The sequence below is a fragment of the Beta vulgaris genome, chromosome 3 (assembly GCF_026745355.1).
Source record: "Beta vulgaris subsp. vulgaris cultivar EL10 chromosome 3, EL10.2, whole genome shotgun sequence".
NCBI classification, from domain to species: Eukaryota; Viridiplantae; Streptophyta; class Magnoliopsida; order Caryophyllales; family Amaranthaceae; genus Beta; species Beta vulgaris.
In genome coordinates this window covers 12,817,391-12,961,569 of record NC_079204.1, presented here as the reverse complement: position 1 = coordinate 12,961,569, position 144,179 = coordinate 12,817,391, and the positions used below count along the sequence as shown (strand labels likewise).

General features: G+C 34.8%; 7 protein-coding genes and 1 non-coding gene across 27 annotated transcripts; 2 read left to right on the top strand and 6 right to left on the bottom strand.

The window, feature by feature from the left end:
* Positions 1-12,416: 12,416 nt before the first annotated feature.
* On the bottom strand, positions 12,417-13,918 carry LOC104888927 (transcriptional regulator SUPERMAN-like). Its single transcript, XM_010674042.3, has one exon. The coding sequence runs from the start codon at positions 13,916-13,918 to the stop codon at positions 13,220-13,222; it is 699 nt and encodes a 232-aa protein (XP_010672344.1). The 3' UTR covers positions 12,417-13,219.
* An 11,877-nt stretch (positions 13,919-25,795) lies between these two features.
* Positions 25,796-34,648, bottom strand: LOC104888926 (uncharacterized). Of its 10 annotated transcripts, none has more exons than XR_007272492.2 (10): positions 34,353-34,645; positions 34,094-34,198; positions 33,207-33,298; positions 31,969-32,106; positions 31,825-31,881; positions 31,632-31,703; positions 31,021-31,067; positions 27,897-28,796; positions 26,356-26,424; positions 25,796-26,092 (listed from the first exon to the last, which is right to left on the bottom strand). It is a non-coding gene; the product is annotated as an uncharacterized LOC104888926 (transcript). The 10 variants fall into 10 exon arrangements; XR_007272491.2 differs by having other exon boundaries at positions 26,356-26,410; positions 34,353-34,643; XR_007272499.2 differs by lacking the exon at positions 25,796-26,092 and adding an exon at positions 33,947-33,956 and having other exon boundaries at positions 26,144-26,410; positions 34,353-34,648.
* A 7,446-nt stretch (positions 34,649-42,094) lies between these two features.
* On the top strand, positions 42,095-44,191 carry LOC104888763 (serine/threonine-protein kinase BLUS1). Its single transcript, XM_010673826.4, has one exon. It carries the CDS (start codon positions 42,307-42,309, stop codon positions 43,852-43,854), a length of 1,548 nt encoding a protein of 515 aa, XP_010672128.1. The 5' UTR covers positions 42,095-42,306; the 3' UTR covers positions 43,855-44,191.
* A 4,113-nt stretch (positions 44,192-48,304) lies between these two features.
* On the bottom strand, positions 48,305-59,490 carry LOC104888762 (cellulose synthase-like protein E6). Its single transcript, XM_010673824.4, has 8 exons — positions 58,706-59,490; positions 58,479-58,583; positions 50,788-50,931; positions 50,433-50,645; positions 50,180-50,279; positions 49,795-49,979; positions 49,161-49,514; positions 48,305-49,052 (listed from the first exon to the last, which is right to left on the bottom strand). The coding sequence occupies exons 1-8, from the start codon at positions 59,354-59,356 to the stop codon at positions 48,501-48,503; spliced, it is 2,304 nt and encodes a 767-aa protein (XP_010672126.1). The 5' UTR covers positions 59,357-59,490; the 3' UTR covers positions 48,305-48,500.
* A 9,865-nt stretch (positions 59,491-69,355) lies between these two features.
* On the bottom strand, positions 69,356-70,528 carry LOC104888925 (F-box protein CPR1). Its single transcript, XM_010674040.1, has one exon. It carries the CDS (start codon positions 70,526-70,528, stop codon positions 69,356-69,358), a length of 1,173 nt encoding a protein of 390 aa, XP_010672342.1.
* A 2,776-nt stretch (positions 70,529-73,304) lies between these two features.
* LOC104888761 (cellulose synthase-like protein G2) lies at positions 73,305-77,258 on the bottom strand. Its single transcript, XM_010673823.4, has 8 exons — positions 76,508-77,258; positions 75,744-75,836; positions 75,519-75,641; positions 75,163-75,375; positions 74,927-75,026; positions 74,662-74,843; positions 74,223-74,570; positions 73,305-74,120 (listed from the first exon to the last, which is right to left on the bottom strand). The coding sequence occupies exons 1-8, from the start codon at positions 77,087-77,089 to the stop codon at positions 73,647-73,649; spliced, it is 2,115 nt and encodes a 704-aa protein (XP_010672125.1). The 5' UTR covers positions 77,090-77,258; the 3' UTR covers positions 73,305-73,646.
* A 773-nt stretch (positions 77,259-78,031) lies between these two features.
* Positions 78,032-98,979, bottom strand: LOC104888760 (hypothetical protein). Of its 9 annotated transcripts, none has more exons than XR_007272485.1 (10): positions 98,741-98,979; positions 98,083-98,211; positions 92,347-92,419; positions 91,913-92,166; positions 89,162-89,278; positions 86,942-86,993; positions 83,321-83,875; positions 80,442-80,536; positions 78,662-78,897; positions 78,032-78,511 (listed from the first exon to the last, which is right to left on the bottom strand). XR_007272485.1 is itself a non-coding variant. In XM_010673821.4 (8 exons), exons 2-7 carry the CDS (start codon positions 98,176-98,178, stop codon positions 83,340-83,342), a joined length of 1,128 nt encoding a protein of 375 aa, XP_010672123.1. In that variant the 5' UTR covers positions 98,179-98,198; positions 98,741-98,979; the 3' UTR covers positions 78,032-78,511; positions 83,321-83,339. The 9 variants fall into 9 exon arrangements, 2 of the variants coding, with proteins under 2 accessions (XP_010672123.1, XP_048497054.1); XR_007272484.2 differs by having other exon boundaries at positions 80,442-82,051; positions 98,083-98,198; XR_007272483.2 differs by having other exon boundaries at positions 98,083-98,198; positions 98,741-98,978.
* A 21,894-nt stretch (positions 98,980-120,873) lies between these two features.
* LOC104888924 (TNF receptor-associated factor homolog 1a) lies at positions 120,874-130,217 on the top strand. Of its 3 annotated transcripts, none has more exons than XM_010674039.4 (10): positions 120,874-120,944; positions 121,197-121,331; positions 124,580-124,691; positions 125,327-125,415; positions 125,533-125,601; positions 125,694-125,826; positions 126,955-127,113; positions 127,634-127,982; positions 129,535-129,647; positions 129,732-130,217. In XM_010674039.4, the coding sequence occupies exons 2-10, from the start codon at positions 121,244-121,246 to the stop codon at positions 129,910-129,912; spliced, it is 1,293 nt and encodes a 430-aa protein (XP_010672341.2). In that variant the 5' UTR covers positions 120,874-120,944; positions 121,197-121,243; the 3' UTR covers positions 129,913-130,217. The 3 variants fall into 3 exon arrangements, with proteins under 3 accessions (XP_010672341.2, XP_048497053.1, XP_048497052.1); XM_048641096.2 differs by having other exon boundaries at positions 120,876-120,944; positions 121,189-121,331; XM_048641095.2 differs by lacking the exon at positions 120,874-120,944 and having other exon boundaries at positions 120,960-121,331.
* Positions 130,218-144,179: the final 13,962 nt, after the last annotated feature.

Below are 144,179 nucleotides of genomic sequence, written 5' to 3'. Positions count from 1 at the left end.
ATGATTTTGATTCTACATCTTGGATCATAGATACTGGAGCTACCGATCACATGACATCTAAATCATCATTTATTTGCATCTATTCATGCATTAAAACATCCAATAAAAGTTGGTTTACCTGATGATTCTCAAAAACTTGTCAAACATGCTGGAACAGTTTATCTTACTCCACATATTATGTTGAATAATGTTCTTTTCATTCCTGATTTTAAACACAGTTTACTTTCTGCTGGCAAATTACTTGATCAAAATAAATTGTTGGAACAATTTGATCAAGAGCAATGTGTTTTTCAGGACCTTCAAACTAGACAAATAAAAAGATATGGCAAGAGATGTTATGGCCTTTACAAATTTCATGATGTTTCCAGTTCTATTTCTATGTAGCATGTTTCAGTTCCTCTTTCAAATACTTTTATTCCTAATAATGTTACTACTCAAGATGATGTTTCTTTTGTAAATACTAGCATCAACAAACCTAGCTTACATATTGTTCACAGTAGACTAGGTCATCCTTCTATTCACACTTTGAAACACCTACATTTACCATATGATGACAATAAATTGGATGGTTTGGATTGTGAATCTTGCATATTTGCTAAACATCATAAGATGCCATTTCCTTTATCATCTAGTATGGCTGAATGCTCTTTTGATCTTTTGCATAATGATCTTTGGGGTCCATACAAAATACCTTGCTTATCTGGAGCCACATATTTCCTTACAATCCTTGATGATCACACAAGAGTTACTTGGACACACCTCCGTAAATCTAAAACACAAGTTTCTGGAATCATTTCTGGTTTTCTGGCTTATATACACACACAGTTTGGCAGAGATGTTAAGTCAATTAGAAGTGATAATGGTACATAAATCATTCAGGCTTCTTGTACTTCTCTGTTCATTGAAAAAGACATAGTTCATCATAGAAGTATCCTTGGTAATCCTTAACAGAATAGCAGAGTTGAACGCAAGCATAGACACCTATTAGAAACTGCTAGAGCCCTTCAATTTCATGCTCATCTTCCTACGAAATTCTGGGGAGATTGCTTACTTGCTGCCACTTATCTAATCAATCTTCTTCCTAGCTTAGTTTTGCAATGGCAAACTCCATATGAAATTTTAATGAAAAGACCTCCTTCATATGCTCATCTAAGGACTATAGGTTGTCTTTGTTATCCTACTATCATAACACATGACAAATTTGCTCCTAGAGTAAAGAGATGCATTTTTCTTGGTTATCCATACGCTCAAAAGGGCTACAAACTTTATGATCTTGATTCTCACAAGATTATTCTTAGTAGAGATGTGATATTCATTGAAACTCACTTTCCTTTTCAAAATTCTAGTTCAACATCTCTTCCTTCTCCTTCTAATTGTCTTCATCTTACTGTGATGGATGCACCTTTTGATGGTTCCAATATCACTTCTTCACAACATGATTTTAATCCTTCTATTATCCCACTATTTCCTAATGAGCCTACTGACACTATTTTTACTTCTTTTCATTCACCACATCTTGATTCACCTTCAGTTCATACACATTCTACTTCACCTATTAGACATAATTCTTCTTCTATTTCTCTGGATACCACTATATCTTTTTCTCCTGCTCAGTCTTTTACACCTCCTTCTTCTTCTGTTCCTATTAGACAATCTACTCGAATCACTAAGCTTCCTAACAAATTTCAAGATTTTATTGTCACATTGCATGCTCCTTTATCTACACCTAGTGATTCTTCTTCTGATTCTTTGGTTTTTAATGTTTCTTCTGAACCTACATTGGCTCATTTACATGATTTTTCTCTTCAAAGTCGTTCAACATGATGTTTACTAGCTGAACCTACTTGTTATAATCAAGCTAAAGATGATCCTCAGTGGATTGATGCCATGAATGTAGAAATTCTAGCTCTTGAAGCTAATGACACTTGGGATCTTACTTTTCTTCCTTCAGACAAAACTACTATAGGGTGTAAGTGGGTTTACAAAGTCAAATTTAAGCCTGATGGCTCTGTTGAAAGGTGTAAGGCTCGCTTGGTTGTTAGGGGAGACAAACAAGTCCATGGCAAGGATTTTAAGCATACTTTCAGTCCTGTTGCAAGGTTTACTAGACTGAGAATTATCATAGCCTTGGCAGCTGCTATGATCAACCGGACTTTACAACAACTTCACATCAATAATAATGCCTTTTCACATGGCTATATTGATGAAGAGCTTTACATGCATCCTCCACCTGGTTATTCCAAGGCTTTACCAAGTCAAGTATGCAAGTTACAACGTTCTCTATATGGTCTTAGACAGGCCAGTAGACAATGGAACATTGAACTCAGTAAATTTTTGGTCAGTCTTAGTTTTGTTCAATAAAAAAAAGACTACTCTATGTTTACTAGACATGATAGTTCTGATTTCACTATCATAGCTGTTTATGTGGATGATTTACTGGTTACTGGCAGCAATTTGCAGCTTATTACTGAAGTAAAACAAGCTTTACACAAGGCTTTTACTATTAAAGATCTTGGTGACCTCAAATATTTCCTTGGTATTGAGGTCATTAGATCTCATTCTGGAATATTACTTAAGAGGAAGTATATTATGGATTTACTTAGCTCTACAAAGATAGAAAATTGTAAAGTTACTCCCTTTCCATTGCCCAAGGGTCTCAAGCTAAGTACTATTTGAAGGTCCTGCCTTAGCTGATCCTGAAATATATAGAAGAATTGTGGGAGAACTTTTATATCTGAACATGACAAGCCCAGATATATCCTATGTTGTTCAGCAGCTCAGTCAGTTTTTATCCGAACCTAGAAATCCACATTATGCTGCTGCTCTTCATGTTCTTAAGTATCTCAAGGGTACTCTTAACCATGGTTTGTTTTATGCTTCAAATAATTTTCTTCTCCTTAAAGCATATAGTGATGCAGATTGGGATACATGTGCATATATTGGAAGATCCTCATTGGTTATTGTGCTTTTCTTGGAGATTCACTCGTCTTTTGGAAAACTAAGAAACAAAAAGTTGTTTCAAAGAGCTCCACAAAAGCTGAGTAGAAGTCTATGAGCCAGACAACAAGTGAGATAGTATGGATTGAAGGCTTACTTCAAGATTTATTGATTCATGTCCCTATTCCTATCACTTTGTTTTGTGACAACAAGTCAGCTCAGTATATAGCAGAGAATATAGTGTTCCAAGAAAGAACAAATCATCTCAAGTTGGACTGTCATTACATTAGAGAACATGTGGATTCAAAGTTTCTTTCCTTAAGTCATGTTTAATCATCTTTACAACTTGCAGATATTATGACAAAGCCTTTGGCTGTGGATCAACATAATTTCCTTTCTACTAAGATTGGTTTGGTTACTCAACCTCGACCCAGTCCATCTTGAGGGGGGATGTTGAGATTATTATTATTATTTTATCTTAATTTAAGCTGAATGTACAGATGACATCATTGATTATTAGTTAGTTACAGTTTGTTAGAAGGTGGTTACAACTTGTTGTATATATATGGTTCTTACCTTGTTTGTTAGGAAAGATTCCAGTTAATAAAATTCATCTCCTTCTTACGATTTATCTCTCTACCTTCTTTTCTCTCTAATTACATCATCTGGTGTTGATAAAAATCATCATATGTACGCATTTATTTTAGGGTAACTAAGCCTAGGCGAAAACTAACACCCTTCCCCTTTTCTCCTCAAGTGAATCAGGTGAGTCGCAAACCTCCTCAACTCACTTGATTCCCATTCAAATAATTACATCCAGGGGCGGATCTAGCGTGGGTTCAGCTAAACCCACGGAATTTCGGGAAAAAAAGAGGAAAATTCTGGAAAAAAATTAAATAAATAAAATAAAAATAGGTTAAATAAAAGTAAGCGCGAAAAATTTAAGATAGAATAAAGATGGTTCAGTGGTTTTGCGTCCATCATTAAACGCCTCAGTCTTAGTGTTCCTGAGTTCGAACCTTCTCCCCCCCTTTTTTTTGAAATGAAATTCTCCAATTCTCTCTCCTCTTTTCTCACTTCTCATAAAACCTAGGGTTTAGAAATTAGAACTCGACCACTGACCAGTCAGGCACTCATCGGCGGCCGACCTCTCTCCTTCCGACGAGACGACGACGCACAGTCGCATGAAGGCGAAGCCACGAAGCCACCGTGAGTCCGCGACGAAGCATTTCTCCTCTTCTATCTGCGTACAGTCGTAAGTCGCAACTCGAATATCTGATTTCTCCTCTTCTGCCACGAAGCCACTGCCACTCGAATTTATTTAGGTAATTGACTACTTTCTTTGCTTAAACCTTCATTTACCAATGCTTGAATGAATTGAAATTATTGATTGCCTTATAATTGCCATGAGATTAATAGAGACTCTCTTTGATGGGTGAATTTGCTATTGTTATTGAAGTTTAATTTGAATTTTGAGTAATGTTATTGGTTATTGAAATTTACTTTGTGGAATTGAATTAGTCATTATTAGAAATTAGAGATTTAGAGTATAATTTAGTGATGTTAAATTCTCATATTTATCGGTTGTAATTCCGAACTTGAATTGATGTATTTTATTTTAAAGCAATTTAAATTGGTTTTTTTCTTTAACGTCTCGTTAATTCCGAACCCACGTGGGGGAAATCCTGAATATGCCACTGATTACATCAAGTTTTTTGCTTGTAAATTATATGTACACATGATTATGCAATATTAACTTCCTTTTAGTATTCTCATAAACTTTTTGTTCGTTATCATTATTATATTTGGTCTCAATTTACAATTTCTTCTAAAATAAAATCCTAGTTATGGAATCTAGAAGGTAGTTTTCAAATATCTATTGTCAATTTATTAATATAATATGATTAATACAAAAATAGATAATAATAAGTTCATCATTGTATCACTAAAATCTCAAAACCAATGCAAATTAGATACGAAAACGACTCTTGCTTTAATTTATTGATTTGAATTGGTCAATTTTTTTTGACATAAGATAAATATATACATGTGATGAAGGAAAAAAGGGAGGGTCGGTGAAGCCAAATCTTGATGGCAAATATAATATAACTACTAATTATATATATATACTTCCTCCGTCTTCTAAAGATCTTCCCTCTTTCTGTTTAGGTGTGTTTCCAAAAGATCTTCCCTCTTTTATTTTATTTCTTATTTGGAAAATATTTTCCCCCTTTTTACCCTCTCATGTCCCTACCATATGGTCCACCATTACATTATTAATACAATTTTACTCCCTTTCTCGCTCCTACTTTAACCCCTTTATATTTGTTTATTTATCTTAAACCCTTTCTCTCTCCTACTTTACCCACCCACATCCCACAAAAATGGATTCTCCTTGGTATCTCTTGGAACAGTAACAAGGAAGATTTTTAGGAAACGGAGAGAGTACTACTATGTCTCTTAAATTTTCTCAACTGACTAATCACAGTCTTTTAAACAAAAATATGCCTATGCATCAATCCCCGATCTCACTATTGGAAACAATAATGAGGATTGAGATATGAGCAAATACTCTAAGCATGTAACATTATGGAATTTACGCTACTAGGGTTTAGAAAAAAATACTCGAAAATCCCTGCATCACTTTCTATAGAGAAGGTAATACATCGAACAACAATACAATCTTCACAACCACATACAATACAAGCTTTTCCACGACTTAGTCCACGACCACCATCCTAATCAAGTTGCATTTCCCCGATGCATGACATATAGCTAACCAACACAATGTGTATTCCCGCGATTGGTTGTGCACACACCACCTACGATAGTTAGTACTACAAACCATACACCATTTGTGTTTATGTCTTTGAGATCTCACATACTTGGGATCGCTATTCATGCCCTTAAAATGAGCAAGTGAGCTTGTATTTATGAGTTGACATCCTCTTCATTTCCTAAAAATAAATGGATGGTCCATTTCTTTTTTTTTTTTGGAAGGGAATGATCCATTTCCTAAATCAATGGTTAATATTTGCATGAACGAGAAAAATAGGAGGGTTTTGGAATTTTTAAAAAAAATTAGCTTAGGCATCATAATCTTATATTAGGAATTTGATGAAAAAATGAAGAAGATCCTGATACCATATTTATAAGACTCACAAATTTAAGTCCTTCTAAAATAAAGATTCCAACTGGTATCAACCATGGGAATTTTGGAGTTAAAATCACGACTTAACACTTAACACTTATAGCACTATCATACACGAGAGGAATTACCATCATAATAGCACTCTGTTTCCTCTATGAGTTTTTCATGGATGGGAAAAAAATATTTGAGGATCTTTTTTGAAGTATGGAGGAGAATCCTCCAAATATGAAGGATTCAATAATTTAGAATGCGAATTTAAACAAACTGGAAATTCTGAAAATTTAGATGGAACTCATGTTGAGGGTGAGAATAATGAACAACAGGAGAATGCGAATTTTTTTGTTAATGATGATGTTACTGTGAATGAAGATGTTAACAGAGAGTTTAGCCAATCTGAAGAAAATGTGCCCCAAAATAATGTTCCTATTAATAGTACTGTGATCGATGGTTTTTTTTTTTATATATATAAAAAAGTTATGATCAAGGGCCTAATTTTTAGATATTGCACGGGGCCTCGTTAAGTCTAGCTCCGCCCCTGATTCAATTACTTGGCCAATGTACCAAAAAGTATTGATTTTGTGAATTTTTTTTCTTTAATCTCAATTGTACAAATGTGATGGGTCCAAAGCAAAAGGAATTTGATTTTGTTTGTTGAAGTGTATCCAATAGCTATATTTGCTGAATTTAAAAATATGATATTTTGCTTTGGTATTTCTAACAGCTCTTTACTTAGGCCCTGTTATCTTCGGTATAAAACAACTGAACTGAACTGAATTTAATTGAACTGAACTGAACTGAACTGAACTGGATTGAACGGAACTGAACTGAAATGAGTAGTGATATGTGAGTCTAAAAGTATTGTCAAGAGCTGAACTGAACTGAACCGAACTGAATTGAACTGAATTGAATTGAACTGAACTGAACTGAAAATAAGCTGGGGAGAACATGCCCTTATCATTAAAAAAAAAATAAAGAACTAATGCATTATAAGAAAGAGTATTAATTTATAAATCGTACTTGTAATTTTATAATAATTATTATTTTTGAATACAATATTGCATCAATATTGTTCATCTAAATTTTTTGAATTTTCTGATAATCACTAAATAACCAAATTTATCAAAGAAACCAATTAAATACAAATCGGTTGAAGGAAAATTTGCTGAACTTCTATACGTCGCCCAACAATTACTTAAAATCGCCCAAAAAAAATAATGAAATTACATTTATAACCTTCCTTATTTTTTTCTTAAATCAACACCATCCACTCCACCTCCTGCCTTCCACCACCACCACCCACGCACCTCACTCCTTTACTGAAATTACCCCTCTCTCTCTCTCCTTCACTGTCTCTCCTTCACTGTTTACGTACCACCACCCTCACCCAGCGTGACGTCGCAACCACCTCGCACACTGCTCAATTTTTTTTTTAATTGTAGAACGTCCTGGCAGGACGTTCAGCCCATGGGGCGATCGTCCGCCCAGGACGATCAGCCCATGGGGGGAACGTCCGGCCAGGACGTTCGCCCCATGGGCTGATCGTCCTGGGCGGGCGATCGCCCCATGGGCTGAACGTCCTGTCGGGACGTTCTACAATTTAAAAAAAATTCGCTGGCTGCGGTGTGCAAGGTGGCTACGTAGTCGTGGCACCACGGCTTCGCGAAACTCCAACAATGGCGAACGAAGAGGAGAGAATTCTGGAAACTCAATTAGAGCTCCAATTACACGAACAAAAGGAATCCTTTTCTGCTATTGAACTCAAAGAGAATTCTGTTTAGTTTGGAGGATTGATTGTGCGGCGACGGTGATAGTGGGCAGGTACGTGGTGGTGGGGTGGTGGGGAAAAGAGAAGGTGAAATGGCAGAAGGTTGGTGGTGGTAGGGGTGGTGGGTAGTGTAGAAAAGAGGAAAGGGTAAATTGGGCTATAAAAATATATTTTGGGCGATTTTAAGTAATTTATGGGCGATGTTTAACAATACCCAAAATTTGTGGTGGCGTATGTTAATGATTGGAGAGAGGGAGAGTAATGAGAATCTTCATAATTGGGGAAAAGGTAAAGAAATCCTTAAGAAAAGAGGATGTAAGAAGGAAAGAGAAAGAGAAAGGAAAAAAAATGAGAAAGTGCGTTGTAAGAAGGAGAGAAAGAGAGAGAGACACTATGAGGACGGGGTTACCATAATGAGTGTTCATGCTCTTAGCACTTAGCAAGAGCACGACTTACAAAAAGTCCTTAATTACAGTTTTATTTTTGCTATTATCATATTTAATTGATTACGTTTGATTAATTAATTACAAAAGAACATTCATTGTTGTTCTTGTCTCCACTTTTATAGTTTTTAAACCATGTTGTGCAATTCTCTCATTAAATTCCCTCAACCATTAGTCTAAACGCTTTTGGGGTTGGTTTCTTTGCATCCCAAAGACGTTTCTGATAGCACAGTGGGCGAAGAACGTTTTAGAAGAATGTACTCATACACGCCTAGAGGTCGTTGTCATCGATGTAATCAACACTGTATTCTAACAGTATCTATATATTGTATAATCACAAGTAGAGTATAGCTCAATAACCAAGATTGTTTCGTGGAGGTGGTGGAGAACTCGCCTTGTAACTATGAGATCACAAGTTAAAACACTACTACCTACTTGTGCTTGTGCTTTGTAGTAGAGATTCCCTTATATCCTCAAGCATTGAACTGTGTACGTAGTTGGACTGGCTGACCTGCGAGAGGTGGTGGGTTGGTGGGGTCCTTCTTCTTACCAAGGTACTCCTAGTGGGCTCCCACAAAAGTAGAATATAGTTCAATATTTCCTAAAACAAAACTCGTACATAGGAAATTTACAAGATTTGCAAAATATAATATAACGCAGATGAGAAAACTCGGAAAAATATCCTCGCAATATACTTTGATTTAATTAACAGCCATATTTAAGATTTGTGTTTGCTAGAGCAATCAACGCAATGAACAACCATTAGACGACCGTAGGGGTTCTAATCGAGCAAGTCGATCATGAGCATAGGCTTTGCTCGGCTCGTGCTCGCTAAGTTTGGTGTCGAGTCGAGCTGCTCACGAGCAGCTCGTTTAGAGTTCCGATTCATCTTGAATTCTAGGCATTTGGTTATTATAATATCTTCTTTTATTAACATTTTTTTCCTTTTGTACTAAACCAATTTATTTTTATTGAGTGTTAATGTATTTCTTTCTTTCAAAGATAAATTAATTGGAAACAATTGAGTTGCGTGCAAGGTTATCGAGTTTCGAGCTCAATCGAGCGAGCTCGAGCTAGCTCAATTCAAGCTTTGACCGAGTTGAGTTCGAGGTGCTCGCAAGCTCCTCAACTCGATTAGCACCCCCTACGAACGGCCAATGTCTAAAAGCGCACACGAAATTATTAGATATACTCATGAACATTGTTGTTAAAATTGAGATTGTAGATTGAATCGGAAACGACCTTTAGAATAGAATCGTGAAATCGAATCGTAGAATTTTAAAATTCTACGAACATGTATAATCAAGATATTGCACTCAATCTTCATTGAATGTGATAAAATTATAAGTTAAAAAAGCCAAAAATTGAAAAAAAAGGTTGTTTATCCACTATATTGACAATAATAACTAACAATATATATATATATATATATATATATATATATATATATTATATATATATATATTATTTGCTTTGTTAGCATGATTTAAATTCGCGAGGTTTTTGCTAGTCAAAAAAAATGTATAAAATCGTCTAGAATCGTAAATAGAATCGTCTACCATATTTGAATCGTAAACTTGTAATATTTTAAGAGTTGAATCACAATTTTTATTAACTTTACTAGTGAACTAAGTCATTTACTTGGTTTTAATTCCTTCGAACAACACGAGGGAGCAAATGATTTCATTACAACATCAAATAATATGAACTCTCTCTCTCATCTACTATGTACCTGGAAGAAATACATAATTACTAATCAATCAATCAATATATATATATAAAAGAGGAACTTTTCGGGAGCATAGAGCGCGCCACCTAGGATTGCCACGTCATCTTGTTAATTTAGAGATAATAAAATTTAGAGTTTTAGAGATAATAAAAACCAAAAAAAATTATCTTTTAGGGATCTATTATAACTAGGAATCTATTATAAGTACTACTCTACTATATATTCACTCTACGACTATGATTCACATATAAAATCACAAAATAATTTAGGGATCTATTATAACTAGGAATCTATTATAAGTACTACTCTACTATATATTCACTCTACGACTATGATTCACATATAAAATCACAAAATAAAATAAAAAACCTTTATTAATTTAGAGATAATAAAATTTAGAGTTTTAGAGATAATAAAAACCAAAAAAAAATATCTTTTAGGAATCTATTATAACTCGGAATCTATTATAAGTACTACTCTACCGTATATTCACTCTACGACTATGATTCACCTATAAAATCACAAAATAAAATAAAAAAACCTGATTCTTGAGATTTGCCTAAACCATACGATAACATCTAATGAACTGCTGCAAATCTACTAAAGTAGCCAACATTTTCAATGACAGCTTCTTTGCATTTGTAGCCATTCAATATCTACTTTATTTTATTTTTGAACTTTTATTATAGTGATATACTGATATACTCTGATATGTTAGTTGACAATACCGGTCAACATGCCTTCACTTATTAGAGATGGAAACAACCATTGCAATACTAACTTTATATCAACTTTTTATAAACTCTATTAATAGATAATTATAGATATTAAAGATAATCTAAAAATAAGGGTATAATGACAAATATTTTATCAATTCTTTTTCTACTACAATAATGGGTTTGGGCATGATTTTTAAGAAAATGAAAAAAATGTGTAGTTTAGCATAGAGGTACTCCTTTAATTAACAAGTGTAGGGGATAAGTAAATCATTAATAAAGTAAGCGCAACTTTATGAGGCAATTTGATGAATAATTAATGATGATTTTATTAACATAAAGTAAAGGTAAGATTGACAATTATAGTTGTTTTTTTTTTACATAAGGTTGATTGGTCCAAATAGATAATTAACAGATGAAATATGTAAATAAAATCGTGTTGAAAAATCTCATTTTACAGTAACACAAAATCAATAATGTTAACAAAAAATTATAAAAAAAATAATATAAAAAACAACCCGTGCAACGCACGGGCTTCAAAACTAGTATATATATATAAAGGAGGAACTTTTCGGGAGCATAGAGCGCGCCACCTAGGATTGCCAGGTCATCTTATTAATTTACAAATAATAAAATATAGATAATAAAATATAGAGATAATATACTCCCTCTGTTTCAAAATATAAGTCATTTGCGTTTTACGAAAATTTGCTTTGACCACAAATATCTCTCAAATATGTTAAATAAAAATTATAAAAATTATACCGTTGGATTCGTCTTGAAAAATATTATAATAATATTATTTTTTAAATTTTTTTATCAACATAAATTGAGAGTAATTAACGGTCAAAGTTCGACCTCGAATATCGTGTGTGCCTTATATTGTGAAACGGAGGGAGTAGATAATTAAATTTAGAGATAATAAAATTTTATTGCCACGTCATCTTATTAATTTACAAATAATAAAATTTAGAGACGTCATCTTATTAATTTATAGATAATAAAATTTAGAGATAATGTAGATAATAAAATTTAGAGATAATAAAATTTAGAGAGATAATAAAATTTAGAGATAATGACGTCATCTTATTAATTTATAGATAATAAAATTTAGAGATGATAAAAATTTAGAGATAATAAAATTTAGAGTTTGAGAGATAATAAAATTTAGAGATAAGTTTGAGAGATAAGACTTTATCTATTTCAATATTTTTTATTTTTTTATTAGAAATATAAAACATATTTTCATATTATTTCGATTATTTTTTTCTGTTTGCGTTTCAATTGCTAAGAAATATCTACTACAACAATAAATTCAAATGATGAGAATCGAATTATCATTTGTTTCAACTGGAAAAAAAATCAAAGGAAACCTCATCAAAAATATCTCATGGTCATATCCCAAATAAATTATCTAATTGCAACATCATCTTATTAATTTAGAGATAATAAAATTTAGAGTTTGAGAGATAACAAAAGTTAGAGTTTGAGAGATAAGAGTTTATCACTCTACGGCTATGATTCACTCTACTATAAATATGCATTTTTAGCTAACAATTGACCATTTCCATATACTTACAACACTACAACTTACAACAATGGCTCACCAATATTCTGATCCAAACTTATCACGAGAAGCAAGAAAAAGACGTTGAACGACAATTAACCCAGAATTTATTCAAGGTTATACTCTTTCATACCTATAATGGTATGAATTTTACTAGCTTTATGAATCAACTATGCAAATCAGAATCTCTTATGCAATTTCATAGCCAATAATCCATCTAACTATTAACATAAAGTAAAGGTAATATTGACAATTAAAGTTGTTTTTTTTTTACTAAAAGTTGATTGGTCCAAATAGATAAGTAAAAGTGCCCAAAGTGGTGATTATTGCAATGGAAAAGGAACAGATGAAGTATGTAAATCAAATCGTGTTGAAAAATCTCATTTTACAGTCACACAAAATCAATAATGTTAAGAAAAAATAACAAAAAAATATATAAAAAACAACCCGTGCAACGCACGGGCTTCAAAACTAGTAATAATATAAGAACAAGAAAAGGGCTTTAGAACCCTTGACAACGTGCGTCTGATAAAAACACTCAGTAGCTTGTTTAACTTCTTAGGAGTACTAGCTAGGTTATTATTATAAATAACGACATTCTAGTTAAACCAGTGGAGTACCTAATCAATATTTTCTTTAGCTAAGTTGATAGTTCTATTAATGCTAAACAAACTATCAGTGCTAAGAAACAAGGTGATTGATCATTTCAACAACACAGATATATTTGGTGGGAAAACTAAGCTCAGAAAAAAGCATTAATTGTAAAGTAGAAGATCTGTAGTATTTAACTACAATGATAAAGAACATAAATAATACTTAAAATGCATAATAATTCTTCAAAAACAGCCAGGGCAAAAAAAAAAAAAGGAACAAGAAAGCAGCGAAATTAAAGATGATTTGATGTGAATAAATCAGTTGTAACCCAGACGAAGTTCCAAGTCTAAATCCTCTTTGAAAACACAATCAGCAACATTGAGATTCATCTCCAAATCCAACCTAAAAAACTCTCTTCTTTTGTTCAAACCTTCTTTACTTTTCAAACCAAACCCTCCAATATTACTATAATTTTGTTCACCATATGAACTAGGAGGAGCTTTCTCCAAATTGTTTAGTCTCTTATAACACTCAAATTGTTGTTTAGTGATAAGATCAGATGGTGAAGAAGCTTCAACTACCAAGGGAGACGACGGTCGTAGAGCCGAACTGGATGATGATGTGCGTAAAGGTTGGATGTTGGCTGGTTTTAGTGGTGGTGGTGAGAAAAGCATATGATAAGGGTTAGGAGGAAGATTAAGATTAATAGTATTGATAGGGGTTGAATTAGGAGTAATTAGAGAAAGCTGCCTTAATTGAGCTCTATCCCTTCTATGAACATTCATATGTCCTCCAAGAGCTTGAGCAGATCTAAACTCCCTTTTACAAAAGCTGCATGTATATGACCTTGGAGGCCATTCCATCATCATTAAACCCTCATCATCTACATAATAATACTTTCCATCATCATCATCATCATCATTATGACATGATTCCCATACATTTTTTACTTTGTTGTTGTTGTTGTTGTAGCAAAAATATATGCTACTATTGTTAATTGTATTTCTTCTATCCATTGAAGGTTTGAGGTAGAAATTGAAGATGGTGTGTTTATATAAGCTAAGAGAGAAACATAATGTAGGGAGTTCTTTTTATTTTGATTTTGTTGGAGAGCTAGATGGACTGGTGTAGGAGTATTTATCAATCAGGTCAGCAACTTTACTAAAAGTGAAACCTTGGTTTTTGTGAATTGCCATCTTATGAACTCTTGCCAAATCCAGCAATCCATCCAGCGGATGTTCTTCTTCCTCTTCTGTTTTCAATTATGACGTCTCCGATCTTCTAACTAATTAAGCTTCATTAATATACTCTATTTTTTAAATTATAAAAAAATATACTCTATTTTTTAGATGCGATGTTCGTTTTTTTTTGTCCGGTGTATTAAAATAATCAAATGTTGAATCTAAAAAATAGAGATATTATATAATCGTACAACCTGATATTGTAACGAATTGATCGAATGTGGACTATTATTTACCATTTATGTTTCTTTTCATTTAATCTATGCAATTTGACCTTTACGTTTGTAAACATTTATATTAATCGTTAATATATTAAATTATTAATGAGTAAAAACTATGAATTATTAATATTATGAAGAAATCAAATTTAACATTATCTCACAAAAATAAGTTTTCTGTACATATAAATCACTAATTATGATTAACGTGAAATATGTTAATGGTGGCGAACTATAAAGTGTATAGAGAATAATGAATTATTATTTTGATTAGTATGCTTGTATATTTAATAATATATTCCCATTTTATTATGCTTTGTCACATTAAGATTCAAATCACCTACTCATTCCACGCCTCCTTTCTTTAGAATTGAAGGAAGGCAAGACGTGTGTACCTTACATATCAGACGAGACTCATTCTAAAATTAAATGATATATATATATATATATATATATATAGGGGTAGGATTCGCTGAAAACAGCTCTTAATCTGAAAACTGAAAACAAGGTAACTTTTAAGCCCTTTGGGGTAACTTTTAACACTTTTAGGGTAACTTTTGTCAGTTTTAGGGTAACTTTATTATATTTGTAGTTCTATATATTTCAAGGGTAACTTTATTTATTATAAGAGTAACTATTACCACTTTTAGGGTAACTTTTACCATTTTTAGGATAACTTTTTAGATTTTAAGGGTAACTTATTTTAACTTTGATTATAGTTAAACCTATGAAGGATTCGAACCTACATCGTTGTGTCTTACACAATGTTTTGCCAATTGAGCTAATAGGTTGTATGAATTTCGCCAAATATATGTTAGTGAGAGGGGGTAACAAAGAGCTTTAATACAGCAACTAATAACAATTTTTGGAAACTAATAAAGATAGAGTATGCTACACCATAATGAACAAGATAAAAATAACAGAGAGAACACCAAAAGTAAAAAGTAGACAATACCACATGAAACGAAAGATTAGGAAAATTAAAATTATCAGTTTTACATCAGAGAAAGCAACAACATCCAAGTAATGTAACCATAAGATTTCATAAACACGCAATATAAAGTTACCCTAAAAGTGCATAAAGTTACCCTTGAAATATATATGAAATTACCCTAAAATTACTAAAAGTTAGCCTAAAAACGGTAAAAATTATCCTAAAAGTGGTAATATTTAGTCTTATAATAAATAAAGTTATCCTTCAAATATATACAACTACCCTTAATATAATAAAGTTACCCCAAAACTGGCAAAAGTTATCCTAAAAGTGTTAAAAGTTACCCTAAAGGGGTTAAAAGTTACCCTTGTTTTCAGTTTTCAGCCTAAAGATAGTTTTCACGAGATCTCATTCCTATATATATATATATATATATATATATATATATATATATATATATATATATATATATATTCTAAATTTATAAAGTTACATTTTTTCAGAAAATTAGTTTGTAAATTGGACTATCTACAAGTGAACTTCCGTATGGGTTCACCATAAACTTATAGGTATGAAGCTAATCAAATTTTTAACTCTATTATCATCTACTCCACTAATTTAACTCCTCATATTCTAAAGTTTCCTTTTTGATTTGTCCTGCTGAGTTTGTCCCTTTAAGCACACAACTTTTGTCTTTATGAACTCCATTCAACTAAAAATAAAGAGTGAACAAAAATAAGGAAAACGAAAAGGGACTGAAGGAGTAGTATTGAGAAAGACTTGGGATAACAATTGCATGTTTCCGATTCATCTCTGCAAATGTATAAATATTTATTTCTCGGATTCTGGTTCTAAGTCGGATAATCATTTAAGACACAAAAAAATACCCCATATTTGTTGATTTTCAATTAAGCAAACTTATGAAACTCTTAGTTTATCAATTGATGAAATGACAGTAAATCATTGAATTGAGGCTGGATAATTTTAAATGAGATTAATCCTTTATTCTATTTGGACCGGGATTTTTATATTGACAAATCCGTGACAATGTTGCTCCACTTGAAAGAAGAATGCTTTTTTTTGGTAACAGTTGAAAAGGAATTAGTAAGACCAAAATCCATTAAAGTTAGCATTCAAGTTTGGTTATTCACTTGTCACATAGGAGCACTAAGTTAACAAGATGCCCAAGGATTCTTGAAGAGAGTGTTGAAGACTAGTTGACAATCCAAAATGAACTAGGAAATTTCAAATCTTGATACCAAAAACAAAATAAAACTGAAAAAAGGGGATGATAGAATTTGGATAGAAAAAAGATCCTATCCAAATATAGGAGATTTATCTTGAATAACGGGTGGCCAATGGAGTGTAACATGTGCCTATAAATAAGCCTTCATTTTCTAAGGCTGAATAGCCTAAACTGCAAGAATTACCCGTCATTTTCTAATGTTGAATAGCCGAAACTGTAAGGATTACCTGTAGTGTAACATGGTGCCATCTGTTATCCTTTTTGGAGCCTTTTAGTGACTTTAATATATATACTTTTTTGTTTGAAAAAAGGAAACAAAAAGAAGTTGAATTATACTTCTAGTATTAGCTTCTTTTGATAGGCTTCAGCTAATGATAGTACAAGCACACATATAGTACCAAAATGGACCTATCTTTATTAAAAAGAAGTTATTGAGTTGGAAATGTAGTTCGTAAGTTTGCCATGCAAATACACATTATACATGTAACGTGTTGAGCTTATATTATGGAAAAGGATTCAGTCAGAACTCATAAGTAAGACTCAGAAGAATAGGATGAGACCAATACTTCGACGAGATCAGTAACTCGGTATATTCATATATTGGCAGGTCGGCTATGGGAATCAACTACTGGCTATTTGGGTGATGCTAAGGCAGCTGATGCTTAAGTTATTCAGCCACCCTCTGACATATATATACACTAGCCTTTTGTGCACGCGATGCGTGCAATGATATTTTTAGGCCTAATACTAAGGAGTAAACAAACTGAAAATGCAAGTTAGTATTTAAGTTCACCTCCATATTGTGAATAAGATTCTTCCATGTTCTTTATATGTTTTCATTCATTTTTGTGATTTTGAATAGTTTTTTGTTTCTCAAGTCTTATATTCGCATGTTCTTTTATAATCAATATGATGTTCTTTACTAAATGTCGTCATGTTCTTTTTTTTTATATTCATTTTTGTAATTTATAATAGTTTTTGATATGGATTTCAGTAATTTCTCTATGATCCCAAAATTGTAACCGAAAAGTATAATACAATTTCAGTTTTTTTTCCTTGTCTAACTTCTAAATCCTGATTTCACAAATTGATATATTAAGAATTTTCATCATTTTAATTTTTTCTCCTTTTCTAAATGTTCACACTTTGACTTTCAATTATATTTGAAAGGAATTTTAAGTTTTTCATACACAATTTGATTTCGCATGAAATGGTCATTTTTAATTTTTCTCCTTTTCTAAATTTGAACACTTTGAGTTTCAATTACAGGTGAAATGAAATTTCAAATTTTACATACACAATCTGATTTCGCATGAAATGATTTTCGCAAATTAATGTAAATTCTTTTTTTCTAAAAATGGATTTTTGCAAAAATTGTTCGCAAAAAGGTTTGATATTGTTGTTTTTTTTCAAAATTTATTCCTGAACATTGATATTCTGCAAAAGTTTTGGGCAAAAATATTATATTGGAATTTTTTTAAAAAAAAGAACTAAATTTGTAACTTTTTCATCAGTGTCATAAATGAATCAAATTTTATACACATCTTGTTTTTGATTTTATATGAAAATGAATCAAATTTAAGTCTAATTATATAAAAGCCCCTTTCAACTAATTGCTATATCTCCATTTTTTCAACTACATAACAGTCGACTAATGTGAAATAACTTTGAAGATTAAAAGAATTAATTAGTACCTATTTGAAAGTTCGCAAACCGCCGATGGACGAATGTGTGATATCACTGTCAAAATCTTATGTTTTTCTCAAATTTGTGTTTATAGGTAATTTTTGTGAGTATGTAATTGTGAATGGTTATTAAGAACAATGATTTGTAAGTGAATTTTGTGAATGTTTTGTATGTATTGACGTCCTAGTGTATTAGTTTTAGTTTGTAAGTTAATTTTAATTTTTGTAAAGTTTCCTGATCATTTGAGTGATTCGCGTGATTTTTACAATGTGATTTTCTCAATTCTATGAGTGATTTGTAAAGTTTCCTCATATAAGTGATTTCTGAGTGATTGTTGAAAATTAATTTCCGGTGACTTTGTTTGACCCCCATTTTGGTATTGAGTTTCCTTTTGTAATTTAGAAGGGGAAGGGGGGCAAAATAGTCGGTTCAAAAGAGGACACCGTTGCTCCCCCCTTCCCTTATGTAATAGAGATTTGCATCAACTATTTTCTTACCTTTTTAAGATTTCAAAAATTAACCTAGCTGGTTAGCTTTGAGGCTTGGGAGGTTACTGCACTTAATTATATGAAATCATAAAAAACTATATTGGAGTTTTATTAGAATTACATGTGTTTTGGCCTTGATCCTTTTGCAAATGGACGATATACGTCAATGTTAAAGATTTGAGGATTATACGCAGAAATAAAGTTATAAATGTGTTTTGGAAGTGCAATATATTTTACTTACTTACCAAAAAAAAAAAGTTATAAATGTGCAAATCACAAATTGATAGCAACAAGAACAATAAAAAGGTATGGCGTTGTGCTCGTTTAACTTTGAACCTGTGACCAATCATTCACAACATCTTAATCTTAACCACTAGGTCAAGACATCCTTGGTCCTTCTGATCCAATATATAGTTTTTGTTTGTTTTTAATTCATGGTCAAATTTAAAAACCTTTCACCAACTTCTCATTGATATACCAAAAAATATACTCATTTGAGATATTTTTAGATTTGTCTCAAATTCTCAATGTGTAATTTTATTATATCAAGTTTTTACAATTTTTAATACTATCATTAGGTATCGTGTATAAGAAGATCATCTTCTAGAAAATGACAATAAAATTTTGAGAAGAAACGTTCCACTAGGGGTGCTTATCGAGCGAGTCGAATAGCATTGAGCTCGGCTTGAGCTCGTTTAACTTTTCATGGGCTCGGCTCGGCTCGTGAGCTCGCCGAGCTTGGAGGAGTCGAGCTCGGCTTGATCTCGTGATTAGAATTTGCGGCTCGAGCTCCGCTCGTGAGCTCGTTTAGGCTCGGCTCGTGAGCTCGATTAAGCTCAAGCTCTTTTTTATTATTTTTACCTTTTCTTTTTCTCTTTCTTCTATTATATACCTTAGTTAATATCTTAAAAGAAATACTTAATATGATTTTTAATATATATAAATTTCTAATATAGAAATATTTTTTGAATATAAAATATTTCTTAATATAAAATACTGTTTTAGTATAAAATAATAATCGAGCTGTTCACAAGCTTTACGAGCCGAGCTTTGCCTAGCTCGGCTCGGCTCGTTTAAGCCTCGAGCTGAGCCGAGCTTCAACGAGCCGAGTTTCACCGAGCTTTGACCGAGCCGAGCCCGAGCTGCTCGCGAGCTTGTTGGGCTCATTATCACCCCTATACGTTCCACCATGATTTCCCGCTCTTGGCCGACACCCCTAATGAAGAGAAATTTATGTAATTAATTATAGTGTATCATTAATGCATTTTGTGCTTTTGTGAAAGTCATAATTTTTACTTATTCCATTTTAAAATCGATGCAACAGTCATTAGACTTCTACTCTATTCATTTTGAGTACTAACTTTAAAGTACGTGCAATGTTAGAAGTATAAATTAAGTATAATGTAGTTGGATCAAGACTACTAAAAAGCACTATGACCAGTCGCCCGTTAGAATCGTCTGATATATTGTGTGACTCATTAACATTTGGAATCGCTTGTTATAAATTAGGTGTCACCTAAAGTTGTAATAAAACTTTGAAAGCATCTTAATTGAATGTTGAAGAATCCTTGAAGAGAGCGTTGAAGAGATAATTGATAACCCAAAACGAAGTAGGAAATCCCACATCTTTTTACCAAAAAAAAAACAAAACGAGAAAAAGGTGATGATAGAATGTGGATAGAAAAAAGATATTATTCAAAGAGAGAAGAGATTTATCGTGAATAACTGGTAGTCAATGGACGGAGTGTAATATGGGCCTATAAATGGGCCTCAATTTCCATGGCTTAATAGTCGAAACTGTAATAATTGTCTCCAGTGTAACATGACATCGAAGAATCCTTGAAGAAAGCGCTCAAGACTAGTTGATAACCTAACACAAAGTAGGAAATCCTAAATCTTCTTACTAAAAACAAAATGAAATCGAGAAAAAGATGATGGTAGAATGTGGATAGAAAAAAATACCCGATCTAAAGAGAGAAGAGATTTATATCGTGAATACTAATTGGTAGCTAATGGGGTGTGACATGGGCCTATAAATGAGCATCCATTTTCCAAGGCTCAGTAGCCGAAATTATAATAATTACTTGTAGTGGAACATGGTGTCATCTGTTATACTCGTTGGAGTATTTTAGTGACTTTAATGTATACACTTTTTTTTGTTTGAAAAAAAGAAACGAAAAGAAGCTGAATTATGCTTCTAGTATTAGCTTCTTTAGCTAGGCTTCAGTTAATAATAGCACAACTGCACAAGCACACATATAGTACCAAATTGCACCTATCTTTGTTAAAAAGAAGTTAGTGAGTAGGAAATGGAGTAAAGTATGCCACATACAATATACATGTAACGTGTTGAACTTATATTATGCAAAAGGATTGAGTCAGAACTCATCAGTAAAACTCAGAAGAATAGGATGAGTCCAATAATTCGACGCGATCACTAATAACTCGGTACTCAATATTCATGTATTGGCAGGTCGGCTATGGGAATCAACTACTGGGTATTTGGGTGATGCTAAGGCAGCTGATGCTTAGTTATTACCCATCCTCTGACATATTTACATATACTAGTTGTTGCTCCGCGCGCCTACGCGCGCGGCGCCCCAAAATAGTAAAATTGTGATATCCGTAGTTAGTTAGTTTAAGCTAGCCCAATGTCCATTTGTGCACGAGTTGAAACAAAGTGTAATATATGCTTGTTGTGTTAGAAATTGCCCAATTTGGATGTCTTAACATCATTTTTAGAATCGTTAATGGTGAGGCTAATGACTTTTGTCTAGGACGATGTAGGCAAGACATTAATGAATTTAAAGACAAAGAAGGCAAATATAGAAGTTGTTGAGAATAAGTTTAAAAATCAAGCATCTACATAAACGTTCTAAACTCTAGGAATGTTTTTGATATTTTCTTCTTCCTACATTAGATCGTCCTCTCTCAAATGAAATTTCCCACAACAATGGCTTTCATGGATTATATCTTGTGTATCTTCGGCTTCGGCATTGATTCTCATTAACGGCTCCCCTTCTTCACCCTTCAAGCTTCATATAGAGGATTGAGGCAAGGGGACCCCTCTCTTCTTTCCTCTTCACTCTCATTGTCGAGTACCGATTTGCATCTATGGGAGGGGGTTGAAATTTGTAGAAATGGGATGAAAATCTCTCATTTGCAATACGCGGATGCCACTCTCATATTTTGCCTCCCTAAAATTGAGTACCTCCAAAATCTAAAAAAAAGCCCTCATCATATTTCAACTTGCTTTTGAGTTTGCAAGTAAATTTCCATAAAAGCTCTCTAATTGGAATAAAGGTGGATGATTCTTGGCTCAAGAATGTGGCTAATTCACTCCTACGTATGACCGACTCTCTACCATTCACTTACTTGGGTTTGCCGATTGGTGGCTCCCCGTCTCGGTTAAAATTATGGGAACCTATCATTTCAAAGATGGAGAAAAGACTTGCCACATGGAAGGGAAGGATGCTCTCGATTGGTGGAAGGTTAACTTTGATCAAGGAATCTCTCTCTAGTTTAATTTTCCTACGTACTTTATGTCCCTTTTCTCCATGCCAAAAGGTACCATTGCAAAGATGGTGAAACTTTAAAGGAAGTTCTTTTGGAGCGGTGAAATAGAAAAAAAAGCCTCTGTGTTGGTGTCTTGGAGTATGGTCTTGCTCACAACATCTCTCAGGGGTCTTGGTGTTGGCAACCGATTGTATCAAAACCTTGCTCTCCTATGCAAATGGATCTGGAAATACTTTGTGGACCTTTCCCCTCTAATTATTTACCGGGGAAGGATGGCTTGCAACTAAAGCATGATGCTGACAGGGGTCAAAGCCATGGATGAAGATGAACTTGTACTTTAATTTGCTTCATCAATTAGTCATAAAACTAAACTAAAATCATATAATTCCAATCAATTAAAGGAGCAAATGCGTGAGAAATAGGACAAAATGTAAAAATCTAAATGTTCTAAAGCATCGGAATTGGGAGGTAAGTACAAATTATAAGAACCCATAAGTCACGAAGGAAGAAGAATTAACCTTGGAAGTTTCGTGTGGCTCATATGAGGTGAGATATGGAGGGGCTCGCGCACGCTACCCCAAAATATCGTAATGGCAAGTGTTTAATTGTTTTCCCGAAATCAAACACAAAAAAACATAGTTTTCCCAAATGTTTAATACGGAAACATATAATTTTGAGTAATACAAGCCAAAGCTCGCTCTAGATATTATCGCCTTTTTTGTAACGTAGTTCTACCTTTTTCATAATTGTATGTATCTTCCTTATCTACAACTATTTGTAGTTGGAAATTTGAGCGTCGACTCTTAAGCAATTTAAGATTTAGGTTAATATTAATAATTCTATGATAAAAAGAAAAAGGTATTCTTTTCTCTTTCCCCTTCTCTCTTACTCATCTTTATGATTTTTCAAGTTTTTGAAAATCAACTCTTACTCGTCCGCCTTCACTCCCTCCCCTTTCGTCCTTTCTCCATCTTTCACTTGTTTTTTTTCCCTGTAAACTAAAAAAAGACTGGAATTGTAAATAGAATAAAGTGAAGAAAAAGAAATTAATCTTACCCACAATAGTACCAACTAAAGGGAATTTGGCCAAGATCTTTGAATGATTCCTGAGCAACAATCGTCCTTGGCCGACGAAATCCGAAGAATCCACAAACTAAAAATACATCACGAAGTATATCACCTTCATTCTATAATATTGGAACTTATGAATATGGCGCACAAATCATTGGGAGACCGTGAACTATATTTATATAATTATAATAGGATAAGGCTTTCTTTAGATAAAACTCACCCAAGAAAAGAATAGCACGCATATTGAAACATCCAAAAAATATGTTACAATTGTTAAGAAATGAAGGTTGATAAGATCAACACTATATACATTACTAATTTTTCCTATAGAAATATAACTATTTGTTTTATTAACATAAAAGAAAGTAGATGTTAACAAAGTAGAATTACCTAATGTTTAATTAGAAATCTATAGACATGCTGCACTTTTGAGAAATATTATATTTCCCACAAAATGGAGAAAGTTTATTTAATTTGAACTTTGCATGAAAATCATTCTTTACGATTTCCCACAAAGTGTAGTAAGGCATAAGTTGTTATTTTCATCAATAATGAAATTTTCCAAAATTTACAATTTCTTATGGTTAAACAGAAACTGCGAGGAATGAAATTAAGAAGAATAAAAAAGAGGAAGAAGACAAGGAATTCAAGGAAGTACTCACAACATAAGCATTTGATAGACTTAGTTAGCCTTAGTTAGGCAGATGTCCATTTTGCACGAATTCCAACCAAGCGATAAGTATGCTTATTGTGTTAGTTGCATTTGGCAAAGTATTGAATTTTTGTGTGCAAACATGATTTATATAATCGTTAATTTCACATAGAAACATAATACATTTTAAAGTGAAATCAAGTGCAACTCTAATAGTTAAGCTAACAACTTTTATCTAAGTGTAACTAATATGTGGTTATTATTGAAATTGATACTTTAACATATTGCTATGTTCGAGAAATGGTGATCACTGACCACAGATTTATGTTCACACATCTTACCCAATTTTATGTTGAAGTAAAAGAAAAAACGGTAAGTTATTTCCAATTTATCTAACTCTGATTTTTGTTGCACTAATCCCAATTAATTTTAGAATTGTCGTACTAATGCATTTGTTTCAACCCCATATTCTCGAGTCTCCACCTGCACATCCCACCGTCGGTCTCCCCTCACCCCGTCCCGGCCGATTTCCCAGCCCTTATCCCTTATCGCCGCACGTGCCGGCCTCTCCACCCCCTGCGCGTCCCACCGTAGGCCTCCCCTCACCCCTTCCCCGCCGATTTCCCAGCCCCTACTCCTCACCGCTGCGCGTGCCGGCCTCCCCACCCCCTACGCATCTGTTCACTCCTTCCCCGTTGATTTTAGGGTTCCCCACCCCCTGCGTATCCGTTCACCCCTTCCCCCTGCTGCTCTGTTTTGGTCATCTTGCTCCACGCTGCTGCCGCTGGTCTCCGGGAGTTTTAGAGGGGAGTGCGTTGTGAGATTCGCGGGGTTGCGGGAGGGAGGGGAAGGGGTGGGGGTTGCGGCATAGGGAGGGGGAGGGGGTGGGAGTTGCGACGGAGGGAGGGGAGGAGTTGGGGCTGCGGCGGGGGGAGGGGTGGGGTTGCGGCAGAGGGAGGGGTGGGGGATGGTGGAGGGGGAAGGGGATGGGGATGGGGTTGGGCTGGGCTGTGCTTAGGGTTAAGGTTTAGGGTCAGTATTTAGATTAGGGTTAGGGATTAGGTTTAGATTTTATGGTTAGGAGTTAATTGTGGCAAAATGGTAAATAACGGTAACGGTGAGTTAACGGCAGTTAAAAAAGGGTATTTGGTGCACAAAAATGAAAAGTCAAGGATATATGGTGAATTGTTGAAACATTGAGGGTATATTGTGAATTTCGCGATTTGTCAGGGGGTATTTGGTGAAATAACCGATACATTAATTTTTTAGACCTTACATTCTTATGTATGTTATTGCTACTGTTAGCTATATTACATTTAGCTATAGAAAGTACTTATGTCGACATGCAATTTAAAGTTTAAAAACACCATTTTGAATTTGCTTCCCAAAATAAGGGTTGGTTTAAAAAAAAAAGGATTTTAAACACACAAACAGTGGCTATTATTGAAATTTAGTTATTGAAATTGATAGTGTTATTATTTTAGACGAAGTATTTTAGTTATTATTAGTTAATGTAAGATTACTTTGTATTTACGGGTAAAAACATATTGCTACATTATCTCTAGTGTTTATTGTGTAACATGGTTATGTGATGGTTGTCATGAAACTGATTAAAACAAATGGGTTTTTCTATGGATGGTCCTAAATTTTTTTAGATTTTACGTTATACGCCTTTTTTTTGTTCTACATAATACTGTTTGACTTTTAAAGGTGTTTTTGTGGTACGCTACTGTTGTTCTACATAATACTGTTTGACTTTTAAAGGTGTTTTTGTGGTATGCTACTGCTAACATTAAGTAGGTCGTGTAATTGAATTGAAATTCCTTTGGTATGCACAAAAATTAAGAATAAATATAATACAAGTTCATAAATGCTTCTCAAAAAACTGTACAATTGCATTCCATATATTGTAAGCTATGCTTTAGTTTCTTTTATTAAAACATCCTACTTTACATGGAAAAATAATAATATACAAGCAAAGTATGAGGATGTACTAAATGTTATGCCAGAAAGTCTAGGACTAACTCTCCTCCTCCTGAAGAATGTACTCTTAAATCATCCTTCGTATTCATCTCTTTTGTTCTTCAGATGTTTTCCTTTGTGTGTCTACGCGTGCGATACCCCAAAATAGTGTAATTCTGATATTCAAAGTATGTTGGATTTAATTAGCAAGATGAGCGTTTTGTAACTGGTTTCAAACAGTCGATGCTTTCCTCGTTTGAGGTGTATTAGGAAAAGCACCAAAGTTAGGCGTACATATACACTTTACTTATACAAAACAAAGCACATAATAGTTATCTAAATTGGCCAAATCTTCATTTCAACGCCAATGATAAATAGGCAGGAATAAGGGTAAAAATAAAATGTCATTGTACATACAAAGATCAGTTTATAGTACTACCATTGCTTTTAGTAGGAGTACTCCTATAGAAGAAATAAAACTCGTGGCATTGTTCCTGCAATTTGATGCCTGACAAATTTAGATGATAATTCAACAATGAAAATCAAAACACACGAAAATTATAATGAATATAGATGGTTTATGGCATTAATTGAATAATTGAAGATGGAAATAAAAGAGAGGAAGTGAGGAGAAAGGAGCTTAGGACATTAATTGAAAAATTGTAGATGGAAATAAATGAGAAAAAATGCACAAAACTTACGTGTTTCCTCTAAAATACAACTTATGAAAATTGTTCATAATATGGGCCTAGTGGGATTTGAACCCACATCATTTGTGTATTTCACAATGCTCTACCAATTGAGCTAGTACTCTAGTAGGCTATAAAATTACCAATATGTTAATTATATCATACTTTACTAACTGTGGCAATTCATAGATTAGATGGACAATATACTATCAAATACTCTCTCCGTCCCAATTTATTTGCTACATTTTGCCATTTAGGTGTGTCCTAATTTATTTGCTACATTTGCAACTATTTCTATATATAATACATAGGTCCTACACTTTATTTACAAATTTGCCATCACTCCCTCCTTGTTTTTGTAAATATTTTCATATATAGTACATAGGTCCCACAATTTACCTATTTGCTTTTTTTTTAATTCTTGTTATGACAATGGTCCCCACTCCCTCCTTGGTCTTTATGATAAAGTAAATGTGGCAGATAAAAGTAGAAGTAGAAAAAAATCTTTTGGGTCAGCGTGGATGAAGTAGGCTGACCTGTTTCCTTAAAAACACAAAACTTAATGTTTTATAATTGGGCATAAGGTAAATGGAGGTCTACTTTAAATTGTATATTTAAGCTATTTGTAAAAGGGCTTTTGGGTTCATTGCTTGCCAAGTTCACAGTAAAAACAACTTGCTCATTTCCTAATTAAGCTTCTAAGACAATCTGTAAAGTGAATCTTTTGCTTTTCTCTTGACATGATAGTGTTCATGGACTATATGAGTAAAAAAAAGTTAGTGTGCTTGCTAATATAATTTTAGGTACTACTCTCCATTCATTACTTAGATGATAATGAAACTGGTATGAGGCAAATATTTTAGAGCTATGGCCAGGGCAAACTAAAATCCCCAATAATAAAAAAAATTAACAAGGGTCGACAATCAGACTGGAAGTGTTCCAGTCCAGGTTAAATCTAACCCAAACAATCCGATACAGTTTTTCAGTCGAGACTCAGGAGTACCCGGAGCAGTTTTTGAAGAGTCCCAGCCACAAAAGATAAGTTCTAGGTTCATGTAACCGAACCCCTCTTCTAGGCTCTTGGCATTATTACTATTGTTGTCTTACATGTTAGTTTCTAGAAGTTCTATCAAATTATGATGTCATACATACATATACAAAGATTGAAACATGAAGACCGAACTCCATTAAAACATGTAAATGGCTTTCACTTGCTATTTTTTACCCAGACTTTATCTAACATGTAAATCAACTTGAAATAGAAGGCAAAGTAAGGACTTGAAGGGCTTACATAAGATCCGCCCATTGCAGGGACAAGAATTGTAGGAATCATCACACTTGTACCAAGCATCAGAATATTGTTCTAGGATGCTAAAAGGGTGGTTTCAACTGCAAGATGGCTTCTAGTTAAAAACAAAAAGAAGGAAATGCAGAAGGCTATCATACATGCAATATAAACTTAAAAGGAAAACTCTAAAAGCAGAATACATGGTGGAAATTAGGAATACTTGTTAATAACTTAGTATATACATTACTAACCATAATTTGATTGTCAGACAAGCTGGTGCATGGAGGTTATTTTTTAAAAATAAGAAATAAATACATACCTAGAGAGTTGAGCGGTAAGAGAAGGAAACAAGGACTATGCAAAACCAACACAGGTTGGATCTAGAATGTTCAGGAAAAAAACCAGAACCTGGTAGCTGGAACACAAATGCTTGGCAGTTATGAAAAGCAGAGTAGGAGGTTAATGCGAGCTAGGAAAGAGCAAAGCACCGTACTGTGATCTTCTTCTGTATTGGTACATCATCAACAAACTATATCTATTACTCTAGAATTTATCTTGTAGTTACCTATTTATAAAGAACACCCTAAAACTTCTAAAAAAAAACTAATCAACACCATAAATCAGAATGAGCTAAACCCATTTGAAACAAGCGAGAAATTGTTATCACCTACACCTCAAAAACACCCCAAAATCCAAATTTGAGACATAAAAAGTCAAGCGTTAAACACTAACCTGTTTCTAATGTTGTTGTTGTTGTTGAAATGCTGCTATCCCGAAGCCGTAGCGGAGGATGACGACAACGCCGGCGATGCAGCAGTAGACTTCGGATTCCGGCGATTCCAACCGGTGTCAGAGTGCTTGAATGAAGTGAAACTCAAGGCCAACACCAAGAAGCACTAATATCTGGACAGAAGATCCATGAACGAAGACACTTGTGCCAATGAGACATCTTAATGCAGGAATTTCATTGTGTATATTGGAACACAAACAAGAATTTTCCAAAGTTATTTAAGCAAAGATTCATCTTTCAATGGAGCCTGGGGAGGGGGTGACGAAATTCAGAATGAAGTAGAGCATAAGATGAGATATCAAATGAGATATATGATCTTGACCAAAAAAATCAATAGAACAATATTGTATGAAAAATTATCCATTTTTGGGAATACTAAACATTGATGAGTCTCAACAACAATGCGTATGTTAGAATTTGTAAAGGGAAAGGGAAAGGGAAGAGAGGGAAAAAGAGAAGTAGAGGCGAGGATAAGGAAAGATTGAGCTTGCATTTTCCTTTCAAATCTTTCCACCAAACGACTGCAAAGAAATATAAATGAATCTGGTAGGAACTATGACCAAAATAACAGCTAAGACAACCAACCAACCCATCATCATAATCTTAATCAAGACCTCAGTGCCTCAATGAGACTCTTGCCTAGGGAAAAAAAAGGGGAGATCACATATACATAGCCTTAACTTTCAAGTATAGAACAGTTGATTTCAAGTAATCTTTATACCTTATGTTCTCAAGCCAACAAGTATTTCAGTTTCACAGTCATGCATTGGTTAAACAATTGTAACACTCTCAACTCTTGATATTAAAACAGTTATTACACATCATGCACCAACCTGAAATTGAGAAGTAGGAAAATCCACAATCACATAGAGATATCAGATAACTAATGCTACAACAAGCATCTTAACTAAATTGTATCTAATTGCAAACCACAGTGTCTAAAAGCACTTAATTTTATGCTCTCGGACAAACACCACCAAGACCAATCAAATATGTTTTTCATGTAGAACTTTGTGTAAGAAAGTGATGAACTAAGCTCAAGAAGCAGAAGTTGCCTAAAAAAGCAAAACCTAAATCAACTAAAGGTACTTCAGAACATGATTGCTAGCAAAACATTCACAAGAACTTGTGATGAAGGGGTGTGTTTAATCCTCTTTCCAATTATGTCCGCAACTCTCGTTCAGGCACTTGTAAAATATTGTCATCGGTTCATCACAAGTACGATTTGGTGATGCACTGGCGTTACTGAACACAATCCAGAATTCTAGCTCTAGGATGATGTCTAGGAGGTTAATATGAAAAGCAACTAAACCACAGAATGAAAACGCAAACCAAGAGAAAATTGTCATTGGACTCATTACCCCTCCATTCCCCACCCCACCCCCTATTGTCACTGGACTCATTACCCCTATTCAGATGATCCAAAGTACTTTCTTATTGAAAAATCCCCTAGTCTCGAAAGCGTTTAAAGAATAAGCAAATTAAACAAAAAAAAGGAGTATTAGAGGACCTTGGAAGGTCGTTGCGGAGGATGTCTTCATCTTCATGTTAAGAAATGAAAAAATAAAGTAACATATAATTGAACAATCCCGCTGAAAAAGGAAAGCAAATAAAGGAGTCATCAAAAAGAAATGGAATTGACGGCAAACTAAGATCCCAGATTCAAGCAAAGTTGAATCCTGACATGGAGAAATAAAAACATCTAGAAATTACACTCTTGAAATGGTTTCTTAAAGTGTTTTCTATCTCTTCCTCCCTCTTTCTTACACATTTTTCACCTTTTTTATCCACCTCTTGTACCCTTTCCCTCACCCCTCTTGCTCCCTCTTCCTCTCTCCGTCTCAGTCTTATTTTAAGACTTAAACATGTGATTATTAAGCCCTCCTCTCTCGATCTCCTCCTCATTTCGGTGTTAGTAATTAAGAATACACAGCAAGGTTTGAAACCCTTCAAACTATTATATATACTTCATCAGCTACAACGTATCTCTTAAACCATATACCAAATACCGAATTAAAATAGGAACCCGAGTGCTTAGAAGACAAGCACCAACAATGGCATAACTAATCATATCGAAATTATTGTCCTCGGATAAATGGTTTACTAATTTATTTCTTCAATTACAAAATTTTTGTAACCACATTAAAGTCACCTAAACTATCTATGAAGTCCAAATCAGCACAAAATCACTACAAACCATTTCACTAATAAACACACAAGAAAATTGATAAATGAGCCAGAAAATGTTCGAAAATAAGCAAAAGTTCCCAAAACAAAGACTACGAAAGCATTTACTCAAGGCATTCATCATATAAATACATAAAATTTTAAAAATACCTGAATGTAGCATCCTTGGAACAGAAGAATTGGATATTGCTACAAATCTACAAAATCCATAAAAATTAAACAAAAAGTAAGCATTAAAACAGTAAAAAAATCATTCAATAAAACAGATTATGCTATAAACTAACTAAAGTGGGCTGCAACTAACTCAATTAGAGCTACAAACAATATTCATAAAACAAGCAACCAACCAACAATTTGGTCCTTGGCTCTCATTTGCCTCTTTCGCTCTATCCTCCTTCCAATTCCCTACACAACTCTTACCTCCCTCCTATGCCACTAAATCATCTTCCCTTACTCTTTCTCATATCTTTTGACACTCTCTTCTATATCTTCACTAAAACATCTCTCTAATAAAGTAACCCTTTTCTAACCCATATGTTCGCAGTCCCTTCCAATAATCTTATAAACCTACTATCCTTCACTTGGGCCTCGTAGATCTTCCACTTCAGACTAATTCTTATCATCTTTCAACATAAACTATACGTTCCAAATGTTAGTCACAGTCACTACAAAAGGTTTTTTTACCTAATATGTAAAATGATAAAAGGATGGGGTTGGCACAATAACTCAAGTCAATTTTACAGAAATTAAAAGAAAGGCACCTTGGTTGAATCTCCGGCAAATCTGTCCGGTCACAGATATAAAAGTACACCAAAATTGCCCCAAGCTCAGCTCTATCAGAAATGGAGTAATCATAAGACAAAAGGGAAAAAATATAATTATTGAGAGAAAAAGGAAATAAATGTAAAGAATCGAATATGAATTCATAGCTCTCCAAGAAACTATGCTGCTTACATGGCTCTCAATGTAGCTCGATTTTCCAGCAAAAAAGACTCATCCATTGTCACAAACCTAATATGCATCGAGGGGATTTTAAGAAACACAATAGTGTGACAAATTGAACCTAGGATTAAGAAAGTAGAACACTCAAAAAGCTACCTAATCAAGTTTGACTTAATCAATGAAGAAGAGAACTTTTGCAATGCGGATTTTGAAAGTTCCCCTTCCAAGAGTACTGCTCGGTCAACTTCCTTAGCAGCTTCATTTCCCAACTCAACAAGATTATTATCTGAATGGCTGCCATGGTAAAGTGACACACTCAGCAGAAGATATAGGAGAATGGTTAGTTTGTTCACCTCAGATAATTATAGATGACTTAATGGTCCTTAAAAAATTAGGCATACACTACATATACTTTTAGATTTCACCAAATATATCTCTTTATCAATAACTTGGAAATTACAAATCATCTCCAACTTTATGATATTTCACAAGTCATCATCATTATCATATACTAAAGACTCAAGCAACATATAGAAGAAGCACTGTTTTAAGCACATAGTACTATTAGTCTATTACAGACCTTCCAAGTCACCAAACAAAGAGGACGTGCCGACATGACACAAAAAGATTGACAGTAGGTATAAATGATCACATCGCTTGATGAAACATCGAAATTGATTAAGACACAACAGTAACATAACTAATTGAGAAGAGGTATATTGGAACTGATATTCTTAGACAATGATTGCCAAAAAGACCTATAAGCACCCTTAATTCCCTAACTATACAGAATCACAAATCCAATTCACAATATAGATATAAGTTCAAACAATCAGAATCTCCTTTAAGTGCGCAAGCGTATGTCTTCCCCAAAAAGAATATTGCCATGTCTTGGTAGTTCAACTCAAAACCGTTTAATAATCCTAACCTTAGTTGTTCATCAAACCTTTGCACCAAAATCACACTCTAGGTGCAAGTGGATCTTGGTTCCAATTTGCATAAGCAGTGTCATATTCTCTCAAACCCAGTAAATATATATTGATTTAATTTGAAAAGCAACTTACTAAATTTGAAAAGCAACTTACTAAATCATAAATATCTATGCCACCGATTCTACAGATCACAATCTCCAAAAATGGCCCACATATCCTTATAAGATGAACTTTTGGTACCCATCTAAAGTTTGTTAATCCTGCAAGATCTCATCTTGTCAATGCCATTCTACTAATTAGAGATTCATATAGTGACACATGCTTGAAGCCAAAAGGCGGATTAATTATACGAACTTCAATCGTTGATAGTCTTTTGCAAATGCATCACCTATGGAGGACTTAGATTGTAAACACAGTTTAAAACTTCACTTATAGCAAATATATAAGGAAGAGGCCACTCACACTTCAGAATGAGATGAAGACCTCTTGTACTCCAAAATCTTAGAGTAGACCCAAGCAACTAAACTTGGAATAAATCCAAGCAGAAAAGATACCTGCAACAAAAAAAAAAGGGTTGATCCATTAATCCAAAAAGGTCGTAGGAATTCAATAGAAAAGAGATCATATATTTGGAAACAAATTATAAATAAAAAAAGAACAGAGCATAAGAGGAAATACTGCAGAAAAATTCTATTACATGGGCCTATATTGGAAAGGACTACATGCAGTTCCAAAAATGAATAAAAGTTGCTACAAAAATCAACTAACAGGTTCATCACAAGAGGTATAACTGGTTCTAAAGTGAGTTGATAATTGCAAAAAAGAGACCCTTCATCACTTTTCTGACATAATGCAAAAGGCTCATTTGTTTAGATCAAATGCTTTTAAACTAATAACATAAACAACATTTTACTAAGTCAAAAGTTTAAAATAACAACAAAAAAACAATATCACATGACAAGGAATTCCATGACAAACAACAAAACTAACCTTAGGTTGTCAAACTACACACACTCACAGCAGCTAGTTTACACACATATATAAACCCATTAACCAAAAAAGATGCAGAATCATCACTTAATTTAACCATACAAATGAATAAAATAAAGAGCATTTCAGATGACCCATGAGCTAAATTCTACTCAAAAGTATGAAAATATAAATCCTTGGATAAATATGAACAATAAGCAAGAGAGACTTACAGTGCTCCGTCTTTTATCAAGATAGAAGCATTGTTTGGTCATCGTTTTGCAGAAACAACGAGGTTAAAAGCTGAACAATAATAGCAATCTCTTCCTTCCATGAAAAATTAGGGCTTTAAAATAACAAATATCAAATTAGAAGAATACCACTTTGCTTTGCTTTAAGTGAGATCAATGTCCCTTGGGTCATGGTTGCTTTCTGATCTAGGCTTCCTCTTCTCCTTCACAATCACACTTCATCAAATTGAAACCCTGAAACTCGAAAATAAACAGAAAAGGATGAGAATCCACATCAAGTAAATGGGAGGAAGAAGATTAAACCAAAAAAATAGAAACCTAAAATTCGCAAATCACTAAAAAAAAGAGAGGATTTCATCGGCAAATCACTAAAAAAAAGCCCAATTACATTTCAGTCGAAAAATGTTGGCGACTGTTGATGCCGATGAAATTGAATTGTGGTTTTGAGAGAGATAGAGAAACGATGAGAAAGAGGAGAGAGAAACCTTGTTGTGTGGAGTGAAACCAGATGAAAAGACAGAGAAAGAAGAAAGAGGAGAGGGCAGAAGAAAGGAGAACAATATATGAGGGAGAAGACAGAGAGATATGAGGAATAAGGGAGAAGGAAGAAAAACTAATCGTGCGGTTTAGATGTTGCAACGATGGAAGGCTCAGATTTTCCCATTCTTATGAACAGTGAATTGCAGCTGTTTGTGACTCAGATCACTGTAGAAATGAACAGTGTGAATCTTCCAACTTTTTAAGGGTGTAAGATATACATTTACATCAACTATTTTCTTACCTTTTTTTGATTTGAAAATTAACCTAGCTAGCTAGTTTTGAGACTTGAGAGGTTTTTTTTTGAAATGAGCAGAATAGAGTTATAAAAGGAACTACAAATTAAAAGTAAATTTGGAAAAAGTTAAAACACATTGTTTTTTTTGGGAGAACTGCAGAATTTCATAAATTAAACTAGTTTTTAGGCCCGGGCTATGCACCGGGTAGTTATATCTTTTATTTATTACTATTTTACTTTGAAATAATAACATCAAGTATCACTTGGTTTAGTGGTTAACACATTAGTATATATGCTTGTGATCTCGGGATCGAATCTTACATAATGCATTTTCTGTTTTTTTTAGTGTATGTCGATTATATAGCATAAAATACTCCAAGCGAAGGCGCCACGTGGCATCGTTCCTTGCTTAGGAACGCCTTTTAATATATTAGTATAGATAGTCATGGCATAAAGCGTATTACATACAATAGTTAGATAGCAAGTCTTGAAAGTATTTAGGGGGTTGGAGAAGTGTCCTAATTACATTAGCATCATCCGCATGGGTTTTACATTCCTTAGCTAGAGCATCCGCTACATGAATGTTCTGACGCCTAGTTACTCTAAAGATCACCGCTTGAAAGTAGTGTCGAAGCTCCCTGCAATCAATAATAATATCATTATATATATGCCATCAACTAATGTACTAGAGTTAATAATGTCCACAACCTTTTTGCAATATGAGGAGACAACAAGGTGTGATAGATTTCGACTACTAGCCACTTGCAGACCCAAACGAATGGCAAGAAGTTCAGCGTGGAAGGGGTCATTAGCAAATGTGCTAAGCTGGAAGCCCATAATTCAAATCCCGAATTACTCCTGCAACCCCTGGCCTTATATGGTTATTCAAAAAAGAAGCCTCCACACATGGACACAATGAGATGGAAAACTATCTTGGTGACAAGTCATAGTCGGGGATTTTGTGGATGGTGATTGGTATGCATGAAATTCCCAAGAAAGTGAGAAGGCTCGGTTTAGAATAGTAACGGGGGAATACTCTTTACCCTCAAACACAAATTTGTTCCTCTCCTTCCATATTTCGAAACAGACAGAAGGGAAGAAGGATTTCCAACGGAGTCCTCGAAACTCACCAGACTGTGAGTTCATACAACCAATTCAAGCCATTCTTGAGTTGACCTGCCCACCCATAAGTCCTGCGAGGTATCAAGAAGGTCCCAAACTTGGGCGGGTTTACAACAATCTCTAAGTGTATGAAGAGAAGTTTTGGGGGAAGATTGACAGACAAGGCAAACTAGGGTATCAATGATCCTTCTTTTATCGAGAAGCTCTCTTTGTGGAAGACTATCCCACCAGAGAAGCCATATCAAAAATTTAAGCTTAGGTTGCGTGTTTAGTTTCCAAATCCACTCACTGGCCATGGAAGTAGAATGGGGTTCAATTATACTTTGGTAAGCCAGGGCTACATAAAATTTTTAATTGATAGTGAGGGTTGAGAAGGACGTATCAACGTCTTTATGGAAGGGGATTGGCATTGTAAGGATCCTTTCTGAGATAAAGTCGGACAGAGGTTAGGATATAGTAGGGGTTAAATCCCACTGCTGATTATCTTTAATGATCTGATGAACCATTAGATTGTCTTCACAAAAGGTAAGCGACCCATGAATGAAATCCCGACAGGCCCAACACCCAACCAATTGTCATGCCAAAACTTTATACTGTGACCTGAGCCCAAAATCCACATAAGGCTTTGCTTAATGAGCTTAGCTCCTTTTCCTAGATCATGCCATAATCGAGATCTTACTTTCCTGAAGATATTATTGTCATGGTCCAGATATTTTCACCCTATGCATTCATTGCTAAGTTATCCTCGCCATACAACATTTTCCACCTAAGCTTGACCATCAAGGCTATATTTAGATCACAATGGCTCCTGATTCCAAGTCCACGCTCTCGATTTTGGGAGAAAAGTATGTGTCTGGCCCACTAAGTGTAGTTTGTTTTTCCCATCCCTTCCCCCCAAAGAAAATTATTACAAGTTTTGTCAAGCTCATTTCGAGTGAACTTGGGAAGATATGCCGCTAGCATGTAGTAAGACGCTATGGTGCTCATTGTTGATTTTATAAGAGTGAGTCTATCAGCTCGGGAGAGTAATTTTGTTTTCCACAAGGAGAGTTTCTTTTTGACTTTATCAACCACAAACATCACATCTCTCTTATTCGAAGGTCTTTTATGAGAGAGAGGCATACCCAAGTATAAGCCCGAGTTTTCATTTTCTTTCACACCTATAGTTTCCTTAAAAAAGGATTTTTTGCTCCTCACTAGTGTTCGGGGAGAAAGTGAGACGAATTTTCATCTCATTAATTTTTTGCCCTGAAACGTCACAAAAAAGTTAATAATGTCTCTCAATTTGAAAACTGTGGATCAAAAATAAGAAGGTCATCAGCGAAAAGAAGGTGAGATATTGGAGTTTTTTTTTCCAAATCCAAAAGGGTGTCCAAGTTTTATCTAAACATGCATGCTTGATTGATGAGAGAGGTGAGTTGTTTAAGACAAATATTAAAGAGGAAGGGAGATATAAGATATCTATGTCTCAAGCCTCGGGAATGTTGGAAGGTCTCAGTTTTCCGACAATTGACAAGGACTAACGAGGCCTCTTTATTAATATAGTTCATGATGAGAGAAATGGATTGCGTATCAATATTTTGGTCATGAAGGCATTTACAAACAAAATCCCATTCCAGACGATCATAGGCTTTTTCGAGGTCGACTTTGAGAGCAAACCACCCGAAATTTCCTTTCTTATGATGCATGGAGTGTAACACTTCTGATGCCACCACGAGATTAATATCCAGGCCTCTATCTTTGACAAAGCCATTATGGTTACAAGAGCAAACCACCCGAAATTTTGAGAGCAATCCCTCTTCGTCCTTCGCCGGAGTCCCCCACCCCCTCTTCGTTCTCCCCCGGAATCCCCCACCCCCTCTTCGTTCTTCGCCGGAGTCCCCCACCCCCTCTTCGTTATTCTCCGCCGAAATCCCCCACCCCTTCTTCGTTCGCCGTCGACTCCCCACCCCCTGCGCGAAAATCCGACCACCCTGCGCGAAAAACAACCAACCCCCCGCGAAATCCCCCACCTTGCGCGAAAATCTAACACGAGGGGAGGGAAAGGAGGTCGGTGTTGAGCTGCGACTTGTGGTTGGTCGGCGTGCTGGTGGGGGAGAGCAGATTCGTACGGAGGTGGTGGCGTAACGGGAGGCGATGGTGGCCGATTTCGACGAGTGCAGTGGGGAGGGTCATAGGAGTTGGAGTCACGTCGCAAAGAGAGGGAGGAAAGGGGCGATGTTGAGCGATGTCGGTGGCCGGGATGGAAGCGGTGGTCAATGAGGGTGGCAGAGGAGGATCAGTAACACGGTGGGGGGTCGGTGAGTACGGGCGGTGCTGGGGTTGCACACTAGGTTTTCCATTTTGAGGCTTTGTTTTTCCCTTTTTTCTCTTCCAATTTTTCTTAGAAAGTCTTTAGCATCATTTTGGGACTCTCTCTCTAGAGTTTCTCTCTCTAACACTCATTTTTACTTTCTCCATATAGGCCTTGCACAACATGCAAGCTTCAAACTAACAAAAATAACAATAACTACGAAAGTCCAACCAAGTCAAGAGGTTGGTCTAAAATAACATAACAAGTTGCAGATCACAGTCACAAGAGCAAATAAGTGGGAGCAGAGCAGTCAACACCAATGAGCAGTGCAAAATAGCAGCACAAGGGTATTCTAAGACACATAACTAGGAATGGCAACGGGTCGGACTTGGACCGGATTATGCATAATCCGACTCCGACCCTACAGAAAGTCGGATTATAAATCTGAGTCCGACTCCGACACCCGACTTTGAAAATCCGAATCCGACCCGACTTAAAATCCGAACATCCGACTCCGAGATCCGACCCGACTTAAAATCCGGACATCCGACTTAAAATCGGAACATCCGACTCCGAACCTGATTCGACTTATTTTTCTTCCAATTCTTTATAATAGAATAGTCTTCTATAATACAATAATTTAATCATTATATGAAAATCATTTATAGTGCAAATAATCTAATTATTACTATTATTTTTAACAATCATTTTTTCTATGGGAAAATCCTATATAATACAATTGGCTGAAAGTCGAAGTCAGATTATACATAAATAATACATTACATAAATAAGAAAAAAGGATTGATTGACTCAAAGTCGGAGTCGGATTCGGATGTCGGATTATTTTATGAGATCCGACTCCGACCCTCCTCCGACTCGGAGTTGGATTTTTTAAACGGAGTCGGAGTCGGATTACTTTTTTGTCGGAGTCAACTCGGATTTTTTCCTTCGAATCGGAGCGGACTAGGGTCGGATTCGGATTGAATTGCCATCCCTACACATAACAACAACAAATACATTAGTGGAACAGGCTCAACACATCAGCAGCAGCAAAAATTATAACCTTTGCCCTTATGTAACAGCTTAAAGCAGCAATTCTGCACCATGGAAAGTACATATCCCTTAGTAACTATACAAGGGTCAACAATTAGTGTCCTGTTAGGAGATTTGATAGCTGCACAAAGGAAACAAAAAAAAAAAAAAGTAACTTGTCACCTTAGAGTTATAACATCATAATAACAACCACAACCACAACCAAAACAATATAGCAGTTTCACAATGATATCACACAGAGATAAGACTAATTAACTAACCTAACTCTTTTCATTTGTTATACCATATAAAACTAGTTACTATTTTAGTTTGTAAACTCTTCTCTACATGCATGTATTGTCAGCTAGGATAATCATAGTGAAACTGAGGGAGCGTCGTACATGCATCTCGGAGATGGAAGCAGAGACTCATAAATACAACTTTAGTCGAAAAGAATACCAAGTAACTTACCCATACTTGTCACTGAAAAAACATAAATCAATCTGAAAATTTGATATGAAAAAAGTTCAGAGCAATACATGTTTCTGCACTTAATTGGAAAATACATTAACTTAAGATGAAGGAGATAGAATTTGGAAGTGAAGAGCTTACGTACCTTTATCATTTCTATGTGGAATTCATTTCTCCATTTCAATGCTATTAATTTCTCCATTTCTCTTCACATATTCTTTGTCTTATACATTTTTATTCAAGCGACAATTTGGCATCTGTTAAGAACCATTATATCTGTTCCGAATTACCATTATTTTAATATATCTAGTGCAACGGTTCAATAGAAATCATTAGTTGTTGCATTAGCCCAAGAAACCCTTGTTTTAACCAAATTGGCAACTCTAATTTCATCTAGCAAATTGTCACCACTCTTGCAACGATGTCCGCTAACCGTGGCCATAGCTTCATCTAGTGCAACTGTAACTATTAAGCTGTCGTCATAGATCCGTAATGCAATGTTCATATTTAAACCATTCTAATAGCCCGATTCGTTAATCGAGATTGACATGGATAAAACCCCATATTGCAATGGTATTAAGGTTATGTTTAGTTCACCTGAAATTTTCTGATCTGAACTTATTTTTTCTAATCTGATCTGATTTGAACTGATCTGGTCTGATCTGATCTGATTTACAAGATCTTATCTTTTATAAAATATATTATTACTATTGTATTATTACTTTGTAATTCATTATTATGCAATACATTATAAGATCTTATTTATAGTATTACTATTATTATCATTTTATTTCTATCACAACTTTTACACAACTTTTATTAAAAATAATAATAATAATTATTATTATCATTATTATAATAACAACAACAATAATTATAACCATAATAACATTAATAATTACTAAAAATAATTATATAACCCAAGTCATTAATTTATAAGAGCACTTATAAAATGTTTCATACTTTTCCTTAAAAAAAATTGTTCACACTTGAGACGTCGGCCGACTCAACTCTTTTTTTTTCATATAAAATAAAATAAGATATACATGGATGGTGATAGTATTGTAACTAGGATTTTCCTTACCCCTCCCCCTGTTATTGTTCGGAACAACTACTTTCGGATTGTAATATGTTTAACATTATTAGGTAATGAATGAAATGCCATGTTTAACAAAAAAACAACTATGACTTGCACAAGAAAGAAATGGATAGCGTGCAACTTCAAATAGCTAGAGAGATTTGGAATTCGGTAGGAAGAAGTATACCGGATCTAAATTTATAATTTATATCTCGCACTTAGCTTATTTTGAAATGTAATCCAAACTTAGTAGTTTCATTGTCATGAATTTGAGCTATCATATTTATATATTTCTTATTTTTGCGCCAATCTTATGTTCTTAACACGTAGCTTTTAATTTTCTATTATTTAATAACAACAAAATAGCTTAAAATAATGATAACAATGACATTTATAGTGATAACAACGAGATTAATAATAATCACCAATATTAATAATTAATAAGTACAACAATAATAATAATCCTTTTGAACAAATGTACTAGTGAATAATAGTATTAATAGTAATAACGAATTTTTAAATATAAGCATGATCTGATCTGAACTTATTTTATCTGATCTGATATGATTTGATATGATCTGATCTGATATGAACTTATTTTTCTGATCTGATCTGATCTGATTAGATCTGAAATAAGCAAAAATAAGGTGAACTGAACATATCCTAAATAGTCTGTTGCACTAGATATTTCATTATTGTTAAAAAGAAGTTTTAGAGGTAATCATAATTTTTATTAATATTAAGAATTAATTTTAGAGATAATTTACATTTCACTAATGCTAAAAAGAAGTTTTAGAAGGAATCATTATTTCATTAATGCTAAATTTACTTTTAGTGGCTGTCTAGATTTCACAAATGCTAAAAAGTAGTTTTAGAGGCAACTATTATTTCATTAATGCTAAAAAGTACTTTTAGGGATCGGATAACATAAATTTCACCAATAATTTTAGAGGCAACCATTATTTCATTAATGCTAAAAAGTACTTTTTAGGACAACATAAATTTCACCGGTGCTCCAAAATAAGTTTTAGCGGCAACCATTATTTCATTAATGTTAAAAACTACTTTTAAGGACAACCTAAATTCCATCGATCAGAAAAACTAATTTTAGAGGCGGACATTATTTCATTGATGCTAAAAAGTACTTTTATGGACAACTTAAATGTCACTGATGCTTAAAACAACTCTTAGAGACAACCAAAATTGCAAAATCAAAGACTGAAGTCATCCTCCATAAATTGGATACATGTCATGATGTCAAGTCCCCCTTCCCGGATGACCTATTTTTACATGTATCAGGAAGTGCCTTTTAGCTAGAATGAGACGAAGAGATAAAAAGGAAGGGTCCTTTAAATCCAATCTCCTTCTTGCGAGTGTGTGATAGTAATTGATTCTTGTACATAAAGTTTTCGGCTTTCACATGCATCAACTCATCTCATCATCTATTATTTTTTCCTCGTCACAAGTATTCCGCTTCATCAATAACCTCATCTTTGCGCCCTTAATTAATCACCAAAAACAATGAAACAATCCAAACCCAAAATCTCAGTGAAAACGAAGACAAAAACAAAATGGCAAAAGAGTATCCACTAGACCCAAAATGCTACGAAATAGTAGCAGAAATAGGAAGTGGAGTAAGCGCAATCGTATACAAAGCCACCTGCCTAACAATGCCTCCACCTTCATGCACAGTCGCAATCAAGTCCATTGATCTTGATCAATCACGAGCTGATCTTGAAAGCATCCGCCTTGAAACCAAAACAATGTCGCTTCTTTCGCATCCAAACATCCTCCGAGCTCACTGCTGCTTCACTGTTGGCCGCAGTCTATGGGTGGTTATGCCTTTCATGTCTGCAGGTTCTTTACAATCCATAATATCCTCCAACTTTTCATCTGGACTACCTGAAACATGCATTGCCTTGGTCTTAAAAGAAACTCTTAAAGCCTTAAGCTACCTTCATGATCAAGGTCATGTTCATCGAGATGTTAAGGCAGGTAATGTATTAGTAGGTTACGATGGTGTTGTTAAGTTAGGCGATTTCGGAGTTTCTGCACCTGTTTATGACACTAATTTCGACTCGAGATTGAAGGATATTGCAGGGACTCCTTATTGGATGGCTCCTGAAGTTATACATTCTCATAATGGATATGGGTTTAAAGCTGATATTTGGTCTTTTGGAATTACTGCTCTTGAGTTAGCTCATGGTAGGCCTCCTTTGTCTCATTTACCTCCTTCAAAGTCTTTGTTGTTTAAGATAACAAAGAGGTTTCGATTCTCTGATTATGATAATAAATCAGCTAATAAGTATAGTTGCAAGAAATTCTCCAAGGCATTTAAGGATATGGTAGGATTATGCTTACATCAAGATCCTACGAAACGTCCTACAGCTGAGAAGTTGTTAAGGCATGCCTTCTTTAAAAACTGTAAGAATAGTGATTTCTTGGTTAAGAATGTTTTGGTTGGATTACCCACTGTAGAGGAGAGGTTTAAGATGAGTAAAATGGTTAGAGTTACTTCACTAGGGAGTAGTAGTAGTACTGTTAGTACTATAGAAGAGGGTGAAGCAGGGGATTTGACGAAGCAGAGGAGAGTTAGTGGGTGGAACTTTAATTTTGATGGTTTTGAGTTAGACCCAGTTTATCCAGGTCAAGGTAAAAATAAGGAGATATTTGATTATGGTGGTTCCAATTCCAAGAAGGTTAGATTTCGTGGCGAGTTGATCATACCGAGTAAGCGAGTGGATTTGGATGTGTTTAGCTCGAGCTCAGCCTCTCCTGCCTTTAGTATTAGTACTCCTACAGATCAGGAGCCGGCACTGAGTCCGCCCGAGCAAGTTGAGGAGGCAGCTCAAGAGCCAATAAGTGGGGAGGAGGGAGTTGATAGGGATAGTATGATGTGTGGTTTGGTTGCATTAAGGGGAAGTTTGGATGAGCAAAGGAAAAATGTGAAAGAGTTGATAACTTTTCTTGGTGGGGAGACAAACAAAGAAGAGCAGATGGTGGATATAGTGGAAAGGTTGAGGAGGGAGTTGGAGCAAGAGCGAAGGAAAAACAAGGAGTTGCTTATGGAGCTGGAATTTCTTAAGGTGCTTGTCTCTGGTGGACCTCAAGATGATTGAATATCGAAAGTCATCATAGGTTAAACTTAGGCAATTTTAAAGACATTTCATACAATTGCAACGATATGATAAAACTAAAAAGAGGAAGTAGCAATGTATCTTTTACCATTTCAGAAGTTGTTGCTGACATTTCAAAGTTTCAATAGAAATGTCACAAGTTCAAGCTTACCTTAATAGAGAATTAAGCACACTAGCACAGTATGTATTCAAGAGAATGACATGAAGTATGTACAATTTCATCATGTTCATTTAGTCATCTTATCAACATTGTATACATTAATTTCGTTCTCAAGTGTATTATGTGTTAGTTGTATATTAATTTGACTTGCTTTGTTAAGATCCCAACCTCGTATACATGGTCTCATACTAGTTAGTGTAGGGCCGTCTTGAAGATTTTGGGGCTTCGAAACTAACATGAAAATTGGGCCCCTAAATTTATAGAAAATAAAGATGACGGTTAGAGTTCTAAAGATGTAATGTTGAAAATCTAAAGATAAATCATTGACAAATTTATTAAGGGTGGGAAACAAAGGTGATTTCCTTAAATAAAAAGTAAAATTTTCAAAATAATATATTTTGGGGCCCTGTGTTGTTGGGCTCCTTACACACCCTCATCTATCCCTCTGAGTTAGTGTAACCATCACTCGTGTCTAAATCATGTAAAGAAGCCAGATTTAAGAAAGAGTTTGACCAACTAAATTTAAACTTAATTCAATAAGCTTATTATGAAATCTATATATATATATATATAACAAGGTTCATTCTTGCCACATGTCAGTTAACCAATTCAATATGACACGTGTCATGATTCTCACTGCTATATGCCACGTGTCTTGCATGAAGGAATGCAAGTGAGCATCATCCTTTTTTAATACTGTCAATTATTACAAGTTTCCATATTCGATTAGTATAACTGATTGACAATCATAATCAATCAATGCACCAATTGTGAATTCTTTTTATGGGATTTTTTTTATATGGAATTTATTATAATGTCCTTCATTTAGCTCTATAAACATAAATGAAATGATATTCGATCTTCAAAAATCAGTAAAAGAAAAAAAAGTCCCCCATTTTTCAACCATCATGTTTTCACCATATCATTATTTAATGCTTACACCTTTCTTCCTTAAATTATTGTTTTGTATAACAATAATTATGTGATCATATATAAAGGTTTACATGTATTGCTTTCACCAATTCATTGCTTACATACACCTTTCTTCTATATACGCAAATGATTGAAAATGGTTATGCACCTTTTTGTGTGGTTACATTCATATTGCCACGGTTGGAAAGTGAGAACTAGGTTATTGAGGTTCTCTGATAGAAATTACATGGAATATTCAATCATTAATAAAATAGTTGATTTTCGAATGAGCTATACTAATTTAAATTAAACTATATTGTTCTGTATAAATCTAATATCATAAATTCAGATTAGATATGAAGTTATGTGCGAATTAAGGTGTTATTGAAGTTACCATTTGTCAACGAATAACTTAAGATGTCATTGAGGTTATAATTAGTTGATAAATGTAGTATGGATTTCTTTAACCTGTGGAATTAGCTATTAATTTGTTTTTTTTCTTTACTCAACAAAATTGATATAATATATGACATAATTAATTAAGGACATTATATATGTAATATTTGATACCGAATTTCATATATGATAATTTCATCTTACTTCATAAATTATGGGTATTAATAAGTTGTATTTTACCCCGACCTTTAACCTTATTTAATGATAGACAAACAAGACTTTTACATAGAGTTTTATTGAGTGAGATGATAGAATACATATAGCCTTGAGATAATTTTTAATTTTCATCAAACTAAGATTATATGTTTACCCTAGCTATCAATAATGGGATAGAAGTAATATTTTAGATTTGTTATTTTAGTCATTTAAGTTGGGTGAATTTTTTTAAGTCATAATATAAGTAAATTTATTGTCTATTTTGATTATTGTCATTAGTGTAGTATAAAACTGAAGGCTCATCACAAATTCATCAAAGTTAATAAACATGGAAAGTTGAAACGGAATGGATGTTATCATGATCCATAATTCAATTTCAAACTAAAAGAAAAGGAGCTTATTAGATTAATGTTAACATATTAAAAGGAATTTTACATTGTTAAATGAATAAAAATTTATATTTCAAAGTTGATAATGTAAAATTCTGATTTTGTGATGTACTTTTAGTCGTACTTATAGATAGATAACATTTTGTAGTTATCTTTTCCAACTAATATGAATTTATTTTTCAATTTTTAACTTCTAAATCATCACTTCTAATCTGTAGAACTATGGGTGTGGCTTCTAATATTACTGGGGACGGTCGTAATACGTGGGTGCAGCCATAAATACTCAATTATTTTTTCTCTAGAAAAATACACTTGCTAACAAAATAACATATATACACGAGTTATATTGATGACATCATGTACCTTTGGCATAATATCCATAGACTTCCATACCGAGGTTTTTTTTTGCAATTTTAATTAATAGTTTAACACTAACTTAATATATCAAAATCGAACATAGGTATTACAACTTAGAAAATTCACGAGAACAAGTTCAATGGAACATAATAACAAAAACTTATAACTTCTACGTTACTCATGTTGCTCTATTCATTTATTTAATATAAATTATGAGGTTTTGTTTCTTTAAGCAAACTACATGTTTTACAATTATGAAAGTCACTGATTTGGTGCTCGAAATCTTGATCTCGATTTTGTGAGCAGTCAATGTGGGATATAAATAATGAAATATATTGTCTATGCATGTAATAAGTCAAACTTATTTTTTTAATAAATTGAATTGCAAAATGTCTTTTCACTTTAATTTTTGTTAATTTATATTTAGTACATAGGATAAATTACAATGTCACGACTTTTAGGTCATCAATATCTTACTAAATATTTAATTATTTACACAAGATTTCAAGGAACATATTGTAAAATATTAAAAATCTAAAATTTGAGGTGAAATATTAATCAACTTTTCGATTTGATTGAACACAAGTAACCATCACAATATGTATGTAAAATGATATGAATAATATCGAATCTCAAATATTAAACAAGCTGAAAATAGAATTGATAAAAATTAAGTATTTTTTTAGGTGCAAAAAATCGAAATATCATTTTGTCATAAAATAGATCAACAAATAGGGCTGACAATGGGTCGGGTTGGTTCAAGATCAGGTTGGGTTGGTGGGTTGGCGGGTTGAGAATCCCTTGACCCAACCTGACCTATTAACTTAAACAGGTTGAAATTTACAACCCAACCCAACCTTATGATAAATGGGTCAACCTTCAGGTCAACCCGTTTAATTTTTTTTTCGTGTTTTTTCTACAAAAAAAATATAAAAACAACATAATTTATTTGCAAATAACAGTAGGCAACAAATTAAAATTAAGTTATTACATAACCATATGATAATATTGTTCAAAATCAACATAACTTTTGTTCAAAATCAACACAAATGCTCAAAATTAACATCATTACAACTTCGTAAGCAATTGTTCAACCTTAAGTGTAATGAATAAGTCATAATAAGCAAGAGCAGTAGAGTGCTCCAAATTTTTTTAGGGGTTTTTCTAGGTTGTTTTTTCATAAATGGGTTAGGTGGGTCAAAATCAGGTTGGAATTTTCAACCTGACCCAACCCATTTAATTAAACGGGTTGGGTCAGGTCGACCCATTTAATTAAACGGGTTCAAATTTTTGACCCAACCCATTATTAATGAGTTGGGTTCGGGTCGGGTTGGCGGGTTGGGTAATATTTTGCCAGCTCTATCAACAAATTTAAGGTTGTAATTTTTGGCAATTTCGGTACGAAAAAATTGAGCTATGGCAATTTCGAAGGAAAAGATAGAGAATGAGGGAAGAGGAAGAGAAACGAGGGTGCATAACAAAGTGGTGGATGATTAGAGTGTTAGGGTTAGTAGGGTTTATATTCAACAACTATTATGTATACCGGGAGTATAATAAGTTTATGTCAGATTATTTCACTTTTGGTCAAAACAAGTCGTTTTCAAGTCCAAATGGGTTACTTTTTAATTCAGAATGGGCCACTTTTAATGTTAAACAAGTCAGCTTTGTATAAGTAAATTGACCCATTTAGGGAATAAAGTTACCCATTTTTTTTAAGCTAGGTCATGTATTTAACCACTGGCAATTATATGTTACTATTTTAAGAGTTACAAGCAAAAAAGGTATGAAAATCTTAATATGTGATAAAGATTATGACAACTCATCTGTTTCGACCAATGTGGTTTATAAGGAAGTTTCTCAAAATGTTTAAGTCGTGTATTGAGTTGTAATTGACCCAATTTATTATGTATCAATTTAGATAATGTAATTGTTTGTTTTTTTTATCATAAGGTGCTGGCAATTCAGTTTGATTTCAATCAATCTCATTAAACAAAAATGTTGCTGACATTAATAACATGTCTCTTTTTGTCTCATAAATAATTTATAATATCACATACATATATGGCCTCCCGTGCATTTTTGCACGGGTGAAAAGCTAGTTTATTACAATAAACAAAAAGCTAAGGTACAATGCTATGATGAGGTCGTGGGAATTATAAACGTTAAATTGGGTAAGTATCTTCATCATCTAATATAATTTAAAGCAAGAGTAAGAAGTATCCTAAACAGAAGACAACCAAAGACAACAAAGTTGATATCAAAGTAGCCGTAAAAGGAATACTTGCAGGGTCCTTCCTTAAGAACATGCCCTCAATGACTGAATAACTAATGATCAGCACATAAAATGAGAAGACTAGTTGAGCAAACATTGTATCCCAACTGATGTAACCAACAATCAATCTCGCAACTCCGACAACCAAGGAAAATAGATTCAGGATAACTGCGGTAACAATCGGAACAAGAAACATGTATGATGTTCTAAAGTCGAACTTGCCAATTTGATACCATTTAGTAGCATCATCATCTTCGGCTTTGTTTGTAGGTATGAAGCTTGCTTTTCTAAGCCCCAAGGTTGTCATGACGCATTCAAGAGTTCCATAAGCATAACAAGTTAAACCTTTTATCATCACAATCCTTTGCAGATTCAACCACGCATTTATCGATTCACCACAAAGAAGAACCTCACAAACATGCTTTAGTCGTGATGATACGAAAACAAAAGCAACTGGTATGAAGAATGGATCTGAGACCTACATTTTGTCAATGAACCATAAATATCAGTTAACATTAATAGTACTCTTGAACCAATTTACAAGTAAGTTCATTGACAAATTATTTGAGATACTTGAATTAATTACCTTTGGATACAAAGGGATTCCATAGAAAAAACAAATTGGTGGAATGATGGCAAAGCATGTTATTGGTAGAAAATCAAGGGAGCAAAAGGAAGCCCACACATAAATCATCCTCTGAAAAATTTGCAGTCTCAATGTTGGTGAAGTATAAAGAAGAGGGCAATACTTAGATAGACCAATTTGAAAGAGTCCTGCAGACCATCTTGAGCCTTGAATCAATGCTTCATTGAGATTAGTAGTGGCAGAACCTAAGAATTGTGGACTTTCTGGATTCAAGTAAACTGACTGCCACCCTTCTGTGTGTAACATAAAACCTGTCATCACATCTTCCACCACAGAGTTATATCGAAAACCAACCTGCATAAAACAACCAACATAGTCATTCATTGGTACGTCTTCATAGATTAATTATTCTTGCTCAAGTATCTGGTTTGTTGTTTCTTACTTCTTAGAAATTGTTATACTCCCTCCATTTCGTTTTAAATGCAACAAATGAAAATTTATATCACACAAATAATACACATTTGTTGCATTAAAAACAAAACGGAGGATGTACTAACTACCAGCTTGTTCAATATCAGTTGACTAGCAAACAGAGTTAAGGATCAGATGGAGATACTTTTGATTGTTTACTTGCCTTTTTACCCCATTGTGTGTCCTCTTCATAGACACAAGATGCTAAGAATTGAGCTTCTACTTGTAAATAATCGGAGGAAATTTCCCTATGCTTCATTTCATTAGGCTTATCATTTTGAACAAGAGATTTGGTAAACTCATTTGAAGAACCAAAAGTATACCTAAGCTCATTTATGTCATAGTTACCTGCATAAAGAAAGATCAAGCTACATCATATAATTAGCATTGGTAGTTTATTTTAATACCAATTTATTTAGGAGTATCATTATTCAACTTCTTATGTAAGAGGGGTAAAAAAGAATTATCTTGTATCATTGTGTGCATATAGAGTCTTGTTCAGCCAAGAATGCAAGATTGGAAAAGAATACGAAAAGTCAGAAACATACCACCATCGATACGAAACCCATACAAGGCTTTCCTATTGATGTAAAAATTTGTACCAGCTAGCAATGGTCCTTGAAGTCCATTTGTTCCTGGGAAAATTACCTGAAGTATACAGTAATACAGATATATAAAAGATTAACAGTAATGTTTATTCGTTTTCTTTAAATCAGCAATGTCCCATGAAGTATATATACAGATTGAGCTAATAGAATCAACAACGTAATATATACATGTATCATTGATAAACAGACTTACATCCCATGTTGTTAACATCCGACTGTCGTAAATGTCAGTCTCACTGATATTGTGAAATTTTTGAGGAAATTGAACCCAAGCTAATGACCGAGAAATCTTAGAATCGACGTAAAAACACATTGCTTGTCGGGCTGAAATTGAATCATTGCAGTACATGTCACAGTCTAGGACTAGTATGTACGGAGAATTGCTCATTATGCTAGAAACCCTTTGCTGCAACCGCCGCCAACAACAACAACAACAACAAGGCAGTTTGTGCCAGTTAAATTGATTTATCTTGTGCTAATCTGTTATGATCTGTGATGGTAATCAAGGAAGAACTACATGTATTCTTTCAGAAGTACAGAAATCTTACTAGAACATTAAGAGCTCCGGCCTTGAAATGGTGTGGATGAGAAGGTCTTTTCTCACGAGCAATGTATACAAGAAAAGGCATTTCTACTAAATCTGAGTTCAAGGTTGTTGCATCCTGATCTTCTATACATCTCTCATCTATCACCTGGATGGATGTGGATATCAGTATATAATTAAAGTGAAGCGACATACTTCATTTAAATTGATCATATAGTGATATATATATAGAGAGAGAATGTCACTTGCACAAACTAAAGTACTCTTAGGTTCCATACAACTTAGCCGCCTGATCACTACTAGTAGCCGCAGCTCAGCAAGCAAGTGCCTGCTTATCTACGACGCTAATTTTCCGTGGGCGTCGGATGAGGCCAACCAGCATGGTGTACCAGCGTCCAGCGGCGTCATTTTTCACCCATGTCTGCGCTTATGTAGGGTCTTTCTACCCTATGTTCTTGGAGGAGTTCCCGGAGGAGCATGAGCATACTATTATATATCTCTGCTGCCAAAGCGAATGCAAATCCTCCGCTGTCAGTGGTGTTGCCATCGCCCTAGGGGTTTCGAAACATGGAAGCAAGAAAACAAAAAAAGGAAGGAGGGATGGGGTCCATATTGGAAATATAGTTACTAATTCACCAGAATTAACTTCTCAATCTGTTAGTTAGTTAGACAGCTGGCAGATTAGTTATTCTGTTTCTTGATGTTTGTTAAGCTCTCTCTTCTCCTCTCTGTATAAATACTCTACCTCTCATTCATTGTAAATTATCTTTCTCAATATACTGAAATACAAAACTTCTCTCTATCTTCTTTCTTTTCTCCAAACTGAATGTTGTGATTCTGCAAATCATCATGGTATCAGAGCAGAATTTTTCTGCGATCGAAACCTCATTGTTCTACTAAAATGCTGCAATAAGAAGATTACAATTTCAGCTGAACATCTTCAATTCGAAGATCCGAAAAACAGCTAGAAATTCTGAAACTCTCCGACATCAGGTGTTATTTTTCTTAATCCTAATTTTCTGAATTCTTTTTCTTCTTTCAGAATCTGAGATTGTTTGCTATCAATCTATAATCTGATTTGTTCAATTTTCTTTCTGAATTGATCAAATAGTATCTCAATTTTCTTGAATATATTGAGTTGATTTCTTGAAATTCTATCTGAATCCTCTCAATTTCTTAAAACCTACTTCATTTCTTCAAATCTGTCAAAATGCCTGAAACAGAAACTCCAAATTCAAACTCACTACCTCTAAATCAAGATCCTAGTAGCTATTATTACATTCATCCTTCTGATGCTAATACAAATCAGATTGTCTCTGTGAAATTTAATGGAAGTGCATTCAATGACTGGAAACGATCAATGATCATTTCATTATCTGCTAAAAACAAATTAAAATTTGTTGATGGAAGTCTGAACATACCTGATGTTGGCACTGATGAGTTTATTGCTTGGGAGAGATGTAACAATTTAGTAATCTCATGGTTATTAGCCAATCTGGATCATACAGTTAAGAAAAGTGTATTATTCTTTGAGACTGCAGCAGAGATATGGAAAGATTTAGAGGAGAGGTTTGGATATTCATCTATGGCTCAAGTGTATGCTTTAGAGCAAAAGCTTGCTGAAATTAACCAAGGAAACTCTACTGTTTCTGAGTTTTACACTCAACTTAAAACAATCTGGGATGAGATTAATGATGCCAATCCCTTACCTTATTGCATTTGTCACAAATGCACATGTAATCTGACTCAAAAGATACACACAAGAGAGCAGGAACAAAGGTTACTTCAGTTTATGATGAAATTGAATGAGTGTTTTTCCACTGTGAGAGGAAACATTCTTATGACTCAACCACTTCCTAAAGTGTCTCATGCCTACAGAATCTTTGCACAAGAAGAAAGACACAAAGAAGTTGCTCAGCTCTCATCTAATTCAGAATCCTTAGTCTTTGCTGTTGATAGAAAACCATATAAGTCTTATCAAAACACTTCCCAAAACCAAAAATCCACCTACCATAAGACATCCAATCTTTCTGGCAACAAAAGACCTGGAGCACATTACTATTGCAACCATTGTAAAATTCCAGGCCATAGTACAGAAAGGTGCTTCAAATTACATGGTTTTCCACCTGGTTTTACAGGTTTTAAGGACAAGAAAGTTGCTGCTATGACTCAGTCCATTGAATCACCTACTCTTGCACACAATAATGCTGAAATCAAAGCTGACTCTATAACTGTAGACCAGTTTAATCAGTTGATGACCTTACTTCAACAACAACAGAACACTGCATCTCATGATGCATCTGCTGGACATGCTTTAATGGAAGGTACTGCTGGACATGCTCTACTGGGAGGTACATATTGTTTCTTAACTTGTCTCAACAATACTTGGTTGTTAGACAGTGGTGCTAGTGATCACATTTGTTCTAACTTGGAATACTTCATAGATTACACACCAATCAAAGATCCACACAAACACATTACCATACCAGATGGGAGACAGATTCCTGTTCTCAACATTGGTTCTGTTCAATTGACCAATGATATTCTGTTAAAAAATGTCCTCCACATTCCTGATTTTCAGTTCAATCTCTTGTCAATACATAAATTGTGTGCTGACATGCATTGTAAAATCACCTTTACTCACAATAATTGTTTTCTTCAGGAACAGACAGGTCCTTCCATGCTTCTTGGTAGATTGCAGGGTGGTTTATACAATGTGGTTGATGCTTCTGCACAATCTGTGAAGTCTTTCCCATCTTCTGTTGCTTGTTTGTCCACCATAGATAAAGCCAAATTGTGGCATCTACGTTTAGGACATTTACCATTTTCTCAAATAAATCATCTTTTACCTGATTGCAATGTAAAAGCTTGCTCTCTTGACATTGTCTGTCAAGTATGTCCAGCTGCTAAACAACCTAGAAAACCCTTTCCAACTAGTAGCATCAAAACTACTAAACCCTTTGAGCTATTGCATGTTGATGTTTGGGGTCCTTACAAGACCAAAACATATTCAGGTTGTACTCAGTTTATGACAATAGTAGATGATTTTACAAGGTTCACTTGGGTGCATTTTATGAAATATAAATCAGATTCTGTTCATGTTCTTGAAACCTTCTTTAATTATGTTGCAACACAGTTTAATGCACATGTTATTTGTGTGAGGTCTGATAATGCAAAAGAGCTAGGAGAAGGCGATATGAAGAAACTATATGAAAGTAAGGGTATACATCACCAAACAAGTTGTGCAGATACCCCTCAACAAAATGGCATTGTTGAGAGGAAGCACCGTCATTTATTAGAAACAGCTAGAGCTCTTCTCTTTCATTCAAGAGTACCAGCTCGATTTTGGGGAGATTGTCTTCTTTGTGCAGCATATCTTATCAACCGCATGCCACTTCAAAGCATCCAAAACAATACTCCCTATACTAAGCTCTTCCAACAACCTCCTCTCCTGGATCATCTGAAAGTTTTTGGTTGCCTAGTTTACTTGTCTACTACAAGGGTTCACAGATCTAAGCTTGATCCTAAAGCACACCCTGGAGTTTTTCTTGGCTACTCAATCACTCAGAAAGGCTATAAAGTCCTTGACTTAACCACTAATAAAGTGGTCATAACTAGGGATGTTACTTTCTTTGAGAAACATTTCCCTTTTCATTTACTTCCTCCCACTCCTGATGACTTCTCTGCAGACATCTTTGTCCCAGCCTCTACATATGATTTTTATGCTGATGATTATCCTAGTACTAGTTCTCCTAGTACCTCTCCTACTCACTCTTCTGATCCTACTTCTCCACCTATCACCTCCACTATTCAGTCTCCATCACATCCTTCTCCTGATCCTCCTTCCACTTCCAACCTCATTGATCTCAGCATACTTGCCCCTTCTCAACCACCACTCAGGGCATCCACCAGAATTTCTAAAACACCCACCTACCTTAAAGATTATCACTGTCATTCCATTACCAATGATAATGCACCTATTCCTCAGCATTGGTGTAATCTAGTATCCTTTTCTTCTTATCCATCTTATCACAAAGCTTTCCTATCTGTACCTGCCTTCACTATCAAAGAACCTGCCACCTACACTGAAGCTTCTACTCAAGCTGAATGGGTACTTGCTATGGACAAAGAGATAACAGCTTTAACAGACAACAACACATGGGATCTAGTTCCCTTACCTGCTGGAAAAAAGGCTATTGGCAACAAATGGGTATATAAGGTTAAATTGAAAGCAGATGGTTCAGTTGAAAGGTGCAAGGCCAGATTGGTTGCCAAAGGATACAACCAAAGGTATGGTATAGACTATGAGGAGACATTTTCTCCTGTAGTTAAAATGCAAACTATCAGGTGCATTCTTGCATTAGCTACACAGAAACAATGGCCTATATACCAGTTGGATGTTAATAATGCATTTCTCCATGGAGATTTGCATGAGGAGGTATACATGAAGGTCCCTGCTGGTTTTCCTAATCCTAACAATTATGTTTGCAAGCTGAACAAGTCTCTTTATGGACTTAAACAAGCTTCTAGGCAATGGTTTGCCAAGCTTGTATCTGCACTCACTATGCAAGGTTTCATCCAATCTAAGAATGACTATAGTCTATTCTTGAAGAAAACTGCAGAACACATCACCATAGTTGCTGTTTATGTTGATGACATAATACTTACAGGCACTGATTCTCATTCTATTACTTCCCTCAAAGAGCATCTTCACTCCACTTTCAGCATCAAAGATTTAGGCCTTCTTCACTATTTTCTGGGTATTGAAGTGGGTTATGTTCCTGAAGGTATTCTTCTTAGTCAAAAGAAGTTTACTAGAGAGTTGCTTGCTGAATGTCCTCTAAACATTTCCAGATCAGCCACTACACCTCTTCCTCTAAATCTTAAACTTCAAGCTTCTACTGGAGATCTTTTACCTGATCCTGAACTCTATAGATCCTTGGTTGGTAAACTTAATTTTTTAACCAACACAAGGCCTGACCTTGCCTATACTGTCCAATCTCTTAGCCAATTTATGCATGCTCCCAGAACCTCTCATCTGCAAGCCTTACAACACACTCTCTGCTACCTCAACACTACTCAAGGCCAAGGGATTTTATTAACAGGCCATGATTCTCTTACTCTACAAGCTTTTTCTGATTCTGACTGGGCAGCTTGTAGTGATACTAGAAGATCCATCACTGGTTATCTTTTGCTCTTTGGCAAATCCCCCATTTCTTGGAAATCCAAGAAACAAGGCACAATCAGCAAGTCCTCATCAGAAGCTGAGTACAGGGCTATGGCTGCAGCAGCTGCTGAAGTAACTTGGGTGGTTAGATTACTTGAAGAGTTGGGTGTGCACAATCTCAAGCCTGTTACACTCTTCTGTGATAACCAGAGTGCTCTCCACATTGCTAGGAACCCTGTGTTCCATGAGAGAACAAAACACATTGATATTGACTGCCACTTTACTAGAGATAAAGTCCTTGAAGGTTTACTTCAGCTCTCTTACTTGCCCACTACTTCTCAGTTGGCAGATGTGTTTACCAAACAATTATCCTCTCCTCATTTCAGGCTGCTTCTGTCCAAGATGGGATTGGTTGATAGCAACTCTCACCCACCTCCCACCTTGAGGGGGGGTATTGGAAATATAGTTACTAATTCACCAGAATTAACTTCTCAATCTGTTAGTTAGTTAGACAGCTGGCAGATTAGTTATTCTGTTTCTTGATGTTTGTTAAGCTCTCTCTTCTCCTCTCTGTATAAATACTCTACCTCTCATTCATTGTAAATTATCTTTCTCAATATACTGAAATACAAAACTTCTCTCTATCTTCTTTCTTTTCTCCAAACTGAATGTTGTGATTCTGCAAATCATCAGTCCAATCTGCAGATGGTGCACACGTCTCTACGGTGAGCAAGGTGCGTATATGTACATGGCTAACCAGCCAAATGAACACATCTACATTACTAAACAGCCAAATGAACCTATGTACATCTCTGTTGGTATATGTTCACTAGCATTGAGTTTTATGTTCATAACCTAATGCTTGATGTTCATCGTGCGCACCTTCCTCACCATACGGACATGTGCACCTACTAATTTGCTCATAGGATCTGATGCAGAGAAAAGGAGAAGAAATAGAGAGTATGTAGATCAATTATTTTCTTTTTAAATTAATATTTAAAATAAAATAAATTGAAACTTCAAACCAATAAAAATAAGATACTTGGACAAGTTACCTACAATAACAACTTGTTTACTTGTTGGACCTATTAAAAGAAGATATCCCTACAAGCTTTACTTATTTTAAGTTAATGCAAAACTCGACTTAATTTAGGCATACGACCTAAAGATTAACTTATTCCTGACAATTTTTCTTTATTGTTTATGAGGAACAATATGTACATATTAGGCGATAACATACTGACATGGCATCATGTTATTTGTTAAGTGGAGAGTCGCACATGGCGTATAATCTCATCTCATGCTGTCATGCATATAATATCTATACTAATATATCAAAAGGCATTGCCAAATAAGGTACGATGTTACATTGCGCTCTTTCTAAGGCATTTTACTCCATGAAATCCGCATATAATAAAAAAAATTAAAATTACATTGTATAAGATTTGACCTTGTAACTTCAAATTTATATACTAAAGTCTTAGAAACTAGATCAAATAATATTTAATATTGTTATATTAAAATATAATATAAATAAATGAAAATTTTCCATACTCAAAACATAACACGGGACGAATAACTTAGTTACATATTCATATATTGATATGGATGAAAAGCCTCTCAGTATCATACGAAAGCTAATTTCACCCCAAGATGTGGAAAGCTTTAAAATGGGCCACGTCCTACATAAGATTTTGTCTATAGTTATGCATTATTCCAAACAAGCACGTCCACAAATTGGCAAATACTTCCAAAACATATACTGAGAAGATAAAGATATTACAGAGGCGGCTACATTTGCATCCAAGAACGTTTAACACTTACTTTCAGAATTTATAATTAGAAAAATGGATCAGAATACTCCAAACTTTGGCCCGTCCATTTTTAATACTCTTAACTATGGGTTATTTTTAAATACCCCCAACTATTGAGGAGGTCCGCCAAAAATACCCCATTTACCTGCTATCACCAAATGAACTGGTAGGAGGGGTTAGGATGGAGGTGGAGAAGGTGGTTGAAACAGTGGTGGGTGGGAGTAGAAAATTGAAAATAAAAATAAAAGAGAAATGATATATAAAAAAGTTACCTTGCTAACAGGTTATAAGTCATCTGGGTGCATTTTTGGCAGACCTTTCCAATGGTTGGAGGTATTTAAAAATAAATCATAGTTAGAGGTATTAACAGAGGACGGGTCAAAGTTAGGGGTATTCTTATCCATTTTTCCTTTAAAATTTGTAAAAACTCATGCTACTATAGATAATTAAATCAATTTAATAAAAAAAAAAACAGAAAATTAATACAATTCAACAATATACTAGAAAATTTAACATACACCCGCGTGTAAGGTGACTAGGTGAGTGTGGTACATTCAAGACTATTTTTTCTTATTACTTATTTAAAAATTTAAATCACCCAAATGAATAAATGTACTACAAATGAGAGTTCCAAATGAGCAAATAAGCAAAAATTAGGTATGATGAATGAACTCAACAATATACTCGATCCAACAATAAAAGAAGGAAAAAAACCTGAACAATTGCTGGATGATCTTGAGGAGTTCTCTTAGCATCACTAACAATCTCATGTTTTTCCTTCCAGCTGCGCACTCGTTGCTTAAAAATCTCATATTTCTCCTGCACATCATTATCATCTTTGATACTAAAAACAGAAATAACAATAACCATACAAAAAAGAAGATTTAAGAGTACTAGCTTGTTATATATACAAATACAATGATGAACCAAACATAACGAACCTTAACTATCTCTTTATCTTGAATGAACTCTTTGGTATAATTTATGTGATTGTGTTTGGACAAGTTTTCAAAGTAAGCTTTTGGAGATATTGGCTTAATATTATAGCTCCTACAAAAAGGTAACCACCAAGTTGCAAACACCCAAGCATGTTTCATAGCATTCAAAGTGACAGAAGCACCTCCATCATCAGATAAATAAACACTTAATTTATGAGCAGGATAATCCAAGGACATAGCAGATATAACAGTGTTCATAACCTCAAATGTAGGCTCCTTATTAGGATCAACTGTGCATATAAACACATCAATTCCCGGTAATAAGGCCTCATTATCCTTAGGCAGCTTCTCCGGGAACGCGGTCCGAGTTACGGGCTGCCAGTTATAGGATTGCTTCAGGATCCACATGAATGCGAGTATGAGCTCAGCACCAAATATCACAAGCCATGGCAGCCTATTGTAGTACTTTGAATGAAACAGAAAAAAGGCTGCTCTATAATACAAAATGGCTGCTATGGCTAATATATGCAAACAGGCGTATGTTCTGTTGAGAATTGCCCATCTTTTGTGAACTTGGCGGTGGTGAAGAGCCTCAACTTCTGATTTCTCCATTTTACTTGTTTTTACCCTTCTTTGCTCTTGCTCTCTTTGCATTGATTACTTTGATATTTATGTCATTCTAAGAATGAATTCCAAATGTAAATTGGAAGATAAATGTATATCCCTACCAAGTACCAACTTCTATTGTGAGCCTTTAATAAATACCACATGTATTTCACAATACATGCAATAACCGTTGTTATTTTTTATATACTCCAATCTCTCATTATATAGAAATAAGAATTAGGAAAATTTGCACAAAACCACCTTAAGTTTTCACTTATTTAGAAACTCCTACCTTTATGTTTTTTTTTTCCTAAATTTCCACTAAAACTTTACAAAACCTTTATAAACTCCTACCACTTAACGGATTTTGCCAAACTCCATTAGTGGTGGGACCCACATCAGTTATTTCTTTTGTTTTTCCCTCCAAACAATTCAGTTCAATAATTTCCTCTCATAGTCTTCATTCAGTTCAATTCAGTTCAGTACAGTTCAATTCAGCACAATTCAATTCAGTTCAACACATTTCAATTCAATTGAATTCAGTTATAATTGAATTCAGTTATCTTCATTCAGTAAAAAAAAAAAAAAAAAAACAGGCGTGAGTCGTTCAAAGTAGAAGGAAGAGGCGTCTGATCTGGAGTCTGGACTATGAAGTTGTCAATGTACAAGCAGTAAAAGAGAAACTGCTCAATTTTTTAACCAATGGCAGCAGCTCACTTGATAACACAAGTCACTGGAATTTTCTTTAAGAACCATTTTTTTCTAATTAGGATGCGCATTCCTTCTTTTGGACTATCATATTAAAGTATATTCAAATTTGAAATTTCCTCCCTATCACTTTTAAAGTTTTTGTCTCACATCAATAATTATAATACTCCACATGGAAACCGAGAGAATAGAATTCTTGCAGTAACGTAGTACACAATACATCATTGATTACGTTCTCATTTTTGTCTAGCTTTTATAAAATTAATACCTAATTTTATAATTACTTGACCATCAAGTTCTTCTATAATTTGATCAATTTTCTTTTGAACAATATTTTCAAGAGGATTATAATGAATAAAAAATTATTTAGAATAGTGATTTTATTCCATTTTAATTTATAGGAGTAAAAGTAGATACATTTTCAGTTTCGACTTTTAATAATATAGTTTCATCTATAGTGGGATGAAATAAACATTTTGGATTTAGTTGAGAAGATAATAATCTAAAATATACACGGTAAATTAATGCGAAATTTTTAACATATTCCCTAAATTATACTGTTAAATTATTTGAAAGATGGATATCTAGCATCCATGGATCGGTTAAGTCTACAGTAAAGTTTGGACAATTAAAATAAATTGGACCATTATAAATATCAGTTTGAATCATAGCTAAAAGAGAATCTATTATAGCCAACTAAGCGATTATCTCTTAAAGTTATATATATTGAACAATCAAGACCTTCTCTAAACAGAGGCTTTAAAGGTATCTGAATCATACCAAAATGAATATATCTATATGTTTTTAAATATTTATCTATAGATTTCTTATTAAGTAATTTAATGCTCTGACATTCCTGATTTAAACTTGTAGTTTGCTCTTGGTGCTTAATAGAAAAAGCAGTTTTAAAGTCAAGTTTTCCTATTTGTTAAATTGCGTCTATATGTTTTTTAGGTATAGTCCTACTTTGAAAATTAATGGGAAAATAAACTTCCTTCCAATAAAAATTTGCCATGATCGTATAATAATAAAATTTTGTACATAAAACAGTTAAATAGATGCATATAAATGGGACTAACGGGACCACCCTTACTGGGACCATCTTTTCTCCTCTTAACAGCTAACCAACGGGTTTAACAAGGATTGATTAACATTTATTGCAACTTCTTAATTACTAAACCCACAAAATTATATACGATATGATGTAGGTAACTTTTAGTGAAAATAGTAACACTAGATAGTTAAACGAAACTTAATACATATAAAGATAATAGATTTTCTTTTAAATAAACAAAACACAAACTATCCTAATAAAATATAGTAGCATGAACCATGAATTGCAAGTACTAACAAGTTATATCACTAGTGAAAAAAAACAGAAGGGTTGCGGTTAAAACAACCCTAAGGGCTGCGTTTTTGGCCAACAACCCTTTCTATAGCAGCCCTTCACTTACGTTTTGTGCCTAAAACGCAGCCCTTCTTTGTGCAAAGGGCTGCGTTTTTGGCACAAAACTGCAGCCCTTTCGACACATAAAAAAATAAAAAATAAATGTTTGTTTTTTTGACATTTTTTTACTCTTAAATATATCAAGAAATTTAAAACAGGGAAAATCAACAAGAACAGTCGAAATTTATAGATCTAAAAATGAAAAAAAAATAACGAAAATGAAAAAAAGGAACGGAAATGAAAAAAAATAACGAAAATGAAAAAATGAACCAAAATGAAAAAAAAAGGAACAGACAATGAAAAAAAAAGAACGAAAATGAAAAAAAATAAATCAAACACATCAATTCAGAATGACAGAAATACATAATACTCAAACGAAAATGAAAATTAAACTCAAAAATTACAAACACACAAATTCAGAATGACAGAAAATGAAAAAAAAGGAATGAAAACGAAAATGAAAATTAAACAAAACTCAAACTCAAACCTAAAAATCAAAAATTGCAATCTACATCCAAATACTCAAACCCCATTGTTGTCTTTATGGCTAAACTCGAGTTGTTGGTGGCTGAACTGGTGTTTGACATTTGGTGGTGTCGTGCATTGGTGGTTGCCGTCGAGGCCATGGTTGTAGGATCTAGCGCTTGACAAACTGAGGTGGAAATCAACATCCTTCCTCTCACCACCGTTAAACGATGACTTAAAGAGAGAGATTATTTGCGAATTATCCGCGTCTAGAGGAGAGTAGGGCGCATTTTCTATGCGATGTTGTTGGTGTTGTTGTTTGTGTTGTTTTTGTTGTTTTTGTTGGTTGTGTTATTGTTTGTGTTGTTGTTGGAGTTGCGAGGAGCGAGGCGAAGATGAGAATAAGTTTGCTTGAACCCCATTCTTCTGTTTGTTGTGGACGTGAGAGAAGGAGGGTGAGAGAGACGAAGAGGGGTTTGGTGAAGAGAAAGATTAAAAGGGGGCTGCATTCTTCTGTTTGTTGTGGACGTGAGAGAAAAGGAGCGAGGGAGAGGAAAACCTAGCTAGCCCGCTTAACATTTGAAGCCCGCGAATTCATTTCAAATTTTTTTTTAAAAAAAAAGCCCATAAAAGGCTGCGTTTTTTTAAAAGACGCAGCCCTTTATTACTTAAAGGGCTGCGTTTTTTAAACAGCGCAACCCTTCACTATTAAGGGCTGTGTTTTTAGAAAACCGCAGCCCTTCCGTTTTTTCCCCTTGTGTATGTAGCAAATAAGTGCATAAGTACATCAAATTAGCTAAAAAACGAAAACACTAGAAGACAAAATAAGAACTCATTTGTATTTTTAACACTATTAGTAGTACTAGTATGAGTATTTAGACTGTTTTAGTTAATATCAGCATATCCTACCCGCCGACATTTTGTGATTCTGATACCAGGATTGACCCCAGGATTGAACGGGTTTAGGACCGTCTCGGTTGTGTTTCGGATTAATTATATAGCGAAAGGGGGACCGTCTGGTAGGTAATTAATCTAGTCAAAGGATTTATTAAAAATTTGAAAATAAGATTATTGAAATTTATATCTGAATTTGAAAAGATATTTTATTATGATCTTCTTGATTTGCACTTTGAATAAGCTATGTAATTACCCTTTTCACTATGCTCAATTTCAACAGACTTGGTGTCAAGAAGTATGAATTCATAAAACTTTTGAGTTTTATAAGATGTTTCAGATCGGTATTGACAATACAATGGGAAAAGAGAATTAGTGAGTTTGATAAGTTCATGAATTTGAGGAGTTTCTTCAAAACGGGTAAGGAGTAGGTGTTCCTTATGAGGTTTGGTGATGTATTTGTGGATTTCGAAATTTGAAGATTGGGACTTTTGAGTAGTTGGTTTTGAGTTTGAATTTTGAGAAAGATATTTGATTGCTTGGGAATAAGATAAAGGTGGAAAGTCGAAAAATACGTCAAGCTTATCTGATGAAGATGTTTTCTCACTTGATGGGCGGAGCTTATGAAATCTCATCACATAATCTTTCCGTTTTTGAATACCTTTGCCTTTATAAGAATGTTGATTCATTTTTCTTCCTGTCATAATTGAACTAGATTATTACTATTATTGCTTTTTCCTTGTAAAAATTCTCTAGTAAAAAAATCAGGAAGAGAATTATTTTCTCCTTTTATGAATTCTATTTGAAAATCAAAAACTGATAATATAGCTTGTCATCTAGCGAAAATTTGTTTTGAAACAATATTTGAACATCCTTTTGTAATATTTCTTTTAGAGATTTGTAACCTATTCTTAGTAAAAAGTTTTTATTATAGAGATCATCTTGAAATTTTTAAATACAAAGAACAATAGATAAAAATTTCTTTTTTAATAGTTGATAAGTTTTTTGAGAACCTAATCATGGGCCTGAATGAAATCTAATTATTTGCTCATTTTTATTTTCAGGTAATTTTTGTTTAAGAATGCCTCCATAATCCATGTCAGATGCATATGTTTCTAGTATCATGTATGATTGGGATTCGGGAGACCTAAACATGAAAGAGACTTGACTTTTTCTTTTAACGTTTGTATTATATGTGTATGTTTAGGTGCCCAAACTGGAGGATTTTTCCGTAATCTTTGGTAAAGACATGAACAATATTGTCTTAAATAGGAAAAAAATCTGAAATATAATTAAGACATCCTAAAAATCTTGTAATTGATATTTGTCTTTAATTTCATCTGGAAATTTGTCAGCAAATTCTATAGCTCTATTAATAGGTTTTATAGTGCCTTGGAAAATATCATGTCCTAAAAACCGCATTTTAGTTTGAAATAGTTTCATCTTGGGAAATGAGACGACCAAACCATTCTTTTTACTAACATGTAAGAAAGTATTAAGGTGTTTGAAATGTTGATCTAAGGTATTTGATAATATTAGGACATCATCAATATAGACTGTAATAATTTGAGTATAAGGATTAAAAATATCGTTCATAATATTTTGAAATTCAGATGGAGCATTTTTTAAGCCAAAAGACATTACATTCCACTCATAATATCCAAAAGAAACAATAAAGGCAGTTTTGTATCTATCATTTTCATCTATTTGAATTTGCCAAAATTCACTTTTCATATCAAATTTTGAGAAGATTTTTGCATTATAAAGATGAATTAATAAAAAAAATTATTAGGGTTGGGTACCTAATCTATTGTAAGACTTTACTACGAGGCTTATAATTAATTACTAATCTAGGAACTCCTCTTTCTTTTTCTGCTTGATTCACAACATAAAAAGCAACACAACTCCAAGGAGATTTAGATGGTCTAATTAACTTTTTATCTAATAAGGTTTGAGTTTTCTTTTTACAAAATTCTAACATTTCTTGATTCATTTGAATAAGTCTTGCCTTAGTAGGAATAGTTTTTTGTGAAAATTCTTTTTCATAAGGGAGTGAAACCATATGTTTTTTTTTCTTTCCCAAAAAACATTAGGAATATCTGCACAAAGTTCTTTAAACTTTTGTTCTAAATCACATTTTGAATATAAGGGTTTTTTTAATTTTTCTTCTATTTTTAAGTATAATATTTCTTGTTGTCAAAAAAGAAATTTGAGATTCCTTATTAGTTATTGTACTTACTTGTTGAAATATAGATGAAGGTTGTAACATTACCAAATCTTTTTGATATACTAGGAAAAGAAATTGAAATGATATTTTCTTTCCCATAATATTAATATGAACATCAGTATGATCAACGGAAAAAGGATAAATTTGAGTAATAAAAGGAGTACTAAGTATTATGTCATTATTTATATCTTTTACTAAAATGAATGTATTTTTAAAACAATAACCTTGATTACAAATATATGCAATTGGAAGTTTATATTTTATATTTAATGGTTCACCAAATCACCATTAACACGAGGTAATTAATCTGTTGTTTTTTCATAGAAGATGCTAGGAATTAGTCATTCCCTTGTACAATTTTGATCAGCTCTATTATCTAGTAATGATATAGTATTTAAGTGAAATTCATTACATACTTTTAGCGAAATGAGAATATACCATTTTTGAAAATTTATTCTATCTATAATATTTATTTGATCGTCTTTAGGGTCTGTTCTCCCCAACTTATTTTCAGTTCAATTCACTTGAGTTCAGTTCAGCTGTTCTCCCCAACTTATTTAGTTCAGTTCAATTCACTTCAGTTCAGTTCAGCTGTTTTATGCCGAAGAGAACAGGCTCTTAAGGTCTTGGGATGAAATTTGAATAGGAGGTAAGTTTGAAGTAGAAGGGTTGATCCTTTTGACTATTATTTGATTCTAACGAAGCTATTCTAGTTTGAAGTTCTAAATCTTTAGTTTTGAATTCTAGCAATTGCTCTTTAACCTCTTTTACTTGTGTTTTAAGAGTACTAACTTCAAATTGTAAATCTTTAGTTGTAATCTGTTTGAAAATATTATGAGTTGGATATCGATCAAATATTTTTGATAAAGTAAATGGTTCAGTTCTAGCAGGATTTTCTTCTTTGCAAACAATATCTTTTAGCTTTAAAAGGTATTCCTTTTTATATATGTGTCGTTAATTTTGTCTATAAGTTCAAAGAAAAATTCTTTCTCATTATTATTTTTTGTAATAACATTGATAGAAGGAATAGAGATAATGTCTACACATTTTTAAGGTATAGTCCAGTTTTGAAAATTAATGGGAAAATATATTTTCTTAATATGTATTATGTTTGATTTATCACTATAATGTGAAAATAACTTTCTATAAAAAGTAGTCATGATCATATAATGATAAAAGTTAGTGCATAAAGCAGTTAAGTAGATGCATATAAATGGGACCAACAGGACCGCCCTTACTAGAACCACCTTTTCTCCTCTTAACGGCTGACAACGGATTTAACAACGGTTGACCGACGTCTGACCAACACTTAGTGCAACTTCTTAATTACTAAACTCACGAAATTATATATTATATGATGTAGGTAACTTTTAGTGAAAAGTAGTAACATTAGATATTTAAACTAAACTTAATATATATAAAAAGATTATAGATTTACTTTTAAATAAACAAAACATAAAATATCGTAATAAAATATAGTAGCATGAACCATGAATTGCAAGTACTAACAAGTTATACATAGCAAATGAGTGCATAAGTACATCAAATTAGCTAAAAAACAAAAATACTAGAAGACGAAATAAGAACTCATTTGTATTTTTATTAGTAGTACTAGTATGAGTATTTAGACTGTTTTAGACTTACAAAAATTATTAAAAGAAACGGTCTAATTTTAATATAGAAAGAAACCTAGTCACTAAATGGATTAAACTAGTCACCTAAATAAATTAATCTAGTCACTATTGGACTAATTCTATTTTTAATATTAGGCTTACCATTGCCTAATTTTAATTTAAACTTAGCCGGTCTTTTACAAGACAAACTCTTAAACTTAATATCGGCAAATCCTATCCCTGGCGTTTTTTGACTCTAATACCAGGATTGACTTTAAAACTGGACGGGTTTAGGACCTCTCGACTGTTTCGAATTAATCAGGGTTTAACTCAGCTGAGCCAGAATCTCACAAAGATACAGGTATTTTCACTCTGGTTCTGGCTCATCATGATGTTCCATATAAAATCCTGTACTTTCACATTACAGATCCAGTTTGAAGTTTGAAGCAGGCAATTCAGTTAAAGCAAATATTAGAGAAGGTATAGTTATTCATGACAAGTAAACAAAGACAAATTAGCACAAACTAAGCAACTGGGTTCACAAATCTGATCAAGGTTTCTGTTGACCCTGTCAAAACTTTTAAAATCTCTGAACCACATAAAAGTAAGAGCACAAAACAAAAACAGCTAATGAAGCAGGATACAATCACTGCGAACTGTCCCTCGTGGAAGTTGGTCCAGAACATCAATTAGATCCCCGTCTGGCCGTAGGGCCAATTTTTACCATGTTCAACATGTTCTATGGAACAGGGCCCCTTAATTGTGAGACCCAAAATAGAGAAAATCCAAGTAGTAAAAAGAAAAGGTTTATCTACTTATCTGGGCTACTATGTTTTCATAATATGATTATATGAAGTGAAGAATCATGAATGGATGAGCTACTATATTATTGAATTCTTCAAATATGAGTTCGCACAGGCCTCTATATAATTCGAGACGGGCTTGTCTGGCCGTCTACAACCTTTGTACCTCTAAGAACCACAATATTCTCATATCCACGAACTTCTGTAGAGTGAGCTCATTGTTTGTATCAATCAGAAGCTTATCAACACAACAATAAGTCCATAAGTAGGCTTGCAGTAAGCATGGAGGAAAAGAATATGTAAGCCAGTACAATGAAAAATTAAATCACCAGTACGTTGCACAAAGGTGAATGATTATCTTCCACTCTATAAACGTTTCTTCCTTCTATTCTCACCTCGATTCCACTAAACATTCTGCCACACCCCTTTTTGTTACAATTTATAACAAAGACATCATTGACAAGATCAGAAAATATGCAAACCAAGTATATATACATCCATTCTCAAAGCACAAAAGGCAATTTACAACAATGCAAAGACCAATTTGCACGTTGTCTGTGATGTCTTGTGACAGCGGGAAAGACAATAATACAAGTATTTCAAGGTGACAGGGAAAAAATTGGAGCAACTCTCCGTTCAGACACAGTTTAAATAAGTCTAAACCACCTATTTATAAGACCTTGGTTTGCAGTGAAGTCAAATTAGATGGTTCTGAACTCTGTATAGATCATATGGGCTCCGACCATAACAGACTATTATCCGAATATCTAAAATGTGACTCCCACCACTCCACCAGGGCAAGTACCAACACTCATATCTCTACAACCTTGCCAATATAACTGAAAAGAGGTTGCTTCTGACAATTTCTTGATCGGAAAGGACGAAAGGTGTGTGACTGGTGTACTATTTACAGCAAACGAGCAGAAAGGATCACATATTCACATAGTAAGTTGGTTGATTTAAACTTTGAAAGTTGCAAGTTTCACTTTCACTGACCTATTAAGGCAGAAAAGTTGGTATAATTAGATCTTTGGTTCAGAAAGTTACAAAATTTTACACAAGAAAAAGGTTTTAAGTAGCAGCTTGCATTGGGTGCAATAAACATTGAAAATTTCATGTAAATGTGGTTCGAAATTCGAATGTAATAAAATTAGAAGTTTTTCAATTTTTGTCAAGTGATCCATGCACTTTATATGCTAATGTTCCTGGTAATTACAGACATCAACTTGGTAAAATATAGATAATTTGCATCAACTTTTTGTCAAGTGTAACTAACCTGTAAATCAGAATCTAATTAACACAACCAAATTAACCTGTAAATTACAGCAATGACAGCAATAGCTAATTCTTGTAATGACAGAAGCTAAATCTTGTAAATGCTATAACTAAACCATCTGATTAAACTTACAACTATATCTTGTAATGACAGTAGCTAATTTTTGTCAGGTGTAACCTGTAAATCAGAATAGCTAATTCTTGAAAATTCAGAGTAACATTGACATCTGGAACATGAATCAAAATTACAAACAGCAGCAATATCAAGTATCATATCTAATGTGCAGATTAATGATATTTTTAGATAGTAATAATCTTTGTTTGATAAATAAAATTTGAGAAATAAAAGGAGTATCCTGTGCTCAATCACACTTTAAACTACTAATTGACTTTAATGACAAAGAAAGACCCTAAATCTAGCTAAAGTTCTTGCCTGCTGTGATGCAAAATATCATCTAACTAATGCAAAAAGCTAAATTTTATGGAAAGTATTAGGTGATCGATGGCCTACAAGTAATTGACATCACCTTCGATCCTATAATGTGGAATCAAATCTCTTCCGTTGCAATAGGATCTCGACAACTAGTAATGTATCCAACTATCCAGCAATTTCATCTACCTTCTAGCTCTGGACTTCATATTTGTCTTCCCAACAATCTTCTCCCATCTCGATGGCGCCTTAAGCCTCCTACACCCAATTGGAACAAGGCTTGGAATAACCATTTGAATATCATGAATCTTAAGGTCACCCTGAATCTTAACATCCTCTATATACCCATCTACCTCATCATACCAAAATAAACGACAACTATTCTTATCACTGACCCACAATGATAACAAATATCTGTTTACCCTGTTAGAATAAAACAGAACGTTCAAATCTTCGAAACTTTCCACAGGAAAAATCAATAATTTTGTCCATGAACTTGTAACACCGTATTCTTTCATAACCCATAATTGTTGATCAGAACAATTTCGTTCAGGAACAGTAATCAGCGTGCTTATACATCCCTCCAAAACAAACACATTGTTGACCTTATATTTTTCATCTAAATTAGGGAAATCCATCTGACTCCATTCTTCATCATGTAGATTAAAACTAATAATCATCTTCACATCGTGATTATTCGCGTAAAAATTTAAGCAATTGTTTAAGACGCCGAAACCAATATTCGTCCATTGTGCACCTACGTCTGGAGGATCTAACCGTTTCCACGATCCTAATCTCAAGCTATAAATCATTCCTTCGAGTCCTACCTGATCATAGTCTTCCTTCCAGTACCAAACATACACGATCTTGTAATCGTCGTTCTTTTCGTCATAACCAAAGGCTGAAGCAACTGATATATAACACATCTCCGAGTAACGGTGTTGGCTTATCTCATTATCAGCGAAAGGAAGGATCTTTACCGCTGTCGGATTTGTGGGGTTCAACAGACAATAATTGTTCTGATAAAAACCACTGCTAATGCAAAGTATGCCGTTGCTCGAACCAACTAATCTTGGAGGTGAAACGTGCTGGAACGCAGGAGCTAAAGCGAGTTCAACAGGACGCGGCGATAAGCTTCTAACGTCATCGATAAGGTAGAGGGAACTTCCAGACGTAAAGATGAGTTGGGTATTAAATTCAGTAGGGTATTGTAGTGAGTTCTTCAAGTGTTGTTTGATGAAGTTTGAGTTGTTAATGTAATTTTGCCATTCCTTGTTCATGGATTTAAATCGAACAAGTGATTTTACATCGAGCTTTTCAACAATGTCGGAGAGGAGATGATCGGGAATACTCGACATTCTTATTTTTTTTTCCTATGATGTGTTTAGTTTTGGGGGGAGAATAGGAGGACCAACGATACTCCTCAAGATATATAGTAGTTACCAGGTCCGGATCTTCTAGAGTTTTATGAAAACTGTACGAAGTAGAGTTGAATCCTAACCATATATTATAAAATCAAGGGTTCATGATTAGTGGGAAAGGAAAAGATATGGACAGAATATTCAAGGAAAAATAGGGGGGATTTTTAGGAAAGAAAATATAAGCCTATGAATTATGACAACTACGGCGGGTTGGTTATCAAGTATACTCAGGATAAAAATTTATCATAGCTCATCTCCTATTCTCTTTTAGTGTTTTTATTTGTCTAGGTCTCTTGGGAAATTAGACTATCTTTTAGACTTCGACTCTCTCTTAAGTGTTCAGGGTTAGTTTATTCTTTACAGCTTTTCCATATATGGGAATTAGAAATTTTACTAGGAAATTATCTCTAAAACTATTTTATTCCTAATCATAATCAAATACTTATTAGAAATATTCCTAAGATAATATTTATTTTTCGTAATTATATCCCTTATATAAGTAGGGAGGATACAAAATTAGGAATCCCACGCTACCAGTGAAAAGAATTGAACCCTTATTACAAAGAAAGAAAAGCAACTCAGGCCAACTTTTTTTTTTATGTATATTGAATTATTGACATTTAATATATATGTTTGAGAATAAAACTATAATATTAAATTAGATTAACATATAGGTTATTGATCATGACTGTTATATCTTATGATTAATACTAAAGTTATATTAATCGTGTTTTCATTTATAAACTGGTTTTTTTTGCCTGAACGATGTTTTGGGTTAGTTACAAATTAGAATAAATAAATATGTTATTATTCTTAAATTTTATAATTTATTTTTTTACTTTTCGTATTTTTTGTCTATTAAGAAATTGAAAAATTCACGTAAAGGTTTGAGTTTGAAAATAATACCTTAAAAGGAACCGTGGTAAGAAAATATGACATCAATAGTCTCGTGTTAGTAATGTAATAAAAGTATTAGAGATGTATCTACTTGTTAACTCTTTTTAGTTAAGTTTAATTAATTATTACACACTTTATCATATTTTACCAAGGACCCTTGGGTCCAATGGTATGGCTTCCTACCTCCCACATGTGAGACCAAGGTATTGTTGGGGAGAGGGGGGTTGGGGCTTGTTGGGCCTCTGGGTGAGTGGCCCTATGCGAGGGCAGCCCAGAGGAAATTCATCTTACCACGGGTACCCAAAAGGGGGCCCAAAAAAAATATTTTATCACATTTTATTTGAAACATTAGACAATAAAGCCATACTATATTGATGATTAAGATCTTACTTTTCATTTCAAGGTCACGTGTTCGATACCTTGCATACGCACAATTTCTTAGAAAAGTGTCACGTAGCACATAGGCAAGAAATATAGATTTTACTTCATCATATATATGTTTAGAAGCAAGTAAAATTATTCTGAAATAGGATCGGGATTCAGAGTGAGTCCACAAGTGAGAACAAACTTATGTTTAGAACATACATAACGCTTTTTAGAACATGCAATACTTTGTAGAGCATATTAATTTTAATTTTTTTAGAACATATGCTACGATTTTTAGAACATGAACACATCTTTTTACATAAGAATCTAATCAACTTATATATATATATATATATATATATATATATATATATATATATATATATATATATATATATATATATATATATATATATATATATATGTTTGTGTGTGTGTGTGTGTGTTTTCTAAATTGTTTATAACATGTTATAACTTATTTCAAGTATGTTATACATTATATCTCATATCCTATATAATAACTTTTATAGCATATGTAATACCACATACTCAAAATCACAATGTGAGACAAACTCATCTTATCTCATCTCATCTCAACAAGTTTTACATTGCTAATTAGCAATAACTAATCATCATCTACCATATCAAATGATCAAAATCATGTATCATCAACACAATTATAGCAATTATTTTAGAACACGAATTTCCAAAATTTGGAACATGATATAACAAATTTTAGAACATAAAATACAAAATTTTAGAACATGAATTCAACCTAATAAATAAATAAAATTTTGATAAAAAATTCGTTAAACTTGGCAAGAACCTCTGTTGAATTCATGTCACTTTGCTGATTTATATATGAAGAAATTTGTTAATTGAATTTCATCTTGAGTTTGGTTGAGTTTATTTGAGGAGAGATAATGGATATTCTTGAGTAGTGAAAACAGTCATCTTGAAAAAAGTGAACAAATATAAACTCATTTCACTATAAATAAGTTGAATCTTTTTATGAAAAATTTCGTTGCACTTGTAAAAAAAACTTGAGTGAAATTTAACTTGGAGTTTCAACTAAGTCTACTTAAGGAAAAAAAAATGGGTATTCTTAAGGAAAGATAATTAGTCTCTTAAAGAAAAGAGAGATAATAAATTCGTAGTTAATAAATACAAGCTAAAAAGATTGAATTTCAGAAAATTTTGATGAAAAATTTAGTAATATTTGTGGAGAACTAGGTTGAATTTGAGTTTAAAATTTTGATGAAGTTTTTTTGAGAAAAAGACATGATTCAAAACATATCATTTAGTTTATAGAACATAAAATGTGTTCTCACATAAGAAAGTTTTCACAAGAGTCTTCCCATATATATAAAAAAATGCTCGGACTCCACGAGAACTTTTAAAAGTGAAAAGAACATCAACTTATAAACGAGATGCAACAAAAAAAAAAATATACTCAAAATTTTGATGTCACGTTTTATTATTTTCACTAAGAACACAACTTTCATCACAACAAAGGACTATCTCATAGAAATGTAAAGCTAAAATCACAAATTTCCTTATTTTATCTTCTTATTTACAAACGTGGAACATTGAAATCTAACTACCTAACCATGGAAATTTTCAAATGATACGTCTTGACCAAAATATAGAGACAGAATTTGTAAATTGTCACAAAAATTAATGAGGTCTTAAGCCTCATGAAGCCTGTAAATCTCTCACATTGTTTCCTTTGATCTCCTACGCAATCTCTTTCTCTAAGTTTGGATCTTTTACCAAACAATGCAAATTCATCTCAATCACGTCCTTTTCTTACTTTTGTTACTATCCCTTCTAAAACGGGGTAGCTAAGAACTAAGAGAAAGAATGAGAGGAAAAGTTGCCCAAACATTTCATCACAATTCTTGTTGATTATTGCCCTTCTTAATCCGCCAACAAATGACACCATATTTAGTACCACTAAAATGATAAGAGGAACCATGAACACAGCTGCTCCTTGGAAATCAAACTTGCCCTTCTCATATTTTTCGAGCTTTTCCTTGTCCACAACCTTGTTAGTTAATCGGAAACTAGCCTTTTGTATGCCGATCTTTTTCATTATTGCATCCATTGTTCCAAATAAGGAAGCTGTTACCGATTTGATGATCCAAATTCTGATCTCGTTCCACCATGTTTTAATGGAATCGTCACTTGAGAGAACCTCGTATAAATGTTGAAGGAGGGAGGATGCAAATACTACCACGAAAACTCCAATCCATGGATCCGATACCTTCAAAGTCACAAACATTTAGAGCACTAGATATCCTATAGCATGTCAAAATAATAATATGTTTTGAATGATTAATATTAGTGATTCAAACTTGGAGCTTACCTTAGGAAAAACAGGAACACCCTTCAATAGGCATACTGGAAGGACGATGCCATATATTAAGAACGAAACTCCGAAAAGGGCTGAAAATGTGAAGTAACCGTAGCACATGCTTTGTAATATAGACATCCTCGAAAAGGCATAAGTTAGAGGGCTAAACTTTGATATGCCAACTCCTAGTAATCCAGAGGTCCATTTCATTAGTTGAACCATGGCATCTTTCATGTCAATCGTCGTGCATCCTAAGAAGCAGGGTCTTTTTGGGTAAAGATACACGGAAATCCATCCTTTGCAATGTAAGAGATATCCGGTAAATGTACTCTCCAACAAACACTCATACGAATATCCAATCTGTATGAAAAGTTTTTCAGAATTTGATAAAATATGACTATACAGTAAGGGTTATTTTCAAGTAAGTATATATAGCATATGAAATACTTGCCTTGTTACCCCATTCAGTGTTTGATTCATATGCACAAGTAGCCAAATTTTTAGCCTCTTCTAACAAGTCGTCTCTTGTCATTTCCTTCAAGGCCATATTTTGCTTGGAGTTTGAACTAACTGACGCAATGAATTTTGTGGAGGAGCCGAAGGCCTTCTCTGGTTGATTAATGAGAAATTCATCTACAAATGCAAGAAAATTTAGTCACCTAATGCACACAATTCCATTTCTCATGATTATAGTTTATTAAAGACTTTTATCTGACCTTCGTTATGAGGTTGTCCATACAATGCTTTCCTCTTCAAGTAATACCCTGTTCCTGTCAAGACTGGTCCTCTAATACCATCCATTCCTTGCCATTTTGTCTACATTCAAAAGAATTGCCTAGTTTTGAGAGAGGATAAAATTTACGACTAGACGTCTAGACCAATCTAGCTCAACCAACTGATTGAGGTGGTATTGGTGACTTAGTTTGAGAAAAATAGCGGAAAAAAAGTATACCTTGTACGCGGATCTAGCTTGGCCATCATAGATATCATTTTTACTGGTGTTGTAGAAAATTTGTGGGTATTGCACAAATGCAAGTGAAGGAGCCAATTTTGGGTCAAGATGAAAGCACATAGATTGACGAGCAGAAGTTGGATCATTGCAGTACATATCACAGTCCAACACCAATAAGTAAGGCCCGTTGCTCAATACACCTGATACTCTGAGCTGCAAAGGTTTACATTCAAGTCAATTAATTGTGATTAGTTGCCGAAATTATGTTAAATGAGTACCCCTACAACTATTGATCATTGTATATAGTACATTAATTAGAGGAAAAACTATTAGTGAATAGGAGGATGCATGCTTACAAGAGCATTAAGAGCTCCGGCTTTGAAACGATGAGGACGATTTGGTCTCTTTTCCCTGGATACGTAGACCAAAAGGGGCATTTTCACTTCGCCTTCTCCATTTTGCTTGTTGTCATGTATAATCTGACATACATAGCGAAAAACACGTAGATATAACACCAGTTCAGTTTGAGCACCAATAAAATTTTGTATATTAGTAAGATTATTAAAGGAGTGATATAGTACCTCAACGCAAGGGGAACGATCATGTGCCATGGTGCATTTGCTTTCATCTTCACTTGCTTTCTCCACATAATTCTTAAAAGCTTCATATTTTGACTGTAATTTAATTTTTGTAGTCAAAATCAATCAGGATCCAGGTCTTATTTGGTAATTATAGAGATTTTATTCATATGATGCTTTCACCTATTGATGTATCAGCAAATCTTGGATAGACCGGGGTCACAATAATATACTGTGAACCCAAACTGACTATATCACATAAAAACTGACTATAATATAGAAAAAATGACTTATATCATACAAAACTGAGTATTCAAAAAGGTGATTAACTGATTGTATCATACAAAATTGACTATATCAAGTAAAAACTGACTATATCATACGACCTCTAGTTCACAATAACTTGTTGTGCACAGTGATTCATTCAAGCTTTTTTCTAGTGACGTAATGCATTTTTTAATTAGTTGTACATAATTAGACCATTTCATCGTTGTATACAACAACAACAACAACAACAACAATAATAATAATACAGACTATTGCCGATGTGTGCTAATTAATCCATATGTAATAGCACAAATTACTCAAAAATCAGGGTTGCTCTGAGCAAACAGTTGACTATGGAGTATGTAGCACATGATAAGGGTCATAATAGAGATTATTTAGAGCCAATTTTCCTCATGATAATAATGATATATAAAATGATAACAATAATAGAATTAATAATACTAGAGAATCGAAAATCAAAAAAAACAAAGTGGTAATACCTTGAGCACCAATTCATCAGCCTTAAAGTCCTGATTCCAATCAAGTCTTTCCCCATCACAAAAAGAAGAGAAGAAAGCCTGAGGACACCTAGTCTTGATACCATACTTACTACAAAAAGGAAGCCAAACCTTAGCAAACTTAGAAGCCTCCTTAATAGCCTCCCTAGTCAAGGGAGAACCTCCATCATCCGAAAGATAAACACCCAACTTCTCTGCCGGGTAATCCAATGCCATCGCCGAAAGCACCGTGTTCATCACCTCTAACACCGGCTCCTTTATTGGATCAGCTGTGCATATGAACACGTCCACCCCTGGCAGTTGTTCCTCCTTGATGGAATCCCATCCAGCTACATCTCGCAACACAGGCCGCCATCGAAAGGCCTGTGTTAACGCCCATACAAAGCCTAGAACCACCTCTGCTGTGGTTAGTAAGGTCCATGGAAGTATGCCTGATTTGGTGGTAGAGAACGATGTAAAACGGTAGTAGAATAAAGCAAGGATGGCTAAGGAGTGGAAGAGTATGTGGAAACGGCTAAGTATTGCTCTTGTTGTTTGGACTTTGCAAATGTGGAGAGAAGACATTTTTAGGGAGAAAGAGTGTGTGTGTTTGTGTGTAGATGACTTCAATGGTGGTTATAGTTGGAGTTTGGAATTCTGACAAGATGATATAGTATGGTACATTTTGGAGAAAGCACACAATTAAAATCAATGTTGAATGTGCACGAGGCACACGAGATGGCCGAGGTTAAGACTTTTTGTTTCCCATGTGGCTGTGATGTTTTTTCTAATACTTTAATGGACAAGGTGGTATGTATTTATTTGGATTATGCTGCTTTTAAACTATTTTTCCTTGATTTGAGATTCCTGAATTTTATTGGTTGACATCAACGGTCTCAGCAAGTTTTATCTATATGGGGGTAGGTATAAACTATAAAATATAGCAAGGACCAAGGAGGCAATAACAATCTTATTGCAAAATTAGTCAATAGTTTACATGTATATGCCGCATATCTCTAATTGACTTAATTAGACATTATTTTATGACCTTAGACCATCAATATGGTGTATTAAAACCTCATGAGATATACTACGGATATCTTGGTCTAGTGATTAAAATTGAGGTGCTATGAACGATAGGTCATAAGTCTGAATCTCGCCTCCCCCTACTTTGTACTTTGTACTGAATACTTAGTAGATAAATACTTAGTATTTAAGTAGTTTTGATCCCGTGTAATGCATGTAATTTTGGTCATGTGAGGTGGAAAGTGGAGGGGAAACAACTTTCTTCTTAACTACCCCCTTGGTGAATAGTATGGTAAACAATGACGAATCATAGCCTAAAATTTTTAAGAAATTGAATTGTTAATTACTAACTAGAAAATATTGTCGAGAACAGTTAATCCTTTCAAGATCCCAGAACCTGTCAAAAAAAAATAGAATTCACTTCTCCACATAACCGGAGAGTAATTTTGACCCCCTTAACAAAGGTAGTGATAAGTGGTAACAGGCAGATAAGCTGCAATAAGTTCAAAACCAAAATTTAAAATCTCCTTATCAAGATTTTGCTTTGGTTCCACAAGACTGACTCGAGTCTTGACCTCTAATGACAAATTTAGTTCATCTATTTGGCTCTTCAACTAGAAACGCTTAAAACATAAGCTAAAAGATGGCTGTCAAAAATCCACCATTAGCTCTTATACATCTGCATCGTGTATAAAGATCCCTACTCCATGTAAAGCGCTTGAAAATTTCAACTCTAAAGCCTGCACCATGAAATTACAACACCTGATGTTACAGATTTACAAGAATTTAACTTCTATGTGTATCTATACACTTGTGGAGGGATCCCGGGAACTTGGCAATCAAAGTGAATACAGGAATTTAACTTCTACGTGTATCTATACACTCGTGGAGAAGTCCCGCGAACTTGGCAGTCAAAGAGAATGAGACGGGTATCGCAACAGTCTTTGCCACGACTAGACGATTAGTAATCCCGTTGATATGCTGAAAAAGAAGAAAATAAGTTTCATGATAGGCATCTCTCTTCTGGTTAAAAGTTTGGAAACCTTACATAGATAATGGAACAGGTTTCCCAATCCAGGGTACATAGAGGAGAAAATAGGATCATTTCTTCATGCTTAGATAAAAGAATACCTCTAAATGCCAAATAGTTTAGTACAGGACAAGATAGCAAAAATCTACTTATCCTTACTAAACTCTACTTGCCTTACTAAGAGAACAAAAGGTCAAATATGTGCATTTCTCTACTTCAGTCTTCACTATGTCAGACCAACTCTCTCTCTCTCTTCCTAGGTATCTCTTTCTTCTCTGCTCTTTTTTCCTTCACTCTTAGCCCAACTCTACCTCTTCTTGTCTTTGGTACGCCATGGCTGGAAAATAAAATATTAAGATAAATAAGGTGAGGGAACAATCCATATCCGTGGACTAGATTTATAAAGGCATAGCATAGGTCATTATATTGCTATACATCCTGTATATGTATTGTGTACATACAATAGGTTTTCTTGTACACCCTAAAAATTCAATCTTGTACATACAAAAGTTGTTTCGTGTATATGACACAGGGTTTTGTTGTAAATCTGGAAATCCATTTTCAGCTTGTACATGCAGAAGTTGTTTCATATACATCCAGGGCATATCATGCAGATCCAAGAACTACATCATGTGCATCCTTAAACTAAATCTTGTACATTCACAACATATTTCATGTGCATCATAAGTTGAAAGATGCGAGGAAAAGAAAGAATATTATGGTTGTCACGGCTTAAATGGAGGCTTCGGAGTTTCAAGCACAAAGTAGAGGTGGTCGTTGGGTGTGAACTATTTTTAAGGTTGCTTCTTTGGTTTAATAAAAATTAGCTTAATTTAATGTTCACCATCTCACAGTTTCAATTATTGGTATCAATAAGTGAAAATGATACCATCTGACTTTTTAATTTAAGAATCAACAAGGAGGAGCCTTGAATCTAGCCATTGTAGTAGAAAGAGAGAAAATGGGCTGATAGTGAGAGGAGATAGAAATGGCTGACAAATTGAAGGAAAAATGGTAAATAAATAGATGTAAAGGTAAGATTGTAATCTAGCTTACTGTTCAATTCCAAACGGTTCGGTATATAGCCAGACTCTAGATAAAACAACCTCAAATCTTTTGATAAAGCAGTTGGGTAAAATCATCACCTTCCAACTCCTACTTTCCCAATTTTAACTACGCACTAGTCATCACAGCTTTGGCATCAAAGGAAATTATTGATACTGGAATCAGCAAGAGTTGATTTTACACTCTGGTCTTACAGAAAAACAGGGATCGAAAGGGACTATGTTATATGGACCATTCATCTCCCATTTTCCTTATTGAGTATCCCAAGTCTGCAATGTACATTAAACATAAGAACTTTTGCAAGTCTGCTCCACAACCACGTACCAAAATTGGACAGTTGCAACAGACTCCATCTAACCATAGCTCAAGAAGAGGCTACACTAACTGTAACAGATGGAAAGATGATGGAATTTCAGAATCTGCGTTGAAAAAGAGATTGTTTGAGAAAGTGGCACTTCTAAAGGCTTTGGGATAGCCACAGGAGGTTCAAATTTAACTACTCTAATTCCTAACTACATTCTCAATTCACAGCTCCACATTTTGCTGTCCATTCAATCAAGCAGATTATGACACATGAAACAAACTTGTGAAAAACTTGCACTAAATATGAGAATGATACGCTCTTATCTTCCACAAAATGTATTTAGTGATTGAAATATCAATTCATTAGATATATAGGAAAGATAAATTACAGTTAAGAATTACCATTATAGAAGCATCTAATTCAACACAAAAATGCGTACAGAGATAATTTTAAGGGATCAGAAGATCGAGTCGTTAAATATTTAGCAAACAAAAACTAGAGAAAAGAATTACCATTTTCTCCAAGCCCGAAAATTCACATCGAAGTTGATAGCATTTATTTAATAAATTGGCCGCACACCAAATATAGAAGTAGCCCAATCCGGATCCTGCCAGGCAAGCAGTGAAATTAGCATTGTCGATGTATTCCTCATCTTTGTGTACAATGCGCTCAGGTTCTAGTGCCGGGTGGTAAGGATCTTCAAAACTGCTATACAACCCAATTCTCTTCTGTTAATTCAGATTCAACCCCTCAAAGAACCTCATAATTTTCACCCTTCTCATTTATGGTAAAATCGGGTGCGAACCTCAAGAGTTCTACAAACTTCGCGGCATACTCCACGACGGTCAACTGACCTTATTTTTGAAGAGCATAATTCATTCTCTTTCTTCCTCCTCGGAGCCAGAGGGAATAACTTATTTCTTAACTTATCCAAAAATGTTTCCGAAGAAAAGACGGTTTGGTTTGATACTTTCTTGATGGTGTTCCACCACATATCCGCCGGTCCTTCCAGATAGAAAGACACTGGCTTCAACTTTAGATTCTTAGGGCATTTTACTACCTCCAATAGTTTCTCCATATATACTACCCAACTTCAAACTTTACAGAGTCCGTCTTCCCATTGTAAATGTGTGTACCATTCCTTGCAACAACCCAAGGTATATCTAATCGTAAAGATGATGATAAAGGTAAATTTTACAAGAGGTTGGGGGCTCATAATATGCAGGGCTACAATGGGAAGGCGGACTCTGTAAAGTTTGAAGATTGGGTAGCATATATGGAGAAACTACTGGAGGTAGCAAAATCCCCTAAAATATAAAGGTGAAGGCAGCATCATTCTATCTGGAAGGACCAATGGATATGTGGTGGAACAACCAGCAAGAAAGTATCAAACCAAACCGTCTTTTCTAGGGAAACATTTATGCATACGTTAAGAAATAAGTTCTTCCTCTGAGGAGGAAGAAAGAGAATGAAATTATGTTTTTAGAACAAGGCCAATTAACAATCGTGGAGTATGTCACGAAGTTTGTAGAACTCTTGAGGTTTGCACCCGATTTTCCAGTAATGAAAGGGTAAAGTCTATTAGGTTCTTGGGGGGGGGGGGTTGAATCTGAAGTACCAGAAGAAAATTTTAAGGTGCATAGCAGTTTTGAAGATCTTTATGACCAGGCGCTAGAACATGAGTGCATTGAACAGAAAGATGAGGGTTCCAAGAAAAAGAAAAAGAAAAAGAAGAGCGGAGAAAGATTCAAGTAGGGAACAAGAAATTCAAAGCTGATTTAGCTAAAACGTCCATAGCATCGGTTCCAACTAAGACGGTAGAAGGAAGCAAAAAGGAATGGAAGTGCAGGAGATGTAAGAAGGAACATTATGGGAGGAACGGCGAGGGGCCCAATATCTGTTTTAAATGTATGAAAACAGGACATCAAATTAAGGAGTGTCCTGTTCTGAATCAGACCAGAAACTCTCAGAGTAGGCCGGGCCTAGGGGACGTCTTACTCCTTCAAGCGCCAGGAGAACCGAGCTATGGACACAACAGCAAGGGAGGGGCATCCAAGGCACAGGGCAAGTATATGCTTTGAAATCCGAACCATCAGAAGAACCAGAGATTCTGTTACCCTACCTGATAAAACACCTTCCAATGTAAATACATGCTGAGAAAATGTAGCATTAAGATAGCATAAGCGAACCTTAAAGCAGATTTGATCATATATTCGACATGGGAGTTTATGATGTGATTTTAGGGATGGATTGGTTAAATACGAACCGAGCTATAATAGAATGTTATGCTCGGGTTGTGAAGCTCAAGCCTTCCTCAGGGAAGTCTGTAGCCTATAGAGAGACAGGAGTAAGTACACCAAAAGGGAACTTGTGCCAGGTTACTCAACTCAGTGAGACCAAGCTGAAGCTAAAGGACATTCCAATAGTTCGGGAACTTCCCGACGTATTTCAAGAGGATTTGGCAGACTTACCACCCCCCCCCCCAATAGAATTATAGACCTCCATATAGATTTGGTTCTGGGGGCCATTCCGATTTCAAGGGCTCCAACTGAAAAAGCAGTTGGCGAAGCTGTTGCACAAAGGATACATAAGACCTAGTGTCTGACATGTACTCTTTGTCAAGAAGAAAGATGGTTCCATGAGGCTTTGTGTCGACTATCGGGAAATTAATAAGACCACAATACGGAAAAAGTATCCCCTACCCAGGATAGATAACTTGTTTGATCAGTTGAGATGAGCCAGGGTATTTTCAAAGATTGATTTGAGGTTGGGATACCATCAGATGAAAATTGTGGAGGAAGATATTCCTAAAACAGCATTCCGCACCCCGTTATGGACATTATGAGTTCTTATTCATGCCTTTAGAGTTGACTAATGCCCCTGCAGCTTTCATGGATGGAACGGTACTTTAAACCGTACCTAGATCAGTTCGCGGTTATCTTTATAGATGACATATTGACTTCCTCAGAAAGTCGAGAAGACCATAAAGGTCGTCTAAGAAGAGCATTAACGACACTTCGAGAACACAAGTTGAATGCCAAGTTAAGCAAGTGTGACTTTTCGCCGGAAGAGGTAAAGTTTTTGGGTCATGAAGTGTCGAGAGAAGGATCTCAAAGTAGACAGGAGTTCCAAGAAAATACAATGCAGCTACATTTTTTCAGCATTCTGACACATCACTTGCCTAAATCTCTCCCTTCCAAATCCCAATGAGAGAGAATATAAGCCACCAATCTAGTTATTTTATGGAGCCAAAGAAAAGCTGATAATATAGCAAGCGCTAGCGTTCCAGTTTTGGGTTCTAGGAACTAATGATGAAGATTGTCGAGCAATGCAACAAGTAATAGAGTGACAACCCAAATTTTTCTCAGAGAAAGGATTTAGAAAAACTCACCAAGATGACGTATAAGTGCTCATGGAGCGGAATCTGGAGGGTGTTCTATATATTCCCATGTTGGACCCTGAGGGGTTGAAGAAATTCCAAACTTCAGAATCTGTTTCAGCCATTTGACCCTGTTTACAAGTTCTTCCAGATCCAAGATTGCTGATTCAATGCTATCACAGGCTGTGGAATTTAGAGTTATTGTATCATTCAAGTGCATTTTTTTCACAGATCCATGTTTATGATTCTGTTCTTCAGCACAAGTAGCTACTGGAACTTCAGCTGAAACATCTTGATTACATGTACTGGAAACACCATCCGAGCAACTACGCTTCCCAATGACAGGAACCCCTACATCCAACACCGTTTGCTGCATTCCTTTTTCAGAAATATCTTTGCTCTGCTGCAACAGATCCTCGGAGTTCATTGATCTGGGTAGCAATGGCAATGAGCTCACTGAAGTATGAGAAGAGACTGATTGATTGAACTCCAATGATGACCTTGGTGTGACCTTGACATTTTGTTTGTCTTCATCCATCTTATCAACCAACGATTTTACAGGTGGGGCTGCAGACACATGAAAAGAATGGGATCCTCACACAAACAAATAACTAAAAGGAAGAGATATGGACACATATAGCAGGTGTTATCCAAGAACAATAAATAAAATAATTTAAGTGCAAAAGTAGTACTCACTTCAAACCATTATGAAGAATAGTAAATTGGTAGGTTATATATATATAGAGAGAGGCAAGATCACATGAGAATGCTCCTTACATGAAAATGAATCTCAACCACACGATTGAATTAGAGTTACAACACTTGTTCATTAGAGTTATAGTACCCCCTAAAAAATTTTGAGCCCAAACAAAAGGTTTTTTAAAAAAGTTTTTTTTTCTAATATTCTTTTTTTTTTAGTTACATCACTTATTAATAAGAGTTATAGCGCGTAAAATTAATTCTGATTTCTCATGTAAGTATGCATTCTCATATGAACTCACTTCTATATATATATAATAGGGTTGTATTCTAACAAGAACCTTATGGTGAGAACCACTTAAAATGAGCAAAAACGTTATAAAATGAGCAAAACTTCGTAAAATGAGCAAAAAATATAAGATGACAAAGCAAAAAATGAGTAGAAAACAAAAATGAGCAAAACGTATAATAAGCAAAAATGTTGTAAAATGAGCATAAAAACATAAAATGAGCAAAAACGTAGTGAAATGAACAAAATCTTCGTAAAATGAGCAAAAATGAGTTGTTCTCACGATTCTTACCATAAGGGTGGTTCTCACATGAACCACCGCCAGGCGTTGTTAAAGGTCAAATACCTCCAGGTATCACTAAATCAGAGTTACAGACAAGAAACTTTGCGTCTATTTTACAAAATTTATTTCCCTAAATGCAGGGTATAAAATGAAAGAAATCACGTAAGAAAAGATTTCCATTATATTCATCCAAAAAAACCATTTAAGAACTATTACGGATCTTTTCAATAACCCTAGTACATAGATAATAAGACAGTCAATTCACTTTGTCCCAATTGAGTAAGCATCACAGAGCTGTCCCTGATAGCTTGTTGGCGTTTGCATCTACTACATTTTATCTGAAAAAAATCCAATGAAGCTTTGGTCCAGCTGCAAAAGGTAGAGGGGCTGCTTTGTAAAGATGTTGTTTCTTAATATAAACAAAAATATTTTATTTTCCCTTTATTATAGCCTTATAGGTCTCTGGTATCTAAGCAAGGAAACGTACGCGTAAGAGTCATGACATGTTTGGAAAGTTGCAAAACATTCAGCAATTGACTTTAAATTCACTGTCCTTTTACTTTATTTCCCCTCCCTACCTTTCCCACATGTCTCTACTAGTTGCATATGCACACGATGCGTGCGTCAACCATCTTATGTAGTTATATATAAATGGATATGTTTTTTTATCTAAAATTATTTTGATAGTGATGTAAATTATTAAAGTCCTTTTATAGATGTTATTATCTTTTTAAATTAAAGGTGAATGATTTGAACCTATTCAATACCGTCACTGTAAAATTTGGACAATGAGTTAATAATTTTCTTTTCAACGACTTTAGTATAGTTCTTTAACAATTATAACCATATTGTTTGAACTTTGTAAATATGAGATATTATGTCATCACGATATGTTGCTAAATTTTTTTGGTTGAAGATTCTGATTGATTTCATGAATTGATTTTGTCAATCTATTATGTCAAGTTATTAATGGTATTGCATATTCCATTTTTTGACCTGCTAATATGGCAAGTTTCATTGATTCTCATAATTCAATTTTTTATAAAAAGAAAAACATTATTTTAAATTATTAGAGGGTATTTTAGTCACTTCAAAAGAGGACACCACACCTCCTCTCTTGGCTTATATAATAAAGATCAGGGAGTGCTAGGCTCTTATGGCTTACCAGCCTCGTAACATTGACGTTGCTCCAGATTGTAAACAACCAAAGGTGACGTCATCCCTTCCACCATCCTCGGTGCTCTTTCTCACACGCTCTCTTTATTGCCCCCTCATTCGTTCTCCGTCTACAACCAAGAAGAATCTACTTGACAGTGGCACAAGACCCATTATTTCAATCATTTTTTCTAGGACTTAAAGTTTTTTAAGGATATTACGGATTCAAACTTTCAGGTTTGTCTTCAATGAAATCACAATTTTTACTTGTTCAACATATTAAAAGGACCCTTCACTCTACATGAATTCGAACTAGGGTCAAGGTAGCAAAGGTAATTCTAGTTCAACTTTTCAAGATGTCATTTTTCTTAATTTTGATTTAATTAATTCAAATTTAGGGACTTTTTTTTTATGAAGTAGGAATTTAGGTATTTTGAATGAATTGTTCAATTCAAGATTTTATTTGGTGCTTTGTTTCTCATTTTGTGTGTGAATCTAAGCTGCTAGATGATATCTTACTTCAATTAATTTCACTTCCCCAAACGCCCTTTGTCTCATCCTTTCGTCCAATATATGCACAAAGCCAGAAGGTAACAATTGCCATCAGCCAATGAGCCAACCCGGTAAGTGGCAGTATAGGCTCAAGCCACTTAACTGCCAACTCAATACAAGCTAGCAGGGTAGAAAAATATTTTGGTCATAATGCAAAGCTTGAGCAAAAAGAACTCAGACAAGCTCATCATTAGGTTTACAGAGCTTGAGCCAAGTCTAATATTTTTCGGACTCGAGCTGAGCCAAGCTTGTATTCACTGACTGACCCGAGCCTAACCAGGCTTGAGATTTTCTAGGATTGTTATTATCACCCCAAAGCATGCACACAACTGCCTCACTAAACAAACCCAGGAGTCCCACTAGCAACAAGATAGGAGACTTTCTTACATTCTACTTCCACTGTTTCCAAAAACTTGCAATAGCTTGACTTGCACGTTTGTTAACGTAATTATTTATTAGTAAAAATTATAAAAGAAAACATTTTGAAAATATACATTGAGCCAAATCTAATAACATTTTACATAATAAAGCAATACATTAGTCAAAAAATATTGGTCAAAGTAAGCATGTGAATAGTGCAAAAGTCACTTGGAATTATTTGAAGAAGTAAAAGATTTGAAAGCTAAGCAAGCAGCAAAAGGATTAGCAAAATTACCTTGCTTCACAGGCTGAATCAAACGAGCATGAAGATGTCCATTTGGAGTTTCCTGAAGGCATTGTGAATGTAGAAGTTACAATAATGATGAACTTATTAATCAACTAAACATATACTTCCTCCGTTATCTTAGAGTTGCAACATAAGGAGGGTGCAATGTAACAGGGTATCCATGTGATAGATTAGAGATAAAGAGAGATGGAAATGGTGTCCATGTGATGAAAAGGAGAGAGAGAGAGAGAACCAATATCAAAGATGGTATGTCGCAACTATTTGAAAACATCCAAAATAGAGAAGTTTTGCAACGAAAAAAGCGGAGGTAGTATACATTAAGCAACGCAACATAGGTAAACAATTTGAAGAGAAAGTGTAAAAGTTTTTTTATTATTAGAGATTAAGCAACATTGTTTTGTTGTATATTAAGCAATCAGATCTTCACATTGTTGTTGTAGAGCAATTTTCAGCCCTGCCCTATATCTCCTATATGATCCATACTTGTTGCCTTTTATGTGCTACAGCACTTCCCTATATGAGTATTCTCCAAATCTATTAGAATATGCAATTTCTTAAGACCTAATAGGTAATATTGAATTCTCAACACCCAATTTTTATTCAGAGGCAGAACTGCGAAAGGCTGAGGCATCAAGATGTGTTGCCTTGCATGGACTCAAGGATAATTCTCACAACTTGAGTTCATGTGTTGCCTTGCATTGAGAACATTCCTAGCAATCCGAGAAGCTGATGAGAATAACAAAAAGGGCCTTGAAAAAGAAATTTTTACCTCTCACTATGTACTTCCCCTATATGATTGTGATAGTTATAGCTCATTACAGAAAAAGAAACCATTGGATCAATTTTTATCATATTGGAGAAAAACCTCAACCTGTAATTTCAACGAGTGCAAATCAGAAAGCTATCTATGCTCTGGGCCAGAGTTAACTATTCGGTCCGAACAACGATCCAAGAAAGGTGAATTGGTATGTCATATATGCGAATGGTACACTTTTGGGCTAATATAACAAAACTAGGTAGCAAATTGCCTTCTTGTACCCATCCCCGTACCATGAATTAGGTAACACTACTCTGGGCAGGTAAACAAATTAGTCTAGGAGAGACATCACCCAACATTGCTTCCAGTAGTCGAATATTGAGGGCATGCCTTGATATGTAAGTGTCTTGTTCATGCTATTCGGTAAGAGGAAGCAGTTAACTGTTGAGTAACAATGATATCAGCATATCTTTGCGGAAGGAAAAAGAAGCAAAGAATCAAGCAGTCACACACGCCGTTACTGCACTAAAGGTTTAGGAGGGACTGAAACAAACCACTTAACTCCCATTCTCGAGGAGAAAAAGGAGATATGAGGTGTCAAGTTCACAAGTTAGATTATTGTGGAGACAATGGTGATTCTCATAGGCTCATATTTGCTGCTGCAGTGACCACCAATTCGTGGTCTTCAAAATTCTGTGATAAGAGGATTAAGACAGGTTTTCACTTCAATTTTTCCATGCATGAGGAAAGACCATGTTCCACAAGAATGGCCTTGGGCAAGCCGTAACAAGAAACATAGAAACCTAATCTCCTATTAAGATTTGAAGCAAGGGAATTACCACTTACCAGGTTCTTTATAGATTCCCTACCGGTGAATAAGACTGGGAGTAAAATTGTGAGACTACTAACATTGTCAGAGACTCGGGGTGAACCAGCCATACAACATGACAACTCCGATTCAAGGACAAAGACCAACAGGTCTTTTGCCAAGATGCATACAGCATGCACATACTAAACTCCAGCATGTGGTTTATTTTAACAACCTCCACATTCAAGGCAGAGATACCAGCTCTCAAGGAGATTATATATCAATATGTTTCATCTGAAGATGTAGGATTGCGGTAGGAGAAGCTTAGGACAGGCGGATGCCCATCATGTCTCATCAAGTGAGCATGTAAAAAGGACTTTTAAGCATTAGGAAAGTATCAATATGAAATTCAGCAACAAGAACCATCCAGAGGACTACCAAAACAGATAGTGAAAGATATCCAGCAAATTGCCCTAATGTTCAGAACTTCTATTTGCAATGCAATGTTCTAGCAAAAGCCAGAAAGATATGGGCCAGCGTAAGCAAAATTATCTGCTTTGCCAACTTTATAGTTCAAGTTATGCATTTAAATAGCTTGAACAATACCACAACACATAATAACAAAGTAGAAGTGAGAATTTACCGAGGGTACAGGGACTGTCCAACCAAATTCAGGAGACCAATCCAAGGATGGGCGGAGATCCTTGCAGTTGACATTATAGGATGATCCTTCACCTCTGGGTGGCTCTAACAATTTAATCTACATGAGAGAGAAGTTAATTATTAATATTTGACTATTAAAAGGGATTAATATCATGAAACAGTTGCACAATAGCATCACAGAACGAGTATTCAACTTTTACATGTACATATGATTTTTTTAAAACCATGCTTTGTGCATTATCACCTTATACTTTTTACTTCAAATTTTACCACCTTCAGTAAATTGACTCACTAAAAACCACCACCTTAACTCATCCTCCAGTGCATTTTCAGGCCAAGTGGGTTCCATTGGCCAGATCCCCCCCCCCTCTTCCTCCTTCTATCTCCCTGGTTTATCTTTCTCTCTTCCCTAACTGTTCTGTCCCTATTCTTTACGCTGTTCTCACTCGCTCAATTCATCTTCACCAAGCTTTGCAACATCATCAGCAACTTAAAGTTAACAGAGATTCCTTCACTCTCTTTCCTCCACTTCACCCACACAAACTCCCTAATAAGGCGATTCTCTCTCCTCCTTTATCTGAACTTTCGCAACAAGAGGGTGAAATAATATTTCTGTCCAAACACCAATTAAGGATGTCTAGACTCATTGTGAAGGTAAATACAACCAATGGTCAAAAATTTGTGTGAAACAACCAAAATGGAAAAAAGCCACAAATATGCATACATATAGGGTGACTCAGTTGACATTGATGAATGAATGGTGAAAATGAACGTCATTAACAGCAATCAAAGAGCTGACGAACATAACGATGCTGTAATTTATCCCCAATTTAACAATTCAATCAATAAACACCCAATTTTTAACGAAGATTCCTAACCTAGAAAAGTTTAACCATAATTTCCAATTATTTGCAATTTATATTAGGGTCAATTAGGGTTAAGAAGTGTGAACCTAACTTAATTTGATCTGATGAGGAATTTTCAAGTCAATTTGGATTAAGATGAGCTGAAAATTTGGGGTTAGAAATATCGAGGCGAGAGAAGGTGAAAAAAGGGGAAAACAAGAAATCCAGCATGTGGACCCCACTTGGCCGAAAAATTCACAACAGGACAAGTTATGGTGGTGAATATTAGCAAGTCAAGTTACTAAAAGTGGTAAAATTCAAAGAAAAAAGTATAAGGTGATAATGCTGATAACGTGGTAAAAACATGGTAAAAGATGTGGAAAAAAAATTCCAAAAGTACAAGTAACAAAAATATTTGATATAATCTAGAAATTCTGGGAAAATAATATGATATAAAATATTTAAAAGTAACTAAGATAAAATAATAAAATTGCAATACACCTAGTCATAATCATAAAAAGCGTATATGTCTAAAGACTTCCGTACGACTTTTGCAAGAAATTAGAAGTTATGATATATTGTTTTGAACTTTGAAGGTGTAACAGTGTTGCGATAAGTAGTAACATTCCTACCTTCTAAACAGAGGTCATGAAGTCGAGACTTCTAATGACAATAAAAAATTATTATGAGGGGGAGACATGGAAAGATGGTCTGGTAAACACCTTTTGATATACTGAATCTGTACTCAATTAATTGTCTTGTTAGGTTTAAGCACGCATATTTAAAGTATATAGTATTATATTGTAGGTTTTTGGGTAGATAAGAGTAAAAGTAAGAATAAGAAATTACTCCCTTGTGCTTTTATTAGTTTACCTCTCTTTCATTTTAGGCTGTCATCTATTAGTTTATATTATTATCTCCACCACTCCCCATGAGTAGTTACTTTCTAACATAACATTAGCCCAAACAAATCTTCAATGAAATATTGAATAAAATAAAATTTCTTTTCCCTCATAAGACCCACCCAATATTTTCTCCTTAAACTCTATGTCAAATGGAAGGCGTAAACCAATAAAAACCGGAAAGTAATTGAGTATAAGAGAGAGTTAGTAGAGGTCCCCGCCTCATATGAATATGAAGCTAGAATGTAAGAGAAAGAGAGTTAGTGGAGAGCCCCACATCACGTGGGTGGGTAAATTTCTCGTTTAAAGTAAGAGGTCAATTATTTGCAAATTAACCAAAATAGTATAGATGACAATTATTTGAAGACGGAAAGAGTATATATAACTAGTATACAGGACAGATATTTAAGGACGGAGGGAGTATATGTATAGATATAAGCACTTATCTATTTATGTGAATGCAACTGTATCAACATGCAACGGTTTTAGAAACTGGTTACCATCTCCGTCCTGATTAGGTCGAAACATTAATAAGTAAAATTATAATTATCAATGTGAAAATTAAATCCCAGGAAGCAATTGTTTACTTTCAACTGCGATGGAATATCATAGAGACATTGCTAGAAAAGGATTCAGCCTTACATCGTACAGAAACAAAGAAAAATCTAGCACCCATATCTCCAACTGGATGATAACGATTACATACACTACAGACCAAACATATAGGTAACGTACAACACCTACTCCAGCATTACCAAAACCCACGGGGAATTAAAAGAAACTAAGAAGTTCCAATATACGGCTTGTAAACCTGCTTACATGCTCTGATGTACAGTAAAGTTTGCTTAGCAAATATTCAGATGGTATATCCTTTACCTTCCTACTATTCACCATGGGCATGGACAACACCCCATCATTATCATAAAAGTTGCACAGCAACCAAAATAAAATGCATAAATGAAAAATATGCACTAGTGATATTACCTGAACCATGTCATCATCCATAATTTCAGTAATTGTTCCTGACCAGAAACAGCCATCAGAGAACCAGTCAGCCAAATCCCCAACTCTCCAAACATCAGTAACTGCAACTATAACTTCTGAGATCAAGTTTACATCAGGTAATTCCCTTTCACGAAAAAAAGCTGGAAAGTGTGGGCGCAACATCAGCTCCTTTTTTGCCTTGTGGCCGCTGCTGCTCTCTGAGGGGAGGCCATAAAGTGTTATTGTTTCTTCAGCTGCAAATAGAGGTGATTCGCGTTAATTAAGGTGTTTCCACAATATAAACTTAACATATTTAAGTTCATCACAACTGATTTATCTTGTCCTTACACCTACTTAAAGCCAAAAACAGCACTCAACCAAGCTGCAGCACAAGAATTCATATCATAACCAGGAAAAAAGTGCAGATCACTTACATTCCTCTGGGTAGTCATAATATTCTACAACATATGCTACAATTCGGCCTTTCTTTCTGGTAATTTTCTTTATCTGAACAGAAACATAGACATGTGAATTAGAGCAACAAGCAAAACCAATTCCTTCCATATATGAACTAGGCAATTTGAAATTCTCTACCGAGCTAATAAAAGGATGAAAAACTCCACACCGAAAATATAGAAGAAAAAAAGTGGCTAAGGAAAAGGATACATAGGTGCATTCTCTTAAGTCCTGAACTTATCTGAACTAACTTATTAGACCTGATTGGACCTAATTATCCCTCATTTTCCTTATGTTTCACAACACTAGGCTTCATCAACCTTGATTACACCTGATTATCCCTTGAACTTTTTTTTTAAGATGAAAAGAACACACCCATAATCAACAACCATCATGGCACATATGGAACCCGACATGAAGAAAGAACAAACAACCTGGAAGGGAACTCCTTAATTATAGAGCAAGTAGACAACTAGAATAACTCTTCAATCCCGTCTACCACGTGAACCAAAAACTGAAGCAATGCTTTATTTAAAAAGGTAGCAGTACAGCTGTACTTCTTTTAATTTAAAAAGTGGCAGTAGAGATGTACTTTTTTTTATTTAAAAAGTAGCAGTACAGCTGTACTTTTTTTATTTGAAAAGTAGCAGTACACCTCTTTTCTCCTTTCTCTCTCAATTCTCAAACAACTATATACAGTTTAGCGCAAACCATAGCTTTTTTTTCTTTTTTACTTTTCGTTAGTACTAGACCTTTGAACTTCAGACTATATAAATATTTTTTTTTAATATGTAACCACCGTATCCCCGTACCCGAGTCCAAATTTAGGACGGTATCCCCGTATCAAAAAATTTCAAAATTAACGTATCGGACACTTAGATCCGCACCCGTATCCGATACTCATACCTGTGTCCATGTAACATAGACGGCTTGTACAGAAGCAGTAGCAACTAGTATTATAAAGTATTTTACAACTATTTTTGCAAATGAACAGTTCCTTGCTCCTAGGTCTTGCATTCTAGTCGTTTTAGGCATTTTCTGCTTATACACAAGTTTAAGCCTCTACAATGATTCTTGCATGTAGGGTCAGTAGGGATGTCAAAGACCATGGTCACACCTGAATTTGGACCGCACTGGACAGAAATTTGGACCGCACCGGACCAGACCGAAAATTCAAGTCCGGTCCTCGGTCCGCCAAAAATCCCGAGTCTAGGTTCCAAACCGGAAACTCTAAATTTTGTTAGTTCTTTAATAAAATATTTGTTTTCTTAACTTCCTGACTTCCCTTTCCCCATATTTCAAATGCAACATTAATTTCTTTAACTCCCTACCTCCCCTCTCTTTCCTCTAAGGGGTCCAAACAGATCCAAGTAGATTAAAATCGAAATCCATATGCGAAAATGATTTTTATATGCCTAAATTTCTATTTTAACAAAACAGGTCCAAAAAGGTCCAGACCTGGACCAGACCTAATTTTAAATCCGGTGTAGTACCCAGTCCGAAAAATTCAAGAATTCTGGCCCATAAGACAGCCGGTCCGATCCAAGACCTGTGTTACATGTATGTATATTTACAAGTTACACCATGCCTTTCCTTTTCATCACTAAAACTATTATAATTTCCATTGATGCTAAGACAATTGTCAGTTTGTTAATTCATTGTCATATTTCTATCCAAAATAAAGTAGACCATATATTGAGGGCCTTTTTAAATGTTCTCTCAATAGATCAAGGTTGAGGTGCACACATCATATATTCTCAACATCCCTAGATTGATAGTGATTTAAATGTCACGACAAGTTATACTATCTCTCATGATGACTCATCAATTCTCTAAAACATAACCAAAGACACATGATCACAATGGACTTATTTATAACTTACAAGTAATATAGACTGGAATAACTAAGATACTCGCATATTATTAAGAAAAATAGAAAATATGAAAACTCGAAAGAGATCACAAGGCCAAGCCCTTATCTTCAATCAAGTTTCCAACGAATCCCCCCCCACCCCCACCCCTAATCTCTCGAGAGAATTTTTACGACATGAGATTCCGCTCAAGAGAATTTCTTGGGTCATTAAAGTGGGACGCCTCTTTCCTAATATCACCATATGGTAATATGTTAGAGCTCCCAGCAAAAATTTGACTGCTACTAGATTAAATGAAATCAATACCTTACAAATAAATAAAATTTTAGGGATAAACAAACAACCACTATGAAGGAAATAATTAAATGTAACGTAAGAAAAAAAAAACTTTTCTTAAACTAAATTTTTCTGATGTAAATAATGAATTGATTTCTACATTACAAGCTAAGCTATTTATAACCACTTACATACTCTAAACAAAGAATTGCTTAAATTGTTTTACTAAAGAAAACAACTGAACTTGTTTTCCTTTCTTACCATTCTGTCATTATTTCCTCTTTTCTTTCCTACAACTTCTCTTCTCTTTTCACATTAATTCATAATGCTTAAATTAGAGAATTCATTAGTTTGTTAATTATAACAATATATTCTAACAATTCTCCACCTCGTTCATAATTTGAAGAACATTCAAATGGCTTAAATTGTTACCAATTGTTAGAGCTCGCACTGGAAATTTGACTTCTACTAGATAAAATGAAATCGATACCTCACAAATAAATAATATCTTAGGGATAAACAAACAACCACTGTGAAGGAAATAATTAAATGTAATGTAAGAAAAATAAAACGTTTCTTAAACTAAACTAATCTGATGTGAATAATGAATTGATTTCTACATTACAAGCTAAGCTATTTATAACAATTTACATGCTCTAAACATAGAATGGCTTAAATTGTTTTACTAAAGAAAACAACGGAACTTTGTTTTCCTTTCCTACCATTCTGCCATTATTTCCTCTTTTCTTTCGTACAACTTCTCTTCTCTTTTCATATTAATTCATAATGCTTAAATTAGAGAATTCATTCGTCTGTTAATTATAACCATATATTCTTCACAATTAACAAACTAATGAATTCTCTAACTTAAGCATTATGAATTAATGTGAAAAGAGATGAGAAGTTGTAGGAAAGAAAAGAAAAAATAATGGCAGAATGGTAGGGAAGGATAACAAGTTTCGTTGTTTTCTTTAGTAAAACAATTTAAGTCATTCTTTGTTTAGAGCATTTAAGTTGTTATAGATAGCTTAGCTTGTAATGTAGATATCAATTCATTGTTCACATCAGAAAAGTTTAGTTTAAGAAAACTTTTTTTTTTAATTGTGAGAATATATGGTTATAATTAACAAACTAATGAATTCTCTAATTTAAGCATTATGAATTAATGTGAAAAAGAGAAGAGAAGTTGTAGGAAAGAAAAGAGGAAACAATGGCAGAATGGTAGGAAAGGAAAACAAGTTCCGTTGTTTTCTTTAGTAAAACAATTTAAGTCATTCTTTGTTTAGAGCATGTAAATTGTTATAAATAGCTTAGCTTGTAATGTAGAAATTAATTCATTATTCACATCAGATTAGTTTAGTTTAAGAAAAGTTTTTTTTTATCCAAACTTATTTTAGATTTGGCTAACCAAGCATTAAAAGTAATTCTTATAGCAGATTACTTGACTCAATGAATGGATGTTTGGAACCTAACTTAAGGTTCAAATTTTATACTAAAAACACCCCTTGCGATCTATTGTCTTTAAGGGAACAATTAACTATAATTTCCGTACATATGCTAGTTTTTCTTATAAGATAAGAACCTTAAGCTCTCAAATTAAACATGATTAGACCATTTCGTCCATACTAAAATCTCCTCCTATTGCTCGCCCTACTTTCTTCCCTATGACATTGCACTCCACCAGACCACCATGACCAACCACATGTTGGTTATTTCACCCAAGAAAATTTCTAAGATCTATTCAATCGACATAAATTTTAGAACATAGTAATGGAACACGAAAATTCCATATTTTCTTAGCTCCCACTACAAGAAAATCATGAACACATATCTAATTAAGGCAGAAGGTGGACATCTTTAAGCAACCCCTCAATAAAAAAGTAAATGTGATCCTAAGCATACAAAAATATTTTCTGTTTTAAGATAAGAATTGTGTGCTATCAATTCCAACATTAGCACATTTTGCCCTGCTAAGATGGTAAAACCTTCTCTTGATCTCTTCCTACCCATCATAATTTCATCCCTTCGTTATCACACTTACAGCCCCACCCAGCACTTTCACCAAGCTACAATAAGAGTAGAGTAGTCAGATCAATTTTATATTGGATCACACCAAAATCTATTTTTTCTTAGAGTACAACAAATTATGAAATGACATCTAGCTGCACATTCTGCTGGTATTTCTCATCTCTCAATATCATGTATGTAATGCTAGCCAACCATATAACCAACTAAGCAAGCGAGCTCAAGATATCTCAATTCCGGTTTTATCACAATATGTACATCACTAAAAAAAACATCTTGTATCCCAAAACTACCAGCCTCCCATATACCGGCTGCCGCTTTGAACACCACCCTCGTAGACCTTTAAAACCACCAAAAACCCTCTCCTTGCTCTAATATCCCCAAAACGGGACTTACGAACCCTCCTTCTATCCCATGACCACTAGAAAATAGAATGAAATGCCTGTAATAAGACAACAACATGCCACAAAAGAGGGGGTTTCATAAAAGAAGGCGCCTAGCTCCCCCTTTGCCTTCTCCCCTAGGATTGATAGCTTTTGGCCATTGGGAATCTTTCTTATACTAGTGCAAGGTTAGAGTCGAATTTCAAGTAAACAATAGGGCAATCAAATGCCAACTCTACTGCAGCTTTACCACTTCCTGGACCTTACTCTGGTCGAACCAGCAAAAAACTTCCTGGACCTTATGAAGCAATCGTATCCTTAAGCTACACTTTAGGGATTACATACCTTAAGACCGATCTCCTCGGAACACTACCCAGTTGAGTGGTTCTCTGTCCGGGCCCTTTCCACGGCTTTACCCTACCCCACTGACCGTCCAAGTTCATTAAAACGATGCACCACCATTCAAACACTAACCTGAAGGCTCCACATAAGGTGCACTGAAACCATTATCAATGACGAAATAGAATCTTCCGCCATCAGTTAGCCACACAAATCACCTTCCATGTCTTGTGATTCAATCTTTATATCAAATTTGACCACATAAGTCCAAGATTATGGCTGAATGGTCAATTCAGCAAAAATAGATGATGAATTACGAGTTCAATAAATCCAACAACTTTATGGAATTCAAAGCTTCCAAACAAAGTGGATAGAAGGAGGACAAGGTGGAAGTTCAACTTTCAAGAGAGAGAATCAGAGGAAGGTTGAAGAGAAGGTGAAGCCAATAGGTCTTAAAAGTTAGACTGGTTAAGCTTTTTCGTTATTTTTTAAATAATCTCTACCAAATCATGGCACATAGCAGGAATCTTACACCCAAAAAAGAACAAATTGTGAGAAACCGGACTGAGTGTCATTATGGAGTTTGGAGATAGGAGATGAGACGGAAAACATTAACACTTAAAGTAAGCTTCGTCAAGGACTCAAACTATATGTCTCCAATAGCTACCTGACTTATTTGTCTTCAAGCATATCAGTTTACTCTCACAAGTTGCTTCAGCAGATTGTATAAAGTAAAAAGGATAAGCACGAGGAAGGCTTTGTGGTGCGAAAAGATATTAGGCTACAGGCCAAAATCAAATGTGTAAGTTTAAACAAATACCTTACACCGAAACCACGCACCACGGTAACCCTTTTCAAAAGTCCTTGCCTCTGCCAACTGACCAATTTGAAAAGATAAGGAACGATATTTCCGCATCGCTAATCCTCAAAAGCTACCTGCATGACAATACTACAACTTACATAAAGAACCTATACTACCTAATAAAAATCTAACCACCAAAAACAATACATTTCAAAGCCATCAAACCCCAAATTAGATCGATTAAATTGACGAAGATCAACTAAATTTCCCATTCCCTTGTATTATTTTGATCCAGGTGGCTCATTCACCAATTCTTAAATAACTTAAATTAGTGCTAAACAATAAGAATCATCCAATTTTTACTTAATCATCAATTAATTGACCGTTGTAACCAATTCACAACTAAATCAACGGAAATCAATCACCAGTAACCAATTCATCACACAAATCCACCAATTCAATCATTCAATGATCAATTAAACATATTAATTTGAAAATCAATCCATGCTGGCAAGCCCTAGCATTATATTTTCCTTCTCGATTTCAACGACTAACAACCAAAAGAAATCAATCACATAAGATTATAATCTTATAATCAACTAAGGCCTAAAGAAATGATCAAACAAAATAAGACCTAATTAATGTCATCATGCAAAAAGAATGATGAAAAAACTACCTAATTAGATGCGAGTCCAGTGGCGGACTGGCGGGGCGCCGGAGCTGTGCGACGCCGACGTGTGAGTGAGAAGCCTGGTGGTGCAGCTGCAGCTTGCAAACGGTGGTGACCAATGGAAGATCTGAATTCTGAACAACGGAAGAAGCAGAACTGCAGGAGGAGAGTGATTTACAGTGTGAAAAATGACATGTGTCTCATTTTCTTTTCCCAAATAGGCGAATAATACAACTGTTTTCCTTTTCCAGGCTTCCAACTACGAGAATGTGTTGGGGACGAATTTAAGACCTCGTTTGGTTCACATGAGAAGTAATTTTTCTTGGGAATTTACATTTTCCTTGTTAATTTTTTAGGAATTAGACAAAATTGTTTGGTTGACATCATAGGATATTGCATTTCCTAAGAAATTATTCACCAAGGGGCAAGGGGGGCTTGGTGAGTGATTTCCCATGTTTCACGAGAAATTTTATTTCCCTTGGAATTTGTATTTCCTGTGTTTCTCTCATTTTCCTCCAACCAAACACAACACCCATAATGTATTTCTTAGGAATTTGTATTTCCAAGGGAAATAGCTTCCAACCAAACAACACCTAATAGTTACTGGCTCCAAGTCCAACTTAGCATTTGAATGTTTTTTTTTTAGCAAAGGTTACACAACAAGAACTAGGCATAGAAAAAGAGACCCTTCCTATCTCGTGTTGCTAGAGTATGGGGCTTGCCGCTTGTGAATTACGGACCTATGCACTTTAGTAATAGCACAAAAGGAAAGTAGGCTGGCAAAGTTAAGAATATTCTTCATTAATGAACTATTACGAGCATTCGCCTGGTTTAGATGACACAACATAGAAACAGTTACCTTGAAGTCCGTCCTGATAATGACTGAAGATGAAATGCATCGAGCCTGTTGGAGACCCACCCAAATAGCTAAAAGTTCAGCATGTGTAGCATCAGCCGCAAAAACACGCTTAACCCCTTTCATCCCGGACCCGAAGGATAACAAGACCATCCTACGGTAGCTATAGGGACTTGGTTTTGCAATCGATCCTTCCAAGCACCATCAACTTGTACTACAAGGGTGTTGTTGGACAGGGAGCCTACTAACCATTGAGTAGGTTGGCACTCGATAGCACGAGATGGTGTAGGCCTAATTACAGACTCCGCAAAGACATTGATCCATCATTGGCTATTTCCTTAATGAGATTCAAAATGGAGAGCGTAAACAAAAAATTCCTTACCCATTGATGAAGTGACAGATGTTGTTGGGTAGGGACACAAATACCTAAATTTGAAGCACGCCACATGCGTTGAATAAGAGGACAATCTCTGAATAGATGCGTTGTGGATTCACACGCACTTCTACGGAAAGGACAACCCTCCTCGATAGTAATCCCTCTCTTAGCTACGTTTTCAGCAGTGGCGACTGCATTATAAAGCAACTTCCAAGCAAACAAACGCCATTTAAGAAAAAGTTTGAACTTCCAAAATAATCTTCAAAACCTTTGATCACATCCGAATCTTAGCTAGCTCTTGAGAGCCACTAATCCGAATCCTGCTATGGGACACTAGGTAAAGAAATAGTCAAGATACGAGCGATCACAGGCGCAAAAAAAAAGTGGCACGAAGATGATGGACATCCCAGACACCGTCTTTAATAAAAGAGGAAACCGACATTATCATGAGCAGCCATATTAAAAGAGGGTGGAGGAGGCATTCCTGATATGTAATTAGGGATCCAAGAGGGATGAGAAATAGTAGTAGAGCCTCCATCCCCTATGTGACGACCCAAAGCTGGTAATAAACTCCTAGCAGCCTTCACCATCCCGTGCATGGTCCAAGAAAGGCATTATGGGAGGGTCGAACGAGCAGTCATATGCAACGGTGATTTCCAATACTTTCGAAAAATAACACGTCCCGATAAGGAATCAGGGTACTGGTGTCTCAGCCACGCCTGTTCACAAACCAAGGCTTCATTCAACATGGAAATATCACGAAGGGCCAGACCATCCTCTCCCTTATGTTTGTAAAGCAGGGAAGCTTTTCTTTAGAAAATTGTGTCGGGCAGCCCACGCCACCAGAATTGAATGATGGCCGAAGAGATAGTCTTCGTCACTTTCTTGGGCAACAAATAAAAGGACATAATATGCGAAGCCATATAGACTAAGATAGCATTGGCAAGAAGCAGCCTACCAGCTGGTGAGAGGTTAGCAAATTGCCACGAAAAAATTCGTTGTTGCAATTTGTCAACAATGCCATTGAGCGTTGACACATTACGCCCTGTTACTTCCATGGGACAACCAAGATTAGAATCAATTGTATTATGACTAGGAACCCCTAATGGTTTCTTCATAAATTGCACAAAGGTTGAGGGAGTGTTTTCACTAAACTCAACAAACGATTTTTCAAAACTCACCATCTGACCAAACAAAGAGCAAAATTGATCAATAAGCTGACGCACCATACCACAAGACTCCGGAGTCGCTTTGAAGAAGAGTAATGCATCATCAGCGAAAAATAAGTGCGTTAACTCAGGCGCTTGGCGACCAACCTTGATACCAGTAATAGAGTTGATGCTGCATAGAACATATGCATCTAGCCAACACCTCCATACACAAAATAAATAAATACGGGGAAAGAGGGTCCCATAGATGGATACCAGCAGTAGCGGAGAAGATAGTTGATGACTCACCATTGACTAAAATGGAGAATAAAGTAGTGGAAATACATTGGCTGACCCATTCAACCCAGAGTGGGGGAAAGTTCATAACCCGTAGAACCTTAAGAAGGAAGCTCTAACTAACACGGTCATAGGCCTTATTCAAATCCATCTTAAGCACAGTGTAGAAGTTTTTTCCCTTCCGTGCCCGATTAAGCCGATGGATAACATTATGCGCAATGAAGCAACTATCCGTGATACTAAGCCCTGGGACAAATGCATTTTATTCAGGGACCACAAGACTAGGGAGAACAATCTTCATTCGATTGACAAGAATCTTAGCAATGATTTTATATGTGGTATTACATAGACTAATCGGACGGTATTGAGTCACTGAAGTAGGAGAATATACCTTGGGAATTAAAGTGAGAAATGTGTGATTCATCTCCCCGAGCATGGACACATGATGAAAGAAATATCTTACTATTTAACAAGTTTGATCACCAACTAAGGTCCAATGAGATTTGAAGAGTAAAGGTGAGACCCCATCAGCCCTAGAAGACTTCAATGAGTGCATATTAAAAGCAGCATGATAAATCTCCTCATTCGTAACCTGGGCGAGTAAAATGGAGTGGTGACTGGGCTGCAAACTTAGGAGACTCGAAAACCAAGGGTCATAGTTTTGTGAGTCCACACCAGTAGCGGGAGCAATGGGATTAAAGAGTGTCGAAAAATAATTGACAAATAATGAGGAGATTGTACCATGATCTGAAAACCAAGATTTATCCTCCAACTGCAAAGCTTGAATGGAGTTGTACTTATCAGTCAATTGGACAGACCAGTAGAAAATTGCAGTACCCAAGTCACCCAAATGATCCCATCTTGAATGTATACTCTATTTCCAATAAAGCCATTGAGCTTGTGCTTCAGCTTCTTTTTGTCTTGTTAGTCTAGTATAAACACTAGATCAACTACAAGAGGGGGGTGAATTATAGTTGGGGAGATTTTCAAACTTTTTGCGGATAAACTAAATTAGAAAGCTAATGAAGTGAAGTAGTAATAAGTAAGAACACACGAAGATCCTTTTAATAAGGTTCTCTTTCTCAATTCTTTAGGAAGAAACCTTGCTCTTTTATTTATAACAGTTATTACAACTTATTATAAATCAATCCTCACATAGTTCCTCTAGGAACCAGTTTCCAGTCACCTTATTCCCCCTGAACACGTGACTTTTCTCACTTGACTTCACTAGAATGGGCACATGATGGAAATGGATCGTATGGCTTAAAATGTAGAATAAAATATTAATAAGTCATTCTTTATTAATTCTTGAATAGATTAAAAGGAAAAAGGATATTACAAGTCTTCCCCGAGTATCAAGTATAATAATCGCGCCTCGATGTAATGTCTACTGCTAACAATTGCACTCCCCTTCCAACTATGTTTTATGATACTTTTACATAATATTTTGATGATATGTGTTTATGGATTGCGGGATATAAAATATTTTGTTAAATGATGTTTACAATGATGCTCTGATAATAAACCGATTTTCATGATGCATAAGAGATGTTTTATGAAATATATGTAAAAATCACGAAACATGATAAATGAAAGTGAATGACGGTTCCTACTTTATGGGCACTGCAAGTGTCACTTTTGTTGTAACCGCCTTTCGGATATGGGCACCGCAAGTGTCACCTTTGTTGTGACTGCCTTTCGGATTAATGTTATGGGCACCGCAAGTGTCACATTTGTTGTAGCCGCCTTTTGATTTAATGATTATGATGTTATACTTGCCAAGTTACCATTAAGAATGATGTAAGATTATAAAATAAAAATCTCATAATGGTTGGATTTCTATTATCAAATTATATGTTTATGATGATGTTTGTGATATTCTCTTCTCTTTGTTTTCAAATAGAATGAGTTGAAATAAATTTACGTTGTTAAAGTAGTATGTTATTGGGCCTCGACTCATGACATTTTGTTTTTATGTTTTAGGTATCGATGGGGATGACAGAATGACTTAGCAATGATGAAATATTATTGAAATGAGTCTAACATTTATAACTTTTATAACTTTTCGTTTTTCTGTTTTAGGTACCGATGGATATGACATAATGGCTTAGTAGTGAGAAAATATTATTGAAATGACCCAAACATTTATATCTTTTGTAACTTAAGTAATTAGTTAGTTTAATTAACATTAACTCTGTTTTACTTTAACTGTTATATAATCTAGCAGGATTAAGTTTTCACGTCATTATATGATTCTGAAAGTCTTGTAACAGCCCCCTTCATAGCTTACCTTAAATTAATTAAAAACTATATTTTCTAGCATTAGCGGAAGCAAAATCATAATCAATAATACGGAGGTTGTCACTTGCTGGAGTCAACCCGCTTGATAAGGCTGAGTTGACCCTACGAGCTGATTTTAAAAGAACATTCATCACACAATTTATAAGTTAATTATTACAGGCCAAAAGATAATATCATAATATACTTTCAAATATTCGTCATATAAACAGAGTTGAGGTTGCAAAATATGATCATGTTCAAGCTTGATTCCCCTATGATTGTTGAGACATGACTTCACTATAGCCTTCCATCAGCCTACCTTAGCTTGCTATTTCTTGCACAAAAGTCTGCCCCCACCAGGACAGGTTCATAGAACAAAATCAGCTTACGCTGGTACACATATCAACCCAAAACTAATTATGGTGGTTGAAATAAAGTGTATTCACATTTCAAAATTTTCTTTACAATCCATGTTTTTTTTTTGAAACACCACATCATCATAAATTTCCACATTTCAAATGTTCACAAATTAATCACAGACTTCTCAATACATACAAGGTTAAAACGGTTTTCTAGTAATGCGTAAGAAGAAGAGTTCACACATTGAGGTGCATCTAAATGCAAACCTCCACACAATTCGGAGTTAAACTCCTACTTTTTACTCGCTTGCAAGCTTTTATAGGACATGTCCTCACACATATACACACATTCCTCTGCTATACGCAAAAAGAATGTAAAACCATTTATCACTATTTCGAAACAAGTCACCAATGTTCTGTGATTGAAAGAAAACTATTTATTACTTCAATAGGAATGATTGAAGGTGGTGATGACAGTAGCTAAATGATAATTTGAGGTACAATATATCCTATCAAAACCAATACTTGATCATACAATCCATTTAGTAAAGAACTTGAGGTATTTTAAGTAAAAAGGATGTTTTCGGAACAAGGATGTACTTAGCTTGAATCCCAATTTTAACATTCACTTAATAATTGAAGTTCTTCAACCTTAAACCTACTGGAAATTTCCTCAATTGTAAAGAAAATTATTTGTCCAAATGCTTACACAAAACTAACATACGCTCGTTTTTTTTAAATGCGGTTTTTAAGGTGTAATTCTCCTACTTTGGTATGTCATTGAATAAGAAAGAACTTTAAACAAGTTCTAATACTATTATACAGTAGCTTAGTGATAAAAAAATTTTGAAATAATCTTTTAAAACTTCCACTTATTATTTGCTAAACATAACTTCATAAGAACAGGGAAAATTAAGGTAGTTTAGTCACCTTTTTATTGTAAAAATCAACTATCAAATAAAGATGTCCTTTTAATCATGAATACTTACACATGAAACCTCTTAATCATCTCTTAACCTATTGTTCCATCAACCAACATCATTCCAAAATACTTGAAATTTCAATCACACACAAAATTTGATGAAAAGCATCAAAAATCACATAACTAGTTCTAGTGTAGTGAAAGAACATAATTTTCCACTTGATTTATGAACATGCAATGGTTAATCCTTATCTAATACTAATATACAGTAGATATTAATCACCTAAAACCAAGAAAATCATCCATAAAATCGTTCTCAATAATTGTCCCAAATTTTGTATATACTAGGTTACCAAAGGGGGTTGTTTTATGTGTACCTTCACTTCTAACAGCAATAACTCAACTTCTCCTTCTCCTTCTCCTCAAGGGATGATTCTTGCTTCTTTTTGTTCCTAAAACACAAAGGAACATTCACACCAAATTTCATAAGAAAATACCTAAAGGAAGTACCTTAATTCAACCCAAACATTCACTGTACTTATTGTTTCTTTGGTTGAAGAAGATGGCCTTGCTTCTTGAACTTCCCGACTCTTAAAGCTCAAACTTTTACCTTCCCAGTATGCACCTTTATGTATAGAATAGAAATCAAGCTTTGCATGCAAGGTTTTAAAGAGAAAATTTGAAGAAAATCGAAGAAGAAACCAAGCTCTGTAATCTCGCAGGAGCTGACAAGTGAGAGAGAAGAAGATGGTGAGTTCTGGGCAGCAAGATTCTTTTGTGGTAATGTGCTGAAATTTTTATGAGGTGTTGATATACATGTGAACTAAGTCTGGGTATCTTTATATCTCGTGATCTCTTCTTCAATAAGTCAAATGAGGTCTTTGTTCCTACTTGATCCTTTGCAGGAATTTCTGTTCTTCTTTTTTTTTTTTGGCAATTCAAAATTTTTATTGACTACCAAAAAAAATATTGGTGATAAGATACAGCCTAAACTCCACAAGCCACTAGCCCACAGTACAACCAACCAAGGCAAAACATAACAGCAGCCCCAACCCTACTGCACTAATAACTTCCTCTCAGCCTCATTACAATTACAAGCAACTTGAAAAATAATACGTTTAATCAATACAGAGGGGGAACAGTAGGCATTAGCAAAGATTACACTATTTCTTTGACACCAAAGAGTATGCACAGCCTCAGAGAACATCACCACATATACTCTTGATTTCAAACTCCTACAGCCTCAAGGAATTTCTGCTCTTCTTTTTGTACTAACCTAATACTAATTTTATATTATATTGCCTACTAGTGATCTAATTTTCCCCAAGATGATTATTTTACCCCAAAACATCCATAACATATACTTCCTTGATTTACCTTAACCCATATATATTAAAGAACTCCAAAGTCCATTCTATTAAGCATAACCGTTAATTTGCTTAATAGTTAAAACATAATTCCTATCTTCCGATAGTTTCAATTTCTACAAGTCAACTTCTTAAAAATAATATATCGATCCTAAATGTTCTCATGTAACCAATGATATTATTATCTCGATATAATTTCTTTGAAACACTAATTACACGCAAGCACAAATCATATTTACACACAACTTATCATACGTATTATCTACGTACGATCACATTTAAATTTCACGATTTAAGTTACTTACTCATATACTAATCCTTTATTATTTACCGGCTGTTACAATATTGGCTTGTATTTTCCTAATGGAAAGTACAATAGTAGCACACTGACCAATAGTTAGGTCTTTCGCTGCTAATAATCGATGTTAACTAACCTAATAAATATGCTTAGAGGTTGGAGCGATACAGTGAATATAATGTCAATTGTCCCTTGGTTATCCTAATTAAATGCATCATATAAGCATATGGGAATTATATTGTCAATTGTCGCTGGTTATCCTAATTAAACTAGTTATTAGGCCCGGGCTATGCCCCGGGTAAGGAAAATTTTCATTCATTAATGTTATACTTTAAGATGTTAACACTAAATGTTATTTGGTCTAGTGGTTAAGACTTTAGAATATGTTCTTGAGGTCTCGGAATCAAACCCTATACTATGCAATTTCAAACATTTTTTTATTGTTGTGAATTACATGGAGTAAAACCCCCTTAGGGAGAGCGCCACGTGGCACCGTTCCTTCTTTAGGCACGCCTTTTAATATATTAGTATAGATAGATACATCATACAACCACCCCTTACCTCCTCCACTAACATTTAGCACTACAAATGTGTTAGGTGACCATGAGGAGATCAAAACACTAGACATGGGAAATACATATATGATCTCTATTATGGTGAAACTTTTAGTGAATTCACGAATCTTGAAGAAATATTTGTTCTCGGACATATCTTGAACGTTTTGATTTAAAAGTTTGAATGTATGAACTGGAAACTATTATGGATTGATGAAACAAATTTAATTGATTCACTAGTGGAAAAAACCTTAAATGTCATAAAAAATTATCTGGTTTTTACTAAATCGGATCAGTTAAGTTTAACTGATTCGGTCCATTAGAAAACCGAATCAGTAAATAAGCCAAAATAAACGTTTAACGTTGACCAGCAGCCCAACAACTCATTTCCCTCTTTCAATTATGGTTGTCTCCTTCTCTCTAACTCCTCTAGTCTCCTCATCTCCTCTCTCCTTCACGCATATCTATCCTCTTCAGCCTCCTCTCTTCGATGCCTCTGCAAAATCCCTTTTCCTTCTTTACTCTCACTCTCCCGTCTCATTTCATCTTTAATTTCGGAAAAAATGGATTCCATTTTCACTCTCCCTAATTTCAATTTTTTTCTGGCGTTTGGCTTTGTTCTCCATCGAAAATGGCAGCTTGATGTGGCCAGTTGAGAGGAGATCAATCGCCTTGATTTCAAATCTGTCTCAACCAACCACTACGAACACACATCATCATCTCTAGGGTTAGTTTCATTCTTTTTCGTTTTAGTTTCTTATTTTTTTCATTGATTAATTTATGCTCTGTAATTTCCTTTTCGTTAATTGATTTATGTTTCGTAATTTATATAATTCATGATTCGAAATTTATGATTTATTTTCGTTGTTTTAGTTTAATTCATGTAATTTATGTTCTGTATACTCTCTCTAATCGAGTCATTCGCTTCCCTCAAGATGCTAACATTATTGATTCCTGCTAAGTTTTCAGTTTAGAAATTATCTATTCATTTTCTCTTGTTTGTCTACCCTAGTTTCCCTTGAATTTTTTAATTTTTCATGAATGATTTGGTTTTGTAACATAATGATAAATCAATTCAACCATATATGAGATTGAGGATATATGATATAAGTTCTAGTGTGTTTATGTGTCGCACTTTTTAATTACTGTTTTTTCGTTATGTCGAGGTTTCTCAATCAAGTGTATTGTGTAGTTATTTGAAGATTGAATGATTTATTTGATGTTGTGAGTACATTTACTCTGTAATTGCATATTGTGTAATTTTTGATTAATTTCCTTGTTCTCGTGCTGTAACCTCGCCAAAGCTATTTGCCGTCCGAAGAATTGCATGAGGAAACTAATTCTAATCCAATCTAATTCTGAATTTCTGGTTCTTTGGTAGGACTTAGGAGGGCGTATGTTGCTTGTTTGGTGCGGTTGAATGATTGATTAAGAATTTCAATGCCACCGCCGCCACATTTCGTATTTTCATATTTTGAGTCATCATAGAAAATACAATGACTCAAAAGAGGTACCTACTGTCTACAGAAATAATATGAGAGTTTGGCCTCAGAAAATTTATTGTATTTCATGCTAGAAAGTTTTATTTGTGACCAACCATGCTATCAAGGAGAACATAACATTATAAATTACGTAATACCAACGCTTCTCAAATGATTAAGCTTGAAAGGATCCGCATGCTGCGTTTGCCTTGATCATTGACGGGAAAGGTTTGAGACGTTTGACCTATATATGCTCTAGAAGATGATATGAAGTATCAGTTCTTGAGTCTAGTAGTTGAGTGTGCATCAGTTATTTGCTGTTGTGTTTTTGGGCAAGGTAGGAACTTTGGATGATCTTTTTCCAGTCATGAATGATTGAATGGTGTTAGAAGTTTCAATATTTCTAGGCAAGTTTGGAACTTTGAATGATCTTTTTCCAATTAGTTTTAGTAAGTTAGCTAATTAAAGATTTTGTCTTAATGAATCACAAATGGTTTTTTTTTGTGTATTTTTCTGTAATTGTAATAAACGTGCTCATTTAGATTAGGAGATTTGCACAATGTTAATTGGTTGACTTTGTTGTAGAATTTCAATATGATCTTTTTCTTCAAATATTTATTTGTGTTTTTTTGGAGTTGTAGAGGAATTTCTTCATGTGTTTTGGTCTGTCTGCATTGTATTATCTGCCATTCACAATCAGGTCTAGCCTTATTAGTGGATTTATATTCTCTTGATTGGGAATCTAATATTGGAAAGTCTGATTTTCGGCCTACATTGTGTTTAGTATATGCATATGATGATTAGAATTTAGCTTTACGAGAAGCCGAGTTTCCTGTAATTAGAAAACATTGCTTTAACCATGACCTTAGTTAAATTCCTTGGTGTTTGTAATAGACCTGTCCAATGCGTCGGGGTCGGGTCGGGAGTCGTTGTTGATGGGTCGGGTTGGATCAAGGGCTAGACTGATCCGGCCCGACTCTAACCTTATTTTTAGAGTAAAATTAATAGAAAACACGTGAGGAAAATAAAGGATGATACTCAATAGAAAAAGCAAAAGTTACAAACTAGAAAATAGCCATTACAGAAACTTTTGATAGAATGCTACTTAGTACTTGCTAAAACAAATCATCTACTCAGAATGTGGAATTTCTCTCTTATCTCTTCGTGTTTCTTTCCTTTCATCATGTCTGCCACATAGTATAAATTACAGTGCAAGGTCTTGAAGCTTTTGTTATGCTCTAAGGGGGCGTTTGATTCACAAAGGGGAAAGGGTAAGGGTTTAAGAAACGGAAACAAGGAGAATGGAAAGGCAAACAAGGAGAATGAAATATCTCTTGCTAGCAAATATTCTTCACTCTTGGTGACTGCAATGCTTTTAAGGCCTATGATTAGAATTATTGATTATTGTGATTATCTTGCATATTGAGTTATCTTGAAAATATTGTAACTTGGATACCAAGAACTCAAGAAGTATAGACCTTAGCTAGTAGGTTGTCCTCATGTGTTGATAAACAAGCACCTAACTGAAAGGCACAATCCTATGTTAGTTTGTTCCTTCTTTAATCAATTATGCAACCATTGTGAAGCACTGTTTCTGCTACTGCTAATGATTTTCTATTGTTAAGCATACATGTATATCTCATTGGAGACAGGCTTACCATGACTTTCAGCTTTTTGCAAGCGATGATTATTAACATATTTTTATTTATGTCAAAAGTTGTGCCCTAATCCATATATTGTTGCTCACTTTTTCCAGTAACCTGCACTCTATCAGCAAGGTCCAAGAAACCTATTCTTGGACTGGTATAGGATGTTTGGATGAATAGGAAATGAGCTCTAAACTTCTATAGTAGTATTCTTCTTCAACATCATCATCTTCTACAATCAAGCATTTCGCTCTGGACGCCAAATTGTTAACATGTCAGCAGTTGGAACCGTCATGTTCACTGGAATAATCTGGGCGGTCAATTTTCAGATTGCCCTCACGATGAGTCATTTTACATGGATCCAACACTTGCTTGTTTGGGGCAGTATTGCAATGTGGTACATATTTCTGTTGATATATGGTGCAACGCCTTCAAGGCTTCAACTGTATCTGGGAATGCTCATAAGCTACTTGTGGAAGCCCTTGCACCCGCATCCATATATATTGGACCACAACTCTCTTGGTAACAATTGTGTGTGTTCTTCCCTACTTCACTCACATTGTGTTCCAACGATCTTTGAACCCATTGGATCACCACATAATTCAAGAGATTAATTACTATAAAAAGGATGATGTTAAAATTATAGTTAACATTTTTATGTACCTAATTATTTATGTTTATACTTCAATTAAGTATAATATGCTTACTAAAATAAGTATTGATATATACTATTGACTTTGTATCGATTAATAATGAAAAAATGCAAAAAAAAAAGTTTTGTGGATTTTTTGGGGTCAGCTGAATTAGGTTTTTCTTTAAAAATCGTATCAATTAATCTTTACAATCTGGTGCGAGCTCACCTGATGCGGGCCTCTGTAAGTCCGGTTTCGATCGAATGGGCTTTTTTCCACTAATGATTTATTAGGGTAGAAAACAGAGAATATATCTTAAAATTCAGATTTAAAGATTTCTTTAAATTCTGGTTAAAAAGCCAAAAAATAATGTCGATTAATTAAACATTGATCTTAAGCAACTCACATAATTCATAAACTCAAATTTGATTAAGCCACACTATTGCCCGTTAAATAGGCCTACAAAGCATGTGAAGACAATTATAAGACCATGTTCACTTCAGTTGATTCTTACCAAACTAAATTAAACTTATTCTTGCTGAATTATTAAATTTATTTTTACTTAAAAGAACTTATTTTATTGATTTTCTACTACTTTCAGTTATACTATTTACTTGTGTTTTCCTATCAAAAAAAAAATACTTGTGTTTTATTGGACAATAGTATTACCGCACTTGACTTACTTTTACTGAATTGGCCTTATTTTTATTGAACTTATCTCTACCAAAACTTTTCTTTTAAGGTGAACTGAATAGGGCCTTAATGCTTTCCTAAAATGAAGACTAGCAAAAGTAAGAAATAAAGTCGACCGAAGGAACAAAAAATACTTGTTGTCTAACTATACACATTTATAAAGCAACTCGTAATAGCCTAGTAGTAAGCTAAATTAACTTTGATCCAATTCACTAAACCCGGTCCTTAAGTTGACTTCGTCTCATACGCATAAACCACTAAGTTGGAACCATTTAAAGTAGAGCTGGCAAAAATTGACCCAAAATGATATAAAAAAATGAGTCACGTTTCTCTCGTTCTCTCTTTCAGCACACATTAAGGAGATTCTGTCTTAACCTAAGCTGACGTCATGACTAGAGGTCATGAGTGAAGAAGAGTGCTTAGAAGGGTAAAGGCAAGTCGAAGGGGTTGTCGCCGTCTCCGGTAAAGAAGACAAAGTCTGTGGATGAAATAGCTGGCGTGTCGGAGTTGAATATTCCAAGTCCAATTCATGAACACAATGACCTCGATGAATTTGTGGGAGGAATAATAATGGAGGTTTCCCCTGTAACTATGGAGGAACAAATACAACACTCTATGGAGAAAGCGGTGCTTTCGCAGTGGCTGAAGGTCATAAACAGTGCTTCAAAGCCCGCTTCTACTCCGAGAAGACTGTCGTGGGCTGAGAGAGTTGAGGAAGTGATGTATTTTAAAATATACCGCAAGTGCACGGTGTCTGTTTGGCAGAAACTGGCAAATACGGGTCGATCCACAGGGAGAGGATTTCTACAGATTTATGTTCAATTATCTAACTACTTCCAGAGAGGAAAAATAATTGAGGAATTAATAACTAAGCTAGAGTAAACTAGAACGCAGAAAAATGGGAATTTATCAAATAAATAAAAACCTAGGGCAATCGATCGGTCCACCATGCTTATACCAGTTTAATCAATATAATATAGTTCAACAACACTTGGATTGAGGTTCGAATAAATGAAGCATTTCGTTAATCCTTGGTCAGGCATTAACAACTCCTAGATTAACATATGCCAGTACGGTCGCTCAACATAATCAAATCTACCTATTGTAATAAGCCTCTAATGAATATGATCTTTCGATTCTAATTCTTATTAGCTAAACATAACTCATGATATTGCGCAATTACATGAATTAAATAAGTATAACAAATCAACAAGAATTATTCTAGTTCAATCCAATTATCGAAGAACATCAAACCACAATCAAAAAGGTATAAACATGGCTTCCCTCTCTAAACCCTAGAAATAGACTACTCACTCATTATAATAAAGAACTCAATAAACATGATCAAAGTAAAACAATTCATTAAATTAAAGAAAGTAAAGAAGAATACCAAATGATTGAAGAACAATGGAAAAGGAAATCGACGATCTATATAATCTTTCAATGTAAAAGTTCAACAAAACTAGAGAGAATAAACTAAATGTTTTGGCCCTAAAAACGTCAATAATGAGATAGTCTAAATAAAATATTAAAAACCTATTTATACTCTCTACAAAACCGGCTAAAAAACCCGAAAAAATGCGTCCCGAGAAGCCGCCCGGTCGGGCGACGGTGATTAGGAAATTACGACAAAGAAGCAAATCCGCCCGATCGGACGCGCAAGCGATTTTGGCTCTTTTCTCACCCGGTTGACCGGGCTAATTTGCCTTGCATCGTAGTGAAATTTTGATATCGCCCGGTCGGGCGGATCCTCCCGGTCGGGCGGATCCTCCCGGTCGACCGGGCGAAGAAACTGCGATTTTGCGTCAACTTACGAAGGTTGTATCTCTCAAACCAAAAGTCGGATTTGGGCGTGTGACCTATCATTAGAAAGTCCTTGAAGTATAGTTTCCAAACCAACTGGAATTTCTTGATTATCAATTTTCTATCGAAAGTTATGATCAAAATAGTGAACAGGTGTCAGTTTTGACACTTCTTTCACCAACTCTTTGCTTCATTCTAACTCGAAATTGTCCCAAAAAGGTGCATTGTGATCCTTGAGCAATATATCTTCATCTTCAATGATTAATAGGCTTGATCTTAGGTAATCATAATCAATTTTCATCAAAGTAACCTGAAAATGATCAAAACACGCAAACGGGGAGTAGTAGAGCACAACTTACGTTATTCATTCCATTATGCACCTAAATGCTCTAAAAGGAGTTCTAAATGCAATCAAAATGCATATAAAAACTATATATAAATGTGACATATCAGGAAGAAACATCACAACCTGGCAATGCGACCAATCTGATGAATCCTGGTACGAATCTACCATCTGTTATGATAGAATCTGAAGACATTCAAGAAGAAGTTGAGTATTGGTCATCAACAATTGTTTGCTATGTTTTACGAGCTAAAACCCCCCCCCCTCTCTTACTATCATGAAGGGTTATTTTCAGCGAATTTGGGAGAAATTAGGGATTGATGAACTCGCTTTGATTGGGAAGGGAGTGTTTATAGTGCGTTTTGCTACCATGGAGTCCAGCTTGAATGCGGCCAATGAAGGATTCAATTTCTTTGATCAGAAGCCCCTTGTAATACTCCATATTTTTAGTAAGTTAATATTTATATTTTTAGAAAAGTTTTAGTTTTTAAAAATATTTTATTTACTAAAAAGGCTTATTATTTATTAGAAAGACTTTTATAAGAAAGGTTTTGGATATTTAAAATAAATTTTAGCCCAAATGAATTTCGGGCCTAACTTTTCTAAGTTTTACATTCAAGTAGTTGGTTCAAAATAAAATTAAAAATATTTTAAAAATCATTCCAAAAAGGTTTGCAAAAAGAAAAGAAAAAAACAAGATTTAAAGAAATTTCAAAAAAAAAAAATATTCCGGCGCATGAATCTCACGGTTATGTTTCATGAGGTTTTGGGTCACTTTTTGTCTTTTACTTATTTTTTAATTATTTTACCTTATATAAATATGTAATATGAGATAATTTATATCTTTTCCTAATCTTAATTGGATAAGCGTAAATATTAGTTATATCTTAACTAGATTAGTTTATCTTTTTCCCTAAATAAATCTTTTAGTTTCCTAGTCCTATTCCGATTCTACTTATCCAACTAGTATAAATATGGGTCTCCACCCATCATATTTTTCACACTAAATTTGAGAAACAAATCTCTTTTCTCAAGTTTAAACTCTCTTTCTCTTTTAGCCTACCTTTCTCTTCCTCCCTAATAATTATTAATTTTCAAGGTGTGTGTATTTGTAGATTTTTAATAATTGTTTTGCAAGTGTAGTATCATGTTTTTAGGAAAATATTTTGGATTGAAATACATATTTTTATGAGTTTTATTATGAACTGCATCTGTTTTATATGAGCATGTTTGAATGTTTACAAATTTTATTTATGAACTTTAAATTATGTCTTTCCTTTAATAGATTTATAAAGTTTGATCTTTGAATTTATATTCAAATATTTTAGAAGGAGTTTGATCTTTTGATTCACATTTAAATATTTAAGAAGGAGTGTTTTTGAACTATTATTATTTTTCAAAGGTTAACCCTTGAGCAAGTTATTTTATTTATGACTTTATATGGCTAAGTTTTAAGAATTATTATTCTTTTTAAAGGAGGATTATTTCAGAAGGATTTTTATTAGTTATATGATCTTTTATGATCACAATTATAAAGAGGCAACGGCTTATTATTTATTAGCAAGAACGGTAGTCATTATATTATTTACCCATGTACTTTTTGTATAAGTCATGTGGACAAGGTAGTTCCCCTCGTAATAGACTCATTAAGGAATACTAAACTTGGGGGGTGTGCACACTTTAGGAAAGGTACCTAGGCAAGGAAAAATAATTTTTATCAAAGTTATATACTTTATATTATATAAGTATTATCAAGTATCCATGAAAGGTTTTTTGAAATTAAATATTTCAAAAGTTTAATTAAATAAAGTGTTTAATATTTCACATATACATGTACTCAGTATTTTTACTGACACGCTTTTGTTTTGTTTTGTTTTATGGCTTTGTCCCTGTAATGACCCTATTTTGGCGAGCAGATTTTTTCAGGTTGATTGATATGATGTATACTTCATATAGGGGAGCTAGTGAGGAATCATAATTAGTCAAAGAGTAGTTATTTTATTTTCTTTATGTTCATTGTTATATAGTATTACAATAAAGTTTATATTAATAAAGAGAAGTTATTTAAGTTATTTCCGCTGCATTAGTTTAAGTTCAATTAGTAGTTAGTATTAAAGCTTTTAACGTTATCACGTGGTGGTAATACTCTCAAGTTTCTCAAGGAGTTTATATTAAAATAAGTTTTTCAAAAGAGAGAAATTTGGGGGTGTTACACCCCTAGTGGTGCATTTGTGGGATCCTGATATGTCTATTGATAAAGTGGAACTGAAGAGTTTACCTATTTGGATTAAGCTTCCAAGTTTTCCTATAAATATTGGCGCGAAAGGAGTCTGTACAAGATTGGTGGCCTCATTGGACTTGTTAAGCAGATGGACCAAGCAAGTCGATCCAAGGATAAATTGGCATTTGCTCGTATTATGGTGGAGGTTGGCGTCCAACAAATGCTATCTGAGGTTATTTCTTTTGTAAATGAGCATGGTGCGGTGATGGAACAATGAATATGAATGGGAACCGGTACTGTGTGAGAAGTGTCTTGGTTATGGTCATGAGGCAGCAGCTTGTAGGAAAACTACTGGAAGGAAGATATGGGTGCAGAAAAAGAGGGCGGATGAGGAGGGATTCACCATGGTAGGAAATTAAAAGGCCAGAGTTGATGTGCCTGCCACTGTCATACCAACACATATCTCATTTATAGCCTTACAGAATACTAATGAGGAGGCTGAAAGCTCAGATTCGCTGCCCATACATACAGATGATGGTGGATCAGGAGCAGCACAGGTGTAGCAGGATGGTGAGAACAGTGGTGGAAGGGAGCGGGGGTGGCCTCCCCTTCTCCTAATGGATAGCATTTTGGCTTGGAATGTAAGAGGCCTAAACACAGTAGCCAAGCAGAATGAGGTGAGGTTTTTTCTCAACTCTCGTAATGTAAAATTGTTTAGCCTCTTGGAGACTAGGGTCAAAAATCCTAAACTTGGTAATATGTACTTAAATTTGTGTCATGGATGGTGTTTCTCCCATAACAATAGCTGTCATGAGAATGGGAGGATTGTTATTGGTTGGTGTCCTAGTTCTTTTACTGTTGACATAGTAAGTATGACAAGTCAATTCATTCATTGTTGCATTACCCCAAGACATAATGAGGAGTTCTTATGTACTTTTGTATATGGGTTTAATGGCCTGATGAGTAGAAGAGAGTTGTGGAGTGGGTTAAAAAAAACATTGCAAATGGAGGGGTGAAACCTTGGATCTTAATGGGGGATTTTAATGCCCTGAGTAGGACTGATGATAGGATTGGTGCTCCTGTTAGGAATTTTGAAGTGATTGATATGGTGGATTGCTTAGAGTATTGTCACCTTGTAGATGTGAAATCGACAGGGAGGTATTTTACCTTGGAATAACAAACACGAAGGGGAGAGGAAAGTATTCTCTAGAATTGATAGTGGTGTGGCCAATCTAGAATGGATTGATAAATATTATGTAGCTGGGTTTTCTTGCCTGAAGGAAACTATGCTCACACCCCTGCCCTTTTGAGTGTCTACCCTGACATGGGAAAGAAAACACCATTTAGATTTCATAATATGTGGTGTAATCAAACCCCCCCCCCCCCCCATGTTGACTGTTGTCAGGAATGAGTGGAGAAAGCAGGTTATTGGATGCCCTATGTTTAAAGTTTGGAGATGTTGAAGCTAAATGTAATCAAAGCTAAACATGATCTGGCTGATATCCAAGAACAGATGCATAGACAGATGGATGATGTGAGTCTGGTTACTAGAGAAATAGAGGCTCTGACAAGACTTAGAACTACTCAACTGTCCTGCCTGATATTATCTCTCTCAGTCAAGGAGCCTTTGTTGCAAGGAGAAGCATTATTAACAATGTAATAATTTACCAAGACCTTGTGAAGTTGTACAAAAGGCAGAATACAAGAGCAGGTTGCTTGATGAAATTAGACCTCAAGAAAGCATATGACATGGTGAACTGGAATTTTGGCCAGCAAATACTTAAGGGGACTGGTTTTCCTTCTTTCTTTGTGAAGTTAGTTATGGAGTGTGTGAGATCTCCTAGATTTTCTATTATGTTGAATGGAGCCCCCTGTGGTTTTTTTGAAAGTCATAGAGGTCTGAGACAAGGTTATTGGATATGCTTTAGATTACAAAGGTTATCGTTGTCTTGATCCTGTTACCAACAAAGTCTTTATCAGTCGTCATGTTCTCTTTCACGAGCATAAGTTCCCTTATCGTGCTCTGGTTGGTCATGTGTCTAATGTGCCTTACACATCGCCTCTGGCCCTGACTTTTGATTGGAGTCCCACTTGTATGTCTCCCTCTCCCGTCTCGACCCTTGGATTGCCTTATGTGCCCTGTGGTCTTGCCTATCCTTCCCCGAGTCCTCCTAATCCTCCCTCACAAAGCAGCGCTGCTGGTGCCTTGGATCCCGTCCAGCCAGCGCTCGCTGCGCCTCTCCCCTCCCCCCATTGAATGTTATGTCGGGCCCGCTGATTTTTTTTATTGCCCGCTAGGTCCAGCTTCACTTCACAAACGCGCACTGTTTTGCGCTTCCAGCGATCGCTGGCCCAGCTTCCCACCCGCGCACTGCCTCGCGCGCTGGGCTTCCAGCGTCTGCTGGCCCAGTCTCTCCTTCCTCTTCGCTTGTTGCATCCCCGCCCAGCCTAGCTGGTTCCCCTAACCCGCGTGCCATTGGGCCCTCTTCTTCGTTTGAGGGTGTTACCCCCTCTTCGCGGCATTCTAGTGTCGCTCCCACTTCTCCCATTGTTGAGTCCCCCTCTTCCCACGTTTCCCAGTCCCCTATTGTCGTAAACCATCATCCCATGGTCACTCATTTAAAAGACGTGTCCAGGCCTAAAGTCTTAATGAACTTAAAAACTGAAATTGTAGAGTCTAAACCTACTAATTTTAAACAAGCTTCTAAAGACTCTCGTTGGCGTCAAGCTATGCTTAAATATAAGGCTTTAATCAATAATGACACATGGGAGTTGGTACCTTGTAACTATGACAAGAATCTACTGGTTGTAAGTGGGTTTATCGGATTAAATACAATTCTGATGGTTATGTGGAGCAGTTCAAAGTCAGGCTTGTCATGTTTGGAAATCACCAGCAGGCAGGTATTGATTACTTTGAAACCTTTAGTCATATTGTTAAGCATACTATTGTTCGCTTAGTTTTTACTATTGTTGTTTCTCTCAAATGGTCTATTCGTCAATTAGATTTCAAAAATGCTTTTCTTCATGGATTCTTTCATGAAGAGGTTTATATGACCTCCTGGTTTCATTCATCCATCTAAACCTACTCATATTTGTCGTCTTCGTAAGTCCATTTATGGTTTGATACAAGCTTCTCAAGCTTGGTTCTCTCATTTCAGCAATTTCCTATTATTTATTGGTTTCAAGTGCAGCAGTTATTGTGACACTTCCATGTTCACTCTCAAATTTCGTGGTCATCTGATTATTCTTCTATTATATGTTGATGACATTGTTCTTACCGGTATTAGTCCTGCCCTTGTTACAAAATTCATCTTTGTTCTTTGTTCTCAATTTGCTATGAAGGATTTAGAGGATCTGGTTTGTTTTTTTCTCAAAACAAGTATGTTTCTGATTTACTTTGTAAATTCCATCTTTATACTGTTAAAATAGTTCGCACCCTTGTTGTCTCTAGAGTTACATTGTCTCTTCTTGATGGAGAACTTCTTGCTGATCCCACGGATTATCGTAATATGGTTGGTGCATTGCAATACTTAACTATGACTCGTCTAGATATAGCTTATGCTGTTAATATAGTGTCTCAGTTTATGCATGCTCCTCGTACTACTCACCTTCATGATGTGAAAAGAATTTTCAGATATTTGCAGGACACTTTGGATTTCAGTCTTTTCTTATATAGCAACAGTATACCTACTGTTGTTCCTGCTCTGATGCAGATTGGGCAGTTTGTCTTGACACTCGTCGTTTTACTATTGCTATGCTGTTTTTCTTGAGAAGAATCTTATTTCTTGGAGCTCGAAAAAGCAATCTTCTGTGTCTAAATCCTCCACTGAAGCTGAATACAGGGTCGTTGCCTACACAGCTGCAGAAACTATTTGGCTCAAGCAACTTCTTGCTGACATTGACTATTTTCTTCGCCGTCCTATGATCGTCTATTGTGATAATGTTTCTGCTACTTATCTCACTGCTAATCCAGTTCATCATGATCGCAACAAACATATTGATGTGGATTATCATTTTGTTAGAGAAATGGTTGCCAAAGGATCGGAGGTCTTATTATTCGACATGTTCATACTCAGCATCAGGTTGCTGATATTTTTACTAAGGGCCTAACTACTGACTTGTTTACTAAACATCGTTCCAATCTATCCGTTGTTTCACACCGTAATGATTGAGGGGTGTATTAGAGTAATATTGTATGTAAAAGGATTACGGGTGTTCGCGGTTTGGGATGTAACCCAACCCAAACAGCAAATTTATGGTTTGATATTTTTCCAACCCAAACAGCACCGCACTTTTACCCAAATCAACGCAAACCGAACCGCGGAAAACGGTTTGGTTTGCGGCTTAACCATTTTTTCCTCCGCGATTTTAATTTTGTAATCTAAGAGTAAAAAAAATTGTTCATCTATATTAGAGTCCAAAGAAATACGAAGTTGTCTATATAATTAAACATAAATAATAATTTATCAAAAGTGTCCAACTTCTTTACCTCAAACTTATTTTTTCAGTTGTGTACTTGTATGCCACTTTGTCAAATGTATTTAGAAATTTTTTTAAAAAAAATTATATAAAATTGCAGTTTATGGTGCGGTTTCGATTTACAAAAATTAAAACCCAACCCAAATTGCAAACCACGATTTGCTTGAAATCATAACCAAAAACACAATTTTAAAACTGCAAACCAACTCAAACCGCGAAAAAACGATTTGGTGGGTCAGGACCGCACTCTTTTTTTTTTGAGGAAAAAAAAAAAAAAAAAAAAAAAAAAAAAAAAAAAAAAAAAAGGACCGCACTCTAAACAGCCCTAAAAAGGACAATAGGAACTTTTGCTAGTCTTAAATATGTATTATAAACACTATATATATTACATGTCAGGATTTGACCTAATTAGATTAACACAATTATTTTCTACCCTTTCTACATTTTCTTCCAGGGTACATGCAAATTTCGAGTTGTATTTGCTTTTGTTTACGAATATGTTATTGTTTTTTGTTTGATTTGATTTGAGATTTGTGATTAAATTTCATTTTTTGCTGAGAAATTTGTCAATCGCAGTATTTTTGATCTATTTTTTGTTCGTTAATTTATTTTTGCACTGCTTGACAGTTTACATGCCGAAATTTGCTGCCTTTGAATTGTTTGTTTTTGACTCTGCGCTGGTTTATGAATTTGCATTAGTTTTACAGTGGGAGAAGCTGAAAGAGGATAGAGGGGAGGGGTTTTAGGATAGGTTATGGCTGCAAACGTGAGTGAGGACTCTGTTCACGTCCCCTCGACTTCACCTCCGTATTGGGATGCTGATGATAGTGATGATGATGGAGGTAATTTTTAGCCTGTCGCTTTGATTTTCCCCCGCCTTTGCTAATGCTGCTTTATCTGCCATTTTTTTCTGAGCATGTTAATCAGTATGATCACAAATTGCAAAGGTATTAGAATTAGAGAATAACCCTCTGTTTATTTTGTGCTGCTTTTAGTTATCATAGGGGTCCTTGCTAATGTAATAATTCTACCTAGAACTAATACACAAGTATATACTTTCTCTGTTTAGAAATAGTTGCACCATTTCTATTTTGTGTACTATTCACATCTTATACTTAAATTGTCTTTGGTGATTTATATTTTAGGAAAAACATAGTCATGTGGGGGTCTTGTTAAATTTGTCTCGATGTAAATTTTTTTAAAATAAATTTTTTATAATTTTTACTTACTGATAATTAAAGATGTTAATGGTTGAAATCATACATCGGCATGCGTGAAAGTTAGAAATGGTGCAACTATTTCTAAACGGAAGAAGGGTGCGTTCTGTTCAACTTAAAAAATTAAGTTTCAGGTCCAATAAGTTCAGATAAGTTCAGATAAGTTGCAATAAGGTCTAATAAGTGCAATAAGTTCCAATAAGGTCTAATAAGGTCCAATAAGTTCCAATCAGGTGCAATAAGTTCCAATCAGGTGCAATAAGTTCCAATCAGGTCTAATAAGGTCCAATAAGTTCCAATCAGGTCTAATAAGGTCCAATAAGGTCCAAATAGTCAATGTTTAATAAACATTTGTATTATTGTCCACTATTTTGTTATTCATAATTTCATATCACTATTAGCGGATTATGTTATAATTAGAATTTTAATTAAAGTACCACAATGATTATATAGTATTATAATTGTATTAGTGTCTATTATTTTATTATTTATTTGTATTATGTCTATCATTTTATTATTTATTTGTATTATGTCTATTATTTTATTATTCATATTACTATTAGCTGATTATGTTATTATTAGAATTTTTTATTAAAGTACCACAATGTATAGTATTATACTTGTATTATTGTCTATTATTTGATTATTCATATTGCTATTGAATAATATTATAATCATGGTCAAATAATTAAGGTTAACAACAATAATAATAATAATAATAATTACATATAATAATAATAATAATAATAATAATAATTAAGGTTAACAATAATTATAATCATGGTCAAATAATTAAGGTTAACAATAATAATAATAATAATAAAAATAATAATTACATAATAATAATTAAGGTTAACAATAATAATAATGATTATTAATTTTTTGATTTTCTACTAGTGTTTTATAAAATTAAAACAACACTATTAGATATATTAGTGATGAAAGTTATGTATAGGCAAATATATAAATAGTAATTTTTTTGTTAAATTAATTATCATAAGAGATAATTAATAATCATTATTTTTTAAAGGACGAATTATAATAATTATTATTCCATAAAAAATTTTGAGGGGTAGTATTTACGTTAGTGGTAATATTTATGTTATTCATGGTCAATGTTTTTGTCTAATAAGGTCAAATAAGTTTCAATCAGGTTCAATAAGGTCTAATAAGTTTCAATCAGGTCCAATAAGGTCTAATAAGTTTCAATCAGGGTCAATAAGTTCCAATAAGGTCCAATAAGGTCAATCAGGTTCAATCAGGTCCAATAAGTTCCAATCAGGTCCAATAAGTTGAATCAGGTCCAATCAGGTCCAATCAGGTTTAATAAGTTCCAATAAGTTCAGTTCAGGTTCAATAAGTTAAGTTCAGATAAGTTCCAATAAGTTCAGGTCCAATAAGTTGAATAGAACGCACCCGAAGTATGTCATTATTGTGCTGTTGCATACTGTTCACTGTGAGGGGAATATATTGTTCTTTCATGGAGAGGTTGGAGCTCCTTGTCGTCCTATTTCTACAAGTCCATTGCTTTTGTTTGCTTAAATTGGCTCCCTTATATTATACCCCGTTGTTGAAGATACTTCCTCCTATCAACCCTTGTTGTCATTTTGGTTTTCGGAAGGTATACAAGACCTTGATTAGGAACGCTTGGATCCCATCAATCAGATGATTATGATGTAATTACATGTTACTACTCAAGGAACTATGTGGCAAGTCCGCAAAGATATTAAACTTAACAAAACCACTTGCTTACCTACCACTCTCGTCATTGGCGCTTTAGGATTCGTATCAATGCCAATGCATGTTAGCTTATTTGGATGGTATTATGACTTATTCAAAGCATAGCTATGTGGAAGGCACTGCCTTAGATACAATAGGAAAGTACTTTCTGTGCCGTGTCATTGAAACTAAAGAGATACTTGTCTGTAATTCTTAATATTTTTGCATATTGCTCAAAGTTTGTAAATTTTATAGAAGGATTCACTTTTTCGTGTATAATTATAGAAAATCCTGTCATGTGATAAGGACTTTTTCGAAATCTTATAATGGAAAGGAGAACCCATGTATTGTTTGAGACTTCATACGACTACTAGTGCTTATGATGAAAGGGAACTCTCATAAAAGGTCATGCTTCCTGTGCGAAACTCTTAAACCTGAAAAAATTTGGGGGAAACTTCTTTTAATTGCCAGCAAGTTCTTCCTTATGAATGTGCAAAGTCTCAAATATTTTTCTCATAATCAAACTAAACCTGAACTGTGCGAGTTGCAATGCTGATGGCATATGGATAGTACAGTGCTATCTATTAGAAAGATTAAGTTAACATGTACAAAGGAGAGGTTAAATATTTCTATTTGCTTATTAGAAAGGGTCTTGACTTCTGGAACACGTGTGTATGTATGCTTTCAAATAATGATGGATCACACAGGAGATAATGTTGAGAAAATTATTCTATGGACGTATGTCTCTAGATGAAATGGTCTATATTTCTCTGAAATAACTCCTTTCAGTCTATGCTGTTTAGGGGTCCATTGCGAACATTTGGACCACTATATGTGAACGTTTGAGGTCGTTTTGGATATGGGTTGGTGTTCTCTCAGCTGGTTTTCCTGTCTGATGCCCTCTTTTCTGCTTTCATTTTAAGCATTTAATCTTACATCTTGTTTATGATATGTCTTTCCGTTCTAGTTACCCCTTTTAGTTGGTATGGCCTTCTTTTTGATGTACGACTAGGTATGCTGTTGCTAATTTGTTCATTGGAGCAATGGAAGTGAAAAGTAATGAAGTTTCCTGTATTTGTGTTGCTACTTGTGCTTTTCCAATCAAGATAATTACCCAGTTAGCATATTTGAGATCTTCGTCTCCGTTCTTGCAGGGCCAAAGCCTGAAGAGCTGTATGCTAAGTACACATGGAGGATTGATAAGTTTTCGCAGATTAAGAAGAGAGAGCTTCGCAGTAATGCATTTGAAGTTGGCGGCTACAATTGGTTAGTTTCTTTTTGTAGCTTGATATTTGGTCGATATCCCTGTTTCCTAACTTTCTCACTTGTGAGTTAGGGTCTCTTAGGTTATATCTTTTACGTATGTATCGAGTAGACCAACTTATCTCATACTTTTCATGCTCATTGTTCTTGGCTTCTGTTTGCTCATGTGTGCTCTGTGAGGGTGGTGATTGTCCATTATCATAGTTATTTGTCTTCAATCTATAATTTTTACCTGATATTGATTCTTTCTACCATCCATCTATATAATACAGATTTTGATCAGTTCCATTTGTACATTTAAAGCTAATCCTATCAATCTTTTAAACATTTTGTCAAGTTATGCATGTTTTTCTTAGAACATATTGTTCTATATGAAACTGACATTCAATGTAAATGTCGTAATTATATTAATGTGCTGATAGCATAATTGCTCAATGTATTTACGAGTACCTTGCAATATGCAACCATTGTCAAGTTTTCTTTGCTGATGGGTTTGATGGTAGCCATTTGTAAATTGATATTTATTTTTGTTATCTAGTACTGTAATTTAGGGTTATTAATGTACGAGTATTAGTTTGGGGTTTGGATTCAGTTATCTAAGCATTCTGTAAGTATGATGTCGCTTCTGTTTTTCGCAGGTACATCTTGATATATCCTCAGGGGTGTGATGTCTGTAACCATCTCTCCTTGTTTCTTTGTGTTGCTAACCATGATAAGCTTCTTCCAGGTTTGGTTGAGTTGTCTATTAATATTCTTCACGGCTTTGCTTTGCTCACCCACCCTTTAGTCTACTTATGTTTCAAGTTCTGCTCACTTAAATGTTTCTCCTTTTTTGGTGGATCAGGATGGAGTCACTTTGCTCAATTCACTATCGCTGTTGTGAATAAAGATGCAAAAAAGTCAAAATATTCTGGTCAGTGGTCAAAAACTGATGTTTTACTTTACATGCAACTGCATCTTGAATGGTTTTCCTGATATTGATATGTGATGCGTAAATTGTCGCAGATACGTTACATCGTTTCTGGAAAAAAGAGCATGATTGGGGGTGGAAAAAGTTTATGGAGCTATCTAAAGTGTCAGATGGTTTTGTGGATGCAGACGACGTACTTACCATTAAGGCTCAAGTTCAAGTGATCAGGTAGTTTGCATTTTTTTTCTCTTATTTTTTTGGTGCCTCTTAGGATGAAAAAAGAATTTTATTGATCTGAAAGAGGAGGAAGTATTTCTTTTGGTTGATAAGACATTTTCCAACATATAAGATAGTCGCAAATTGTTTATGTAGAAAGAGAGAACTTGGTTTGGAATTAGTGCAGACAATCAGCTGACTCTGTTGAAAATTTGCTGTTCGGGCTTTTGTAAATTGTAACCACATTACATTCTTGAAGTAGTTTCTTGCCTCTCTCAATTCTTGTGCAACGCTGATTGTAAAGATTTTGCATGCCTGACAGTCACTACAACAGGCCTTTACCATCTTCCAAAATTGGCTTTGTCCACTTTTTCCAGTTGAACTTCATAAATTGACCGTGTGTAAAATTGATATGTGAGGTCTTATACTCTTATTAGGTTTTTTAATATGTATTTTGGAAATATTCATTTTCTATTATAATTTTTAAAGATGATCACTGCTTTAAGTTTTTCCTTGTGAAATAATTTTTTGCATATACTACAAAGCACGGGAGTATGTTGTGGTTAATTGCTTGGAACTTTCGAACTCAGTTGTGTTACCATAACCACTATGATGTGTTTGCTTGTTATGTTTGCTTGTTAGCTATTATTCTCTACAAGCAAAGGTCATGATGTTATTATTTTCTAGTATTATTTGTTGGCTTATTAGCTTCTATGTGAGAGGGATACCTCACCCCTTCAGATATTCAGCTGGCATATTGAAGTAGTAAATCAAAGTCCTCTTTATTCGTGCAACCGACTTGATCTTCAGCGCTCTCTGGTGTGTATGTTATTAAGCTGGAGCTGTCTATAGAAATGGCCAAGTTTTTTAAATCTGTGGTTGACTACTGGATATTTGGTGGCATGGCAATGTGATTGACCTGTATGACTAATCTTTTTCTCAAGAACTTTTAAGGAGGACCTCTTTGTTCTTAAATTCGTGGCATGAAGTTGTGTTTGGCTGTAGTTGATTTTGATGAGTCTCTCTCATTGAACATTCATATTGTAACATGTAATTGGGGAAGTTTCTTCCCTATTTGATGAAAAAGCTATGTACTATTATTTGAGCATATTGGATTACCTGCGTGCCAATTGGTTGTAGGGAGAAGGCAGATCGACCATTTCGCTGTCTGGACTGTGCGTATAGAAGAGAACTTGTTCGAGTGTACCTAACAAATGTTGAGCAGATCTGCCGGCGTTTTGTTGAAGAGAGAGGAGGAAAGCTGGGAAAGCTGATAGAGGACAAAGCTAGGTGGTCAAGGTGTGTTTCTCTATTATTGTGAAAATGCTGGCTGACTTGTGAAACTGGTATATATATTCCACAGTTAAAGATGACTCAGTCTATAGTTATTTTCTATATGCTCTTCACTGATGGAAATAAGTGTTGCTGTACCAGGTGTTCACAACACATTTTCAGTTTATGTATGATGTGGTTTTCTCATCTATCTATCATGTGCTTTTTTCAAGTTTTCTTGGTTCCACACTGCATTTATTTTTAGTATATTCTTGCAATCCAAAGTTCGGAGCTCATATGATGTAATTATTGCACTAATATTATTGAATATATAGTTGCTATACTGCTTTTATTTTTAGTATATTCTTGCAATTCCAAACTTCAAAGTTAGGAGTTCATCTGATGTGATTACTGCGCATTATTGGACATATAGTGCTTTTGGTCTTTGTGAACAAATTTTTGTCTATATTTTTTGATCAAATTTGAGTGGATATCTTTTCCAAAATCTATCGTTATGTTTGTGATTTATTAGTATTTGTGCTGGCAGTTTTTGTGCAATTTGGCTAGGAATGGATCAGAATACAAGACGTCGCGTGTCAAGGGAGAAGAAAGAGATGATACTAAAAGTTGTTGTGAAGCATTTTTTTATAGAGAAGGAGGTCACATCTACTTTAGTTATGGATTCATTGTACAGTGGGCTGAAAGCGCTTGAAGGTCAAAGCAAAGGCAAAAAAGGAACGGAAAAGTCACTAGAGGGTGAAGATACACCTGCTCCTATTGTTCGAGTGGAGAAGGATGTGTTTGTTTTGGTAGATGATGTCTTATTACTACTTGAGAAGGCTGCCATGGAACCATTGCCTCCAAAGGATGACAAGGGTCCTCAGAACCGCACCATGGTGAGTTCTATCTAAGAAAGTGTGTGTGTGTTCATGTTTAACTTCAAATCACTACTTTTTTCTGGGGTTCTTTAGCACTCACATTTTTAAGCATGGTTTCTAGTTGGGGATTCAACCTTAGTCCTTTGGTCTCTTATCTACTTGTTTCTAAAATTTTGGGTTGCATGGTTTTTTTTATATTTTCGTTAAAAAGCCTCAGCATTTTATCCTCGGTGTTTCTTTCCATTTACCGAATTTGTGGTCCTTTTTTTATGTGCATGCAGTATTTGACCATGAATTTGACTAAGAATTATCTTGTATTCTTATTCAACCTGTAGTTATTAACATGCTTTCTTTTTAAGCATACTGATGGATTTTTTATTGTACTTTCCGATTTTCATTGTTGATAATGAGGACTTTGACTTGTCTGATGTACAAACTTGACATTAATACTGTCTTAATTAATTTTGATGTTTGCTTGTCATAATTTAGATATCTATACCAACGTTACCACTTACCACTGGTTTGTTGGGTTCAGCAATTAAGTCTACCATACACAAATTATTATAATAGACGGTCTAATTTTAATATAAAATTAGACAATGCAAACCTACGTTCTCCTAAGAAGCCCATTCAATTTCTCTCTAACCTAACACTATTTTTAGGTATCTTGCACCATCCTAGTCGTCCATTCTCTTCTCCTTCTTTTATTTCCCTTCTAAATTTTGAATTAGAACAAACAATTTTTAAAAATAGTCCGTCAGTCTTACAAAATGGATTAAGCTAGTCACTAAATGGATTAAATCAGTCACTAAATGAATTAAAGAATGTTATTATTGAATAGATTAAACTGGTCACTAAATAGATTAAAATGGTCACTAAATAGATTAAAGTAGTCACTATATTAAGAAATATGATCTATTCTCTTCTTAATATTGGGCTTGGGCCGCGCCTACTTTTAAATTAAAAGTAGACGGTCTCTTACAAGACCAACTGGTCTACCATATTGTGAAAGTATGCTGTTGAGCACACAGGTTTTCTCATCAGCCCGACTTAAGAGCACCGCTTGTTTTGCTATTCTTTGGGCCCACTTATGACAAAGTTACTAAAATACCCCTACATCTAGGGAAGCCAATTCTCCACCAGCTAGAGCTGACTAAAGTACCCTCATTAATTGGGGCTCCTATCCTCTCTAAATAAGGGTTGTTTCATCAGACAAAGGGAAGCAATTCTAAGCTACAAAACGAGAGCAACTCTCTCTACATTGATTACTTTCTCTCTCTACCTCAATCATTTACTGACTTGAACGTCGGAGGGGCGATCCCGGGACCACCTCGGGGTAGGCTAACCTTATTTTGCAGGATGCCGATGTACGGATAACGGAGCTCATGCGTACTTTCTTGGGGCCCACATCAAGTCTCTCATCACACATTAGCATGCTCAATTTCTAAGCAAAAATAGTTATGTTTATTTGTTATGCATCGCGCTGCAAGCAGTCATGAGACTTGAACACTGTCTCTTGTTTGTTGATGCAATTGTTTGAGAATTTTGATACATCTAGAGCTGTGTGTAGGATGAAGATAGTGGAGAGGATCCCAACAAAGACTCTATTGAGTGTGATAAGAGGCGTTTGACGGAAATAGGCCGAAGGACGGTGGAAATTTTTGTGCTTTCTCATATTTTCAGGTCTTTGTTCTTACAAAAGTATATTTGAACTCCAAATGTCTTTCCAATGGCATGCAGTTACTAAAACATCTTTCAACTATACAGCAATAAAATTGAAGTGGCCTACCAGGAAGCTCTCGCGTTAAAGAGACAAGAGGAACTCATTCGTGAAGAGGAGGCTGCATGGCTGGCTGAGAGTGAGAAGGCCAAGCGAGGTGCTGGAGATAAGGACAAAAAATCAAAGAAAAAACAGGTTGCTCCTTATTATGCAACAATTGATTTTTGAAACTTCTTGTAGTCTGAAGCTGACTCTCAAATCTTTTAGAAACTAGAGTGGGAAATTAGATATTATATTTGGTTTTGGCTCTCCTTGAATGATAAGGAGGCGAGTGGTGTGAAGAAATGAGATTCGTCCAAATTGTGTTTTCATTTCAGTTGGTGTGGTTATATTCAGGTCCGGTCCTGGAGGTAGTTTTGAGGGGCAACTGCTCAAGGCCCGTTAATATAAAGGGCCCAATTTTGATTTAAAGCTTGTAACAAAAGGGAGAAACAACAATTATTAAAATCAATAATATGAAGTTTGGCTTGGTGGTTTGCATGTCATTTGCTAGTGTGGAGGACATGGGTTCAAATCCCATAAAGGATAGAAAGTTTGTTTTTCTATTTTTCTTTTACAATGGTTTGCTTTTCTATATTCAACTTCTTTTTATATTTTTTTTATCTAAATTTTTTCTTTTTATACCTTCTATCACACAATACTTTTTACACTTTATATTTTTATTAGTCGTACTTACCCTTTGCAATTTTATTTTAGGATACAACCCATTGTTATTTTAATCTTTTTTATTTTTCAACAAACATGAACCACCGCTTACTCTCCTCCAAGTAAAATAAGTACTTTGTTACCTCGTGTCATTTCTACTTTTTCTTTAATAAAATAACAATTAATAATAATCCTCTAAAGTTATGTATCTTAATAGGTGTAAGAAGTGATTTTAAACGAAGGAAGTAATTCATTTCAAAAGTTTTCATTATTCATTTTAACATATTTCTCATTTTGACTTTAATACTATCTAGATATATACATGACCTTCACTAATTATTTTGATGTGTGCTTAAGAAAAACCATAGTGCACTTATTTTACCGTGTAAGTGTCAGATGAAGTACTAATGAATGGTAAAAAAAATTCTGCCGGGGGCTTATAAAATGTCAGGAACCGCCTTGGTTATATTACGCTGAAATGACAAAATGCGACAACTTCTTCATTTGATTTAGAGCTGTGATACCCTGGACATGGATACTGTTGCAGAAAACTTTAGTTTATTGAGGCAACTCCACTGTTTCCGTCTCTCAGGTTTACCATTAAGATGGTAGCTAACTAGCTATTGTAATTTGTTGCATGTCATCCATCATGCTCTACTTTGTCCTGCCGTCTTCTAATAGTGAATAAACTTTGGGTGTTGAATTCTAAATGTTTCTGTCAGCACTTGGTAATACTTTTATGCCTTCTGTGTTGATATGGCTAAATTTGTTCACAAAAAAAAACTGATTATTATGTTCCATTTATTTTGGACAAAAGGGCAAGCAAAAGCGGAACGATAGTAAGTTGTAAGGGAAAAGACAAAATAAAGGTCAAGAGATACAAAAGATAGAATCAAAAGTTATATTTTGGAATAGAGAGAGTACTAATAAAAAAAGATTTTTTTAAAAAAATTACACAAATATAAAAGTGTAATCTTGATTTTGAATAACATAACCACTAGTATAAATAATTTCTTATTATAACAAAATAACAAAGTTTGTTTCAAAAAGTGAAGCCACGAGTTATTTGGTAGAAGAGCTTATAATAAAATGGTACTTTTGGCTATTGTATATTTGTATTTGTTTCGAGTTTTCAGATTTTTTTTAAATACTATAAAATATATATGGAAACTAGATTAAGTTGTTCCACTTTTTTGTTGTCGATTTTCAAAATGAACATGATTTACATAAATTTGACTGTTTTTAAGCTCACTATGTAGTTTATGCCTTGTTGTAAATTCTTAAAATAAAAAACTCAAAAATACTTATAGCAAAAATAAAATCCCTAACTTGTCTATGTTTTGGATTTTTTTTTTTTACAATTAGTTATAGGAGTGGGCCGTGTGTGTACTTAAATTTGATATTCTCTAGAGTAGAGGTGATCAACATTGACCCAACATGCGGCTCGACATTGAAACTTAGTTGATTTTGGTTATCACATTTTGACCAGCAATTGGAGATCGGCCTGTTTTTTTGGTAATAAAGACGGGGAATGGACAATTCAAATTCGGAATCTGAGGTTAAATTTTGAAATGACCCCAAAATGGTCAGAAAAGACCACTCGATCCGGCCCAAAGTAGCGGATTTTCACGCGAAAATGTTGGCCCTACCCAAGGCTTTGGCCTTAAGTGGGCCACTCTTGGGTAAAATATAGCTCAATCTAGTATTCTAGTCCATGATCACCTTTGTTGGATTGTGTAAAACTCCTTGAGTTTGGAGTGTTGTGTATTGATCAATATATAGGTTTACAAAATCTGAGTCCTAACATAGTTAAGAAGCAATACAAAAGTATATCTTGAGACAATGAGAAAATATTATCCTAATATTACTTTCTATCACACCCCCGCAGTTATAATGGGAGGAGGATGGACGCAAGGATTTGATTTAAAATTCAAAAATAATTGTCTCGGAAGACCTTTTGTGAAAATATCTGCAAATTGATACCTAGTAGGCACATGTAAAATACGAACTTGTCCTAAAGCAACTTTTTCCCGCACAAAGTGAATATCAAACTCAATGCGTTGATATTGAACAAAATTGTTGGTCAAATAAATAGCACTGATATTATCACAATAGACAAGTGTAGCCTAACGAAGTGGACAATGCAACTCTAGAAATAAGTTGCGCAACCAACAAGATTCAGCTACAACTTTAGCGACGCCTCGATATTGAGCCTCTGCGGTGGATCCAGAAAGAGTAGCATGAAGCTTAGAAGACCAGGAAATAAGATAGTCTCCTAAAACACAGCAATAGCCGGAAGTAGAACGACGAGTGTCAAGGCACCCGCCCCCAATCAGCATCAGTATACGTAACCAGACGCAGGGAAGAAGAAGGATATAGATGTAAACAATGATAAATAGTGCCCTAAATGTAGCGCAGGATTCCTTTTAGTGCATCATAGTGAGATACCCGAAGGTCGTGCATAAACAGACATGCTGAACAACATACGAATATCAGGACAAGTGGATACTGAAGAGCACCTGCAAGACTGCGATATAATGTCAGATCTTGAAACCGGGGGCCAGCATCTGGACTAAGTTTAGATTTAGTGTCAACAGAAGTAGCAGCAAGCTTGCAACTTGCCATACTTGCGCGCTCAAGAATTTCATGTGCATATTTATGCTGAGATAATAGCATATAAGATGGTGTCGGAGTAAGAGCAATACCCAGAAAATAATTGAAAGGACCTAAATCAGACATAGGGAACTCAGTTTGCAGCTGAGTAATGCCTTGTGCACGTAACGCATCATAGGAAGTTACCAACAAAATATCATCTATCTGTAACAGGCGGTCCTTCTCACCAATGCACAGCGAAATTAAAGAATCTGGTCAAGCTAACCAACTGCTACCATCACATTCACTGAACTATATCAGAGAATGTGGAAACCAACATCCCAACTATATTCAATTAGAATTAACTATCACAACAACGCATTGATTCTCATACTCTATAAATTCCTCTGGAAAATCGGGAAGAGTTTCTTTTGAAAATAGAAGAACCCTAAAACGGGAAATAACTTTAACCGTGTTCACAATTACAATTAAATAAAATATTCCCAATTCCAACATCCAACAACCTCAACGCTTTCACAGAGCAACACCAAGAGAGAATCAAGCGTATTAATGCCTCTAAATATAAAAATGGAGAACAACTTATTAATGTTTATATATTACAAGGTTGAGCGACATCACTTCGAAATACAAGTTAATTTCACTATTTATACTTCTAGTAATCCAAAAACCTTCAACGTTAGAGAGCTCCAACTCTTAAACTTGCAACAAATAGGACACTGCCACCCACCAAGTGACAGGCCACAGAAATGACAAAACAAAACGTACACACATCAGCAAAGCTGAGTACTAACCCGCAAAACACATTTAAAACATGCTTTGGTGCTCCTTTACTTGAAAACCATTCGAATACAATTATAACAACAAAGCAACAACAATAACAATGGCAAAAATTACACATGCCTTAAATTTGTTAACCAATACCCTTGGTGACTTAACGGTTCTTTACAACAAATATGCTTTATACTTGTCATCCAAAACCCTTCAGACCTCACAGTTCTTTACAGAACCATCACAATAGCAAACATGCTTTAAACTCACCATCCAATACTCTTGAAGACTTCACAAATCTTTATTCATTTCAATCAATATTTACATACATTCATATACTCTACGTTATTTTAACACAATTATTTAGCAATAGGTAAAGAAACGACGCGAATGTAGCAACACCAGATTGCAGACACATCGCTTATCGGGGAACGTCTTCCCACTAGATATAAGGCTTATCGTAGTCTTTAGTGTATACACCCCTTGAAGCAACCCACCAGAGGTAATACTTTCAAGGCGACTCTCATAATACCCCACCAGAGGGTTTCCCCTTAAGACACTCCACCAGAGAGTCATTCTTAAGGTCCTTAGGGTCGACCACCAGAGAAGCCCTAAGCCTTTCGTCATGTGTTCATAACCTATGAGGGGCCCACTAGAAGCGATCCTCATTGGCTTCTTCTTACCTTTGTCATTCTTTCAATTTACATGTATTAGTTCTTAGTTCACGTTGTTTCCACATAATACAGTTTACATAATCAGTCGAACACCAAATCAGTACACATGCATAATATGAACAAAACCAATAACAAACTATTAACAAGCCAATCACATAATTACGTGGAGTGAGTTTATCCGATCTCACTTACAAGATTACTCAACTAAATAACTAAGACTTTTTATGTGATTCACGAAGTTATACTTACATACTAAAACTCGTTATTAACTTGCTTTAGTGAGCACTAGTCAAACAACTATACTTTCCTGCGATGATCCATGTATGATTATCGAATTCAGATTCTTTAGTGAACACATTCTCAATAATCTAATCCCTAATCAAACGAACTATCTCAAGTATTCTTCGTATTACTAATAAGGACTAATTAATTCTCTTTCTAAACTTCATGTGAATAAACTAATTAAATTAATTCACTTTTAGAGTCTAGTCACATGGTTATTCTTCTAATCATTGAACCATTCCGATCATATTATATGCTCTTGTTAGAAACCAATTCTCATAGCTCATCAATGTAATTAAGACCTTGTTAAGTAATTTCCAAACTGGAATTTAACATACTTATTTAAACTCGTACATTAACTCATCTTAGCAAGTAGTACCAACTAATCTAACTTTACTATATGATAATCTGTTTAGCAATTGAGATAAATAGTACAACATTACTCTAATTTATTGTTCTCCTTAACAACCACCTCCACAACAATAAAAACGATAACAATAAAAGTTAACTCAGCTAGAACACTAGTCTTACATGCACGCACGTGCGTGCAACAACGTGTGATAACAAATGAAGTAAAAAATAAAATTAATTGGGTAGAGAAACTGTCTTCATATTTTATTTTCTCAAAAAACTAATATTTAGTTTAAATGTCCTACTTTACCCTCTTTTTTCATTCAAATCAAACAATTAGTTATCTTCTATTATTATTTTTTTTCCTTTTTTCTATTTTTTGGTATCCCCCATGTGTTGCCTTATATAATACAGATACAATAACTAATTCCCAATTCATAATTCATTTACATTATTTATAGTTCCAACTTCTTATTTATAAATCTTCAAGGATAATATCATCATACTCAATTTTATAATTCTTTATCACCCAGTAAGCTTGAGTTTTATATCATCACTCGACAACAATAGCATTAAATATCATTTGTTCTGCCATAACCTCAAATAAGGAAACTAATTTGATTCACTCTTTACCGAAGAGACTACTTTTCCTTATTGCGAAAATGTCTAATACAACGACATAACTATATCCAATTTAATCAATCAAACTTCCAAGAACCAAAAACCAAATTTCAATTGCATACTAAGTGAGCCATTCACATAATCCTACGTTAACTAAGACGACACCCAATTATAAATCGGTTATTTCACCAAATATCCCTGACAAAAAATTTATTCACCAAATCCTCCCATTTTTTTTCAAAATTCACCAGATTCTCCTGACCTTGTAAAAATTCACAAAATACCCCTGACCTTTAAAAAAAATACCCAAAATGCCCTTCTGGCTAACAGACGTTAGTGCTCCGTTAACTAATTATGGGGCGTTTGGGTGGAGGGTTTCAATAAAGGGAAAAGGAATTGAGTTCATTGTTTCCCTTTGTGAGTGTTTGGTTAGTGTGTTTTTTCAAACCCTTTATCCCTTTTTCTTATTAGGATTACCCTCCTTCTCCTTAGATTGATTTCCCACCACCCCCAAGGTTTGGGATTACCCCATATCCCTCTATCATACAATTATTATTATTATTATTATTTATTATGATAATAAATAATATTATTATTTATTTTTATTATTATTATTACTTAATAATAATTATTATTATTATTATCATTATTATTATTTATTATTATTAATAGTACTATTTATTATTATATATTATTATTACTACCTCCGTTTCCTAAAGATCTTCCCTCTTTCCGTTTAAGTGCGTTTCCAAAAGATCTTCCCTCTTTTATTTTATTCCTTATTTGGAAATTTTTTCCTTTTTTACCCTCTCATGTCCCTATCATATGGTCCACCATTACATTACCCTTTCTCTCTCCTACTTTAACTCTTTTTTATTTGTTTATTTATATTAACCCCTTTCTCTCTCCTACTTTACCCACCCCACACCCCCACACAATGGATCTTTCTTGCTATCTGTAGGAACAGTAACAAGGAAGATCTTTAGAAAACGGAGGTAGTATTATTTATTGTTATAATTATTATAATTATTTATTATTATTGCATTATTATTATAATTTATTTTTATAATTATTTATTATTGTTGTATTATTATTATAATTATAATTATTATTATTATAATTATAATTATAATAATAATAATTGTTATCATTTATTATTACTATTATTATTTGTTATTATTTTTATTTTTTATTATTATTTATTTATTATTATCTATTATTATTTGTTATCATTATTATTATTATTATTAAATAATAATAATTTTCCATTTTCTTTGATATTCCTAACCAAACAACATTTTTAATCAAAGGGAAACCATTTCCATTCCTCTTGTAACCCTTTCTCATATCCTTTCCCTTTTCTCTCAATGAACCAAACGCCCCCTTAACTAATTAACTCTAAAAAACCCTAAATAAACCTAATTAAACCTACCTAAATCCTAAGTAAACCCTAAAAAACCTAACTTTCTCTATCTCTCGAATCCAACCCTCAACCCCAACCCCAACCCCCAACCCCAACCCCAACCCCCCCAATCCTAGACCCACCATCCCCACCATCCCCACCCCTTCTCCCTCCCTGACAGCCCCCATGCAAACCCCCCTCCCCTCGACCTCCCTCGCGCCTCCCCTTCCCTCACACTCCTCAATTCAACATCAATTCACATCAGTTCAACACCAGTCCCCCTCCCTCGATCTCGTTGGCGCCTCACCCTCCTTCACTCACTTAATCTCGTTAGTTTAACACCAATTCGCTGGCGAGTTTCTTCTACTTTCCAGTTTACCCCAAATTTGATGCGGGATGGATGGTAGTGGGCTCAGGATTCGAAGGGGCAGGGGTGGTGGAATCGGGATTCGAAGGGGTGGGGGTGGTGAGCTCGGGATTCGAAGGAGGGAGGCGCGACTGCGGTTGCGGGGGAGAGGGCTGGTGGGACTAAGGTTGGTGGGGGTGGTGGGCCAGGGGATGATGGGGATGGGGTTGTTGGGGGACTGGTGGGGCTGGGGTTGGTGGGCTGGGGGATGATGGGGTTGTAGGGGGGCTGGTGGGTTAAGGGAAAGATAGGGTTAGGATTAGTTAGGGTTAATTAGGTTGACTTAGGGTTAATTAGGTTGACTTAGGACTAATTAGGTTGACTTAGGAAAACTTGTAAATAAACGCTAACGGAGGACTAACGTCCGTAAAAAATAGGGTATCTGGTGAATTTTTTTAAGGAAAATGATATAATAGAAATAAAAATTTAAATCAAGCATTTATTACCTCAACGGCTTGTTTGGTTGTTGGTCATAAATGGTGGTAATGGGAATGAATTTGTGTGTAAATTTGTGAAAAATATCATTGTCCATTCCCATGGTAATGGTAATTTATCCTAAAGTGTCCACTTTCCTTCTTGAATTTTCATTCCCATCCAATACCACCTTGTAGGTGGTAATGAGTGGTAATGAAAATTGCTTCCCCTTAGAGACAAAAACACAAGTTTAGGAGTGAGATTGCTTGCTCATGGAGAAAAAATGTCTCCCCATGGAGATTTTAAGGGTGCTTCCCTAATAAAATTACACTTAAAATTCATTCCCATTACCGCAATTTATTAACGTCTACCAAACGGGCCGCAAATGATGTAAAATTTTGTCATGAATTCATAAATTGTTTCCATTTTAAGACATATATTTAATGCTTATATGTAGCCCTTAGGGCTACATATAACATTACCCTTTTTTTAAAGGTCAGGGGTATCTGGTGAATTTTGAAAAAGGTGGGGGTATTTGGTGAATAATTTTTTTTTGTCAGGGGTATTTGGTGAAATAACATATTATGAATTGATACTTGTAGATTAGCAATATAACTAAACTTAGCAAAAGTAACCCAATTCATCACATGATTTTATTTGTACATTAACTGATTGGAGATATAATCTGATTAAGCTTGAAAAGGAATCCTAACAATACCAACGAAAACCAATACTACATAGCAATACCGCAACAACAATACAACAATAACAACAACATACCAACATCAACAACAATTCAAGAATAACAGAACAAAAATACCAACAATGCACAAGAACTCACAACACAAAGGGAAAAGTACCCTTTTCTCCCGACCATCTCACAATGGCAGATGAGGCGTCACATGCGGCAAGACAGTAGCAACACGGCAACAGTGACGATGACACCACGCTCGAAGTAGCAGCAGCGAACCAGAACAGAGGAGGGAGAAGATACGGGCAACAGCACCAACAACCAAGAAGAGAAGAAGAAAAGGGGAAGAGCAGCGGTGGCTAGTAGCGACAACATCGACGACAAGGATGACGGTGAGAAAAGGCGGCGCGGTGCAACACAGGGGACGAGAGAGAGAAATTGGGGTTTGGGGATTTCGGGTGTTCTCTCCAATTAAGTGAAGAATTCCAAAGTGAAATAGTTCATCAATCTGAGTAGGTTGCGATTAATCAGATGAACTAGCTTGGTGGCACCAAGAAGGGAAGACAAAGAGAGGGAGGAAGGAGGAGCTGTAACTTTGGATCCTTGAAACATCGGAAACGAGATGTGAGAGAAAATGAGGGAGATGGGTTTCTTTTTCTCCTTTTTCCTTTGGACTTAAACAACTCTAAACTTAAGTGGACTTAACTTCCTTAAAACATAAAATAAAGCAATACTTTAACTATACTAGAACTCCCAATTATTCTAAAGAATTTCGAAAATATAATAAAGTAGTTAAGCTATCAAAGATAATGAACTTCGTAATTATATTTACTATGTTCATACAAAACATATTATCAATATCAATAAAATAATATAAGATCGTTGTAAATATAATATTTATATTTTACCTCAAATAAAACAAGAGTATTTAATATATGATTTGGCTAATATTATAATTAACAACAAATAAGACGGTTTAGAAATCGGAGCTATTACACTATCTATATACAAAAGCCAATATGCAATATCGGAGCCATGATGGAAGGTAAAAAGGGAATCATCACTCTTAGTAATGACAAACCCCATATGCAAGAGATAAGTAGCAAAACGTCGATACCATGCACGAGGCGCTTGTTTGAAGCTATAAATTAAGAGCCTTACGCAGACGACGTACATAATGAGAAGTGCGAGAATCAACAAACCCCGGAGGTTGATGCATATAAACTGTCTCACAGAGAACACCATGGAGAAAGGCATTTTTGACATCAAGCTGATGGATAGACCACTTGTGGGGTGGGTGTGGTATTGGGTAGGGAAGCATGACCATAACCCTTAATAGGAATGCGAGAACCATTACCAACTAAAATATGATTATTAGTGCTCAAATTAAAAAGGGGTAAGAGAGTACCGAAATTGTTGGTCATGTGGTATGTCACACTAGAGTCTATATACCACGAATCATCATGCAGTTGAAAGCTCATAGTGGCAAACGAATTGCCTAGCTCAATAGGAGTCATGAGAGGTCCGTGAGAGGGTTGTGGGGGCAGCATAAAGCTGTTGTTGGGCCACGTGGGCTTGAGGGTAGGAACGAGGCATGGAGCAAGCATATTGTTGTGTGCCTGGATTGTAACACCCCCTCGCCGACTCGAACCCTTCTTCATTCGATAAGACTCGGGTTTTGAGGGAAAATAAATCCACGAGGGTTCGACTCGACGGATGGCGCTACCGCCGCACTTATCTCCTTGGAAATAAATGCAAGGCTAAATTAAAACAAACTAAACTCACATTCATTAATTTTTTACAACCAAAGTAAATTGTTTGTTAGACATCACTAACTAATTAAGTGTTTCAGAGTTCCAGCGGAAGCTAATCATTTGCTAAGTGGATGACAACTCTAAATGATCTCCCTTATTATTTCCCTGGTCGATCATCCAGCTGCACAAATATATTGAAAAGAGATAAGAGAGACAAGCTCCCAAAAATCAGAAAAACTGAGTAATTCCAACTCCATCCCGTAAAATACTTAAGTTGAAAATACTTTATAAAATAGTAGATTATTAGTTTTGGAAGTCATAGCACATACACACACACACACACACACATGATATATATATATATACACACACACATTGAATAATCACATTATTGGTTCAATTAATCCAGTTATTTAAGGAGAGGAAAGAGAACGCCAGTAAGCCGGGGCTAACCCCTGTAACCACTTACTTCAACATTGTAGGCCGGGGCAAACCCCTGTAACCACCTACTTGTAGGCCGGGGCAACCCTCTGTAACCACTACCTACGAAATCATAATGGCCATAATAACAGAGTCCCTAATGTGCACACCCCTTCTACTTGGATCACAACAAGATAGAAGAAAGACAGTAACAGCATAATCAACATAGTAACTAGAGAACCTGTAGTGGCCGCTGAACCACTCATACAGGGCAACATGTTCATCATTTTCCCTCCGATATTTCACTTTACGTGATTTACATCTTTTAATTAAGTCATCACATAAATCACATACACATTTACGTCATCTTGTTCAATTTAGTGTGAACATATCATAATCTCAATCCATTCATAGGGATTTCAATAGCTCATTTCATAAACACAATCGTCACTTAGCTTGATTTCATGTATCACTTCATATGCATAATAATTTCATTATCACAAGTTCTTACTAATTCCAACTTCCATAAAGTTTCAATATTAATAACGATATTAATATTCATGATAATCATAAATATAATAATAATAGTAATAATAATATAGTAAGAATAATCATAACATTATTAAATGACACTAATCGATTTTAATAACGTTATAATAACATCTTTGTCGTATCGTACATCGTCCATAGTCATGATTCATTATCGAAATCCATATCGTTGTTCATTTTCTCATTCGTATTCATAATCCACATTAAATCGATAACTCATAATTATAGTCCATACTTATAAATTTTATAAGCACGTAATAATCACGTAATCAATTTGTTTCACTCTAACGGGATCTATGTTAAGATGGGCATCGGAGATTATCTCGTGACGCGTGCCCAAAGTTAAGTTCATGAACGTATTAGCGCTCTTGATAATCATCGTCTACGAAATCTGAGTCTACAATAAATATTAACGAGATCTAAGTTAGTTCCTAAATAACCCCTTTTTATAAATAAGCAATTTTAAATAATTCAAATAACTTTAACGAAATTCTTAATGAACTTAAGAGAGTTTATAAATCAAAGTTTATAGTTTTCACACTATGTATGAGATCATTTTAAATATTCACAAAATTACTTCAACTTAATTTTTATTAACTTAAACAATTATTTTAAACATAGAAAACTAACTTTATTTTACTCGTTATTTCATTTTAGAAAAAAAATTAGAAAACTTTTATCAAGTTATAAAGGATTTAAGTCAATCTAAATATACTAACTTTAAAAATAGGCTAATTTAGGAATGTTATTGATTTTGTGTTAACAATAAAAGTAACTAAGTAAAACTAATTAAACAAAAAGGAAAAGGAGATTTTTTTTAAAAAAAAGTTCGGTTTCTCAAACTGAGAAACGACGTAAGGAGGGACGAGAGAAGGACAAGGGAGGCCGAAGTAGGGGAGAAGAAGGAGGAAGGGTGGCTATTGTGGCCGGCGGTTTTCGGTGGCTCGATGGTCGGAGAGAGGCGCCGCGAACTGGGCGACAGTAGGGACACAGCAGGGGAGGCTGCGATGGGCTGCAGGGGATGCGCGAAGGTCGCGAGTTAGGGAGGTTGAAGGCTGGTTGGCGCGACTGCGCGAAGGGTGGTCAAGTGGTTCAGGCGGTCGGGTGGGTTTTTTTCTTTCGGTGGTGCGGTGGTTCAAAGGTGGAGAAGGTTGTTAATGGAGGATTGAATATTTTATTTTTATCTTTTCAAAACAAAAATTCAGAAATTGAAGAGGGAGAGAAATGAATTGAAGCAAACCTTTTGAGATAGATTGCTTGAGGATTTTAGTGAGTGGAGTTCAGTAGTTATAGTGGAGGTTGGTTAAGGCCATTAATGGTAGATGTGAGAGGTGAGAAGGCTATGGAGTCTAGCCTTTGAAAATTTACCCCTAAATCTGATATTGTGGTTGGGAATAAATTAAATTTTCTACTGACAAAAGTTGAGAATTGATGACCAATTTAACTCATTTACCGCTGAATCAGAAGGTGAGGAAGGAGGGAGGAAGGAGGGAGGAAGATGGTGAAAACTGTTTTCACTTTTTTTGTTTTTAATTTACCTTTTCTTTTGGGCTAAAAGAAAAAGTGTATGGATAAGGACTTATATTTGGGCTTTGGATTGCTAATAATGGATGGACAACTTGAACAAAGATTCTCACAACCAAAAGTAAAGAGTTTAATTAATTTAGAAATAATGAAATGAATAATAAAACAAGTAAATGATTTAATTGAAACTTGTTGAATAAATCAAAACTAAATGAACTCATTATTTTTTATAAACATAGTTAACAAATAAAATCTCATTATCATAAAATAATTTCAAGTGGAAATAATATTAAATCTTAATAAATAATAAAATAATCTTTGAAAATTCGTGGTATTACATGGATATGGACGCATAAGAATCTGCTGGGTTTAAAGGGCAGGGGGCTGCTCCTAGCCAGGTTAGGCATGCGGGGTCCATAACTGATGTGGGCCTGGTGTGGTGTTGTTGGACTGAGTATTAGAATTGTTATTAGAATGATTAAAGGAGCGGGATTTACCCGGCCCCCTTCCATGCCTACGACCCTGTCGTCTTGACTCCTGCCACAAACACGCCCACCGCCGTGGCCACCACCGCGCGACGGTGACTGAGTGAGTCCCTGTGCCGGAGGTTGTGCCGCCGGTGCCTGAGATGTTGCGAAAGATTGGGCCGACGACCCTTAGCGCGTCGAGACTTTTCATGGAGGAGTCTTGATCGTGCAGTTTCGAATGTTGGCAACAGATCCGACTGTTGGATGATAGAGGCAATATTATCATAATTGGTATTGGTTAATCCAACAACCATACGAAGAACAAGTTTTTTTCGGAGATTAATTGATCGACATTGGCTAGCTGGTCCTTGAAGTTTTTCAACTTCATATAGTAGGTTGAAATATCGGCAAAATTTGAGAGATGCAAGGCGTTAAGCTCGTTCTCCAAGTAAACGACACGAGTAGATGCTTGTTGTCTTGGAAGATAGCCTTGAGACGGTCCTGTGTTTCTTGAGCCGTGGCACCCCGATAAAGGACGATTTGTAAAAGATCGGGTGATATAGTGCCATAGATCCACTCTTTCACAATCGAGTCAAGACGCGATCATAGGGCATTGAAGATGTTGGGACGAGGAGCTTGTGGATCAATATGATCAAGAACGTTCCACGCATGACAGTGAGTTTCAAACAACTCAACCCAGTTGGAATAGTGTGGAGTTTCTCGGTCTAGGATGATGAGGATGTCGTTTTTGATGTTTGAGATGGCTTGGGCTGGGTGATAATCGGTGGAGGTAGGTTTGGGGGGGGGGGGGGAGACTCGGCATCCTTGGGGACATCATCCTTAGCCATGAAGGA

Excerpts from the sequence above, each read along its gene's own strand:
- LOC104888927 (XM_010674042.3), bottom strand. The coding sequence starts at position 13,918 with ATGGATAGAAGAAATACAATTAACAATAGTAGCATATATTTTTGCTAC.
- LOC104888763 (XM_010673826.4), top strand. The coding sequence starts at position 42,307 with ATGGCAAAAGAGTATCCACTAGACCCAAAATGCTACGAAATAGTAGCA.
- LOC104888762 (XM_010673824.4), bottom strand. The coding sequence starts at position 59,356 with ATGCAAAGAGAGCAAGAGCAAAGAAGGGTAAAAACAAGTAAAATGGAG. Across the intron at positions 50,646-50,787 it reads CCGGAGCTCTTAATGTTCTA|CAAAGGGTTTCTAGCATAAT; the intron begins GTAAGATTTCTG and ends CGGCGGTTGCAG. Across the intron at positions 49,980-50,179 it reads TGGGTTTCGTATCGATGGTG|GTAACTATGACATAAATGAG; the intron begins GTATGTTTCTGA and ends TTCTTTATGCAG.
- LOC104888925 (XM_010674040.1), bottom strand. The coding sequence starts at position 70,528 with ATGTCGAGTATTCCCGATCATCTCCTCTCCGACATTGTTGAAAAGCTC.
- LOC104888761 (XM_010673823.4), bottom strand. The coding sequence starts at position 77,089 with ATGTCTTCTCTCCACATTTGCAAAGTCCAAACAACAAGAGCAATACTT. Across the intron at positions 75,837-76,507 it reads CTGATGAATTGGTGCTCAAG|TCAAAATATGAAGCTTTTAA; the intron begins GTATTACCACTT and ends ATTAAATTACAG. Across the intron at positions 75,642-75,743 it reads ATCGTTCCCCTTGCGTTGAG|ATTATACATGACAACAAGCA; the intron begins GTACTATATCAC and ends TATGTATGTCAG.
- LOC104888760 (XM_010673821.4), bottom strand. The coding sequence starts at position 98,178 with ATGCGGAAATATCGTTCCTTATCTTTTCAAATTGGTCAGTTGGCAGAG. Across the intron at positions 92,420-98,082 it reads GTGCGTGGTTTCGGTGTAAG|ATAAAGAAAATTACCAGAAA; the intron begins GTATTTGTTTAA and ends GTTTCTGTTCAG. Across the intron at positions 86,994-89,161 it reads GGACAGTCCCTGTACCCTCG|GAAACTCCAAATGGACATCT; the intron begins GTAAATTCTCAC and ends CAATGCCTTCAG.
- LOC104888924 (XM_010674039.4), top strand. The coding sequence starts at position 121,244 with ATGGCTGCAAACGTGAGTGAGGACTCTGTTCACGTCCCCTCGACTTCA. Across the intron at positions 121,332-124,579 it reads TGATAGTGATGATGATGGAG|GGCCAAAGCCTGAAGAGCTG; the intron begins GTAATTTTTAGC and ends CCGTTCTTGCAG. Across the intron at positions 127,114-127,633 it reads GACAAAGCTAGGTGGTCAAG|TTTTTGTGCAATTTGGCTAG; the intron begins GTGTGTTTCTCT and ends TTGTGCTGGCAG.